We start from the raw sequence: 144,179 nt of genomic DNA, 5'->3' as shown, positions 1-144,179 counted from the left end.
CCCGCTGCATCTTGACCAAATTATGCACTCGAATGTCAACATGTTTAATTGACGCCGCGTAACAAGTAGAAATTGAAAATTAATGACAGCTTTTCCGACCGCAAAATTGACATTCGATGCACTCGAGCGGCGTAAAGCTCATTTCGCTCAATGAACGCTGATAATAAATAAATATATATATAAATATTTGTACTTTCAGACGATTTAAGTGATATCGTTTTAACAATTCACCGCAAAGCGAATTGCATCGACTGAAAAAATGCAATTTCCATTATTTTTGAAACCACAAAAAAGAAGGCTAAAAAGCTTAAGATATATATTCTTTAAAATTCTGTATAACTTGTTAAATAATACCATAAACCATTTCAACTTGATTAATCAAAACATTTAAATAAATTACAGCCCAAAGCTCTTCTTATCTAAGTTAATCAAAGTTAAAGTTTTGGCCAAAAATTAAATTAACATTTCAAAGCTTTTCTTTGAACTTAAGTTAAAGAACTTAAAAAGTTGTGGAAAACTAACGAAACTTTCATTTAAAATCTTGCTTTTGATTAAAATTGTAATTGTAGTTACGCAGCTGAGTATTAACGCGGAAGCGAGCGGTTTATATTTGGCAGAGAATGTGGGTAAAAGGGTTAAGGTTACTTAAGGTTTTACTTGGCTTTCAATGCGGAGACCCAAAATCGCATGACAAACCACAATTTTTATTACAGTAAAAGCGGAAAAACTTAATACAAGGCGAAAGAACTTTTCATTTACTTGGTAATGACGTCACAGTTGAAGACCTTTTTTTTTCCTTCCCTAAGTTGTAATAACAACGGAATCGAAAGGAAAAGCGAAAAAAAGCGAAATAATAATAAGGTAATGAATGAAAATTCAAGTTTTTCTTATTAGTTTTGGCATTTGAGTTTACTTATTGCTTATTTTAATATATATTATTAAACATTCACATAATAAAAGTTAAGATACAAAGTAAAAAATGTTGACAAGCGTGAAATTGAACTGGTTTACGAATTAGTAAGTAAATTATTTCCCAGGCTAATTTGTATAGTTTCTTTCTTTTTTAAATGCCACATAGATATATTTTTTCAAACGATTCTCGAAAGAAATCTTCAAAAGACAGAAAATATACAAAGCAATTTCGTGGGCCAACACAATTTAAAAACTGCGATTATTTTTCTTTGTCTTTGACTTTGTTGCCATCTTTTTTTTGGCGGGGGCTTAATTTTCTTTTGTACAGAATTATGCCCGAAATCGTTTTTTGTTTTTTCTTGTTTTTTCTTTTTCTTGTTAACTTTTCCATTTTTGTCCATTTGTGTTACGCAGAGAGGAGTTTGCCTTGGTTTTCCATGGCTTTTCTTTTTTTTTTTTCTTATTATTTTTGAATTTTATTTTTTCTGTCAGCGGCACGCAACTGAATCCGTAGCCCGAAACAGAACAAATCCTGGGCGCATATCCTTTTAATTGAAAACACTGTAAAAGCCCGCGGCTGACAACGATGAATCCGCGGACCGACTTTATATAGAAATAATAACAATAACGATTTAAAATTAAGTGCACAGACCCAAGCCCAAAAATTTCTTTTTTCCCATTTGCCGTTTTGTCTTGAGTAAGTAATCGTTTTTAATTTAGCAAGTACGTGACAGTTTGGGGATTTTAGCGGACCTTTCTCTCCACTTTTCTCACCTCAGTCGAAAGTCACGTGGGCACATTAAGTGACAAGTTTGTGGAAAATCTCAAATTCCAGAAAAGAAGGTGGAGGAAAGACAAGGAGGATACAACATACTCGTCCGTAGAACGATCAAATGAAATGAAAACAAAATGCTTAAAGTTAAATGTTAATTTTCTCGATGCTTCGAAGGGTGATGGGGAATGGGGAATGGTAATTGCCATTGATTTTTCCAGCCAAATGAATGACGGGAAAAATTTCGATGACTTTTTCCGTTTTATTGCCAAAGTTATATTAATTAATTTGTCTTTGCTTTGGGAATTTGCATAATAGAATTTTGTTTGTAGAAATTTTACACTTTGGTTAAGTTACATTGGTTGATAAATTAACTAATTTAAATTTTATTTAAAAAAAACTTTAAAATATTCCATAATCTCAAGCAATGATCCCCTTAACAAACTCAGGATAAACTCAACAACAGGGAAATCAAAACCAAAATCAATTTTAAATGCTTTCAAATGCTAAGAAGCTTAATTCTATCGATAAGAAAGCTAACCAAATGGCACACAGATATATACATAAATGCCATAATGGGGTGGGGGTAGGGGACTTTGGGTATATATAATATATGATTATGCTTATTCCTTCTCACTTAATTTATTGTAAAATGTTAAATTTCACGAAGCGGAAATGTTTATTAGAGCGGAAATTGTTATTTTTAGTGTGATGGGCAGGTTTGTGGTTCGCTTGGAACAAAGGCGACAAGACCGGTAAAACAGGATACCAAAAGGATACCCAGGTTTTATATATATATTTGTGTGTATGTATATATATATGTGTGTGTGTGTGTGTTATTTCCTGCCTTTATCTCGTTTAGCTGCCAACAATTAATTTATTAATATTTTTTCGTTATTCAGCCCACGTGGCGTATGCTTAACTTATTAAGTATACGACAGCAAAAAAGGCCTCGTCTTCAAAACATTATCCTGCCAACCTCCTAATTAGTTGCCTGCTTTATTTCACTTTTATCGCCTTAATTAAAAAAGAAAACGCTCCCTGTTGGAAAATGTATGCATAATGTTGACTTTCACTTAGCTCAGTTTTTTTTTTTAGGCCAAAATGGTAATAAAAATATTTTGTGCTTTTGGGGTCTTTCAAATTGATTTTACACGTTGATTCTCAACGATTTGAAATAATTATTTAATGTTATTAAAATCCAGTTTGATCTGTAATAAAGAAAAAATATAAAAACTCCTTGAAGTTACTGAATTTTTAAGCTTACAATTTTCATATTTAACCGTTTGGCAATTCAGTTTTCTCAATTTTTCAGCACTTGAATATTTATTAGGTCTAAAACCGCTTTGTGCATTTTAGAGACTTCCCTGGACTTTTCCTGAGCTTCTGTTTTCCCTTTCTTCATTCATGATTTTGCCAGCTGGGACCAAGACATTCATTCGGAATCTGCTTAAAAATATTCTTTTAAATACTTAATGTAAAATACCCGCACTTGCCACAAGAAAACACTTCATGAGCCCCCCTGGTTCGCAGCATTTCAAATTAATTTAACAGCTGCCAGTTACCAAGTTGAAGTTAGCCGTCCTTGGGCCACCTTGTGCTTGTAATGAAGTAGCAAATAAATAGCACTTTCCCCCGGCTCTCTAACCCCTTTTTTTTCACCTCCCTCATAATACAGGGTCCAAGAAAAGCTGTGAAAAACAAGTCAGAAAAGCTGAAGAAGGCAAACCCTAGAGTCCAGACTTTCTTGAAGAATTTCCCCAGTAAATGCGACTGGTTAGTTTGTCATTTATAATGGCCTCTCTAGGGGTATTCTTTCTCTGACATACGGAATCTTAGCTAGCTTGGGAATTTTTATAAAAAAAATATGTCACCCCCGTTTTAGCTCTTAGTTTTGAAAATTTATATAAGTAATTTATATATTTTTTTTATTTTTAACCCTTTTAATATTTTTTTATGCCATTCCCAACTTAATGTAGGGTATTTTTGTTTTGACTTTGAGTTAATATTTCGCTTACATTTTTCTTCTTTTTTCTTTTCTGGCAATTCTTCACCGCGACTCTGAGACAGAGAAAAATAAACCGCTGCATACTTATCTGGGCAAAAGCGCAGTTCCCTGCACAAATTTACATGCAAATTAAATGCGATAAATTCGTCGTCGTTATTGTTTGTGCTCTCTGTCTCTCTCAGCTGCGCTGACGTCATCACACCAAAGGGAAACTCTTAACGTGAAAAGTGTGTGGAGAAAGCGAGACTAGCGACTTGGGCCAATTTGCATAAATCACACTCTTTACCACCTTTTATTCTTTCTGTTCTGTTCTGTTCTTTTCTTTTTGCCACACCATAATGAATACGCCGTCTTAGCCTGCGCTTAATGCACGTTAATTTCATTTCACTTCAGGATCAAAAGTAAAGAAATGAACCGATTAATGACCCGCTCATCGGTTATTCAACAATTGCAATTTGCCAACGAGGGGTCAAAGCAAATACCGATATCGAGGAAATACGGGTACTGATAGGGTCAGAGCTCGATGTGGCATGCAAATACCATTCAACACACCACGAAAACAAATGGAAAAGTGAAAACAAAAAAAAAAAACAAAAAACGAAAGCCAAGGACAGAAAAGCAAACCAAACTAAACCAAAACAGTGGGTGAGAGAATGTTCATTTAAATAAAATTAATTGAAAAAGTTTAGAACTAGAAGAAAAGAGAGTTATAAAAATTGATCTTTCTAATATTGAAATGTTTAAAAATATTTTTTTATAGATATAATAAGACTATAAAGGTTACTATATATTCCTATTTATAGTTCAACAATGTCTTTAACTTTCCAAAAATATTTTATTATATTTACTTAAGATAGTATATAAACCAAACTTCATCTGACATTTTCAAATAATTTTCCTTTTTTTGTCTGTAATAGAAAAACACCTCTTCTTGCCTTTGTTCTTACAAGACAATATATATAATATATAGATTGTTATAAGACCAAATCTCAATAGTCAGTTGCAGAATCACTCACGTTCTTTGATTGGTGACAGTGGGCAATGCTTTTGTTTCCCCGCTGTGGCAATTATATCATTTTCTCAATAGAAATGCCCGCCGTTTTATTCCCACCGCCCCCCTCCCCTTCCCACTATTCCGCCTTTCATTGGTCAGATGTCCCACTGTGCGATGAATGACAACAAAATAAATGAAATTGAGCGTTCGCCTGGCTTATTCAGGGGCATGCCAGGCACGCCCTCCGCCCCTTATGCCGCCCTCACGCCTTCCAATTTCACCCAGGGAAAATTTTACCAATTTGTTGGTTGAAGCGGGGTAGGGGTTGGGTCGTGAAACATGGAAAATCGGTAAATAAACAAGACGACAAGAGCCTGCAAAAAGTTAAGGAAAATATTTACAAACGAATTAACGTAATGAAAATAAACTAGCACAGATATCTATATATATATATATATATATATATAGAACAGAGTTGAAAAATCGTAATTTTAGTGATATTTCAAATGTAAGAATATTAAAGGAAAAATCAAAGAAAGTTTGTGGGAATTTTAAAACGATAAAACGATAAAACGATAAAAAAGATAAATGCTTATTACAAAAATTCCTTTCACTTTTGCTGATAACATTAACAGATATAATTGCATTGAACAATTTTCTTGGGAAAACTCAAAGACAGCAGACAAAAAGAAATAGGGAAACAGTCTATTGACCTTGGCCCACACAAAACGAGGAAACCATCTGGTCATGTCAAAAGGCAAACAAGCAGCAACTTGAATGAAATATCCAGAAGCGAAACTAAATTTAGTATTTTATGCTTCTGAAAAAACTTGGCCAGCAGGAGGGAAAAAATAAATCGAGGTAAACGTCAAAATTTCTGAATTGATGGAAAATTTTTGAAAAAAGTGTTTATCTTTTCACCCGAAACGATCATCTAATATAGGTACCTACATACATATATTATGATTATGTGTTTTGGCAGCAGACATTGGTGCGTATCATAAATTTTGATTTCTTTTCTTAGATTTTTGCTGACAAAATTCAAGATTTTCTAGGATTAAAATCTGTTTTGGATTTTTAATAGAATAGTATTTTATATAGAAGATTTATTTTATATTTTTTTAATGTTTAAAAGTATAGAAAATATCACCTCCTCTTCCTTACAGATTTTCACAAACAAAGCCCATTCGATTACCCTCTATCTTAGCTATTTTATTACTCTTTTTCTGCTTTTTTAATGTTCCAAATATATATATATATATGTCTATATACACACATCGATTGTTGGAACAATGGCAAACCCGTCAAACGATAGAAAATTCCCTTTGAGCCTGTCCCGAGACCAAAACAAATAATCTTCTTTCGTTTTGTGCCGCCGAGAAAAGGCTTATCATATTGTATCTGAAAGTCTAATTTCAAACTGGGTAGGGAAACTGAAAGGAAACTGAGGGAAACTGAAAACCATTGGCCACTTTAGATACTTTTGCCTACTACATTGGCTACTTTACTGGCATTAAAATTTCGTTTATTGCCAACCGGGGAGCTGTTAAGTCGTCAACCGAATGGGAATTTTCTCCACCCCCCTCATTTCTGTGTCCAATATAAAGTATCCTGTTTCTGTTCTCGACGAAGCTGTTAATACTCTTAGAGCTTTATATATTCACATTGGCAAACGATTTGCTTCTCAGACAACGGTGCGGATACTTAATATTGTTGGGATTTTGACTTTTGGGGATTTAGAAAATATTATTTTCTTATTATATTTAGGACAATGAAAGGAATAAAGTTAGAACTATAATAGAAGTAAGTTCAGTTGTTAAATAAAAATTTAAATATTTTAAAAATATATCCCAAAAATCATGCCAGATTTAGCTCTAACCTTATAACCTCAAAAAAATCCATAAATTCTAAAAACCTTCAAGTGAAAGTGTATACAATTTTTCATCAAAAAGAAAGCGACCACTGCTGGTCTATTGATACGTCTGATGAGAGATGTTAGTTAGCCCTTAGACACATGTAGCAATGTTCCATTTCCATTTTGGCATTTCATTTTCTTCCCCCTTTTTTTTTGTTTTTCCCCAACTTTTGGGGATTTTCGGTGAAATTTTACCCCAAAACAGTAGGACAGCTTTTCCCCTCGTCAGTCAAGTTGGAGTCTAATGAGCTGTTCTCTATACAAATTCATACTAGAAAGTTCACAATATATGTGAATGCAATTGATTTAATTGAGATTAGAACGCATCTGTGGCAGAGGGAGCAAAAAAAAAACTATGCATACGAGTTTACCATCCCACCAACTAAAATTTCCATTTGCCCCGCACTTTTCCATCTATTGATAAAGCAACGAAAATGCAAATTGAAGTGCACAGTCCACAGATGCGTTTTAAAAATGGGGAGAATAGTAGGTTTGGTTGGGGCCATGAAAATGCTCTCGGTGTTGAAATCGGAGAAGCCAGGGTATTAGATGGGCTACAACACCCACTCGAAAATGCAAATCAGATTTTCTTTTTTTGTTTTTAAATAACTCTATTTAAGCAGGAATAATCCAGCTGATCGAGAGGTACTTTTTGGATAATCTCGGAATTTGTTTAGGATATTGAAAAGGATTTAAGAAACAGCTAAATGGAAACACTAAAATATTCAAATTTGTATTGAAATTTAAACACAAATTTCTAGACTAAACTTTATGCTCATCAACAATTTTCCAAAGAAAGGCAAAAGTTATAAAAATAACACCTTAAAGTTAAAGTTCAACAATAAATAAAGCTATAATTTCCTACCAGCTCAATTCAAATATTTTATAAGGTGAAAATGTTTTTCGAAATTGATGATTTGCCGTGTAGAATTTTACCGCTGCCAACAAGTGTTTTTCATTGCAATTAGCGATGTTTCAGCAGCCGACAACTTTTAGCTTCATTCTTCATTATGCACAAGTTGGTTTCGGCCCACTTTTCTTGGGGGGGGGCCAACAGATAGACGTGCCCATGACACGGCCACGCCCATAACTCACTTGCTTGACATTCAACACGCCCTGCTATCCGAATGGATTCTGTGAGTGCTCTGGATTGTATGCAAACACAGCAAGAAATTAATTATTAAATTATAGAATTTCTAAAAAGAAATTTTAAAGAATTTATAAATAAAACAAATTTAAAATAAAAAATAGTTTTTTTCTATAAAACAAAGTTAATTATTAAAATTTTAAAAATAAAGAAAAGCAAACAGGCAAAAACCCTTACTAGGTTAAGATTTTCCTCAAGTGTAGTTAGATGGAAAATGAGCAAAAGGAGTCGGAAGTGCTGTCACTTTGTATAAAAAAAGTTTTGCTGGTGTGTTTTTGAAATTTTCCCCGCCGACTGCACATAGAAAAGGGCGGAAATTGTCAGTGCACAATATCCGTTGATTTGTGCAGCATGAAAATGGGGTAAAAAAAAATACATTGAAAGATGAAGAAAAAGGAGGAAAATCCATTGACACGAAACTGCAAGTCGCAAAACGCGCGACAGCCCAAAGGCATTCAGCAAATTATGCATATTCCAAAAAGGAAATGGATTCCACACGCCCTACACCACCGCCCCCCCTCCCAAGGGACATATCGCATGACCAATTAGCAAAAGAAGTCCCTTTTTTTTGCCCAAAAAAAAAAGTTTTGAGACGTGAAAAGGGTTTTTTTTTTCGGCTCGTCATTCGTTATTTACTTTCGATTCCCCAAATAACAAAGCGGAATTTTCCTATTTTTCCACACACACACACAGAGAAATGCTGAGACCAGAAAAGAAAGAAAGAAAAACCCTTTGCGGTTCGCCTTGCCATTAACATAAAACTGGAAATGGAATCGAAGGACTGTGCACATGTTGGGCCGAAATAAATAAATAAACAAGAAGAAACGCTATAGTCAGAGTTGCTGCGACTAAAAGATACCCGTTACTGTCTTTATCCCAATTTGAAATAATTATTTTGCTAGCAGAAAGCAGCCACCTTTTTTTATAGAAAAAGCTTGTAATAATGTTCCGATTTTGAAAATTTTTGGTATTTCAAAAACTTTAAACGAAAACATAAATTTTAATACAATGGACACCACAGTCCTCTTCAGCTTGTAGAGCCGTTAGAGTGGTTACTCTACGAGTAACGGGTATAAAAATAATAACAACGAGCCAGAAGAACAACGTGGCTGGGAGCATAAAATGTCTTGGCAAAAAGCTTGTTGCTATTTTTTTTTTTTCTCAGCCCTACTTTCTTTCCCCTTTCGGTATGCCTTCCTTTACTTTCCCAGACTCAACGCAAATCACTTGGGGGTTTCAGGAAAAAAAAGTCTCAGAGCCCTCAGGTGAATGAAATAAGAAAAAAAAAGGATACGAAAAATGGAATATATATATATAGAAGGGATGATATGGTGTGATGGCTTACGGAACCGGCCCATACATACATATGGACAGCTGTCAGTTGGGTATCGAATTTAGGAGATGGAAACTTGTCATCTGGATGCTCTTCGAGGTGATACTTTGACCAGAAACTTACCTGAAAATATATAAAAAAAAAAAAATAGTAAAATGTATTAGAAAAATATAAAATTTGTCTTTATATAGTTTTAAGATTAGATGCCTGGACCTTCATTCTTTTAATTAAAAACTTAAAAACTGCCTAACTTAAAGAGCCTTTAAAAATTATCCTAAGGTAGATTCCCTTATCCGTTTATTATCCTTTTTTTTTGATTATCCTTTTTGTTTGTCAGCAACACATCATCATCGTCGTCGTCAGGGCCAAAAACTCATAAAGTATATTAACAAAATGTTCGATTGCACTTTACCTTTTACCTTTCTACCTTTGCTACAATGCTTTCTTTTATTTTCCCCAGCTTTTCATTTCTTTTCTTTTCCTTTTTTTTTCTTGCTTTTTCTTGTCTGGATTCCGCCCCCTGACCCTGCCACGCCCGCCGCCTTGCATGACTAACGGATATCAATATGCCAGTTCCTCGCCGTCTGACTGTCAGTCTGCTTCTTTGGGTTTTCATGAGTAGAAAAAAAAAAAAAAAACAACAACAAAAAACAGAGAAAATATATCCCATAATATATATATAAAAGGTACTGGCACATTTTCTTGTTAAATTTTTAAAGAGCTTTTCGAAGGAAATGCGACTTATTTTCATATTTTAGCCAGCGCGAATGTTATCTTCAGCGTACAAAAGGAAAGTTGACCTTTTTTTTTTCTTGCTGTTGGGGGGAATATTGAGGCAGCCAAGGGAAAAATGATATTATACCTTAGCTAGAAAATTTGCTTGATCACAGATAATTGAATGAAATGCGAGTTTATTTGAAGAAAAGTGAGCTGAGATTTTATTTATGTTAGATTTTATGATGAACTTGACTGAAAGTCTTGATGAAAGTTAAAGTTTCTTCGTTAAGCGATTATTTAATCCATTAAATTAGACTCAAGACCCAGGCTGACTGATTACACTTAACTCATCCATATTTTGTGGCTTAGCAAATTCAACAATCGCACTTCAATTCATCCATCTGAATGGATTCGTTGCTCGAGTTATTGAATGGCAAAAGAAAAATGAATTGATTTAATTTGTGGGCAAAGTGTCGACCATTAAACTTCGATGCTAACGAACTAAAATGTTGCTCCAAGCTAAGAGAATATGTGTTGTATTTGTATATGTATTTGTGTGTGTGTGTGTGTGTGTGTGTGTGTGTGTGTGTGTGTCTGTATGAGTGATAGAATGCGAATGTAGCAATCAAACTGTTGATTCCCGCCCAAGGGGCAAGCAAGCAAAGGAAAGAAAAAAAAAAAAGGAAGAAAAAATGATAAAAATGGCATCCGCTTTCGCTGTAGCCTTTCAATGACACCCCCTCCCTCCCCACCGAAACCCAACCCACTCACCAATTTCCACTCATTTCCATCCCACATTTTCCACCTTCTCCAATGTCTTTTGCCCCAAAGGAACGCTGGCTGGTTGACAGCAACTGGAAAATAGCGAAATAGACGGGCAAATAGAGAGAATTTATGCCAAATTCCTTTCGCTCTGACGCCACACAAGAACCCACCCAACCCATATTTCAACACAACGCCATGGATCCTCAAAAGCTTACGCAATATTTTGCTTAGCTTTTTTTTAATTTTTATGCCAAACGCATTTTAATTTCAATATCAGCTTAGACTTTATGCGAAGAATTCTTATAGAGTTCTACAAAAAAAATTCTAGATAACATTCAAAAAAATCTAGAAAAATTTGATTTCTGATTATCAAAAATATTTCTTAAAATTTTCAATTAAAACTTCATAAATGCCTTCATAAATTCACATTAAATCATATTAGTTTTTAACTTAACAATTAAGTAAGCTAAGTTAGGTAATCTTACATTACTTGAACTTAATAAAAACTTTTACTCAAAGTTTTAATTACAATTTTAAAAGCCTTAATAGTTGATTTTCCGGCTATCGAATGTCACACACCCGGCATACATACACACTCCTGTCCGCTGTCCAATATCCAGTGCTGTGATGACAGCAATTTTAAAGTTTCGAAAACAGAGCTCAAAAACTTTCGCACAGCTAGACAAGTGGAAGACGAAGTAAAAGTTCTCCAAGGTATAGCAAAAATAGTATAGTAGGTTTTGGGATAGTGGGATATGGGGAAGCCATGCCTCCCTTCTTCTTAAAGTAACCAAAACAAAAAAAAAAAATATTATAAAAAAAAATAATGAAAAACACATGCAACAGCTGACGTTGAGTAATCTAATTAAAAGTTTGTTGCAACTTGTTTTTTAATGATGTCACACGCCTAGCGAAATTTTGGCAACAACCACCACTTTTTTATTCGCCCTTTTTCGAGGATTCTATTTTGCTTTAATTACAATTTATGGATGCTTCAAGTTTGCCGGTGGAACAAAAACAAAAATAAACTCAAATAAGGTCAAAATGAAAAAAAAAATATATATATATTCCTACCTAATATCATTACATAAAAGCAACAGCACATGTACACTTTGAAAAATTTATGAAATAAAAATAAACAATACAAAATTACAAACTTTTTTGTGGAACTTCAAGGAAAGCAAAATAAACTTTGCTTTTTCATATTTGGCTTATTTTTAATTAGTTAAGGGTTAAATACTACCAATTTGGGGGAAAATAAAGATTAACATAATTTCTGATTAATTTTTAATTAATATAATAATAAATAATAATAAATTTTTTTTTTAGGGCAATTCCATGGAAAATTTTTAAACAACTTCAACAAGCTATGACCCATTGCTTGCTTTGTTTTAGCCAAAATAATGATTTTCCAAAAGACATATAATCTTGTAATTACAAAACTTTCTCTCAGTGTAAGATCAGCTGGCGCTAAAGGAAATAGCCGTCATAAGGGCAACGCACGATTCAAAATAACGGTGAAGGAACATGAAACCAGCGAGTGAGAACGAGAGGGCTGCTGAAAGTTGAGTGAGCGCTTATTTGAGCGTAACTCAAAATACAAATACATGCAAAGCTAGCTACAGAGAAGAAGAGAGAGGGCAAAACGCCTTCGCAGTGGGCGGTGGCAGAGAGCGGATGAGAAGAGAATGAAAAGGGAGACACAAACCAAGTGGCAGGATTACAAAAGAGGAACACTGATTTTAAGTTTAGAACTTTCCAAAAAGAAAAATTGTTTTTTTAATTTGAAAAAAAAAAGATGTAAAAAATTTTATTTTGGAAAATTACAAGAAATATTTTAAGAATATCTTATTAGTATTAATTATTCTTATTATTAAAAATATATAAAAAAAATATATAATTTTACAATATGAAATCTGTAAGTTGGTTAGATATTAAAAGATTACCAATAAAAAGAGTTTTATGAAAATATTCAAAATGAAAATCTATATATTTTCTTCTTCTACTTTTTTAAAAGACTTTGAACCACTGTACATAAAGTCGAAGGCATTGACATTGGTCGACAATTGTGTCAATCCAGGACACAGTCACATATGCTGGGCTGCTGCTCAGCTGCTGGAGTGGCCAAATGCTTTCCTTTCCTTTTTTTTTTTTTGGCCAGATGCCCTCTGCTTTTGGGTTCGAGTTCCGAGTCTTATGTAAGACGGATCTGACAGAGTCCGAAACACAAAAACAAATACAAGGAACACGAATTAAGCCCTCATCCGCGAAGTTCTCATGCTAAATTTAGACTTGGGATTACATAAAACCCTCTTAAGTTTCTGTTTGCTAAACAAAAAACAAACCAAACCAAAAACCCGTCAAAAACCATCAAAACAACAACACGGCAGCGGCAGCGGCAGCCTAAAATCATGTATATAAATCAAAAGTAAAGAACAATTTGAGGCGCACAAAGACAGACAGACAGACAGACACATGGTCATAATTTTAATTACCTAAACAAACTGAAAATTCCAGACACGATGAGTTGGAAAACTTGCTGGCAATTAATAAAGTTTCCTTTCCGTTGTTCGTTTGTTTTTAGATTTCTGTGCATATATTTAGAAACACCAAAAAGCAATTCCTTTGATTTAATATTTACAAATTCTTTTTTTTTACCTAACTTTTAGTCTTCTTTTAAGCACACACGTTGTATTTTTCCCCTATTTTTCGTGTTGTAAAAAGTTTAAGAGTTTCCGTCTGCAATACAAAATATTTTCTGGGGCACAAACATTCGCCTCGAGCATTTAACAAACGGCAACAAATTGAAAGGCTTTTGGGCCGAAAAGGCAAACTATTTGAGATGGTCTTAAATGAAATGAAATCAGGTAGTTGGGTCATAGGGTCCTTTTTGGCCGGGTAAATATCTTTCATTTTTCCCTCTGATCCGTTCCGCCACAGCCAGAGTGTAATCTCCTCAAAATTTATCGCAAAACTTGTTTTCTTAAATTCAGCTTTGAAGCATTTGCGGTTTCCCAAAACTCCGGCTTCTTGTCAACTTGCAAGTTTCGGTTTGTTGTGGTTTTCTGCTAGGACAGTTTAAAAAAAAAAAAAAACTGTATAGTTTGAAAAGTTTTTAATGGAATAGAAAATAGAGTTGGACAAATAAAAACTTGATAAAGAAAATTGTAATTGGCTGGCTGAACTGTATTAACTAATAGAAGTTGTTTGTTGCTCATTTATGACTTGCATATTGGACTTTTTGATAGATTTCTGGGGCTTGGCTTGGGACTCTAACGTCATGAAAATACAAAAGGTTCAAAACCGGGCGTTGCGAATGATTGCCAATGCGCCTTGGTATGTTAGAAACAAAGCCCTAGAAGATGACCTCCACGTACCCTCTATGAGGGAACAGATAAACAGGCACTGGGCAGTTGGTAGAACGATCGTCTCACAGCTCACACCAACCATTTAGCTTCTTCGCTGGCTAAGGCAACTTTTAGACGACGTCTAAAGCGAAGGCACACAACCGATCTCTGGAAAAGAGGATGCCAAATTTATCGAGTCCTATATTTTTTTTAGCTCAAAAAGACAGAATAAGATTTCCCAGAATAAGATCCCAATAGTTATTTATGTCAATTTAATATCAAATGTATATATAGGCGACTGCAAAACATCTTTTTTATTGAGGTCGTTATACAAATTTTCTTTTTTCGGCCTAACAAACGTCAAAAGAGAGCTTCAAAAATAAAAATCTTGATGAATTTTAAATAAAAAAAAAACAAAAAAAGAAAGAGCACATGAAAACGTCGGACAATAAGCATCTGTCAAAATATTAATGGAGCAATAATTTTCGATGATTTCTCTATTCATTTTTATTCTGTCACAAATTGTCGGCAATTATAGGAATATTGCTTTGTTTTTGCCATATGTCCCTGGCACCAAAAAGTAATATTTTCTTCTCTCTTTTTTCCCAAAAATTTAATTAACAGTCCGTTGCAATGACTAATAAATATTTTTGTAAACAAAAATTGGTTTTTGGTTAACTAGAGAGTCGTAAGAAAGACTGGCAAAAGAAAATGATGATCATGAAAAAAAAAATGTTTATTTTTGGTTAACTTTCAGCGCAGTCTTTTGGATTTTTACCTTGGTTTTTCTTTTTGGCAAATTATGCATATTAATCTCGTTGATGTTTCAGTGTCTTTATTGTTATGGCTTAATTAATGCTTTCCGATTTGAGTTATACGCTGGCTGGCTATAAGCTCTGTCAGCTCTTTTGATTTATATTTTTTTCTTTGCCGTTTTATGCTCTTGCAGGTAACGAAGAAGAGTCTTTTTCCTGACATTCCCTCATTCTCATTCTTTTTTATGATATCCATATATGCGAGTTATGTGAAATTATTTTTAGCGTGGTCATAAAATAACAAAATGTATTAAAATTTTCAATTATCCAATTTTTCATTGTGAGTGTAAAAAAGTTAGAAATTTTTTAAAGAAACGATATGATAGATATATCAATCTAGTTCCAGACCATTGAACTTTCTTAAATTGTTGCCATGCAAAATTAAAACTTTTTATTGCTTTAAATTGACAAAACAATTTGATTACTCTATATAGATGGCAATCAGTTTATTACTGAACTAAATTCAATGATTAGTCTTTTTTTCTAGAGTTTGTGTTAAGTAAAAAGCTGCTGCAAACATTTTTGGCGCTGTCAAAGTCTGCATTTTAAATCATATTTACAATTTATATTATTGCCGCGCTGTGCTTCTGACAGTTGCAACCACAAAAAAAAAAACCAAAACAATTGCAAAGTTTCGATGTTTTGGCCAAAAATTGTTGCTATTGTTGTTGTTGTTGTTGCTGTGAATTTGCATTGTCTGAATTATGCATTGAGTCCGGTTATTCATGAATATTTAATTGCTTAATTTGCTCTCTCTCTAATACGCTTCATTAGGGCAGAGTAACCAAATAGAAAATATATATTAAAAATTCAACACACTGAGTGTTTTTAATTTCTTTCTATTCTAATTTCGCTTTTCATTTTTGTTTCTTTTTTTTTAACATTCAACAATAGTATCCAATCATGCCGCCCTTTTCCGAGTGCATTTTCTAATTGCAACAAAATCCTTTTCAGTAATAGGAAAATTGTGTTTCACCATCGCCACACTAACATGCTCATGGCAATTTATGCGTGTCGCGCATCGCGTTTCCCCCTTAGTTTTTCCTAGCATTTTCCTCCTTCTATTTTGTTTAGCTTAGTTCTACGTGTATTCCCAGCACGATTTAAGGGGTTCCAAGGGAACTGCGAGTGCAACTTGGGGTGTGTCTGTTAAAAAAATAACCATAAACTCTCCATTTTTTTAAGCAATTTATTGATCAAAGAGTTGAGTAAAGTAAATTTCATTTACTATGTTTAAAGTTTCAAAACCACTTTATCTACTCTTCATTTTACTTAACAAATAATAAACTTAAAGTTTTCAAATAAAATGAATAAATTGCCACAATAATCCCGCAAATGTTTGGCTATTTGTTGATTTAAAATTGTTTATTTATCTGTCACCCCGTCTTCAAATTGATTTAATATAGGGTAAATATTAACCAGAACATCCAATAATATGTGAAAAAAAATTCCATTACATTAAACTCTACGTTCATTCGCCTTAAAATCCTGACTCGAATTGCACATGCAGATGACAATAATTTAGTTGCCATCTGTTGTTGCTCGAATTTTGTTTGCATTTGGGCCAAATATTTGTTCAGCTCAAGAAGTAGAAAGAAGGTTAAAGGGTATATATATGGGCGGGCACATGTGGCTGAGATTTCGTATTTGTGGTTTTTAGCCTTAAATTTTGTGTGCCATTGAAACTCAAACAAACGAATGCATTTAAAGCCCAGAAACAGAGACAGAACTTAAGCAAATAGCATTTACAGTGATTATTGTCTAAAGTGCACTAGGTTGGTTGTGATGGTTTTGGGGGGGATGGATTTTCCAAGCGCTCAACAAACATTTTCCCCACTTTGAGATTAAAGCATAATGCAAACTCCCTGTAATCGTCATTCAATATAGTTTTTTAATCTATTTAATTTCCTTTTTTCTGTTTTTGTTTCAATTAAATGAAAATATTTACTTTCTATGGGAGGGTGGACCAAAAAAAAAGCAGTTTAAAACCATTATTTGGTAGAAAAAATGTTGGAAAAGTAATAAATAACAAGGTAAACAAACGCTTTAAATCTGATGAATAAGTTAAATTTCCTTCACAAAAAAGAAAGCAAAAAAAAAAATAACCATTTAAAAGCAATTAAATACTTAAAATTGTTGTAAAAAGCTATGTAAAGTATTAGTTAAACAATTTTCCACAGAAATGATGTCACATTACAGGCTACTTAGTTATGAAAAGCATTTCAAGTGCTCGCGTGTTTCAGCTATATATAAAGTCTAGATATATATATAAACATATATATATTGTGCCATTTGTTATTGTTATTCAATAGTTGTAGTAGTTAATCAAATTGTTAGTGCTGGAAATGTAACTAGCTTTTGTCTAATTGCATTGGGGACCCCACGTTGCATGATATTTAAATGCATTAAAGCCGACTCCCAATGGAAATGCCACAATTGCTCAACAACGAAGGACGATGGCAGGCAAAATATGATGGAGTGAAAGGACTCAGCATATGGACAGGATATGTCATTATCCAGTTGCAATTGGTAAATTAAACAGCTGAAATGATAATCTAGATTGGCAGTTTCAAAGCCAAAAGGGTTTTCTATCTATCCATACGGGAATCGAAGTTGGTACAAATTAAGAGATAAGACTATAAGAGGTAGCAAGTAGGGGAATATAAGACAAGTTGATTTTAGTATTAATTAAGTATATTTTTAAGGATTTTATAATATTCATTTAATAACTTATAGTGAGTACTGAAACATCATTTTCTAAAACTAATTTCCATTAGTTTTCTAATGTAATTTATCGATAAAGTTTAAAGAGAAGTTTATCTCTATTAAGACTTAATTTTTTCAGTTTTATTTGAGGCCTAGACCTGCACAACAAACTCATCATCAACAACTTCAAAGTAGTTTTCAAATGAAATACTCTGAAATCCTAATTAGCAGACCCTCGAAGTTGTATCTCAGGTATCTCGAGCAATTAACCCATGATGAATCATATGCGGGTGCATACAGCAGACAGACTACAAATTCAATTAGCACTGAGAGCATTGGGTTGATTAATCAGTTTGACTAGGCAATAAACCCGATGGTAGTAGTAATGGTAATCACTTAAGTGGATCTTTATAGTTTAAGTGTCAGTAAAAACAGTTGCAGATCTCAAAGCTACAAAATCGAATTAAAATCCATTCCTTCTCCTCTACATATTTTTCATTCTTAAACCGTCGTCTGTCTGCCATTTTCTTGGCCTAATCCTAATAGCCTCTTTTTATCTAGCTTTTATGCTCCTATGCATATGGCCAAGAAAAGCATTTGGATATCTGCCTGCCTGCCTGCCCTTAAACTTCCCCAAAGGGACTCTTTTTCCCTTTCAGTGAGTTTCTTAAATGGCTTTTCAATTGCATTTTAACTTGGCTTCCACTACGTCAGTCTGCCATAGAAAAAAAAAATATATATAAGCGAAAACTATCTTGTGGGTACATATATTGGTATTAGAGATGGCAAAAATCGGATATGAATATAACTTATTATAAATTTTTTTGGAGTTTTCATATTTTTTTTTCTTAAATTCTTTTCTGATATGATTTCTGATTTCTCAGGTTAATTATACATTTTCCTAGCACTTTTCTATTTTTTATATACTTAAATATTATTTACAAATTAGTCATCTCTAACAGGAAAACATAGATATACATATATATATACATAATGCATCTCGTTCATATAGCGAAAGGCTACGCCGCACATGACTTCAAAGCTCTTAACGATGCAATTGAAAATGTTTTAAGAGTGTAAAACCCTTACGGAAAAACGGCCAAAAGAAAATACATACAGAGGATGCCAAATAAAAAAAAAAAAACCTAAAGACTAAAGACCAACATGTCTGATATTTATGTTTCATCTACATTTTTTCCAATAAATTCCATTTGCCAGAAAAAAAAAAAACAGCAGCAACAAAAAATAAGCATAAATAAAATTCATAATTTCGAAAAAAAAAAAAAAAAACAGTTTTTCGGTATTTGTGGCAATCATAAATTTCTGTTGTGCGTCACCGGCAGCCGTCAACTTGTTGCACGAGTGTCCCCCAACCAAAGAAAAAGAAAATTATGAAAGCAAAAAAATAACGTTTTTAATTAAGTTGCCAAAATGCTAATTCGTGTTGAAATGAAATGATCAAAGAAGAAGAAATAGAAAATCGAAAATTTATGCCCAAGGGAAATGCAAATTGAGCAAGGGCAGGCCAAAAATGAAAATTTTTGGGGGGGGAAAATGGTCAAGATTTACGATCAATTTGTATGGGCGTAATCTATACCTGTACATATATATTTATAATGTTAAAAACACACAACCAAAGTTGTAAATTATACTGATTTATAGGCGATCTATTTTTCAGTTTTTCCTTATGGAAATTTACTTCGCACATCGTTTAATTTTATTAGTTTGGCCAACAGCTAGAGCAAAAGTTCAATTAACAAAAACTCACTGATTGACGAATTAATACTTTGCTGATTAAGAGATCGTAAATTAAGGCAACTGATTGATTTACGATGTACAAATATTTGTTAAGAAATTATAGTTAAGAAAATATCTTGTTTAGGAAAAGGGGAAAAATATTAAAAATAAGAAAAAATCCTTTAAATTTATTATAAATCTTAAATTTTCTCAACTTACATCTATTTATTTTTGCAATTTAATTAACTTTAATTTATTATTATTAATACAAAAAATAAGCAAATCATAGCAAATAGCTTTAAAAAGTTATTTTAATTCACCCCAACAGTCAGTTTATTATTTCTGGCCAGTTTCAATTTGTGTGTGTCCCCATTTAAATAGTTATATACATATATTAATAAATATACATATATATATATATAAATTTGTGTGGGAAAAACACTTGAACAACAATCAGCACTAGTTGTCATCCATTTAGCTCGTTTCTCTATGAATTTTCATTTTATTGCGAGATTGCATATACATTTTATTACGTTCCTCTTTCTACCGTTTTCTCCTGCTCCCATTACCACCACTCGCTCTCACTCGCTTCTCTCTCCCTCTCTCAATTGCAAAAAATATTTTTGCACCCTGCCTTTAGGCCGTCCCGTTAGAATTTCAGCAGCACCCCTTCCCCAAAACCACACTTGTTGACACTTGGCTTGCTTGGCTGAAGATGCACATTTTGTAGCTTAGTTTGTAGCCCAGTATGTAATTCAGTTAGTAGCTCAGTTGGCAGAGTTATGTGTAAATTAAATTGTTATAAATTGCAGCTTACCATTAACTTTTGCCGACACACAGACACACACACGCACACACAAACACATTTTTTTTCGTAGACTGGAATATTTCAATCACAAAAAAGTTAAACGAAATATCCCAGGGCAACAAAATATATGTGCATATACATTTGTATGTACATAATGTATGTATGTATGTGTTTATATGTGAGACACCGAATTGATGCGTAGATCCGGAGGTGGGGTCAGTAGCGGCACAATAACACTTTGCAAAAATACACATATTTCACTTGGTAACACTTGGCTTTGGCCAAACACAACAAATTACTAAATTAAAACGTTTAAAACACACAAATTAGCGGCATTCAATTGCCGACGTCCTCTCTCTCCAGCAACACCAAAAGAAAGGATGAAGGTCAAAAGGAAATGCAAAGCTTGTGGTGAGATAAAGAAGCAGAGTTGCCAGATCGTAGATCACCACGAATGCTTTGTTTTGATCTCAGCTGTGTTGAATTTCTCTCTCTCCAACAACACCAAAAGAAAGGATGAAGGTCAAAAAGAAATGCAAAGCTTGTGGTGAGAAAAAGAAGCAGAGTTGCCAGATTGTAGATCACCACGAATGCTGATGGTGAATTTTGGACTTGGAACAATAACAAAACGAAAACAGTTTTTTATATTATAAAGCCGTCTTTAAAAAAAGATAAATTTAATAAAATGATTTAAATAATATTATTTTTTAATTTAATTTTTGTATAGATCCAATAAATGCTTTTATTTGGATATAATTTCATTTCGTTTTATATCCAAAAACATGTTTTTTTTTCCAATTCAATTTCTTACTTGAAATATCTTAAATTTTATTAACTTTTTCTCGCCGTGCTGGTCTTATTGCATAAAATTTGTTCAACAGTTGCGAAACAAATTGCCATAGCAAAGGCTTAAGGGCGCTCCATTTTCGCTGGTTTTCAAGAGGCGGGGTTTTTCCTTAGACTTTCTCCCACCCTCACAGTCATGTCAATTTTCTTTCGCTTTTCTAGGCACTTTTTTCTGGATTTTTTGTTTTTTTTTCTTTCATTCCAGGTCTCTGTGTTCAATCCCAAAACTCAAGATTCGAGTAGGAACTGCGCATCATTAATAACGCCCCCAATTCATGTGCGAGAATCAGCTAAATATATGTACATATGTACTGCCTGTTTTTTTACACGTGGAAAATATGCTTATTTTTTATAGAAAAGTTGGGAAATTCGATGATATTTAATATAAACCTTATTAAATGTGTGTTTTAAATATTATTTCTAACAACTTATGAGTATATTTATCAGTGAATTCCCTAAACCTAACCATAACCTATACCATATGCTCACTTGTAGATTATTTAAATTTCTTCAAGTGTATTTACTGGCATCTAAGGACACTCCACTCTACCCAGATCCCGACCGCAATCAGGCACACACAATCGTGTGCTCAAAGAACAGGAGCTCAGGGTGCTAAGAATGCTTGGGAGATGTTAAGCGCATTAAAAGGACTACCACAAGGCTAATATGAAGGACTGGATGGGATAATGGGGCTAGAAATGGTGTGTATGGTGGGTACTCCCCCTAGCAGGGGGATATATTAAACGTCATAAAGTAACAAACAATCTTCCTAAAGGAGAGTTAAGATGTGATTATATCGTTTTAAAGGGTTGAGTTGTTAAAAATTACTCTTCTTTGATTTTACAAGTTAATAAATAATACATATACTTTTTTATTTATCTAAAAATCGTTCTTTAGTGGATTTCCTCCTCCTTAAGGAGATTTCACCAAGCTTTAAACTCTAATTTACCTCTCGACTTCCCCCTAATTAAACGACCAGCGTAAATCATTCCCCACCAAAATTAGTCAGTTAATTAATTAAAATGTTTAGTACCATAGGCAGAAACTATCCGCAAACATTTCTTGACCACAAGTCCACACACACACACACAGAAGGTAATCATCCTTAAGAGAGAGAGAGAGAGAGAGAGAGAATGGAGGGTAGGGAGGACAAATCCATTGATTATAGTTGATTAACCGAAAAGGGGTTAAAGGGGGGGGCTCTTTGAGGGGTTGGCTGGCTCGAGTGTCCTGTGTATATGCCAATACCCCTTTTCGAAAGCCACGGAAAATGCAATTAGTTAATTCAATGGCTATAATTTCATTCCGAACTTTATAAGCCATAATTTGCGCGCCATTCGATGAGCTCTTGGCCACGTAAGTAGTGTTTCCCCTTTAACTGCCAATTAAACTAATGCCAATTTGTTTGATGGTAGATTCCAATCTAACTGGGGTTATATATATATATATATATCTATATGTTATACATACATTGGTTGTCCAAGTGTAAAAATAAATATACCTGCAATGAAAAACAGAGAGGAAAAAATTGTATTAGCTTGGCCAATATATGTTTGTATTTATAAATAGTTCGTGTTGCTTTCTGTTTTTAATTATAGTTAAAATTTATTCGCACATATATTTATTTTTGCTCAACTATGTAAGAGATCAAGGCCAAGGCCAAGATAAAAGACAGCATTTATAGGCCATAAAATGTTTGACTTAAATGATAATTAATACTACATTTTCTTAAGTACTCAACTAAGTTTTATTTACTTAAACTAAACTATAATGAAGCCCAAAATGTTTTTACTAAACATGACTAAGACTTAAAGACTAATAATAGCTGGGCTTGACTTTTCCTAACAGATCTTTTTTCCTCTTAATTTTCCTTCTTTTTTTCCACTCCATTATGGAACCACTTTACACTGCCATTTAGCGTTGTTGTTATGCCTGTTATGCGATCCATCTTCATTTTTGCATTTCATTTCATTTAAGGCAAAAAGAAGCTGCCAATACGCAATTTTGGAAAGGCAAAAGGAGAGCTTCTGCCTTTCTCAAAGAAAAGAAGAAAAAAAAAACCCCTTAAAAGTTCCTTTTTTTCCTTCTTCTTTTACACGTAAAAAAGGCTCCCGTGCATCACATTTTTCTCTTCGAATTTCCCCCCATCTCTCTAATGCTTTTCCCAAACACCTTGACGCAGTTTTTTTTTTTCTTTTTTGGGCTCGACACGCTTTTGCTCTTGTGAAAGAAAGCACCTTTCCCTTGGATTTCCCCGATTTTTCCTCCACACACACACATACACTTTTTGGTAAATTGAGCCCGGTTTGTGTGTAAAATGAAAATACCCTCAAGGCATCTTCCAGCTGTCGCCCATTTTCACCAAATGCAGTGCCAAACATTATACATATATATATTATATATATATTTTTTTTGGGAAAATCATCTTCAACCTGTCCTGGCCCCAACCATGGCCACTCCTACTTTTAAAGGCACGCCTGCCAAACACCTAATGATGCTTATTTTGTCCGTGGCAAACACACACAGACGCACACCCACAGCTAGGCTCAAAATAAAAGGTTTTGCATATTTAAATACATTTTTTAAAAGTGTCTTAGAAAATTAATAAAAAAAAACCTAACTTAGACAAATTTTTGGATTTTAACAGATTATTATTTTAAATATTAATAAAATTTTTTAACATTTATCATCGTTATGTGAAAATTTCGTTAAATATTTTGTATACTTTATTAGTTTTCAAGAAGGCCAGAAACCAGAAAAGAAATTGCTTTAAATTAATTTGCATGCCAAGGGAACAGAAGCCGAGCAACTGTGTGGGCCGACGACAGGGGGGACAGGGGACAGACAGTAAGGCGAAGGCTCATTAAGGATTTCACCCCTGGGAAAAATGGAAGTTATTTCAACCTCCCTCCCCCACCAAAAATTTTCGACACACTCTACAGTTTTCTTTTTTTGGGGTAATCCCCAAACGCTGCAGACAATTTTAATTTAATTAGAGATATTGTGCCGTTAAAGATAAAATTACTAACTAATGACTAGCTAATTAATATTATATAATTAACAACAAAATAAAAGCTAACTTACAAAATGAATAAAGAAAATTCAGCTAACAATGAACAACTAATTAAAGAATTTAAGTAATATTTCTAAGAAAACAAATGAAAAACCAAAAAGAAAATCTTAAAGTGTAACTCAAAATTGGCTAAGTTTTTCCCCACTGCTATTATTTTCCACCATCTTTTGTTTCACCTTTCAAAACCCAAAATTATGTACAACAACACACACAGCCGAGGGAAAGCCAAGAAAATCATAAAAACGGTAAGCGGAAAATGGAAGGGAAAAAAAACCATAACGAATACTTTAATCCCATTGACGTTTAATCAAGAAGGCAGACTTATGTGCAATTACGCCAAAGAAAATATCCATGAAAATTAAAATGGCCAAGGGAATGAAGCGAACAAAAAGCTAGGCAAACGCTTTTAACATTTTCCACAACAGAATTTTTCCCTACCCATCGCCGCCCAGCTCCGATAAAATTTCCATTTCAATGCGACACACAGCAACAAAAAAAAATGAAAACCAAAGTAAATTGTTTACCTGTTGATGGTTGGAAAAAAAACTCTGTGAGGGAGAAGAAAAAGGCGAAATGTTTAAAGCGCTTAATAAATAATCACATTTGCATTTTCACTTGTTGATTTTCGGTTGCCAGGCAGCCAAAAAATAAAAAAAAACAAAATAAAGGAAAATCTTTCAAATGCCAAGCGGAAAAGTGCTGACTTGAGAATGGAAAAATGGAAGCCGCCAAAGGACATTGAAATTAGCCAAGGCTCCAAAGGACTCGAGTGCATTTTGTGCGTTGTCATTGGTAGGCTAAATAAATTGAAATTAGACGATGTCAGCACAAAAAAAAAACAACAAGAAGCCGGAGGAAAATTCAAGAGCCAGAGAAAATCCTGGGGGTACTGGTCGCTCGAAGGACAGACAGCAACATTGACTGGGCGTCCCCACACACTTTTAGATGCTTTTAGGGGAAAATCAGGTTTTAACCCCTCTGGTCACAGTGTTTTGTTACTCGTATTTAAGTGTGTTTTGTGCTGAAAATTTCCGGCTGCGAAACTAAAAGTTTTCAGGCAAATTTCATCAATGCAAATGTAGCTAATGAAGCGGCGCTGCACATTTTGATTCAAAGTCCATTAGCTATATTTTCCTATTAAATCATTCACAATGAATGAAAAATATTTTGCTAAGAATGAATAATTTTGGTTTTGTATTTTAATAAGCTTGTGACTTAGTTAATGAATTGGGGAGTTGGTTTAGAATATATTTTATAATTAAGTTTATTAACATAACAACTAATGACTTACGATTTCCCAAGCTACCTGTTGATTTACTAGAATTTCCACTACCTTTCTTTATAGACTTGAGCAAACTTTCATTCTATTACTTATCTTATCTATCTATCTTTTTCTTTTCTTTCCCCCAGCCAAAGGACATCTGTTTTTCTTAGGGGGAAGAAAAAAAAGAAGGAAAAGGACTGAAATTTAGTTGGGAGTTGGGGAGGCGTAGCGAATGCGTTTAATTATGGGTAAAAATGGCATTCTCTGTGGTTCAGAGATTCAGCACCTGTGGCCCAAATTGTTGCCCACAATATAATATGCCCTGCCCCCCCTCCTTCTTGACTTTCGCCAAAGACTTTCTCCAAATGCTTTAGGACTTGGCCAAAAATAATGTTTGTATATGGACAGATTTATGCTGAGTATGCGTAACATTTGCTTGGAAATATTTCGGCAGCGACAGCATTTTTTACCACCGCCCTTTCTACTTTCCAAATATTATCCTGCTTTCTCCATCATTTCTCTTCCCACTCTTACTAAGAGGGTCGGAAAAGGGGAGGGGGAGGGGCTTAATTTGCCCGCTCTATATTACCTCAACTTCATCTGTTCCAGCAAAAGCCAAACATTAAATCACTTAAAATGCCAGTGCAAGCCCTGGACAAACATACACAGTAAGAGACAGGAGGGAAAGGGCAGAGGAAAGGCAGGGAAAATTAGAGGGTAAGCAAAGGAAAAGGAGAGAGAAAGCAGGGAGAAAGCATGGAAAAAGCAGGGAGAAAGCTCAAGGGGAAGGGAGACGTGAAGAGCCGCCAGAGGTCTTGCGGTTTTCCTTGGCGCTAAGAACTTCAGGAATTTTTCGCACCCCCCCTTTCAAGGACTTGCTTTCTCTTTCCCGCTGACTATTGCCCTCGCTTACAATCCGTCAAGTGATATATTTTGCCCTGTCGCTCTTTTGTACTATTTGACTTATTTTGTATATATATATATATATATGTACTTACATACATATGCACATATATAAATAAGTGTTTGTCCTGGCATTTTGACATTCGACGAATGGCATTTTCAGAATAATAAGCACTTTTGTTATTTTCTGGTTTTGTTGTGAGGGAAACTGCCGCAGTTCTAAGTTCAGTTCTTCAAATATTTTAAGTTAAGTTAAATTCTTGTAAAATTAAAAGTTTGTTCTTTACACCTACAAATTCTTATTAAAACTAGAATTAAATCACCATATTTGTGCATACATTTTCTTTAGTTTTCCACATGGCCTTTAGGGCATAGGATTGAAAGTGGAAAACGGAAATTCTTAGACATTTTCCGTAAAAATTCATAATATTTATTTCCCATTTCAAAAAATGATAAATTTGGCCCAAACAATGATAATTTTTTTAATGATGAGGATCGTTAGCTTTATTCATTAGCTTCACAAAACTGTTATTCTTTTCGCTGTACGACTTATTTTGGCTAAGTTACAGCTGAAAAACCGCAAGCAGTAATTCGATTTATTACCAAAAAAAAAAACAACGCATTAAAAATCAATAATTCGGCAAGAGTTACACGGCGATATTATCATCGAGAATGTTTTGAAAGGCAATGGCAAAGGGGAGAGGAAAAAATGAGAGTGGGTAGCAGAACGTAGATCTTTTGGCAGCGCTGCATTTCTCTTTTTCGCAGCACCAACGCATCAGTAATGTAAGAAGGGGATGGAAAATTAAAATTTGCATAAAACTGAAGTATTTATTTAATAATGAGAATCGTTAGATTTGTTTGATGAGGATCGTTAGCTTTATTCATTAGCTTCACATAACAGTTTTTCTTTTTTCTGTAAGACTTATTTTGGCCGAGTTACAGCTGAAAACCTGCGGGCAGTAATTCGATTTATTGCCAAAAAAAAATTGTGACTTAAAATCAATAATTCCCCAAGAGTAACACTGCGATGACGTCATCGCGAGAGTTTTAAATGGTAATGGCAAAGGGGAGAGGAAAAAATGAGAGTGGGGAGCAGAACGTAGATCTTTTGGCAGCGCTGCATTTCTCTTTTTCGCAGCACCAACGCATCAGTAATGTAAGAAGGGGATGGAAAATAAAATTTGCATAAAACTGAAGTATTTATTTAATAATGAGGATCGTTAGATTTGTTTGATGAGGATCGTTAGCTTTATTCATTAGCTTCACATAACAGTTTTTCTTTTTTCTGTAAGACTTATTTTGGCTGTGTTACAGCTGAAAACCTGCGAGCAGTAATTCGATTTATTGCCAAAAAAAAATTGTGACTTAAAATCAATAATTCCCCAAGAACTACACTGCGATGACGTCATCGCGAGAATTTTGAATGGTAATGGCAAAGGGGAGAGGAAAAAATGAGAGTGGGGAGCAGAACGTAGATCTGTTGGCAGCGCCGCATTTCTCCTTTTCGCAACACCAACACATCAGTATGTATGAATGTGCGAAGGTACAAATATATGTACAGTAGAATCGTAATTTAAACTCCAGTTTAAAGTTTTTAAGGGAAATTCTTAATCATTTGTCATTAAAAAGTATAATAAATTTCCCGGAAAAAATTAAAATTTGGCTAAAACTGAATTATATTTTTAATGACTAGGACCGTTAGCTCTGTTGATCAGCTTTACAAAACAGTCATTCTTTTTGTTGTACGACTTATTTTGGCTGAGTTACAGCTAAATACAGCAAACAGTAATTCGATTTATTACCAAAAAAAAAAAAATCGCCATAAAAATCAATAATTCGGCAAGAGTTACACGGCGACGACGTCATGGAAATTATTTGAAATGCATTGACAAGGGGGAGAGGGAAAAATGAGAGTAGGAAGCAAAACGAAGATCTTTTGGCAGCGCCGTTATCCTCTCTTTTTCGCAACAGCCCCTGCGCCCTAAATTTTGGCGCTTTGCATAGGTTTGTGGCTGACCACTTGTCAGTCTGGAAGCGGTGCACTCCTAGGCAACACGCACTTTTTGTTCTGTCTTTGAAAAAGTGTTTAAAAAAATAAGCAGAGAAAGTGATCGCAGCAAAGTGTTATTAGTTTTGTATAATATACCAGTATATAAATTTAAAAGTGAGTTTATCTGTTTTTTATGCCCATCTCAATATGGGGCTCCGCTGACCAGATGAGAATGTGTGTGCGTGGTTAAAAAAATTGAATACATGTAAGTAATTTACTTTGGGTGTTTGCATATATATATGTAATGTACATGTACATGTATGTATGAGAATTAAACAAATAGAAAATGAATGAAACTTTAAACTGCGTCGATTTGTCCGAAAATATTTTTAGTCTATATTCAACTAATTACAATTATTATAATATAAAAAATCAATTTAATTTTGAGATTTCTTTGATTGCCCAAACGTACATACATATATACATACGTATGTAGGTGTGCACTTCCAAAAGTATGTATTTACAAGTACAAGTACATATATAAATTACTTTAGATGTGTGCACGTACATATGTAAATATATGCGTGGTGAAATTTCTTATTTCTATTTTAAAGTTATCTCAGTTAGAAAATTAAGTAATAAGGAAAATCATAGTAAGTAGTCATAAAAAATTTTATCCAAATTGAATTAAATGCTGTGACAAAGAGGAGTGAGGGAGGAGATGCAACGCGAAGATCCGTTGCCCTCTCTTTCCCGCGTGCACCCTAAGCTCCTCTTTGCAGGCTTTCAGTTTTTGTACAGTTGCCAATCCTTACACAGTGGGACTCCCAGCTAACATCCAAATGAAAAGGGCAAAAGGAGAAGCAAAACACAGTTCCGTTATCCTCTCTTTCAAGTGTGCTCCTCAAGCTCCCCGCAGGCTCTCAGTTTTAGTACAGTTGCCAGACATACACAGTAGCACTCCTTGGTTACATTCAAATAAAAAGTGCGAGAGGATAAGCAAAATGAAGAACCGTTATCCTCTCTCTCTCTCCATTCTGCCCCACAAGCTCCTCCTTGCTGGTTATTCTCTCAGTTTTTGTACAGTTGCCAGTCCTTACACAGTAGTACTCCCAGTATCACTTGACAAAGAGTAGACGAAAAAGTGCGAACGATGAAGATCCGTTATCCGCTTGCTCTCGTCATCGACTTGGCATTGCTGTTGGGGCTTTGCAGTTTTGTAGTTTTTACTCTTGAAGGGTGGGTGGCACACGTACACGAATTACAAGCATATAGTGTTGCTGCTTTAAGAGGTAAAAGAGTATGCATGTATTTAAGTAAAAAGTAAAGGCAGCTCAGTGGTTTGATTAACACTTAATATATATTGTATTAATATTGATTTTTTTACTTGTTTTACGCATAAAATCTAATTGTGCTTCGCGATCAATCAAACGCTTTCAAATTTAAGTGTATATATATACATATATCCACACATATATGTATACATATATATATTTATAATTTACTTTTAATTCATATCTATTCAATGTTAAATATGTTTTGGGGCCACTTAACTTAATTTCCGTTTATTCTTCTTCTTATCGAGTTTTGTTTCGCTTGTTTTCAGTGTATATATTACTCCCCGTGGGACACCGAAAATGTCTATTGCGATGCTGATCAATCTTCACCTTCAACAAAACTAAGGTCAGTGCCTTTTTATACTTTTTTTCATTATATTATTATCCTATGATATGCGAATATTTTGGTCAATAATTGAATACTCAGCTGTTAGTTTAGGGCTTAGGTAGTTTAGCTTTAGCCTTTATTTTGCCAAAATACCAAAACGAAAAAATGCCAAAACTGCCAAAACTGCTAAAATGCCAAACTGCCAAAACCAATTCAAGCTAAACAGAGTAGGAACTTTTTCGAATTTAGAACCGATCGTATATATGTACATATCATGTGGTCAGATAAATTATTATATATTATATTGAAATGCGAAACCACCATACTCAGCCATCATTTCGCAAAACTAGAACTTTGAAATCTTTTTCCCCAAACTGAAATACCAATCTAGGAATATTGATCCTTTAACCGCCGTAAGGTGGTACATTCAAAAGAAGATAATTAACGAATTTAAACAGTATCGAACATCGAGGTAAGTGGCAATGAAGTATCTGTTTCTAAATAAATTCTAATAATGATAAATTGGCCGAGTTTTTGCCGAGCTATGAATCGGTGCCCCGTGGGACTAATTAACATGCCGAGCTATGTAATCGGTGCCCCGTGGGACTAATTAACATGCCGAGCTATGTAATCGGTGCCCCGTGGGACATGTCAACTTTAGGCTCATATTGTATAAATATATGAGTTAGCTTTTTGAATGCTAAATTCAATTTTAAATCTTAAATTTTAAATTTTAAATTTTAAATCTTAAATTTTTGCATTTGCCATACCAAATTGATCTATAAATAATTGCATATAATCAAATAAGTTATATTGCAATGACCATCATAAAGGCAACTCGAAGTTTTGTAACTTCAACCGAGGTAAACTATACCTATGATTAAGAAACTTAAATAGTATCGAACCCTGAGGTATGTGGAAATGAATTGATAAACCTTTTTCAAAAATATAAATTCTAATAATGATAAATTTCTTATTGCCGAGCTATGAATCGGTGCCCCGTGGGACAAGTCAACTTTACATCATCTATACATCATCAAGTCATCAATTCATCAATTCATCAATTCATCAATTCATCAATTCATCAATTCATCAATTCATCAATTCATCAAGTCATCAAGTCATCAAGTCATCAAGTCATCAAGTCATCAAGTCATCAATCATCAAGTCATCAAATCATCAAGTCATCAAGTCATCAAATCATCAAATCATCAAATCATCATGTCATCAAATCATCAAATAAGGTCAGTGCCCTTTTATACTTTTTTTCCATTGCAACACAACATATGTTGAGATGATATTATCTCACGAGAGACGATTATTTTGGCCATAACATGAATAGTTAGCTGTTAGTTTAGGGCTTAGGTAATCGCACTAAAAGTGCTGCAAGCTAATATAATAAATTGGCAAATTGGCTAATTGGCAAATTTGAAAACAACTCGACCATATATGATATGTACATACGATCAGAAAAGTAAAGATTAGTTTTGAAAAGCACAACCATGTGACCAAATTTCGCAAGGCTAGAACTTTTAAATCTTTTTTCCCCAAACTAAAGCACTAGTCTAGGATTATGTTGATCCTACACCAACTTAACTTCGAAGGAAGTTCCATAACCAGTGCTGAATCAAATTGAAAATTAGGGTGAGCGATCGTATAGTATGTGATTCTTTATACATTCTAATAATGTTAATTTTGTTTCTTTTCAGTGAAGAGTAAAATGATTCTATGATATCTGCATACGAAAAATTAATATGCGTGGTACCATGTTGCCCTAAGGTGAGTGACCCTAAAGTATTTTCTTCTTAATAAATTCTAATAATATTTAATGTTTTTTTCCAGTGAAAAGTGAAAGTGAAAAAGTGAAATGAATGTATGATATCTGCATGTAAGCGTGGTACCATGTTGCCATAAGGTAAGTGACCCCAAAGTATGTCATTCTTTATAAATTCTAATAATTATTAATGTTTTTTTTCAGTGAAAAGTGAAAGTGAAAAGGTGAAATGATGTAAGATATCTGCATTTCTGAGTGGTACCATGTTGCCTTAAGGTAAGTGACCCCAAAGTATGTCATTTTTTGCAAATTCTAATAATGTTAATTTTGTTTCTTTTCAGTGAAAAAGTGAAATGAATATCTGTATATATATATCATAAGAAAAATGGATGTAAACCAATCCAATCATCAAGAATTATATCATCAAAGTAAGAACCTTGACTAATATGGAGAACTAAGGTCAGTGATCCTTTTATATTTCTTTCATTGCTATATATTTGTCAAAGACAACCAAACAGTACGTAAATCTTTTTCAATTATGTGCCAAAAACTAGGAAACACTATATTGAAATGATATTATTCCCTATATCCCCATGAAAGGCTAGTTCTAAGAAAAGTTTCCAAAAATACCTTTTACTTTAACCTCTTTCGTGCTTGGCTTGCAAACGGCAAGATTAGCACCAACCTTGGGTATGAATTCGATTGTATGATTAATATATATATGAGCAGATTATTATTACGCATCCGCACTGTGTTCGCATGGGGAAAATGAAACACAAGCCACTAAGTTGTTTGAGATAATCAAAATATGTACAAAAATAGTTTTAAGTTTAATAGTAAAAGTAAGGGTTTATTAAAATGAAGGCAAATTAGCATTTGATTTCCTCAGAATGTTAGGAATTTTTAAGAAATGTTTGAGTTAGGGAGTCAGTGAAAAACTTGAAATGCATATCTGCATACGAATAATTGATGCGCGTGGTACCATGTTGCCCTAAGGTGAGTGACCCTAAAGTATTTTCTTCTTAATAAATTCTAATAATATTTAATGTTTTTTTCCAGTGAAAAGTGAAAGTGAAAAAGTGAAATGAATGTATGATATCTGCATGTAAGCGTGGTACCATGTTGCCATAAGGTAAGTGAACCCAAAGTATTTGGTTCTAAATATATTCTAATAATGTTAATTTTGTTTCTTTCTAGTGAAAAGTGAAAAAGTGAAATGAATATATGATATCTACATAAACAATAATAATAATAAATTTGTCTATTTATGATGCCAAATGAAATTGCACTCTGTGGGACAAGTAAAGATTTGAATACATCAATATAATAAATAAAAGCAAGGAAAATTTAAATGGAAAACTTCAAATACGAACAGCGTCTTTAATAATATGGATCATTAAGGTCAGTGACCCCTTTTTTTATGTATCTCTTTTGCAATTTATATCGAAAAATCAAAATACTGCATAATTGTTTTTTAATTTCATTCCCAAAACTAAGAAAACGCATATTATGTTACCCTATTTTCTTATGCAAGGCATATAGTTTGTTCATTTTTTAGCATACTTAACGGCAAGCTTAAGAACTAGTTAAAAACAGAGTTCTTGAATAATATTTTTAATCTCTCTTTTTACTCGAATTTAAAGTTAAGAAATCTAACTTTAGCCACGCATGGCTAAACCCAATGCTTTCATTATAAAAGCGATCGTATGCATGTATATCAAATCAGATTTTCAGAGTTTTTATTATATATAAAATCTTTGATCACGTGATTTAATATATTTACATAACTGACCAACTTGACTTTAGCAACATCTCTTCTTCAAAACTCTCTCTAAACTCTTCAAAAGCCGGGAAATGGGAAAACACATCTCTAACAATTAAGAAATCTTTTTTATTTCGTTAAAACCTTTTCGCCCAGTGCATTGGTTTGCGTAGGTTTCTCATATTTTTGTGTTCGGCACTTTCCAGTACTAATAAGCCAGCGGCTAAAAACGTGACGGAGGGAGAAAATTGGGGTTTTTGGGCGAGGGAAATTTAAACAATAAACTGCCATGCCCATTAATATTACTTTAGGCCACTCTCAACTTTGACTTGGCCGCTGGTTTTGCCTCTTTGTTTGTTTACTTTGTCGCAGAGCCAACAAACCAACAAAACCAAGAAAACAACAAACCAACAGAGAGGCAAGCATCGCATTTTTATGTTATTTTATGTTCTGATGTTTGCGCAGAAAAGTTCACAAGTCGAAGGTTTCGCTTACAGTGAAACTTAAAAAGCAAACAAACAAGAAATAAAATATTTCAATATTATCAAAAAGGTCAAGACCTTATATGCCGTACAAATTTGTGTTATAATAAAAGTATTTTTTTTAATGTATAAAATGTTAAGCCAAAGAAAAAATATTTAAAAATATTTTAAATAATGTCTTTAGTGCTAGGTTTTTAGATTTCTTAAAGTATAAATTATATGAAATTAACATTTTCTGCAGTCGAGAACTTTACCTCAAAATGGCAAAATTGTTTTCACAACAAATTATTTGAAATTGTTAAAAGTCTTGAATTAACATTTTCCAGTATGGGAAAAATGGAAAACTGTGCATAAAGCTGTCAAGTTGAATTCCACAGCCGAAAAGTCGTTTTCCTTTAACTTTCGCTCGTACACACGCACATCCAAAGGACAAATTAAAAGAGGAAAAAACAAAACAGACTAAAGGGAAAACAAAAGTTCTCTTTTTTTTGTACAGGACGGTGAGTGAGGGTGAAACAAAGTTATTATTACTTTAATTTTGTGAGTCAGTTGCTGAGTTGAGCGTGGAACTTTTCGGTTTTCTGGGGTTTTTATTTATTTTTTTTTTTTTTCGAAGCGGAAGAAGGTCGAACTTGCTGCGATTTGTCTTTGTCCAATGTCAGAAGCGAACAACCTCCTGGAAAATCCCCTCTCCTTTCTGTATATATATACTTGAAATCTTCTCTCCCCCATTAACAAGCACTCTTCAATCTCAGTTATTCAGTTTCCGTTTTTGTTTCTTTTTTAAATTAAAAAGCCACCCAAGTTCGAAAGAAAATGGCGATCGGTTTTTGGGCAACAATCCACCTCTCCTTTTTTTGTTTTTGGCGAGGGGAAAACCAGCAAGAAAAAAGTTAGCGCGTTGCATGAAAATAAAAGCAAAAAAAGATAAACAGAGAAAATATTTTTCATCGGTTTTACTTTTTGTGATCAGTTTTACTTTTAGGTATATATTAAATCACAAAAACTAAAGAAAATGAACACAAAATTCAAATAAAATATATAAAACCCAGTTAGGTTTAATATTAACAACAAAAATAATATTTTTAATCAATTACATTATTTTTTTTTCCATGTATCGAGCACGTATTTTCATGTGTGAATGTTTGGATTTTTGTGTTTTTTTTTTTGTTGCTTCCGGAAGTTTATTATGTTCCCCAAGGGCCTCATTAGTGGCGCCCCCTGTCGGTGACTTTTCCATCTACCTATTTTCCCTTTTTTTTTCCCCCTCTTAGGGCCACCTAATAGAAAAACATTTGCTTTACACTATTTGACAAGGTTTTTTCTGTTGGAAAATCTTTTTTCCCTTCTATTTTATTTTGTGTTTGTTTTCCACCGATTTGTGTTGATTGAACGAGCCAAAAAAAAAGAGGAAAACTTTTGTGGGCAAAAGGGGGAATAAATAGATAAATAAAAGAAATCATTGTTGGCCAAATTGCGGTCTATTCAACTTTAAAGTTTTGGCCCTCTAATGAGTGTTATTATGGGATTACTTACGAATAATCGAGAGATGGAAAGAAGCAAATAAAAAAAGGAAAAGGATGGGGAAAAGGAAAAACTTGCAGAAAGGCTTCGCTTTGTGCTGCTTGCAGAACATTAAAAATTAAGTTAGAAAGTGGAAAGAAACTGGGTCTTAAATACATTGATTAAAGGTAATAGTTCAATAGTTAGGTTTTTACATGGTTACTTAAAGTAACCATTGTAGCAAGATTTTCTGATAATAATTAATAAGATATGAATATTATAATTTAACAAGAAACTATGTAAATCATTTGTTGGAAGAACCTATTTTCGTATTAGTTAGTTAGTTGAATTACATTTCTAATGTATATCTAATGACTTAACCCCTGGCTTGGTCAAATAAAAACCAAACGAATGACCTACCATCAAGAGAACGACCTTGCCAACTGGCCAAATGTGATTCAGGAGAGCTTTGCCTAAATAATTTTTAGTGCCATCACCATCCGTGTACTATATGTACATAAATCTAGAATATATATACATATATGTATATGCTAATGCCCTGATTACAATTTTACTAATGGCGCCAATTTGTTTTTGCCGCCGAAGGAGCGGAAGTAGCGCCAAAAAGTGGACAAAAAGAAAGACATCACAAAAGGACACGAAAAGAGGGAAGAAAAAAAAAGAAGTAAAAGGAAGTAACACGCCGTGAAGAAGACAACGTAGTCGTACAAAAAAAAAAAAAAGAAGAAGACAGGGCTCATAAAGTAGCAAAAACCGAAGACTCCAGGTCCCAAAAAAAAGAAAAATATAAAGGGAAACCGGTGAAAATGCGACCGGGGAAAAAGGGAAAAATGAAAGCGAAATGATGCCAGAGTCTTTGGTTAAGTAACCAGGAGAGTCAAAGTGTTTGGTGGGTGAGGAGTAGGTCCTTTTTTGCCTTCATTTCGTTCTTTCGAACCCAGCAGATAAAATACACACACACAAACGTGTTACGGCGGGAATGCGGCTAAAAACGCCCGAAAAACGGCTAAAAAGCGTTCCTCTTTCGGTGTATTTGTGTGGTAGGCCACGAACCAAAAGTCTGCACAAAAGACGCTCAAAATCCCGGAAAATCATCTCGAAATATTACTTCTCTCAGGGTTAGTTGTACTCAGATTCAAAGTCACTCAACTCTCAGGGGTGGTAGTCACTCCAAAAACTGTGACTGAAGTAAAGAAAGTTATTTAACATTAAAAAACAAAGTTTGGACTCAACTTTGACAGAATAAAAATAAAATTAATGAAAAGATTTAGTAAGAAAAACAGTTTTTGAACCGTAGAAAACAAGTTTATTTTTATAATAAAAAATCATAAATATTTTCTAAAACTGTGCCTTGAAAATAAGTTCTTAAAAATGTAATGAAATTATTAACAATTATATTTATTATATAAATTTGAAATTTATACATTTTTTTTTTATACTTTTAAGGGAATAATATATTCCGTTGAAAACCGTGATTTATTTTATGTAAATTTTCCAATAACTGTGACATTCAAATGAGCTGAATTCCCTGCACTTCTCCAGGGTAAAAAAAAACTCAATAGGAATTCTAGATAAATTCTCTCTCTCTCCCTGAATAAAAAATATTTCCATCTGGTTTTGAATTGGAATGTCTCTCTCCAAAATACCAGACCTACTCAATGTTGAGTAATGACCAAAAGGGAAATCTCTCTGCAATTTGGTTTTGCTCTCGCAATTTTCCCAACGCAGGCGCTTTTCACCATCGCCAGGCTGAACAATAAAATTCAATAAAAATAAGGCAGGAAAATGTTTGCCGACAGCGGCCAGCCTCTGGCCTTTATTTTGCTCAGAAAAAAAAAAAAAAATCAACGGTCACCCCACATCTACCGTCAAACAAAACTGAAAGAAATTTATTCCACCCACTTTTTCGGCACCTCAAAGAAGGCAATGAAAAATGTTTGCAGCATTTCATTTTTATTTTGTTTTTTTATATGATGAGATGAACTCACTAACCAAAACGGCAACGAGCTGAGAATTTTTAATTGCTTTGAATTGGGGAGTTTGTTGTTTGTTTTTTTTTTTTTTACAAAGAGTGTGGGAGGTGACAGTGGGTGGTGGTTAGGGGTTTTTGGGTGGTTGGTGCAAGAGAAGGTCACTTACCTTTTGTCTCCTCGGATTCTGGTCTGCTTCTTGCTTGCTTCACAGCAAAATGCCGCCTATGTCATTTTGTTGTTGTTTATTTTTTGTTTTCATATTAATTAAAAGCATTAAAAATTTCGTTTTTCCTTGTTTTATATTTATATGTTTGTATGTATTTATTATGTATATGTTTTTTAAATTTATTCACTTCACTTTATGTGGCCAAGAAAGGTTTCAAATTTTTGGTTTTCAGCAGAAATATTATTTTATTTATTTGGCCTACTAGCTTTGTTTTGGTTTTCGATATATAACTTTTTTTTTGGCACTTAATGATTGTTTTTGAATATTAACTTTAAAGATTTTTTATTCTTTTGCATAAGTAAAAAAAAAACACACACTTTTCACTAAAAAAAAATATATTTCTGCTTATTTGCAGGGATTTTTATATAGATATTGCTTATGGTTATTGCTATTGTGCGAATAGTAGTTAGGTTTTTTTGTTTAAATCATATTTATTTTGCGGTTTTGCGGATGATTTTCCCGCATGCTGCTGCTGCTGCTGCTGCGGCCAAAGAAAACTGCCTTTTCCGCGTTACATTTTTGTTGTTGTTTGAGGGCTACCGTTTTTGTTGTCGTTTTCTATTTTCCTTTTACTTGTCCTACTGCATTTGTTGTTTTTTCGTCTCTTTTCCGCCTTTTTGCTCTTTTCACAGTTTTGTTGTTCGTTTTTCGTTTCGTTGTTTTGTTGTTGTTCTTGTTGTTGTTGTTGTTGTTGTTGCATGAACGACGAGAAAAACCCCCTATTTTGTTTGCAAAAAGCCCGCGATAAAAAGTGCGCAGCCGCCGCTCTTTCACTCAATTTTTTACACTCAAAAAACTCACCTCAAACCTTTAAGCTACAAAAATATTTTCCAGATGCCGCCGCTTTTTTGTTGTTTTTCTTTTTTATTCTTTTTATCAGCTTCCGTTGGCTTATCGCTGTGAAATTTCCAAATTTCTGATTTTATGATTAACAAACAGTAACCGAAAAAAAAAAATTAACAACAATTTTTGGGCTTTCCTCTTCGTTGTCTTAATTTATTTGATAGATTTTTACTCTTAAATTTTGAATTGCTTTCTTCAGCACACTCGTTAATTTTCAATCAAAGTCTTTATCAACCGCAGACTGTAAACAATTATAATGATTACATATAGTATATATGTTACATATATAGTATATAAGGTATATACATATATGCAGAAACACACACGACCGCACAGATAAGTGAGCTTATCGGTTGCTGGAACCCAGTTTTACTATTATTTTGTTCTTTAGTTTTTCCTGAACTCTATTCCTCTATTATTTTTGTAATCTGTTTCGTATTTACTTTGTTTTATTGCAAACCAAAATCAAGAATCGCGTCGAGATGATCGCTCAAGCACAACGCGCCAAAATCAACTGAAACCGAAATGAAATTGAATAAAGCGAACAGCCTCTGAATTGAAAATAGAAAAAGTAGGCAAAAAAAGTAGAAAAAAATGGGAAAAAATGGAAAAATAGAAAATAGAATGGCAAATTGAATGACGGGGGGGGAGGAAGAGAGACGGACGATTTTAATCGCGCACGCAAAAAAGTCATCATAAAATTGAAAATGGAAAGCGAAAACATCATCAAACGTGAGAGAAAATTAAGCAGAGGAAATGGGAAATCACGAAGTGCACAAAATCTAAATTAGAATTCAAGAAAATTAAAAAGATCACAAAAAAAAAAATTGTTTTATTAAATCTTAAGATCTCAATTGTTTCCTAAATTAAAGTTAATTTTTAAGATTTAAATAGGAAATGAAAATGCCAAGAATCGATAATGATCCATAGAATCAAGAATCAAAAACTGTAAAACAAATATTTTCAAAATTTCAGAGAGAGATTTCCATTCTTAAGTCAACAACACAGAACACAGGAAGTAAAAGATCACGATGCGAAAACATCATCATCAAAGATCTTTCTTTCTACAAATTTCCCAATCAATTGGCTAAAGTCAATAAATAACACATAAATATTGACACAATCCAAGTTCAGTGATCACTGATCAATCAAGAAGCTCTAACTATTTAAGCAAACACACTCAATCACAAGTGATTGATATACTAAAGTGGGTGGAACTATGTCAAGTGAAGTGGGTTGTGGGTTAGGTTGCAATTAAAGATCGAAAGAGTATATACTTGAAACCCAAATGATTCCACTAAAAAAATATTATCAACGATCTCTGAAAATTGTTATCAACACCATTAGAAGATAAAATCAGACTGATAAATGCTCATCTAATGATCATTATAGAACATTATAAGACTTGTTCTAGATAACTTTATCACAGTTGTCTGAAAGATAATTTATTTTTGAGATCGAGAACGATCTTCAGGTTTTTCTTTTTTTTTGAATCCATTCCCATTCAAAATTTCAAATGCAAATAAAGGGCAACATATTGTCCGATTGCTTTCAGTCTTGATTGTCGTTTATCATTACGGATGTTGTTCAATGATGATCACAATCACAATCACAATCACAATCACAATCACGATCACGAGCTTCTAATTTCTTATTTGATTTTATTGCACGGTCGTCGATCTTCGTTGGGACAGAATACAATTTGTTTATTGCGGCCGCGCTGCTGTCGTTATTGTTATATTTATTATTATTATTATGGTTATTGCCATCCATTGCTACTACTATTGGCATTACTTTATTATAATTGCAATTAAACAAACACGAAATCGAATTGTTTGTGCAAAGCCAGATGGAATTCTAATTCGAATCGAATTTGGAATTCCCAGTTCTAGTTCGAATTCTGAGCTCTAAATTCCGAGTACTGAGTTCCCGAGCAGAACAGAACCGCACCGGCAACGTAGACCGACTGAATCTGAGTTTCGACCGCTGTTGCTATCGAATCGCATCGACAAAAAGGTCGGAAAGTGTTAAGCCAACGTCAACAAAAATCAAGAGGAGGGAGGGGATTCGTTCTAGGGAAGCTAAACTAAATAAATAATACCCAAAATAGAGCCCTAAATGTGGAATATAATTTAATATATATAATAAAACGATTTAAATTAAATATAAAATACTTTAAAAGTAGAAAAGCCAACTTTATAATTTTTCATTTTCAATTCATTAGTACTTGACGGCCATTTTGATTGATATTAAAGAAATAAATTACTTTTCATATCTTATCAATTTTCTAAACATATCATTTTAAGCACTTGCTATCGGTCTATTATTAAGTGGTATTAACTCAAAATGCTATAAGTGATAAATAAATAAATTAAAGTAATTATTTGTGGCCACCTCAGTTGAGTGTAGAAAATATTTCACTAAATGGAAAATTAATTAAATAATAAAATGGTATAACCATTTCTTATTTTTCCTCAAGTGCTGTGTTGCACTTTTGTTGCCATTGACGTTGTTAACGATTTTCAACCGTCATAATTGACCCCCCCCCCGCGTATTCTCAACACCCCTTGATTTTTTTTTCAGTGTCGTCATTAGCAACGTTGCCGGCAAAAAAAAAATTGTTATTTTCTGTTGTTTGTTTGACTTTCGCCTTGTTCGGTTTTCGTTTTAGTTTTTGTTTGCCCCAACGCCGCTCTATCAGTTGGAACTTCTGCACATTCTGATAAGAGTACAACCCCCTCACCACCTTTTTTTTTGTATTTTTCTTTTATTTTTTTTTTTAGTTTTTTCTAGGTACTATACGTACACGTTAATTTATCGCAATCGTTTTCAGAAATCGGTCAGTTAATTCCTGGGGTCTGACCACATGGCTCATTACCAATTTGGAGCAAGTGCTGCAGGCGGGGCACTAGAGGTTTGATTTGGGGCGGGGTATGGGGCTTTGATAACGCTTTTCCTTTGGCCAATACGCTCGGAATTTCAACATTCGAAATTCCAATGAGAAGGGTCAGTTTTCATGATATTTCTGTTCTGTTACGTATTTTGGAGTCTCAGAAACATTTTCAATTTTTTGATAAAATGAGTTTTAAATCTATGAAGAGCCTTACTTTACATTAAAAAAACAACTCTTCATCGTTTTTCGATTCACCTTAAGTTTGGCATTTGATTGGATTTCTGCGTATATTTCATTTTTTGTTGTTTTTGATTTCGATTCGCTTATAAAAACTCAATATATATGGGCAGATATTAATATATATAAATATAAATATATATATCAAAAGCTCTGCGCAGCAGATATAAAATATGTGCACACAGACACATATATATCATCAGCTATATCATCATTATAGATATAATTTCCACATATCGATGATATATACATATATATATCCACTACACGTTGTTTTTTTTTTTTTTTTTTTATTCTGTTTCTATGGACTAAATGCGTCAATTAAATATAAAGAGTAATAATAAATAAAAATATACAAGGTAGCGTTAGAGATACAGATCGCCCGATTCTCATCGTCTATATAGGAATTATAAATAAATTATGATTTTCAATGACACTATAAATCGAAATACTTGCAGGTGCATACGGAAGGCAAAAACAAAATAAATACCAAAAATTGTTGCGTTAAAAGATTTAGCGCCAAAGGAAAACAATTTTTTGGATCTTTAATCCACCGATCTCTGTAGCATATGGTATCTATATAATCTTCTTATATATATATATATATATATATCTATATGCATTTGGTTTCCTATTCTGCGTATGCTGAATTTATTTGCAATTTGGTTTTCGGATTTTTACGAGCTTCCTTAATGACATTTCGCTGAATTTGTATGATCAGAGGAGGGTGAATCTTTATAGAGAGGATGTCTGGGGATCAGCTGTCTAGCTTGTTACGTGCCTCATTAAGAATTTTCTGGTTTTAATTGACAGAACAGCAAAATTCGCACACAAATAAGACATAAAAATCAGATTTTGATTTCGTTTATTATAAATTTCCAATGCTTTCTGACTGCTCATTAAATTAGATTTTTTTTTTTTCGCCACAATAAATAATGCCAGGGTCAGGCCATGGCGAAATTTTATATAAATTTTTCTCAAGAATTATATGAGATATTAGGCATGAGTGCCATTTAGTTATTAAAGTGCTCTGAAAACATTACTAGAAAGTAGTAGTTTGTTGTACATTTAATCGATTTTGATTTTGAAATATTGATCAGTAGTTTTATCTGTAAAGATATATTACAAAACTAAGAAGTGAGAAGTCAAACGATTTATTAGAAAGTTTTTTGATAAATGAAGCAATTCTTTTACTTCCAATTTCACATTTTAAAACCAAACTAAATAAACTACTTATTTTATGAAGAAAGCTAAAACTAAACGCATATTTTTAGGCTGAACCATCTAAACGCAAATCTAATGTATGTATCATAAATAAAATATTATATATATAATATTGGGATAGCTAATAAATAATATAGATTTTGCTGTGCTTCGAAAATAAAATGATACATATATTGGCAACCTTCAACATATTTCTTTCGTTTTCTTGCCTATTCGATCGCTGTCAATTTAATTTAATTTATTTGTTTTTTTACTTTTTCATTTACCCATTCGCCGCGACTTGTTCAAATAATTTTTTTGTCATCTTCTCGTTTTTATTAGCACCATTCCGCCAAGTGGATCGTGGTATGAGTTTTATACCCCTATCTTTCTGTACCACTGTCTACCCGTTCCCGTTCTGCCTGTGGCTTCTTTTTATTTATTCATATTTTTTTGATCAATGAATAAACATAAAAGTATCCATACAAATCGCCTGAGAAGCAACAGTCTTCTCACTTACAAAATTCAAAAAAACATGAAGCAACAGGGTTGCTGTTGGAAGATTACGATTTTGTCCTATATTTTTTGTGATTTGATTGGTTTTAAGATTTTGTAACTCTTAAAATTGATAATTTGTTAGTTTTACCATATCAAAAATGTTATTAAGGAAGAGAGAGCAACAGGATTTATAAAACTCAGATTAGTTATTGGGTCAGGACTTTTTTTTAAAAACCTGATTAACCTGTCCTATATTGTCCTGTTTGTTTATGTATTAATATTATTATTTATAGTTACGTCGTTGACGTTATATATTTTATTATTTATTTTTTATGTTATTTTTAAAACTGTGCGGTCGTGTTTTTCATATATATTTATTGTATTATTTTTTTACCTATTTTTTTTTTTAGAAAACTGTTTTTGGTTTGTTTTTTTATGAGATTTTTTTTTTTTTGAAAACTTTGCAAAAAAAAAGGTAAAACTAAAATCGCGGCATTGGCGCGTGCGAGCGAGATGGCGTTAGCACGCGTGTTTACCGTTAGACGCGTGTGCCGCTAGTACCGTTATTGTCCCGTTTCCGTTTTCTTAGTTTTCAGCCGCGTTCTGCCAAACGATTCGTCCTGGTCGACGACATGCGTGCAAATAAACGAGAAAATGCCGAGCGATGCGCTACGAGCTAGAAATTTTTGACTCATTCTTCCACCGCCCCACTTTCAGTTCCCCAAAAAAATACCACTCATACATATTCCCCGAGTGGAGCGCAATTCAGAGAGAAAGATAGTCTGAGAGCATATGAGTTTCAACTCAAATCACATTTTATTGAGTGACACCTTTGCTCGTGCGCGAATCGGTCTCCTCGAAGAAGAGCTCCAGTAGATTTTTCTTTAGCAGCTGATCGCCATCTAGACGCTCCACGCCCTTCCAGTGGAGCAGGGCCGGTATCCCATCTACCAAGTAGGGCGCCTTGCGGAAATCGTTATCCTTGCTCATCCAGAATTCTCGATTACCAACGTCTACCACCAGAATTACACAGTCCGACGGAGCGTTATTTCGAAAGGCAGTCATTATCGTTTCTTCGGCTAAAAAAATTGAGGTGGATTAGTTGTGGGGTCTATAAGGTTGTTAAGTTGTTGTAACTTAAAAATATGATTCTTAATCGGTTTAAAAATTAGTAAAAAAGTTAACCTTTAAAGCGTCGAAATATGGAGCTAACAAAAGCCCTTTAAAAGTGATCCTTGGTCCCGGCAGAGAATCAAAAATCTTTAAAGTTACAAATAGAATTAGGCAGCTTTGTTAGTACCGAAACAAACCCGGGTATTTAGAGATATTTGACACCTACCAGCCACACAATCCGGACACCAGCTGCGTCCCTGCTTGTCCTTCTCGCCATAGAAGTAGATGTAGACGGGATAGCTCCGGTTCTCGTGGAGCCTAAGAAGATTCTCCATCTCCTTGAACCCACGTGCTGGTACATATTCGGGCATTATTTTATATATATATTTCCTTTATTCCGGGATCGAAAGTCTTGATATACGAATACCACCGGGCGTTCGAGTGAATTAAATTCCGGCAAATGGAGATGGTGATTCGTGGCGTTTCTTGGCGATTCTTGGCGATTTCAATTCCAATCCCAATCTTATCTGGATCTTATGGCTTTCTTGTTTTCTTATCGGCCATCGGGAAGTTTATCTGGTAATTAAGGGTGTATTTAATCGCTGTTTTTACTGTATTTTCTTTTATTGTTTTTGTTTTTTCCGGCAATCTAAGGCAACTGGTGTATATCCACCACACTGTTGGTACACCGCGCTCACCACGGCCAACGGTGCGTGCTGTTAGGCGCACAGTGGTGAATACAGCACCGTTAACAGTTTATCGATATTTTATTTTTATGTATTTAATTCCATATTTTTAAACTAAAATTTTGGTTTAGTTTCTGGCATATATCGCTTGGATTGTTGGATTTCAATCTTTCCTTATCTAAAGAAAATTTTTGCAAAATGGTCATCTTTATTTTATTATTATTTTTATTGTATCGTTTAAGGGTCAAGCTTTCAGCGTACAATTTTCATTTTAAATACCATTCTATTTGGGAATAACTGTTTATTTTTTATTGTCAGGTGTATGTATACATACTTGATCAGAAGTATTATAAAACTAAACACCGACTAACATATGGCATAGTCGATACTTTCTGTGATTGGTATTGTTGTTAAAATTTCAAAGCACACATCAAAAATACCGATTGAAAATGAAGGATGTAAAGATAAAGATAAAGAATTAGGAACTAATGCCAAAAAATATAATAAAATTAATATTTTCTTATTTTTGTGGATGGGTAAATTCTGAAGATTAGTGTATTTTGGTTTTTTCATAAATATTACCGTTTCTAAATTTGCTGTTGGGTTTAAATAGGATTTCTCCTATAAAAGCTTCATTTAGATTTCGGAAGTAATCAGCTTTTTAATTTCGTTGTTCTCTCCAAATGAATGAATTGCAATATTTGGGTAAAAATTGTGCTTAACAAGAAATTACCCTGACACAAATCGTCGGTTCTCACAACTTGAACTTCATTGGGGGTCGCATAAAAAGTTTAAACGGAAAAAATAAGATCTTGAAAAAGTGCAAGACAAGTGAAAAATGGCTTATAAAATGGATAGTGCAAAAAGCAAAAGTATTCAGTGTGTTTGAGATAACAAGATGGGTAAGATCTGGATCTTTAATCTTATCCAAATATAATTTCGATTATAATTAAATATAATATTACCTAAATCTTAGCTGTCTTTAAAAATTCCCTCCTGCTCTTGACGCTTTTGCTTGCTATCCATTTGGAAGCTTCGAAAATAGTTTATAAAAAGCCACTCTACGGAAATGGTAACACCATCAAGGATAAATGGTCAAAGATGAAAGGAATTGTTAAGCCGGAAGTCAGCACTATGAGCAGCACCACCACCACAGAGGAAGATTGGCCAACCGCTGTGGAATTCGTGATTGTGACAACGCCCAGAAGCGATTTGGAAACTGAATCAAAATTGATTAATGATGATGGTGATGATAGTATCATCATAACCACCACCACAGAATCGAATGTTGCAAAGGCTACGGAAATTTCGATAAAATCCGTAGAATCATCAACAATTCCGGTGGCCACAACAACATCGAGCAGTAGTTTAGCCAACACAATCCCATTACCGCCCACACCATCAGTATTATCTCAGCAGGAGAATCAGCCAGTTCCCTGTACTTGTGGTGTTTTTCTCTCCTCACAAATTTCCAATGGCCTGCCCACAAAACCATTAATTCACCAGGAATTGGATAGGATGTTTCCTTGTAATGCCATCGGTAGCAAACAGTGTCAAACTAAATGTCTAGAGACAGTAAGTAGTGTAATCTTTTCCCATCGATAAATTCGAAACGATTATTTCGATAAAATTGCTTTAACTTACCACCCATACAACTTTAGATCGTTCAACATCTGCCAAATTCTGCAAATATAGTTTGCTCCGCACTGGGCCATGATTGCCACAAGGAACGCGCTTATTTGTTCATTAAAAACTGTCACAACCAATGGGTTAATACGAATCTGCAGGCCGGCAGGGAGTACTGTTGTCGCTCCGGAGTTCCTTATCGTTGTCCCTTAATGGGTTAATGCTGTGAAAATTCAATAAATTATCGATACAAAATGAGACTTAACAATTTTTTTAAGTCCATGGAGCACTATTATTATATTATTAATAAGTTTTAAATTGATTGGTTTGAGTCCACGAAAGATTAGACTGGTTTCGATTTTCACTAAAATTAGTTGCGGTTTTATGTTAAAGATAACAGTTTATACGGGGTGTATTTAGTGGCGTAAACCAGCCTAAGTAATCTGGTCACACTGCGACCCAAAAAATTAATCAAGAATAATAAAGGAAAAAACTGAGGGAAAACAAAGCTCGCCTCGAAAGACAACTCTACTTCCATCAAGTAAGTTGGATATAAAGCAACGACAGTCCAAAAATCATTTGAACTTTTGGCATATTCCAAAATTACCAGGATTTTCACATACAAATAGAACAATGGTGTGCGTACCGTGCTTTATCATTCCACTTCTGCTATATATTTGGCACAAGTTCGTCCAGCCGATCCTGTTGCGATACTGGAATCCCTGGGAGAAGAAAGATGCCGATGGCAATGTGATTAAGAAGGGTCCGGAATTTCCATTCGAGTGCAAGGGCGGCGTTTGTCCATTTGTTCCTGGTTCCAAAAAAGACAACACGGAAGGTGATTTAAAGGATTCCGAAAACCCTCACCTAACAACTACTCCAACGGCAACGGAAACGGAAGCGGAGGAATCCAAAAAGGAAATCTAGTCAATATTTTCCAAAACCTACATATATAGTCCAATTTTTTTTTTTTCTCTGCTTGTCTATAAGAAACACTACGCACACATTTGATAACAACGTCATCATGCGATGTGTGGGCGGGCGGCGATGGGTAAGAGGCGTGGCCGCTAGGGAGCACTAAGAACGCTTAACTTGTAATTAATATAAATAAAATGAACACCTTGACCACACTACTACTTGTACACTGCAATTTTACTATGAGTTCCTGTTGAGGTTAAAGGTCAGTTTTATGAAGTTCCATAAGTCATATTAAAATTTCTTATATTAAAACTGAATTTCTGTATTAGCATTTAACAACAAATTATTTTAAACGTTGGAATTGTTATAAAAATTTTCATGAGAGCTCGTGTGAGTGTGATTTTTTAGTCTTCTATTTTTGGGTTTTAAGCTTAGACTTCATGTCAAAGTGTGGGAGTGCTTTTCAAGACTTATGTACATATAAAATTTTTCTCGATTTTTCGACCTAGCTATAGCATCAGGTCCCTTTCAATATCTCTAGTTTTCACATTCCTGGGGGCATTACAAAGTGTTTCAATGATCTTACTACTCTTATTATAATAAAAAAAACTGAATAGTATTTTTTATACAACAATGCCAAAAATTTGTCTAAATAAATCCAATAAAATTCTATCCGATCTCAAAAAAGATATATTTTTGCCATATTTTGCAAAATTTGATGATACCTATTTTTTCGGAGAAAAGGATGATGTTATTACTTACGCCTTATCGAAAATTGTAAATTTTGTTTCTCCCGATTTTCCCCTAAGAATGACAGCAATATGTTCATTACTAAGTCAATAATGGTCCAAATGTGGAATGGCTGACCTCGTTAGATTTGAATTTTATATACATTTATAAAGTGTAATTAAAAAAAAAACATTTCTTTTTATTATTATACCATTTACATTTCACGTTCGAGATTTACATTGTTGTTCAGCTTAGGTTTTGGTTGATAGATTGGTCTGTTTTATCCTCTTCACTTTATGCTTAATCCTATCTTCAGTCCATGGAGAACCGTGTTGTTAGCCATACCATTCGTGTGTCATCATTCCACCTGGAGTTTATTGTGTGTAGGAAACTTGTAGTTTATGTGTTGCTCTGCTCAGCTCAACTATATAGTAAGTGTTCAAAAGGTGCCATATATGTTGTGTGTGTGTGCCATGCTCTTAGGTTTTTACCGGGACTCGAACCCAGGCCGACGATACATTTATATTTTGGGAGTCAACTTAGCTCCCAGCGCTACCGTCGGCGGCGATTTGACAGGATCAAAATGTTCAATATAAGCTACACCTACTTCGATTAGTTAAAGTATGTTGGTAACAGCCTACTATGATTGTCCTGCTTAAAATTTCGAAATTACTCCTCTATATGATCCTTGCACATAACAGCCATTCTTTAAGCTGAGGGTCTTGTTTTACCAAAGTTAGGGCCAACAAACCGCAAAAAGTTTCTGATTTCTTGTCAAAAGGCGTATACTTGATTTTTCGATAAAAAAAAATCAGTATTTAAGCCCTAACGAAGCCAACAATTTTCCAAATAAAAAAGGTCATATTTCGTTCAGCTCATAATTCCATTTCTTATGGAACTGAATTAAAATCATTCGAAAATCATTTTTTTCCCCTTTTTCGAAAAAATAGATTAGTTTATCCCTCTTCACAAACGCGAAATTTGGTTAAATTTTGATCATTATACGCAAAAATAGATTATTGTCAAGATCAATAACCGAAACGACTTAGCCATGCCCGTCTGTCCGTTTGTCCATATAAACGATGTAATCTAGAGAACTAACAAGAACTAGGAAGTTGGCTTACTAAGCCTTATGGCAAATGACCACATAATATAAATAAAAACACATTTTTCTTAAAATAATTATTTAATATTTATTATATATTTCAAAAAGTTTGCATTTTTGTTTTGCTGTCTTGTTAGGAAAACAAATAATTTTACAATTTACACATTAAAAACTTACACAAAATATAGACGAAAGAAAGCATACTGTTCAAATTAAATATATAGAGCGAATCGAACAAGAACATCATTTCTCTGGAATTCTTTATGTCTTTTCTTTGTTTTGTATATTTTTTGAAAATATCTATTTATCCAACTTAGATCATAGGGCGGGTCTTATATATATAGAAAACTTGGCTGGTTTACTGTTGTTTTAATTGTCTTTTGTTCCTTTTTTTTTTTTTGTTTTTGTAAATTAGAATTATACTTTTTCGATGATGATTTATGTTTAATTTTTTGTTTTTTTTTTTGTCAACTTAAATCAAACAGTTATGAGAATCTTTTTACAGTTTAGCTTAGTCAATATGTAATAATACATAATAGTCATAATAAAAATAATAAAAAAAAAAAATTGGTGTAAAAAAAAAAGGTTTGATGCGGTGTACGTCTAACAATTTTGTTTATATAAGCACTTCAGTTTCGAAACCTACAAGAACTACGATATCTATATATTTATATAGCATGTGGGCCATAATTAAATGTAGAATTCGATAAAAACTTAGCCTAGACTTATGGCCTAGTGATATAATGGTCGCTTACAATTACAAATGTCTCACCAACGTTTAATCGATCAATCAGAATTTTCGCTAAGTTTAGTTTCTCCTCTCTATATCTCTGGTTATTTTTTATGTTTTTATTTACTGGAAGCTACGATGACGTTACGACAATAAAATAAAATGCGCCACAAAACGAGCTCTTAACTGGTATATCTATGAGTAGATATATGTATATATATCTATACATATGTATAGTATATGTATATATATATATATATGCGATCGGTGCACTGTACAACAAGCATTAAAATAATTTAAGTTACTACATTATTTATGACGCTTCTTCTGCAAGAATTGCGTATTTAGTTTCTAAAATCTAAAACTTAAAGACACATATTTAAAAAAAAAAAAAGTCGCGTGAAAAAATACATAATCATAGAGATTAGAGAATTACATTATATAGCATTTTAGATAGAACGTAGCCGCGGACTCTTTAAGAGTCCCTCTGCTTTTATCCTTGGCAAAACATCCAACTTTCCATCTATATTCTATCCTTCCTTCATACTATTATTCTTGCGTCTAAGTCATCGGCTTATGGTCAAATGTAGATGGCCTCAGATCCTTTGTTGGCCTGATGGCCCCCGGATATATAGAGATTATTGGCCGCCGGTGATTGAACGCCCTCGCTCCAATCGGAATTGGATCGGGGCGAGGAGGAGGACCAGTGGCCAGGTGATTCCGGCGAGGGCGTAGGGTAGCTGTCCAACGTTTGGACCAAATGCTGCGGCGTATGGCCGCCGGAATGCTGGCTCGGTGGCGTTAGGTACTGGTAGAAGGCCTGCTGGTTATGCTGTGACGATGGCGACAGCATGTTGGTCGACGGCGACGAGCCGGACATCGAACTTTGTATCGAGGGCGGATTCATTTGACCCGAGTGAAATGAGTCTGAAAGTTGGAAAATTCAAATAATTAATATTTATCATGAAAAATGAATCCGAGGGAACATTATGTTGATCATCATATTGATCAAGTGACCTACCCGGAGATCCACAAAATCCATTCAGGTCCAAGCCCGCTGAACCGAACTCCAGGCCTCCGAGTTGCTGTTGTTGTTGCTGCTGTTGCTGCTGATGTTGCTGCTGTTGCTGTTGCTGCTGCTGTTGTTGCTGCTGCTGCTGCTGTTGCTGCGGGGATATCGTCTGCATTATTGCACTGCTCTTCGAGGATTGAGGTGGGGCAAGCATGATGCCCATATCGCTACCCGTCGGCGAGATGATGCCCAAGCTCACGGGCGAGTTCTGTGGCCCCTGGCCACCACCGCCTCCACCGACCAGGCCACCACCATTTGCACCGCCCAGCAGGCTATTGAGATTGCTGCCACCAAATTGCTTCTGCTGGGTGGCATGCCTCATCGCCTGGATGTGAGTGGGCGAGGTGGGCAGACTCGGTCGCGATTTAGCCGGCGATGGAGAACCTAAAAATTGGAAAAATTATTGATTAATATACGACGAAAAATTTGTTTAGTATGAAAAACTATCAATTGCAATCGATGTGAAACATACCCAAGTAAGCGTGGGGCGAAAGCGCCAAGCTACTCTGCACCGAATGCGGTGGTGATTGGTTGGAGTACGGCGGACTAAGTCCCTGCTCGTGGCTATTTCCATTTCCGGTTCCGGTCAGTCCACCCATTCCGCACAAACCGCCGGGCAGGACCCCGGTAACGACTCCATTACGCTGACCATTCCCATTCATCCCGAGTCCTTGACCATTGAAAGGCTCTTGTTGAAATGGCGATCCCATCGAGTAACCATAATTATCCAGCTTGATCATGTCCAGACCGTTGCCCTGTAGGGATTGCAGCGATTGCGCATTCTGAAATATGAAAAACAATAACAATTAACAAAATCTCTCAAGAAAGTACAACGATTGCTAAAGAATTTGAGGACAGCCACTAACCTTGATGCAATCCTCATAGCTCGGCGGTTGTTTGGCACCCGTGTTCGGATTGCCGTTCGCCAGCGGTGCGGCCATCGCGTTCGAGTACATGGAACTGGTGTCGTACGGACTGGGCATATTCCCGCCCATGCCCACGCCCACCGGTGATCCCTCCAGTTCGTGGGACATAGCCGCCACGGCTGCTGCCGCCGCCGCTGCTGCGGCTGCTTGTGCTGCTGAATTCGAGTTCGGCTGTACTCCCGGTACGCCCGATACTCCCGTCAACTGGCCTGGATTCAGGCCATTTAAATTGGCGGCCTTTTTTGAGGCCGCACTTGTCTTTTTTGAACTTGCTTTGCGTCGCAGACTGCCCGTGGCATCCAGTCCATTGTCGGGACTTCCTTCAATAAGTTTTGCCTTCTTGGCCGCCTTCTGTTTGGCCGTCTGGCTGCTCTGTTTTCCACTGGCATTGCCATTGTTGTTGTTTCCGGCGGAAATGACCGTCGGCTGGGTGATAAGCTGCGGCTGTTGTTGACCCGGCGGTGGGGATCCGATCATAGCCTGCGGTGTCATGCTCAGCATTTGCGGAGAACGCGGTACATGTTCGTCCAGCAGCCGGACAATATCGTGATGCAGTCGCTCGCTGGCCACATCCCGTGGTAATCGATCCATGTGATCGGTGATTTCGCGATTGGCGAAGTTATCCAGCAGCGCCTTGCAAGCTTCATAGCTACCCTCGCGAGCAACCAAAAACAATGGGGTTTCATCCTTATCGTCCTGAGCATCCCGATTGGCATGATGCATTAGGAGAATATTCACTGCCTCGGTATTGTTCACCGCCGCTGCCCAGTGAAGTGCCGTCTTGCCAGAGTTGTCCGCTGCATTGATATCAGCATCGGCGGTTATTAGATCCTCCACCATTCCCTCGATTGCTAGACGTGCGGCCAGAATCAGTGGTGTTGTTCCGTCGTGCATCCTGGCATTCAAATTGGTGGCCCTGTTTCTCAGCAGTATCTGAAATACACCCATTGCATCAGCGGCCACAGCAGCGTGTAGCGGTGTTCTTCCCGTATTATCCTGGCAATTAGCATCTGCTCCGGCATCCAGTAATCTCTTGGCAGCATCTGCTCGAGCAAAACGAGCCGCCAGATGCAGTGATGTCTCGCCCGTCTTGTCTATTGTGGCATTTAGCTCAGCTCCCTGGGCCAATAGATCCGATATAACCTGGGCCGTGCTATCCTCATTGTTCTCGATATCCTCGCCGGTATCCAGACCTCCACCATGAACGGCTGCAATCATCAACGGAGTTACGCCGCAGGGACCACGTGCATCTACATCGTGTTTGCCGCCATCCTGATGCGCCGGTGGTGTCATTATGGCTCTTACATCTGCCACATCCAAATGAGCCTGTGACCATTCCCTCTGATCCGCCTCCTCGTAATCACTGACCATTGTGTGATCGCTGGCATAGCCACCATTATTACCCAAACCAACAACCGAAACGGGATCACTGCGCTGCCTTTTGGGTAACGGCATATCCGATTCATCATCGGACCAATGGGCACCGGGCTGACCGACTCCTTGCGATTGCAGGGCCACCTGCTTATTCAAGTTCCTCATCTCCTGACCGTGGGGATCTCGTCGACGCCGAGACATTACCGCTGCCGGAGCTCGGAATCCTTCGGGGAACCAGGTGACACCATGTGCCCTCTTCCGATGCGTGCTCAGGACCATACCAAAGAAGGCCAATACGATGATGACCAGTATCATACCGGTAATCACATATTTTACATTCGCCGGTGGTTCACCATTATCCTCATCACCGGGATTCTTGATGCCACGGACACTATGAATTTGGAAATCATTACGTAACTGATGTTTGGCCGCCGTGGCTGCAAGAAATTCAGCTGCCTCAACAGCATGACTGAAACATTCAGTGCACTTGCGATTGTCGATCTCCAGATATATTTGTATACCCGTGTGATAGACCTGTTGGGTGTACAGAATCTTGTTTTTCCTCGCGAAATCCGTATCCTCAATCTCAGGCACGCGTACATTGTCCTTCCAGTTGATGATGATATCATGACCAAGGGCATCCTTCTTTAGACGCACCGTTGTTCTTAGCATATGGCTCATATTCCTAAGGAACTGCGCTTGGATCTCCCGGAATGCCTCCACATTCATAAGCATAACAATCGAAATAGCACCCTCGGCCAAGACCGGAGATTGCGTCTTGTTTTCACAGTCGAGACCATCCCAACTGCACTCGGCATTATTGCATCCATAGTCGCAGAAACCATCGCCATAGTGCTTCTGGCAATAGGCATCGAATAGGCTATCGCAGCTCTTTAGTTTCCTTTCGCAATCGTGGCCATCATAGTGACAGGCGGCATTATTGCACTCCTCGTTACATACGTCGTTCTGGAACTTATTCCAACACTCGTTGGCCATGCAATTAGCCCACGGATTAATCCCTAAGGAGCAATCATTGCCATCAAAATTACATGCATAGGTATTACAATCTGAGTCACAAATGCCATTTCCTTGCTTCTCCGTACATCCTCGTTTATCGCACATCGCTCGCTGTTGTTCCAAATCGGCGGCATAGCGATCATTACTCGATCCGGATCCGCCATTCCATCCAGGATAGTTGGCATCATAAATATCGCAACGTTTGCCCTTCCACTTGCTTGGGCAAAGGCATTCAAAGTCGCCTAGAAGATCTTCGCAGGCAGCTCCCTGGGCACATGGATTTGAGGCACACTCGTCCAAGGTATCCATTTCGCAATGCTCACCCAATGTGCCACGTGGACACTCGCATCGATAGCCGAATCCCTCGTCAGCCACCACACAGTTGCCTACACGGCAGGGATTCGAATCGCAGTCCTGGACACTCAGCTCACAATTCTTGCCATAGAAACCATTATTGCAGATGCAATGATGTCCACTCTGCCGAATATTACAATTGCCGCCATTTTGGCAAGGACTCTGGGCACAGAAATCCACTTTGTGTTCGCAATGGCGACCCATATGGCCTGGTCGGCAGTTGCAGTGATAGTTATTGACCAACTGTACACAGTCCAGGGTGCCGGCGTTGGAGCAGGGATTACTAAGACACTCATTGATATCACCCTCGCAACGGGCACCAACGAAACCTGGTTGACAGACGCATTCGAAGCCGCCAACGCGATCGATGCAACTACCATTGTTATGACAAGCACCTGGTTTGCAGTCATCCTTGTTGATCTCGCAAATGATGCCCACCGTTCCCGGCGGACAGCTGCAGCTGAAGTTCATTACTCTGTCGTGACATGTTCCACCATTCTGACAGGGATTCGGGGCACAATCGTCAATGTTCAGTTCGCAATTCTGTCCCTGGAAACCCTGGCGACAGCTACACTCGTAGGCACCAACCAAATCGCGGCAGGTTCCACCATTCTGACAGGGTTGCGATTGACACTCATCGATCTCCTTCTGGCAATAGCTACCAGCATATCCTTGAGAGCAGTAGCACACATGGCTATTTCCGTAATCCTTGCACGTGCCATTGTTGCACAATTGTCGCAGGCTCAATCCCTTCCGATCGGCCGCATCCTGACAGGATATAGTCTGAACATCACACAACTTGCCCGTCCATCCTGAAGAACACTTGCAACTGAACTGGTGTTTCATCTGGCTGCAAGTGGCTCCATTCTCGCATGGCGATTGACTACACCAGTCTACATACTCGGAACACTGTTTGCCCGTAAATCCGCTGGGACAATGGCAGGTGTACTCGTCCCTTTGCTCATGACACGTGGCTCCATTCAGGCAAGGATTCGAGTCACACTTGTTCAACTTGTACTGGCAATTGGCTCCAGAGAATCCGGTCAGGCAACTGCAGTTATACCCATTTATGCCGTCGATACAACTGCCACCATTTAGGCAAGAACTTTCCGTACAATCCTCATCATTCGTCTGGCAATTGATGCCCGAGAAACCCAGGGGGCAAGTACAAGTATAGCTATTCACATATTGACTGCAGGTTGCTCCGTTCTGACACGGCTGGCTAAGGCATTCATTGATGTCCGTCTCGCAGTGCTTGCCATCGAAACCATCCACGCACAGGCAGCTGTAGTCACCGATCCCGTCTAGACACGTTCCACCATTTTGGCACGGAAACGAGGCACAATCGTCCGTATTGATGGCACAATCCCTGCCTTCGTAGCCTTTCGTGCAAAGGCATTTATACGATCCGGGTACATTCAGACAACTGGCTCCATTCCGGCATGGCGAACTTAGTGAGCACTCGTCAATGTCCTCATCGCAATAACGACCCGTATAGCCCAGTTTGCAGGTGCACGAAAAGTCCAGAAAATTTGAACTGGGCGTACACTTGGCATCATTCATGCACCGATTGCTGGCACAAGGATCCATCTTGCTCTCACAATCCCTGCCCGTAAAGGGAACTTTGCAGACGCACTTGTATCCGTTGACCTTGTCGATGCAGGTTCCACCATTACCGCACGGATTCGTAACACAGTCATCAATATTGGTCTCACACTTTTGACCCGTATAACCAGGCATACATTGGCAACTGAAGGCGTTGAGCTTGTCATAGCAGGTTCCGCCATGCTGACAAGGATTGCTGCTACATTCGTCTATATCCAGTTCGCAACGCTTGCCCGTATATCCAGGAGGGCAGTGGCATATAAACTCATTGATGCCATCCTCACAGCGACCCTCGTTTACACAAGGATTTGATGCACATTCGTCTACATCGCTCAGACAATGAGCATCGTAGAATCCCCGAGGACATTCGCATTTATAGCCATTCACCTGGTCAATACAGACGCCATTATTCGCACATGGACTACTGATGCATTCGTCTACATTCTTCTCGCAATGCTGACCTGTGAATCCGGGAACACATTGACATTTATACGAGTTGATGCCATCGATACAGGTGGCACCATTATTGCAGGGATTACTGTGGCATTCGTTCACATTGACTTCACAGTTCTTGCCACTCGTTCCCGCCTGACATTGACAATAGTAACTGCCTACGCGATCCTGACAATGGCCATCAAACTGACACGGATTCGATTCGCATTCGTTGATCTGTTTCTGGCATATGTAGCCCGTATAGCCGGGATCACACAAACACTTGAAGCTATTCACATCGTCGATGCACTTGCCCCGATGACAAGGATTCGAGTCGCAATCGTTGATGTTAATCTCACAACTAGTACCTGTATATCCTGGCGGACATTCGCAGCTATAGCCCGCTATGGAATCATGGCAAATTCCTCGATTTCGGCACGGTTGCGATTGGCAATCGTCTATGTTGATCTGACACCGGGCTCCCGTAAAGCCCAGGGCACAACTGCATTTGAATCCATTGATCTTGTCGTGGCAGGTTCCATCGTTGAGGCAGGGATTTGATTGGCATTCGTCGATATCTATTTCGCACTGGGTACCCGTGAATCCTGGCATACAAACGCATCGGAACGTTCCCGGATCATCCAGACAGCTGCCCTCGTTCTGGCAGGGATGTGATTCGCATTCATTGATGTTCGTCTCACAACGTGGACCCGTAAAGCCCTGCGAACAGTTGCATCTATAGCTACCCGGTGTATTGACGCATATGCCATTATGCTCGCACGGTGATCCCTGATCACATTCGTCTATATCCTCCGAACAATCCACACCCTTGTAGCCTGTAGCACAGGAACAGGCGTAGGAACCATTAATTGGACTCGTATCGCATATGGCATCCGCATGACAAGGATTCGAGGTGCAGGCATCGTCCAGATGGCACAACAACCCCGTCTTTCCCTTGGTACACTGACAATAGAAGCTGCCAACGCCATCAATGCATGTGGCACCATAGAAGCAGGCCGCCTGCTTGCAATCATCCGTATTGTTACTGCAATCCAATCCTGCCCAGCCATTCACACAGATGCAACTGTACGATCCATGGGTGTTCGTACAGGTCGCTCCATTCTGGCACACCGGATGATCCCGTTGGGCGCACTCGTCCACATCCTCTTGACAGAACTTTCCCGTGAAATTCGGCGGACAACGGCACGTATAATCCGAGATACCATCAATGCAGGTTCCTCCGTTTTGGCAAAGATGTCCCAGACAATCGTCATAGTTTTGTTCGCAGTTCTTGCCCTCGAAACCTAAAAGATAAATTATAAAATATTTCTTAAAGAGGTAGCAAAGGAATAATTAATATCAATATTTAAAGGAAATAGTTTAATGTCCTATAACTTTACTAAATTCCTTGGCAAAACGATCATATTTAACATGGGTTTGTTCTAATTTCTCCCCATCTCCCTAACACCCACTGTGCAATGAAGTGCATAAACGGATTTATGGCAACATCATAAAATGCTTCAATAATAAACGTTTACAGTAACAACAAAAAAAAGTAGCTGAGAGACCAGCAATAATAACAACAAGAGGAAGAGCGAGTATACGAAGAAGCCGAACAAAGGGAATATACCGATTAAAGCTGTTGTTGCTCTGCAGCTGTGCTGCACATGTTTGCTTCTCAGAGAAATATAGAGAGAAGAGGGAAAAAAAGAGAGCAAGATAAATTCTCTCCTTTACGCCTGCGCTTTGAATGTAGACGGCTGCGCATTAGTGTTGCGGCTTTGGCTATTTTATGGCTAAATCTGGCTAAATTTCAGAGTCCCGCGCAACAGCTAGGTGTATATCAGTTCATGTGGAGCTTGCCTTTTGTCTTTCTTTCATCCATCTTAAGACGGACAGCTGGCAGCACTACTGCGCATGCGAAGCGAATAGGCAAACAAAGTGTAACGTTAAAACAGACAAGGCAAGGCAAAAAGCGCGCAGACGCACACATATCGAAGCAAACAAATAAACTTCGACAGCAGAGGGCATATGAAAAATAACTTTACTAATTAATTAATTGTATTATCAACAAAAATATCTTTTAATTTTTTGATTAACAGCCTAGAAGAAATGTGAAATAGAACAGTCTTATTAGCTAAATAATAAAATCAAAGTAACTTAGTACTGGTTGAAGCCAAAAACTAGTAAAGTTAATTTCATAATTTGTACCCTATTTTTGCGCTCGCTGGTGTGCCAGCATACATGTGACCATTCACACACACACAGCAGCAACATGTCTTTCGTTGTTCTTTCCCACGGTCTCATATCTTGCCACAAGCCTCTGTCTCTGCCGCAGTCTGCGTTAGCGCTGACGGTGGCGTCGCTGTCGCGGTCAAACTATCTCGAATGCGCGCCAAGCCATCTACCCTCTCATTCGCACTACCGCATCCATCCCTTTCGCACAACAATGGAAAAATGCCGTTTATGCTTCATTTTTTTCGCTCTCTTCTTGCTCTCTCGATCAAGTTTTTGGACTTCGTTCATTGCGCTTTATTTTTTTTTTTTTAGTGTGTCTGTGTTGGAGGAATTAAATCGCATTTTATGTGGATGCAATGGTATTTTTTTTCTTCACTCTCTCGCTCTCGCCCACGAGATTTTTTTCCCGTCTTTTAATGGATTTTCTTGCTTGGTCGGTTTTTTTTTTTTTTCCATGCCACAAAAGAAGGGCCACAAATACAACCAGCACACACATCACATCAAAGAATGTGCATGTGTGTGCGGCATTTATTATTATTATTTTTATTATTTGCAACTGCAACTTGTTGCTGGAAATGTGCAACAACAAAAAAATTGAGGAGAAAAAAGGAAAACAAAAAATAAAAGGAAAAATAGTGACGAAAGTGACATTTTAAGTGCACCCCACACCATTTAACAATTTTTCTTGCCTTTAAAAATAAACCAAGCTAAATGAGATTGAGCATAACATAACAACAACATCTGTTTCATATTCGTTGCACTTTTTTTTTCCATCTCACCCAGTCACTTAGTGAACGCACTTTGAACTCTCAACCAATCCTTAAAAGGAAAGAAACTATATATCCGAAATATTCGATAAGCCAATATCTAAATCGAATTGATACTTTACTTCCGCTTCCTATAAATTTTATAAATATCTTCTTAGGTATTACCAAAAATTTGCTATCAATTAGTTGTTATATCTTCAAATGGTTAAAACTTTAAAACTAGTTAATTAGGATCCTCCAGAAACGCAATATTTTTCCGTTCTTTCCTCCTACTTTTCCCCTTCCCTTTATTCGACAACAACTTTTTAACCTTCTGTCGCCAATTGTCGCCCATTCAGGCTTTTCTTATTGTAATTTTGTATTCATCATGTAAATTGCTCGCGTTGCATTTAAGCACACAGTTATAAATGTACATATGTGTGTGTTTTGTGTGCAATTTCAATTAATTCATTTCAATTGAGGCGAATTGCACACGACAATTCACAGGCTGCACAAGCTATAGAGCGAGGAGAGCTGAAACAATTTGATAAGCATGGCTATGTGTGTCTGGCCTTTTAATTGCGCCCAATCAAAAATTCTAATGAGCCGAATGCAAATGGCAAATACAAAATAGATCAGATCAGCTAAAGATCGTGCGAAATGCAGGGATTAAAACTCATAAAATGGGATTTGTGGGAATAAAAAACGCCATAGGGATAATCTAAGTATGGTTTTATGATGGTTTGGTATAGAAGCTTTAAAAGATCGTGTGAAAGTGTGACCAAAACAGGAATTTGCAATATTTATTGCAGTGGGAAATGTTATAACGCCTTTTTCGCACTCTGTTGCTGCTGCTGTTGTTTCTTAAACTTAAGTTGTTGGCTAATGTTGAGCAATTTCAACCGAATTACAACAGCCAGCGAACAACCAAACAACAAACAACGAAACCGACACGACACGAATCGCCCTGTGGACATCACGTTGCAATAAGAGTGCAAAAACAACTACAAAAAACATAATGGGAAGGGTAAACAGGGGTAGGGGCAGGTCGGAGTTGCACTCATTATGCAAAATAAAGAAAGAAGTACAACAAAATAAAATCACAACAACGGGCGGCATATCACTAAAGTTGTTGGCTGGGAAAACAGGTTGCAGGCACTAAAAAAAAAAAATCACAAGGAGAACATGAGGAACAACAATGATGGGAAGAGTTATAGTACAAATTTAAAATGATCCCTAACTTAAAAAGGCGAATTTGATATTATTTAAAAATTTAGATCAAATATATGTAGATGTTGAGACAAAACTGAGTTAGTGAACAAATCTCTGCAAAAATTGAGCCAATTCCAGGGGCTATTATTTCCCCATCTTCTCAAACGAATATTCCACAAAATCTCTCCTCCCTCCACTTCCAATACTTTTACCAATGATCGGTGGGGCGGTATGGAAGCTTAAGCACAGTTACGCCCTAAGGAGGTCATGCAACACAATCGGCCAAGGAAGCCAGCGAAGAAACCGCCAGAAGAGTAGAGGAAGCTGCAGGAAAAAACAGAAGAAAAACGCGGTGATGGGGCCACGATCTTTAAATTTGTAATGCGCCCGGTGGAATGGACCGAACTGCACACTGACACTGGGAATGGGACGTAATGTAAAAGTTGCAGTCAAGAAAAAAAAAAAGAGAAACAAACTGATGAATGATGCTGGCTGGTCAAAAATAAGGAAATAAAAAACGAGGAGGCAGAGGGGTTTTTAGCTGACAAACGAGTATGCCCCTTGTGGCAGCTACTTCAGATACTTCGGCGTGGGCGACTATTTCTTTTATTTTTTTTTTTTTGTATTTTCCTCCCATTTGGCTCGTGGCCAGTCATGAGTCATGACTGAACATTATCGATAACTGGTTATCGATAGCCACTAAGAAGCGTTCTCATCGAAAAGCGTAGAAACATTTTCGCCCTCATTGCTGAGAACCCAAAGCCTCGGGTTGGGTTTGCTCAAATCAAAAATTAACCTATAAGTGGGAGTAGGCAATTGAAATTTGGTACATGGAGGTTATTCATATCGTTACGAATTCAAAACTTGTTTTTGTAGGTATTTGTTATTTGCAATATATAAACTAACCTATAGTAAATATATTTTTAGTTAACATCACGTTATACCAAGATGGTAGTCGGCACAAGGAACTTATATTCAACTTAAATTTTATTGAACCTTAAACCTTAAGTAACTTTGGTTTCTATGGAGGCTATAATCTTTAGTGTTTTCTTATAACTAGCTGATAATAATAAATAAGAACTCACCTTTGGGGCACGTGCAGTTGTAGGACAGACCGTTTGGGTGGCAAACTCCACCATTCTGGCAGGGCGATGGCGAGCAGGGCTTGTACTTGGTGTCACAATCCTTTCCCGTATAGCCCGTGGGACACATGCATCTAGAACAGAAGCGAGAAGAGCAATTAAACGCAAGTTAACAGCAATTAAAGACCAGCCTGTTTTGACTGTCTGGCTACCAAGTGAAACCATAAAATCTGTATTTGACCTGAACTTCCGTTTCGTAGTTCGAATTCGGATTCGGATCTGGATTTGTATCTCAATCCAATGAGGTTTAATTCGAGCGAGTCTCTGTGTGAATGTGTGTATTGCTTAGAGAAGTTTCGACCGGTTATTCGGTTACCACTAAAGATATATAATAAAAAGAAAAAAAGAAGAAAAACTCCAGTGGAGTATCTCTCTTTTGGGACTCTCTTTTATGGCCCGGGTTTTTGTTCACTTTGATTTTGTACTGCCGCGCTTCTTCTTTCATTCTTATACTTTTTTGTTTAATGTGATTTAAACTTAATTTGCTTGTGTGTGCCTTGTAAACCGAACCGAAACTCCAACTGCACTGGGATTCTTGAGAAGTGTTTTTTTTTTTTTTTTTTTTTTTTTTGTTTTAGCCATTAAAACGGGTTTGGTTTTTGTGTTTTGGCCGCCACGGGAGCACCGTAAAAGGCCAACGGACAAGACCACGCCTCTTCCAGCGCTAATTAAGACCATTAAAGAGTATTTAATTAAATTAAACAATTTAAAGGCACCAACCAAAAGCAACAGCAGCAGCTCTTTAAATAGTCAGCATGGCCATAAGAGAACTCTTTGGGGAACCCAATTCTTCGGAGAGACCCCGCACTTTCCCCCCATTAATGAATACATAGTCGTATAGGAGATTTTCCATCTCCTCAAAAGTTTTTTGAGTAAATTACATTGAATTGAAAATTGCCGGTGCCTAACAAAGGAAACAAAACAGAAAAAACATTCCGTAAAAAAAAAATTGATTTTTGATTGACATGTGAAATCCAACAGGCTAATAGCCCAAGGGCCTCTTTTTTTTATCTTTTAAATGAAGATTGGATTTTCGGTTTTTGGGTTCACAGAATTATGGCTTTTGTTGGTGTTATTGTATAGGTGTGTGGATCTTGATGAGCAAGTGAAATCTGGGCAAATTTTAATAATTATATTTGAAATTGTAAATCGCAAGCGAATATATAGGGCATTTGGAAATACCTGAAAGTTCCTTTGGACTTTTTGAAAAGAAAGGCAACATATTTGTTGCTCTCGCAATAATGCAGTTCACCTTTGACTCCCATGGAAAATTATTCATCTATTTAACCACTCAATATTCAATGGGCCCATTCCAATTGCCATGAATAACGAATCACGAATACCTATTCACTTAATTATTCGTTTGTATATTCGACAGTTTGTTTCCATTAATAAATTCCCACCAACTGACAGTTGACAAATAAAATCGCTGTCTTTGCCAAAAAAAAAAAAAAAAAAAAAAAAAATAAAACGAAACAGAATACCTAAAACCTCATAAACTAAAGCATGACTAAGCTTTGACCGCAGGTTTTTAGCATAGAAACATCATAAAGTCCACAAATCGAATATGAAATTTATGCAAATTACCCTGCCAGTCATTCAACGGTGGCAGAAGATCATTTAGGCCCCCCATTCACTTCCCGATCTTAACAATTTATCAAGAAGATTTCATTATTTATTACATTTTGAAGAGGCACACACAAAAAGGACCTAAATGAGGCATATTATTGTATTATTATATTGGTTTTGTGCAGTGTCGGTTTTATCTTACTCTTTTTAAAGAACTTCTTTATTGAGTTTTATTATTTAAAACTTTGTAATGAAATTATTTCAAGTGTATGCTAATTGCTTTGAAAATATCCACAGTCAAACTAAACTAAAACAAACAGCAAACACATGTTCACATCGCACTTTTCTGCTTAAATGGTTTTTAGTTAAGATATATTTAAATTCCCCGCACAACATCCTCTCTGGCCCCGCTCCCTTTCGATAATTTGTGTGTTCCAAATTAAAAATGCAAATGATTTCAAGCTGACAAAAAACGAAACGTAAACGAAGTAATTTAATTTACGTGGCCTGAACCAGTTCCCAAAAAAGAGTAAAAAAAAATTTAGTATTTATAGACAAAAGATCGCCGGAAATTTGAGATCTTTTGTCCGACGAGACTCAATTTTCTATAGGTCGGATCGCGTTTTGTGTGTTTTAATTAGAGTGGAAATGTGTTTGGGGCCAATTGGCAATTTGTTGTTGGCCTAAACGAAAATCAATAAGCTATGCAAATCGCTACGAAATAAAATGAGATTTTATAAATTATTACTCTTAAAGTGCCATTAATTAAAGGAAGCCATCGAGCGGCTAAGCTTTAGATAAATATGCTAATCGTTTCGAAACTATGATTTGTTATCGATTTCTCGGGGATTTGAGGTTTTTTTTTTTTTTTTTGCGGGGGCACAAAAGAAACCGGTGCAGAATCAGACGTGTTTGATCTTTTGTCGAACAGAGAAAACAATTTGCACTTGTCAACTTGAAAGTTGAGTTATCACATCCGTTGACAATTCGATTTATTGACAATCGGCGTTTCGATTGATATTCAACGGGTTGGAATTTCGATGTTCATCGATTAGTTTGGATTGGTTTAAAGTATTGTCTCCCAAAACGATGTTTTTAAATGTGTAATCGATGGAGTTAGCGAAATTATTCAAATTTTTGGTTGTGATCTCCATAAATTAATTGAAGTTGCTTTTGATTAACTTACTGGTAGGATCCATGGGTATTGACACAGGTGCCGCCGTATTTGCAGGGATTCGATAGGCATTCCTCGATGTCGTAGGAACATGTGTTGCCCGTGAATCCTGGTGGACAGGAGCAGGTGAAGCTGTTACTTCCGGCCGTGCAGGTGGCACCATTCCGACAGGGCGAAGATGCGCATAGATTCTTCGTCTCACATCGTTCACCTGTAAATAGAGAATAGGATTAGTAGTGCTATCATTCTTGTCTTATAATTTAGGATTTCTCCGTGGCAATAAAAACTCACCTGTATAGCCATTGGCACACGCACACGTGAACTCCTCAAGGGTCTTCAGTTGACAGGTGCCTCCGTTTTGACACTTAACATCGTCACAGGCATTTGGCACTGGTATTTCGCACAGGGACTCCACGAAGCCCAGAGGACACTTACAAGAGATGCCCGGACGACCGTTGCGGAAGGTCACGTGACAGGTGCCTCCATTTTGGCAACGATTCGATTTGCACGGATTTCGGTGTTCACAGTAGTCGCCGACATAGTGTGAATCGCAACTGGAAAAAAGATACAGATAGATACAGATTAGCGGGATGCCATTTAAAATGGGTTGCAGGTGGCGATTTGAATGAGAGCAATAAGCACTAAACTTAAAAAAAAATCTTTGATATTCAGAGAAACACGTTTCGTTTGGTGACGATCGAACGCAAACTGATATCTACAATATTTCTCGCAGTGCTTTCACAGATATCGTTGGTTGGCTAGTTTATCGACTTGTCGGCTTAGTTGACCAAAGTCAGGAGCCGCCAGATCTGCGTCACATGATAAATCCGTTCTCCAAGCGTACTCCAAAGTGTTTAAGCTGACAAAGTAGCCTCATTTCCGCCCCAGGCTCTGCTCCTTGGTCCACTTTCACATGGTTAGATTTGCGGACAAGTAGCGGCTTCAGTTGGACAATAAACCAAATATTGATCTTTGATATTAAAAATGTATTTAATTATACTCGTAGTTCTTTTTTTTGCCTTATTCGCCTTAGAAATCAGTGACAATGGAAAATGAGTTCAATAAGTTTCCCATAAAACAATATTTTATGACGTAAACAAAAACGGATAAAATATATTACAAATTGGTTGAGTAATGACAATGATGGAACAATATCTGCTCTTCACATTGAAGACTCTCTTTCTCTGATTCTCCACTCCCAACTTGATGTTGTTGCTATTGCTCATCGACGACGACGACTTCGACGACAATATGCCTTGTTGTTGTTGTTGTTGTTGTTACTTTTCCCTTGAGAAAACAATTTTTATGTACGGTAATTTGTGCGCGATCTTGATTGCATATTAAATTTTTTGCTGATGCTGCTTCTTCATCGGCTGCTGCAATGAGAAAATTACACGCATTGCTGATGCAGTGGCAACAGCAGCAGCAACATCAAGCAGCACGGCAGCAACATACCGAACAACCAGCAACAAGCAATGAATAATCATTAAGGCGGCTGCTGACCAACCTGAAAAGCGATGGAGACGCTGGGATGTTGTTGTTGTTGTTGGTCCAGCCACCAGAAAAGCAAGCAGCCAAGGAAAAGCCGCTTTTCTTTTTTCGTATTATTTCTTGTTTTTTTTTTTTTTTTTTTTTATCTCCTTTTTGCCGATGTTGCTACTTCCCGTTACAAGTGTGTGAAAATGCTTTAGATTTAGCATTAATTTGTAGCAATCCCCTAGAGAGACCCTGCCTAACCTCAAAGTCTGTCGATCGTAATCGAAGACAGCTTGCAAATTTTTAAAAGACAATTTAGAGAGTATCCAAAAAAACAAAAGGCAAAGCTGGAGAGTACACTTAAAAAATTATATGGAAAATGGGTCCTATTTAATAAAGATTCACTGTAGAAAGCTATTTGTCCTTGTCTAAATTATTATCGATTATAATATCGATTAATATTTAATTTCATTATCGATATTTGAGGTTTTTTATTTAGATATGTATCTTTTTTTTGAGATAGTTTGAGAGTAGAGAGCTTCTTTAGCAGAGGCTTCCTATTGGTATCTAGCTGATAATACCATATATATGACCTGAACCAAAAAGTAGGAACCTAATCAGCTAAAGCGTAGAAAAGTAACGAAAGGGAGGCTTCATTCAAATGAGGTGTCAGGCTGCTGCTGCTGCCCAAGCAAGCAAGAGCAAAAAATGTTTGATGGAAAAATTGTAATATAAATTATACACAGGCCGAGCCGAGTTTTTAGTTCGAGTTCGAAGTTGTCGGTAACTTGTTTTGAGAGAGAAAAGGAAAGAGAAGGCTGGCATAAAACGTGACTCGCATTGGCAAATAAACCAAGACAGCAACTGGGTGTGTTAGTATGTGTTGCTGGCTTTATCTTCTGTTCCTCGGTTAGCCCTCCTAGCTCCCCTTCGCTGATCTGTTTTTGAGCCTCCTTTATAAAGTTGGCCAAAAAGGGTATGAGTCACCTTTTGTCACGTGAAGGAAAACGGAGTGGAATTAAATCGTAAGATAAAAGGCCAATGAATTGTTCTACTTAAAACATATAAGCAATGATAATTCTATCGATAAATTTATAGATCGATAGACTTGACAAACTAGGTTTATAAGTCTTTTGTTAGAATTCTCATTAAAAAATCGATTTAAAACTCAAAAGCTATTATATTATTACAAAATTATTACATAAATTGCTCGTGAGAAAAGCCATAGTAAATCTATCTCAGATCAGATCAGATCAGATCAAAATGATTGTATCTGCGTCTCTGCATTTGTATCTGCATCCGTATCTCCGCTTGCAACTCAATTTGCGGTCGGCGATCGGTACAGAAATTGTTCACAATCATAACTCCATGAAGTGAATATGAAATGTACATAGATATATAGATGTATATATATATATATATATTCGCTTCTCACGATCGTTCGATTGAATGAGTAACCACAGCAGCTCGTATCGAATGGATTATGAATTTCTGGGGTGGCTGCTTGGCCATAGAGACTCATATAAGCAAATGATTTAATGTCATCGGCCGATGATCATTTATCTTTTTTTTTTCTTGACTATAGGCTATATATGGCTTCCAGGGAACGAAAGACAACTCTTCTCACCTATTTCGAAATAACTTCCCAAGTGCAAGGCTTTGTAGACTGACTAAAATTATTCTTATCTTTGGATATTACTTATTATAGCTGATTATTATTCATGTAAAGTTAGCTTAAGGATTAAGGTTAAGGAAACTCATTTATTGGCTACAATAATCTCTCAAAAGTTTTCTTTGTGTGTGCTGTAAAGACATAAACAAATCCAATGTCATAAATATATATGCCATCTTTTTTTTGCTGATCTAAGCTACAACTCTTAGGATCGGTGGAAGGAAGGGAATTACCTGACAAAAAAAAAAATAAATAAAGAAAACTGCTTATCGCCGCGAAAATATCCTCCATACACTCTTTAATATTTCCAGATTCATGTGCTGTGTGTGATCTTATTAGCTAACTGATAGGACAACACCAATTGATCAATGGCTGTTTATTTTTTTGCTGTTGTTATGAAAGGATTACTTTGTAAGGGTTCTTATCAAATTTGATTTCGCACTACTTATTTAACTTTTGATCTCATTAAATCTATATTGCTAATACTTCCCTAGATTTTTAATCTCTGACAATATTGATACGATAATTCATGTGAATCATTTTTGAGTTGAATAATAAATGTTCATTGTATTAAAGATGTTTTCATGGCAGTAAAAAGGCATGCAAATAAGTCTAATTAGGCGAGAGATATTTTACTTTTTTCCATATATTTCATTTTTTAATAAACGTTGCTTTGACTTTGCTTTAAAAAGAACTTTAATTCCTAAAAAATGACAATAAAGTGAAGAAAATTTCAAGGTACTGAAAGAGCACGCTTCTCGCATTACACATGCATTCAGTTTATTATTTTTCTTTTTTTTTCTTTGGATTTTCATGTTTTGCTGATCCGGGGTTTTCACTCGAAAATGTATTCGTATTTTTCCAGGCGCGCAGGTGCAACACGCTCAAATATTGGTCGTCCGTTTATCCCTCAATTCCCCGATTCTCCTTATCCATGGGCCTTTATCTTTTGCTTCCTTTCACCTAGACTTTTAGTGTGGTATTTGCTTAGCTGTTCAAGAACAATGGAAAAAATAGAAAAAAGGGAGGACAGAGTGGAAAAGCGAACTCAAATGAAGTGAAGTGAAATGCGTGACCCCGGGGCTCACTAACAAATTTTACACCCAACAAATTTTCTTTTCCGTTCTGTTTCCATCCATATATTTATCTTTCTATCCAACTTATTTCCAGCTGTTGCTTGTAGAGAGATTTAAGGTCTTCTTCGGTTTCGTTTCGGTTTTTTGTTTGATTTTCCATTGTCCGTTGAGCAGGTAAAAGAAAAAAAAGAAACTGCATTTTCTGACACTGGTCCGTCAAATGATTTCCACAGGTTCCAGTTTTCAGGTAACACAATCTATACATACCTCACCCGAATCCCATTGCACCTTGTGGTGATATCTTTCCCCAAATGTTATTATAGAGAACTCTGATTTTATTAAACTTTTTATTGGTTTAATAAAAGCCAAAAGAAAGTCTTCTTATCGATATTAGCCATAAAAACGGTTTTATGATGCGTTGTGTTTCATTTTGTTTTTCTTGATGTAAATTATTAACAATCTAAACTATGGCCAGTAAAAAAAACTATCTCAATGTAGTCAGTTTAAATTTCTTAAATTTAACTGTTTGATGTTAACATATAAAAAGCACCATGGAGCATTAATGTAAAATCTGACAATCTGAACGCATTAAAACTTGGGTTTTGTCATAAAATTTTCTGATATGTGGCATGGCTATGCCAAAGGCTTTTAAAATAAATGAAATGGAAGAGTTCTCAAGACAGCTAAATTCACAAAGCGAGCTTTGGGTTAATGCTTCCTTATATCAAAAGTTGATATAATAACAGCAAACAAACAGCATGTAATATGTACAAAATCTTGATGGAACTCTTTCCCAAAAAGTTACTCCCAATAAAATTTCGATATATATGATTGCATGACTTGTGAATGGTTTGGTTGTGTTGAAATGATTTGTCGTCGGCAATAGAATGAAAACCAAAAAGGTATTACCATATATGCATAATTAAGAGATGTAAGCCTGGGAAAATCTTTCATTTGAGTTATGAGAAGACAAAGCTCAGATTTATGTAATGCATCATTCCACATTCGAATAATTAACATTATGCCTTCTACGCTTCGTCTTCTTCTTTTCACCATCAACCAACCATCCATCCATCTATCCATCCATCCATCCATCCAATCAACCAACCAACCAACCAACCAACCAACCAACCAACCAACCAACCCAACCATCATCATCAACATCATCGTCTTTGACTGGGTCTACCATCTTTAACGTTTCGTGAGAATGCGCAACTTAATTGAGTTTCAATAAAACGTTTTAATTTGACCAAAGAGAGAAAGAGAGAGAGAGAGGCAAAGAGACCTGGCTAAAGGAATTTTGTACGCCAACGCCTTAACTGCAAAAATTACAAAAAAAAAAAAAAAAAAAAGTAAATAAAAAAATACCGATAAAAGCAGAGCACAAACACATATAAAATTTATACAAAAAAAAAAAAAAAAAAAGGGAGCAAAATGGTCTCTGGAAGAATGTAAAATGCCAGCGGAATGCACAATAAATATTCGCTATGCTTTTCGGGTTGCCAAGATTTCATGGGATGGGCCCCAAACTCCTCATTCTCCTCGTCTCAAAGACCCTTGTTTCGTTGGAGCTTGTGTAACACAGAAAAGCAATCAGAGCAGGTTGCAAACAAGTTTTTTTTTTTTATTATTTTTTCAACTTGAACATCCGAAGGATGTTCACATATACATATATATATCTATATATATATATATATATAATAAAAATGGCTGCCACAAGTTAAATGTGTCATCTCAGCGCCGATGAAAAGTTGGCTTTTCCTTTGTCATTTCCAGACCATAGACCATAGACCATGGAGCATAGAGCATAGAGCATAGAGCCCCATGGCCAATGTGCTTAATGATTAGTTAATTAAAGTAATTGCAGCCTGGAAATGTTTTCCCCCCCCTTTTTTTTCACTTTTCGAGAAAATAAAAGAAAAGACCAGGAAAGAAAATAAAAGAATAAGAACGCGAAAGAGGTAGAAGTGGAAGAAAGCAGAGAACATTTTTCAAGTGCAAAGCGTGTGAGCCAAGAGTTCAAATAAAAACGTAAATTATTCCCCTGCGGTGAATGTTCGTGAGTCTGTCTCTGTGTGTGTGTGTGAGCATTTAGAAACACGCAGACGAAAAAAAAAACAAAAGACTTAGGCAACGAACTTTTCTCACTTGACGGTTAAAATTCACTTTCTGAATATTAAATACATCTGATTATGCTGCTTTATTAACAACTTCATTTGAGATGTCTGATCAAATTTTATTAGTTATCAATTCAAATGGACTTCCCTTTACTTTAGATAATGTTAATCTAAATATAAGTTTAGTTAAAATATTGCCAATATTCTTCAGAATCTATATTGGAGTGTACTTTCTCATTAAATTCTCTTCCGCTATCAAATCAAACTGATCATGTTTGTATTTGAAAATAGTACAACAGATGATCAGTTTTGCCTTTTTTGATCCGGCCAGAGATCTTGGCGTTCGTTGTAAACCGAGTTCTCTAGCTCCCCGGGCGATCTGTATTTAAGACCACAACCACAACACATACACACACACACAACACATGTCAACCGATCCTGGGGCGCACCGAACTCTTTCTTTAACTATCTTTGGGCAATTACATAAAAGCGCTTAGGCTCTTAGCCTAAAACTGCGAGATGCCGCCAGTTTGGTTTTCTTGTTTCGTTTATACTCGCGTATATTTTTGTGCAGACTCTTGGATCGCGCTCTGGATCCGTGTGGGTTATTTTATTTTCCTTTTTCGCTTTAAGCTGGGTTGCCTTGCCTTGGTTTTTGGTTTTGGTTTTCTGATGATCATCAAAGGCACGATCAAACCAATGGCCATGTGTATATACCTCTCTTTTTCTTTTAGTCATTTTCTTTTTTTTGTGTCTCTCGTTTTTTGATTTGGCGATAAGATAGCTTTGAACTTTTGTCTTGAGCTTGAGCTATTAGAGCTGATTTTGTTGTTGTTTTTTTTTTTTTTTTTTGTACGGTCTTTTGGCCAACTGATCCTCGGTTGATCGTTTTCGGTTGATCCATGCTGATCCATTTACCACATTTTCTTGATTTGGAGTTGCTCTCGTTGTTGGCTTTTCTCTCTCTCTCTCTCTATCTCTCTCCTAGCTTTTCCGCCTGCCTGCCAGAGCTTGTTTGTTTAATTGACTTGATTGTCAAACAGTTTGGTTTTCGTTTTGAGTGGACCGACCGACCACGACACAAGCATCTCTTTTTCTTTTTTCCTTCAATTTTGCTCATGTCAAATGTCATGTAGTCTGGGTCTCAATTTTGTCTCTGCCATCTCAGAACAATGAGTTTGATTTATATGGCCACAAAGAGCCACAAAAGCGTAGAAAAATCGTTTTGTTTTTTTTTTATATTTTTTTTATTATTTCTACTTGCGGTTTATGACATGTTAATGAGCAGCATCTTTGCTTCTTTTGGTTTGGCCACGCCCCCTCGGCGGCCACCTTTATGGCGGAAATTTCTTTTGATGTATATGGTGAGTCAGTGAGCAAAACATCAATAAAAGGTTAAAAATTAAAAAAAAAAAGACATTTAGCACGAAATATGAGAGGAGCTTTGAGATATTACACTTTTTATTGACCAATGGGTATTATTTCTAAAGTCTTTTGATTTTTATATAGATTTTCTTTAAAAAATAAAACATTTTATTTCTGTGTGTTTTAATCTTTGGCGACTTAACAGAAGTCAGAAAAAATAAAGCTAAAATAAAACTGGATCGCTTGGAAATAGCTGAAGCATGAGTGTACGTACATTGTCCACCTGGCTGGAATGCAATTCGATCTAAACTTTTTGTTCTTGTGTTCTTGCAATGAGTTTTTGTTTTTTGTTTTTTGCTTTTTGCTTTTTGGTTAATTATGCCATGTAGGTTTGTTTGGCCCGCTTCACAGAATCGTAAAAATTGTTGACGACAGTCTGTCAAAATATATGGGGATATAGCGATCGTTTCACCGCCGGACTCTCTATTTATAATAACTCAAACAGAGTTATGCGTTGCGTACGTGCCGTTTGTTTTGGGCCGCATTTGATTTATTGCAGAGACAACAACCGAGAGAGAAATAGACAAAAACAACAACCACAAAAAAAAAAAAAAAACACAAAAACATAAAAGACAAAAAAAAAAAAAAAAAGAAAGAGAAATAAATAAGAAGACAACAAAATACGAAAACCGAAATACGAGGCGAGTGAAAATCATGCGAACCGGGCTAAAGGCACGAACGAACCAGAGACTCCCAGACTCTCGTTTAGGTTCAAACCGATTTGCCAGGAATGTCGCTCGACAACGAGCCCGATTTGATTCGATCCGCAGAGAAGAGAAGACTGGAGACTGTAGACTGTAGACTGAAAACTGGAGTCTGAAGACCGAAAACCGAAGACCTGGGGACGAAAGATTGTGCGGGCGCTTTTGTCTGGCCAGACAACAACTTCCCTCCTTTTGTCTAGACGAATTTCGAGTTAAATTAAAACGAAGTAAGTACACACACAAAAATCCCTTGTCCTTGAAGTTGAGCTTTTGATTGACATATGCAAAAGGCCTCCAAGACGACTCAGGCAACGATTTGCATTAATACTTCTTCAATGTAAGACAAATTTTAAAAGGAATTGTCTCTTCCTTACCAATATCTACCCTAAAATTAACCATCTAAACTCTATCACCACAACTTTATTCACTTTGAAGGTTAAGTCAGGAATCTGTTCTATCTTTAGTTTACAAGTTTTGAGTAAATGGATTTTAAATTAAAATTTATATGTTATATTTTATACTTACGCGCAGTAGGTTTTGCCATTGAGTTGTGTTACGCAGGTGCCGCCATTTTGGCAGCCTACCCTTGTGCAGGAAGCGGAAGCCAATGCAGTATCTAAAAAAATAAATACAAATTATTATCAAATACTATATAAGAAGTTTCAAAGAAAAATTATTCGGAAAATGGTGCAGAAAATCCCCCAACTAATTGCTTTAATAGAAAGCAATCTCTTCTGAAAAAAAAAACTACTTTAAACATCTTCTTAACCATCTTCGGCCCGTAAGCTGCCAGCCATATCTGTAAGATCATGCTAACTTGTCGCCCATTTATGTCTACTTAACATGCCACATCGTTGCAAAGGAACAAAGAGAAAGATATATACTAGTTGGGGGGCGGGGAAGAAGAATACTAGAAGAATGAAAAAACATTCTTGTTCTGTGTTTGCTGAAGATCGAGTGATCGGGGACATATATGTGTATGCGTATTCTGCCTTTTAAGGGCAAATGGGCGGCTTGTCAAAGTCACCACCGCCAGTCTTCTTCATCATCATTATTATTATCATCATTGTTGCCAATCACAGACAAAAAGTTCACTGCACTTGAACTGCCCAGCGCTGCAGAAAGCTAGTAGTTAAATAAGAAAACTGAAACATTTGCAATCAAATCAAATTATTATTATGCATACGACACACACACACACAGACACATAAACGAAAAAATTATGCTTATTCCATTGAAAAATATCTGGCACACGAAATTAAACAAACGAAGCCGCAAACAAGCAATCCCCCCAATTTCACTTCACCTCTTCAGGTTCTGGTCATCCAAAAAAATATATCAGATATATGTACAAACAAGCTCAGAATAATAGTATAAACTTTAAGTTTTTAATAAAGTTGTAGTTAAATATAGAAAAAAACAGATTCTAAACGAAAAATTAAAGGGCCTTCTTTTGTAAAGAAAATATTTCATTAATTTAACATGCATTTCTTCTTGGCAATTCTCTGCTATTTTTATGCTCTCAACTGTAGTCTATATGTTTGCTAATTGGGCGTGTGGCGATTTCCTGCGCTGAAAAAAAAAAAAAGTATGTAGACGGGAGAGAGAGGGGTCGTCCTAACTCAACTGAACTCAGTTCATTTCATTTCGGTTCGAGGCGACGACAATAAGTTTTGATTGCCCCCGTCAGGCGGAGATAAATAAATCGCTTCTGCTGCCGAAAGGGGCGTTGGGCGGCAAGGCGTGGCATTGTGGGTGGAGAGGGGGGTGCATGGAGGGTTCTCAACTCAAGTATATACATATACACAATGATTGACCACTGTGTACCGCTGCCTTGCATATACACAAGCACAAATCAAATGCAAAAAGGTTTAAGTTTAAGCGGCAAACTGAATGAAAAATTTACAAATTTCTAAGAAAAAAACCAACCAAGCAAGCAAAATAAATAGAAAATTTTAAATTTTTTTTTCTTCATTGTATAATTTTGTATACTTTAAAGGTTATTTTAAAAAATATTAGAAGCCAGGAAAATGATATGATTACTTTATATAAGTAATTGAAATATTTTCGCTCCCTGTCTGTCGTCTTCTTTAAACATTGATGATCGATGGCTTGTGGACAAGACGTGGCATAAATCTAAAAGATTTATACAATGGCTATATATATATATATACATATATATAATAATGAATGAAGGCAACAACTTCAAATTGAGTCACAACCAATGTGTGCACAATATTGCAGAAAGTTATGCAAAAGGAAAAAAATGATTGCAGCATGCCTCATGCTCAGATGTTGCTCTGCATTTGATTGTCTTTGTTCGTTTTTTCTGTGTGCGTTTCTTTGTAAACTAATTGACCTCAATGAGTGTAAAAAAATTAATATTAAAAAAAATGATGCAAAAAAAGACAAAAATCCAAAAGAGAAACAGATATAAAATGAAAAGCAGCCTCTAAAATCTGCTGATTTTATAAACTTTATTACTAGGATTAAACTTTTGATTACAAATTCTCTGTAGAACTGCAAGTTTTTGTAATAAAACTATTTGAGATCTAAAAATTCTTAAACAAAAACTGGAATATTTAGAAAACCATTTGAAATGCTGTCAAGTAAAGTAAAGGTATGGGACAAAAGTACCTACATAAAATGAAATTGAATTATACAAATTCCAGGTAAAGATCACACAAATGGGGACAGAGCTTAAATGTGGTTTTTAGTAGTTTTTTTTTTTTTTTTTTTTAGAGGTGTGGCCATTGCTTATGACTCTGTTTAATTAATTTGCCGGCCAGAAAGGCGAGAAAGACAGAGATGGCATATGTGGGTAGCACTCAACGCTTCATCGACAGAGCGTGAAAAGGTTTTCAGTTTTTCAGCTACGTTTTTTTTTTCTATACTTTTTACCTATCTAAGCCTTTTTGTTTTTTTTTATTGCGTGTGATTTACCGCACATGTAAAATCAACGTAGAATTGTTTTTGGCCCGGTATTTATGCGCCGTTTAAGCAGATGCTTTTTGTGTGTGCGCTTTCAGCTTTTCCACTTTTCCAACCAACTGCCGACAAATGAGCTGTTAATTGCTTGACTTGGCCCAAACCAAGTTAAGACCTAATTAAACTTGCTCAACGATATGTGTAATAGAGATTGGCCGTTTCGGTTTGCCGGCCAAATCCGGCGGGGGGGATCTCTCAAAGTCACGACATTTCACAATCAACGATGAAAGCAGGCGTGACTGTGACTTGCAAATATATCCGTGATATTGATTGATGGAAATGGGCATGGAAAAGAGGGGAAAATGTTGCATTTAATAAAACTCTAAAACAATTCCCATTTTTTTTTGAGCAAAATTCAAGAGTAAATTTCGTTTTAATATCAGTAGGCCGGCCAGATAAGCTTCTTAAGGTAAAATAAAGGTTCACCCCACAATCTCATCCATAAAGCGATCAATGAACTACTTGTAATTAGCAGAAAAAACAATTTACATATAAATTTACACAAATAAAATCGACAAAAAAGAGGAAGCCATGACAATAATGAAATATCTCCGCTGGTTGTTTTTTTTTTTTTTTTTTCTTCATAAATGGCGCTTATCGAATTTAAATTTTTCGCATTACCACATACGAAAAAAAACAAAAAAAAACAATGAAAAAGTAGCTAAACGCTATCAGCATAATAAGCAACAACAGCTGCGACAACTAAAACAAAAAGAAACCACAGCAAACTAAAACAAGAAAAACAACAGCAACAAAAACAAAACTGAGAAAAAACCAAACCACGGCCAAAAATTTCTCACGCTTTTTCTCTAAGCAAAAAAAATAAAGAAACATATCAACAAGAATGTCAGCAAGTAAAGATATATAAAAATATGGTTTAAAAAAGACAAAATATATTTAGATTTAAATTAATTCTAATTATTAGAATAAAAAAAAAAGAACAGATAATTGTTGAGGAAAAACGAAACGAAAAATGGAAAAAAAAAAAGGACAAATAATTATTTATATGTGACAGAAATCGGAAATTGAAAGACCAAAAGCATTTTCGACCTTATCGCATCCATAATTCCGCCGCTGAACCCATTTTCTTATCTAAACTCAGTTTGTTCTCAGGCTTCCACATCATGTTTGTTCATGACTTTTATTTGGTGACTATTTCGCCACGATTTGCAATTGAGGATCAGAACCAAAATCCAGATATATCTCTAGAAATTTTCATAAAAGTATTACAAAAGTTGCTTCCTACTATAAGTGACAATAAATTGAACCTTAAAAGATAAAAATAATTGAAATAAGGTCATTCAACTTAAGAACTACATAAACAAAAATATAATGAAATAAACATATAAAATTCTTGTCAATTATTTTTTTTGAATGCTCTATCCATAAATTGAATCGAAACAATAGACAGGTGCTATTAATTTCAAATGGTAATATTTAATTGTATAATTTTCAAAGGAAGTATACTGTACTTTTTGGCATAGTTTCTTCAAAAGATTCGCCGAAATAATTTTCATTAAATTGCTTATTGCTTATTGATCGTTCAAGCCCCCACAATATATCTTTTGTTTTTCAATTCGGTTTTCTCAAGTATGTATTTTCCATTTACCATTGATCTTTTCTTACTCGTACTTTTTATTCACAACGTATATATAGATATGTGTCTGAAGTGTCTGAAGCTTGATAATAAAAATACATTTTCATAAACAAATTGCGTCGCAACAAAACACATAAAACTGCAACAGTGATAAGCTGGCCAAAAAAAAAAAAAAGAGAAACGATCATCAAACGATCATTATTTCTATGAGAATTGTTCAGTGAATTGCTGCGGGGGCCAGCAATAAATGTTTAATGCCAAATAGAAAATTGGTTATAGAAAAGTACAGTTGTGGAGATATCAATAGTGGTGGATACTAATATTAATATAATGATCGTTTGTTCAAAAATCTAAATTAGACTTTAAATTTTCTGAAAAGTTTCGAAAATAAGTTATGGCCAGCTTTTCTTTTACCATTTACTTTGAAGTTTTTCATATTTTGTTTAAAAATTAATGAACATCGAGTACGTTGACCTCTGCTCTTTTTGTAAAAAATATTACAAAATAATATTATTTTGGATATGGTTGTAAATATATATATGTAGAACATGCCGTGGGGTTTTTGTAAAACGAGCGGCATGCAGAGGCGGCGTTGTAACAACAGCAGCAGGCCACAAAATGCGGAAAGACTGTAAAGTGTTAATGAAAAAGTAGCAGAGATCGCTGTGGAATCGAGTAGCTAAAGGGGCTCGAACAGACAAGAGGTAAAAAGGGGGAGTGGCAAACGGGGCGGTGGGGGGCGTGGAGCGGGGGCAAGTCGTAAAACGAATAAACGAGTGTGGGAACCGAACGTCAACGAAACACAACAACGTCTCGCTCTTTCTTTTGGTCTTTTTGGGTTATGTGGCATGGAATTTCGCCTTGGCTCTCTCTCTTGTTCCCCCTCCTTCCCTTCTCTCTCTTCTAGCCGCCTGTACCCATCTCTTTTGCACCATTTGTCGCCATCTCTTTCGAACCTCTATCTCTATCTCTCTGGTAACCCCTTTTGTTTGGTCCGAAACGTCTGAAGCTTTTGATAGATTAATAGGCCACTGTCGTCAGCGATAGCAAAAAAAAAAAAAAAATGAAATAAATAATGAGGAAAAATCGAAAGGAAATAAATAAAATAATGCTCCTCCCTATCTTAATCCAATATATATATCCCCAACACTTTTTCCCCATTTACTCACAAAATTTTGGAACTATGGGGGAGGAAGTTTGTGGTTTTTGCGGTCTACAAAATGGTTATTGCAACATATGTTGAAATAGATTTGGGATTAGAAAACAAAAAACAAGGGGAAGTAGGGCCTGGGAATTGATGCCTTAATTACCAGATTTCCATATAAGCATTAAAAGAAAAATAATTACAAATTTATTACTGAAAAATTTCTAAAAAAAAATTATTAAATATGGTCGTGAACGACTAATGATCACTTGATGTATAAAAATATTTGCTTAAATAGTATAAATTAATAATAAAATAAGTTAATAATTCATGATACATAATATGATAAATACAATTATTAACTAGCTTAATTTACAAGGCAACTAAGTAAGTTTAAGTAAACGCCTTTTCAAATAGCAGGCCAAAAACTTTTCACAGTTGAGCGCTGTTTCCACTTGATGATCATCACTCGGTTTGTTTTTCTCGCCCCCCCCCTCCCGGTTTCCACCGACTCGCCACCGCATTTTATATATTTTCCCACATGAGAAGCTCGGATGATTAGCACAATGCCTAGCCAAACGAAAGATAATATTATGAGAATAATTGACCTACCCGACGATGTAATTGAGTGCATGATAAGAGAGGGGGATGGAAAATGTTTTTGGGCGGGTTGGAGGGGAGGATGAGTGATAAACAGCCCTCAGGAAAAGGACACACCGCAGCTGCAGTTATAAGTAATCTATATACATATCTGTAGGTATATAAATATACTTTTTTTTCGGTAATTGAAGTGCACTTGAAAACATATGCGACACTTTGACAAAAATCCGCCCTCGCCTGGGGCGAGTTTACGGGTATATAAAAAAGAGAGAGAGAGAGAGAGAGAGAGAGAGTAAGCATATGAAAGCAAGCTCGGGTTCAAGAGGTCGAGACTGAAGGAAATGCGCGCCAAACTGAAAAAAAGGGCCACGCAGGCGCACAAACAAGAAAGGGTTGTTGCTGCTCGAAAATCCATAAAAATAATGGCATATGAGTGATATTTGTATGGAGTCTCGTTTCTCATTTACTCCTCTTGTGTATACTTTAAATAAACTGAAGCATTTAACACTTCCGGCAGACAACAAACCAGCGTGTGAATGTTTAGTTAAACTTTAAAAAAGAAAGAAAAAAAAATAGGTGGGGGAAAAAAAATAAAGGGCAGCGTCTTCAAATCATATTTACTTTTCGAATCTGCTAATTTGTCACCAAAGAAATGCTAGTAGTAGTTCTGGCGCCGTTGAGAGATTGGCCTTATGCTAATGCCAGTACTAAGGGAAAAGCTAAAGAGAAAGACTAAGGCATTCTTAAAATGCATCCTAAAGCTATGCCCCCTCTAATCAGTGCTAAGTGATCGTTCGGATGAAGTGGAACCGAGATGCTAATGATGGTTGTATAGAGTAGATACGACTATAGAAGTTCCAAATTCCAAACCCCTTTTCAGTATGTTTCTATATAAGTAAAAAAAATATATATTTTTACATAGTAAAATTATTAAAAATTCGCTTGAAAGCAAGTATGTCTTTCCATTAAAATAGTTTCCATTGTTATGGGTGGTACCCCAGCCATAACAAAGTACATCCTTTTTGTACATTTCTCTAAGATCCAAAAAGCATCTTAAGTACTCTAGAGCCAAAAACTGTCAGATGCTTGAAATTCGAGATACACTTTGAAGTGGCAACTTTGAAGCATGTGTTTATCTCAGTGTTTGGGTATCCTGCAGTCTTAAAGGCATATTATATATCTCAAGTATCTGTCGCTTTTCTAATTCAACTTTATATCTATTACTGCAACTTTAAAGGTCCTTAGTGATATAAAAATGAATTCGCATGTATATCTTTATTTTGTGAGAGATTACTAGCTTACGAGTTATAAACCCTCATAATCCTCATTATTTAAATCTTTATTACTTTGCAATGGGTATACCATCTTTATGATGCGCATTTCCTTGCTAATGTTTGTGGTGAATGTATCTTTTAGGATTCAAAGGCTTTTAAGACCACCATGAAACGTATCATTTGGGTCGATATCATTCCCGTATCTCTTCGACCACCGATGATTATTATCGTTATTATTATTATGCAAGGCAAAGTATCTATGCAACTCTTAAAGTCAACCACCACTACTCACTTCAGCTTGGACCGATCTCTATTTCTTCGTCTACAGATGATTCTCAGACACGCATATGAAGCGGGGGATGAAGAAGGAGATGGATGGTGAAAAAGGAGAAGCGAAAAGAAAAGGCAAAGGGGAAGAAGACAAGAAGACAAAGTCGGAGCAATTTCAGTTTCAACTTAAGAAGACGACGAGCACACGATCGGCGACTGTCGTCGATCCGCTCAAGTGTATATAATGATGATTGTCATTTTTCATTGCCTCCTCTAAAACAGGATAGAAGACGGGAAAGAGATGGCTATAGATTGAACGAAAGAGATGGCTAGAGAGAGAGAGAGGGCACAGTCAACTTGGCCAAGAACAAGAAGTTTCTATGCCAACTGATTGAGTTTTGCCCAGGAAATCGTAAATTTCTTTAATGGCCACGGCAAGAGCTAAGAAAATGAAGAAATTTTATTCAGCGCAGCATATATAAGAGCAATTTTCTAATTATTTTGTATTTTTCGGTTACATATGCCTTTTGGAAAATAGATTAAAATAAAATCTATATTAAAAAAAAGGAAACTATTATGAAGAAGTTTTAACTTCTAGACATAAACAGCAATAAGGATCTTTTCATGATTGCATTATTAAGAACTTAATCGAAGACCAAGAATTAGAGTATCGAAACATCCCACGGCAACATAGCGTGCATTTGCCAAAAGGGGATTTCCAAGGTGGTGGGCGTGGCAGAGGCCCAGCCTAAAAGCCCAAAAAGCCTGGACACAAGAAGTTGAGAAGACAAGAAGAAGAGACCGGGCCAAGAAAGCGCGAAGGAGAAGAAACGAAACCAAACCAAACAAGACACTTTGGGTAATATCTATAAAAATTGTTGTTCGTGGGGCAAAGGGGCGGGGCTGGGTCGGTCGAAAGGAGGGGTTCTTCTGAGGTTGTCAGCCTTTTTTTCTGTCGTTTTTTTTGTATCTCTCAGATACTTATACTTGGCGATCGCGTTTTCGTTCAAGAACAAGCCACACAAAGGAGAGAGAGAGAAGAGACCAAAGAAACCCAAGAAAAAGAAGGAAAAAACTAAAAACTTGTTCGGCCAGTGCGTTCGACTCTCTGTTTGTGTGTATCTTGTATCTCACTGGGCTCAAATTGTATCCGAGTGTGAGTACCTGTATCTCGAGGTAAATACCGACTCGAAGTGTACATGTGTTGGCCATAAAGAAAACTCATTAAACTGGCCATGGCAGAAAGAGTAAGTCAGGGCGCACTAATTCGCCTGGCCATCATTAAAAGTCAATAAAAGCCATGGCAGAGAGCCAAGTCAAGCTAAGCTAAGATTTAGAATCCATGGATTTTTCTAAGCGGATTTAATTGCTGTCGACACATGTGTGAGGACTGTTTTCATAATTAGTTTGGCCAGCAGAAATGAAGAGAGATAGACAGAGAGATAGATATTTGTATTTGTGGAAAACCTCAATTCATTCGCTAGCTAGCTAGCCATTTGAGGCATTTTCCCAAGACAAAACTTGGAAAGTAGTTGTCAACATAGAAAGAGCGAAAAAGAGATAGGAGATGGGCTGGGAAAATGATTTTCATGTTTATGCAATGACTCTACTATGGGAACAAATGGCAAATATCAGAAAAAGACAGCCAACACAAATGGCCAGCAAAAAAATCAACAACAAAAATCAAAATACATTGTGGATTTCCGGAGAGGAAAGATGTGGTCCCCGGTACTCTTCTACAGTTGCCAAACAAAATTCTACCTGAAAAGTCTTGCCAATTTCTGGTTTCAAGGTGTGTCCCGAAAAACAGGATCGGGATCGGGATCGTCTGGAACGGAACGGAACTGCTCTGCCGTATATCCAATGCCATATCAAGTGACCAGGCAACAAGATCCCTCTTCTCTTCTTTTTTTTTTATTACTTTATCATTTACAGGTTTTTTGTTCTTTTTTTTTTTGTTTTTGGCCAGGCGAAAGGCAAGGAGTAACAGCAGATTTAACACTTGAAAAATTAGCCGATTTCATATACCGTTTTTTAATTAAGTCTTCTTAAGTTACTGATGGGAAAGTTATATTTTAAAGTGATACTCTTTTCTTTTTCTTTTTCTTTTTTCTTTTTTTTTTTGGGCCATCGTCGGCGGCGTCGATTAATTAATAAATGCGACAGTAAATGGTCGATAAGTGGAGGTCTCAAATTAATTGAGACGCCGAAATAAGAAATACTTTCACAATAATCTGGGTTTTTAAGTGCCGCGTCCTTGGAAAAATGATTTTGGAGTCGTGAGAATTGGCACGAATTTTTATAAATGCATTTCAGTCACATTTTTTTGAACTGATTTATTGATTCATCTGAATTAATGCATGGTGCATGAATGCAAAAATGTATTAAAAATTTAAGGTATTCTTGTATTATCAACTTATGTTTAACAATTTTTAAACTTTAATTGATTTTTATAATCTTCAGAAGATGGTTTTTCATTTATGGCTTCCTAGTAATTTACTATTTCCAAGCTATAAATCTAGAAAGGCCTACCCTCATCTTCTAGTTGATCCTTCAATTTAAGTGCTCTCCTCTTCCCCTTTTAATTTTATTTCCATTACATTCAGTTGCAACTTTATGTGGATGATCCATTCCGATCATAAAATGCACATTTTACGACCCATAACCATGGGTATGTTAGTCATATGCCGCTACGCTGTATTTACTGACTTTATGTTCATGGTTTCTATATAGTATTCACTATATGTAGTAACTATTTACTGATGGTCTAGGCCAAGGGCTAGGCTAGCTAATTAAGGATCTGCCGTGTGCGTGACTTACAAAAGTCAAAAATAAATGTGTTTTTTTTTTTAGGTTTTTAGGGTGCACACACAGGATATACAGGAAATAGCTGAAAGAGCAGGCAGAAAACAAGATACAAAAGATCTCAGCCGATACTCTACACTCTCTCTCTCTCTCTCGTTTAGTTACCTTCCCTCCCAATCGTTTGCTATAGTTGTATATGTATGTATGTATAGGTATATCGTAATTTGATCTTTGAGCACACAGAAAAAAGGACGCGCATGTGCAATATGCCAGGACTCAGGGGTTGCTCCTGCTCCTGTTCCTGCTGTTTCAATTTTTGGCTCCATGAGCACAGCTGTCGTTTATTCTTCCTATATGCTATATATATATATATATACTATATACAGTCCTGTTTGCCCCGAGATATGATGAAATCGAATGCGGTGGTTGTTGTTCTTAGCTGGTCTGCGTCCCTGTGAAACCGTTACATGCCACATTAAACCTGCAAAAAAATGAATACCCTAAATTGGTGGCTAAATGCAGGCGTTCGATCGACGAAAAGTTGAATAAACTTGGATTGCAGCAAATGGGCCGTGAATTTGTGAAAACTTAAGTGTTTTTTATGATCAGTTTTTAGTGAATAAAAATGAGTAGAAATTAAGTTTGGTAAGGGTTTCTTTGATATTATATGAGATTAATCATTTAATTATTTTAAAGTTTATGTAAAATATCTAAACAAAGTAGTAAAGCTTAATATAAAATGTATCAAACAATTACCACCTCCGTGCAAAACTTTCCAAATGATAATTTGTTTTATAGGGTTTTCTTTTCTTATGCCATTTATTTACGCATTACTACAACTTCCTTTGGCTAATATCTCGAAGCTAAAAAATGCAAATGTTTTGTCGCTGGCAAAGATCACACGATCTCTCTCGCTCATGGTTAGTTATCCCAGAAAAAAAAAAACGTAGGAAAAATAAAGAGTTTAGGAGGCGGAAATCCGAGCTCAGGAAACACTCAGGTAAAAGTTATAAAAATAATAGTTCAATGATCTTCAGTAGCAGCTGTAAAAAAAATATAGGAAGATGACAGCAACAGTGAGTGTGTCACAATGAGGTTCCCTAATGGTTTTAAGGATCAAAATTCTGGTAAAGATTATTTAATGACGAAAAACTGGTCAATGGGCCTAAAGACTTATGAATAGGGTTTATTTCTACTCTTTACTCTTTATAAGAACTATATTTTTTTAGTGTTATTGAATAATATGTAATACTATTATCCCATTTCTATATCTGATATATCATACACTACACTTTTGTTCTGGTTTTTGGGTTATTTTCTATTAGTTTAGAAATTGTGATATAATCGTTTTGGGGGACATTTACCAACTTCTCATTGCTGAACCCAGAATTCCGCTTAAAAGATTTCGAGTTCCGTGGAAAGTTGACATTTTAACGAAAGGCAATCGACCCTAAGTGTACACCTACAACAACGATCCGATCCGATCTGGTATTTGCTCAATGATTAGACAACGGCCGTTCCATATGCAAATACCAAATACCAGTTGTCAAATAAACCCTATATATGATGTATATATGGTACATATATCATATGGAGGAGTTTATTTTCTTTCAAAAGTTCGAAAGGAAGTTGTTGTCCACCGCGAAAAACAAATAGTGCAGCGGAAAAAAAACACAAAGGAAAAAGAGTACTGGCAAAGAAAAATGCCGACGGTAAAAACAAAGTTTCCTCTTTTTCTACTTCATTTTGTTGAGTATTTTTTTTTTGTCGTTTTCAAAAAGGTGGGTTTTCAAATCTGAGAGAGCATGCGCAGTCAGCGCAGAGAGTGAAAAAGAGGAAGAACAAGTAAATGAGAGAGAGAGAGAGAGAGGGAGAGCTCGAGAGATAGGGAGAGAAAAAAAAACGACCACCTGTCCGAAACTGACAACAAAGCAAAGCGAAGGAAGACAGCGAAAAGGAAGCTCGGTGAACACAAGCCATAAAAAGGAAGGCAAAGAAGTAGGAACACAGCACAAAAGGGAAGCGGACGGTGGAAGGGGGGAGACACAAAAAGGGAGTGGGAACATACAGAGTTGTATTGAGATTCGAAATTCCCTGATAGATCCTTTAATATCATATAAGCTCAAAATTTTTTTTAATTTTCATTTAAAACAAAAAATTATATATATATGTTAAAAAAAATATAATTTATTTTATTAAATTTAAATCTAATCAAGGAATAAGTCATGTTTTAGAAAGCCAATAGAAGATAATACAATATCTAAACTCGTAGAGAAGTTCGAAAACCAAATCCATCTTTAAGCCGGAGTTAGCATCAGTATAGCTCTATGTCTTGTTGATATTATAGGAACTTTTCATTATTTATTGCCATGTAGTATTGGGTTTCAGAAAGCTAAAGAAATGATCAAAGATCTATAAACATATAAAATAGTATGCGAAAATGATCTATAGGATATTATTATTATAGTTTTTAAAATCTTTAAAGGTTTTGATGGTATTAAAAGGGGTTTTCTTTGCTTTTAAGATCATGGGTATGCAAGCCCCGGAATTTTAAATGTTTTTCTGCACCCACCCTATTTTCTTTATACATCTACTCTATCCCCTTCATTCTAATCGGCGTTTTTGCTTTACTCACCAGCTCCGCGGACGGTGTTTGGCAAATTCGCAAACGCCAGCGTCAGCAGCAGTAGGGGCAGCGACGCAACGGCGTGCATTTTGTTAATACAACAAATCCAAGTTTTTGGTGCGCGACTGCGACGTCGGCTGCGCTGCGATTGCATTGTAATCCAGTTTTCCAGTTAACCACTTTTCCAGTTTTCCACCTCAGTTTTCGGTTTCTTTTTTTTTTTTTGTGTCTCCTCTTTGGTCTCTCTTTGATGTGATTTTTTTAATTGTGAGGATATTTTATATGAACGTATTTTATTTTAGTGTTTATGTTTCGTTAATCTTTAGCGGGTTTTTTTTTTATAGTTTTAAACTTTCGATTTTAAAACTTTATTTGATAAACTAAGAGGAGGCACTCTCCCGACGACGGCGACATTTTCCGCTTTCAAACATTAAAAAAAATGCCAAAAAAATTGAAACTTTATTTAATGGTATTCTCTTTTTTTTTTGTTATGAGGATCGAGCAAAAATTCAAATTCAAACCGACGCCGCACGCTTGCGTACTGCTCGCTTCCTCGCTCTCCCGATCTCTCTTTCTTTCACTCACACACGCGCGTCTCGAGGTAGATACACTTTTCGAAAAATCCTTGTTTTTTTTTTTTATCCTTTCGGCAAGAACTCCTTTTTTAGCGGCATTTTGCGTGGGCGTTTTTAAGGCGCCATTTATTTGTATTTTGTTGTTTTTTATTTGTATTATTTTGTTGTATATCCTTATGTTGCACTCACTTCCAAAAAAAAAAGAACTGTGTCGTTTGTTTTCTAGGTAGGTTCCTTTAGCGTTGCCTTTTTCGTACGTTCGTCCGCTTTCAACCGTTTCGTCCACTGCAAAAAACCGATCTGTTCGAAATTGGCGTTGTGTGACCGTGTGCTAGTGGTTGGAAGATACCGTTTGCTGTTCGCCATCTTGTTGGCGGCCTTTTCAAAGATAAACAGCGATCCTGGTTGGTGTACAAACTAAATAAGTCGAGTTTCACACCCGGGCTTCCCCTTTTTCACTGTTAAGAATCAATGTTCGTGTGGAAGGTATTCGAGTTTCCAACCAATGTTGCTTTATTAACAAAAATATTAAAATAAAACAATTATTTTTAATTTATAAAATTGAATTTCAATGATCTTGCTGGATCGATTTTGGGAATTAAAACAACCATTTTATTTTAGCATTTTTAAGTATTTTATTTGACTTCTTTCTTGTATTTTTATTTCAACTAGTTTGAGTTCATCTCGACTTAAATTGCATTTTCATTCGCTTTTCCTTTTGCACGTACGCAATACGTTCTTAGTTTTCATTTTTCTGAACCATTTTATACTCGTTTCTTGCAATTATCATAATTTACTTGGCTTAATAGGATTTTCATTTGAATTTTCTTTTGTTTTTCGTTTTGTATCATTTCGTTTTTTTTTTTTTTTCGTTTTTGTTTTTCTTATTTTTCTTGTTTGTAACGTCTATGTAATTGAACTCTTAATTGAATCGTTTGACAATTATCCAAAAAATGTAACACCATCTTAATATCCGATTTCCGGCTATTCCGATTTACGGAATCCACTTTATCCCATTTAAAAAGCTCTGCGCAAATAGCCCAAGGAAAGAAATCGAAATAGAAATAGATTCGATTGTATAAATCAATTTAAAAGAAGAACATTTAAAGCATTTTTCTGTATTACTCTAGATAAATATGTATATTTGTGTATATGTTAAAAAAAAAAAAAAAAAAAAAAGACGATAATATAATTACAGTATTGGCTTAATGAATTAAGAACCCAACAAGGAATCATAAGGCAGCATTTCGTGTTAAAAAGTTTACGCTTCACACTTACTGGCGTTTTTTTTTTTTTTTTTGGTAGATCGCTTAAATGTTTTACAAATTGTTTCTAAGCTTTTTTTTTTTTTTAAATTTTTCTCTTTTTTACTTTTAAAATTGTTTACATGTACGTTTCTTTTACGTTTATAAATAGACTTAAACCACTAGGCAGACCAAAAAAAAAACAAACATTCTCTCTAATCTTAGCTAACCATTTAATTTAAGCGTTGACATACACATTTATACTCTATATATAGATATATATATATATATACATATATATGTATTTGTTTACATAATTGATTTAAAGTTAAATTTCATTTACTCGCTTAACAGCTAGACAAAAAAATATTCAAGTTTTCACATGAATTCTGGATGCCGAAGTCGTCCTGCAAGCCCGATCAAGTTTGAAATTGCAAACATTATTTTATTTTACTATTTACTTTGAACACCAATATTTGGACTTATTTGCCTATTACTTTTCAAGGTGTGATTTTAGGTTTTTTTTTTTTTTTAAACTTCATTAATACTGTAGATTCCCTAAGAAAATCAAGCATTAAAAAGTAATGTATGTATGTTGTTGCAGCAAAATAACAATAGGATCTATTCGAAATTATAAGGATAAATCATAAAGGATATTTTTGGCTTTTCTTGACCGGGTCACAGATTTATTCAGCACTTACTGTAAAATTTTCACTCACTGCATTCAGTTTGTTTCGTTTTTTTTTTTTTTATATAAATATTTAAGTCTAAAAATTTGATAAATTTTGGCTTAGAAAATCGTTTTTTGCTTGCTGCTTTTGCATTTTACTTTCCTTTTCGTTTTGTTTTGTTTTTTTTTTTTACTTGAAACTAACTACAGGCATTTTATAATTGTGTTTTTTTTTTTTTTTAATTGAATTGATTTTTCGTTTTTCTTTTGTTTTAAAATTGTATGCAACTCGCTGTTTAAAATGAACTTTTAAAGTTTTGTAGTTGGTTTCTGGTTTTTCTTTCATTTCATTTTGATACGTTTCGTTTTTAATTGATATAAGTTTATTTTTTTTTACTTGATAAGTAGCTTAAGATTTGCACTAGTTGATATAATTTGCCATTACAAAACTCATCGAGCTTTTCCATAAAATAATTAACGCTATAAATCACAATACGGTTTTTGTTTTCCATTTCTTTTTTTTTTTTTTTTACATACATTTTTATGGTTAATTGTTACTCAAAGGGTGTTAAACTATTTTCTTCAAGGTCTGTGTACGCTAAAAATTTACAAACACAAAAAATGTCTCTCTTAGTCCTTATGTTTCAGCCATGATATTTATAGATATATTTTGCAAGGCCTTTTCGAAAATAGTTTACACCATTTGAGAATTACGCTAATATTTTTTTGACAAAAAAAAAAAAAAAAAACAGTTACACACTAGAAGTTCTGTTTAAATACATTTATGTGTTAGGCTAAATGGCTCCATCCAATGTTTTAGGTTTTTTGTTTTTTATTTGCCGATTTTATGGGTAAATACTCTTATTTAAACGTGGGTGGCCAGAGGTCCTTTTTGCGTGTGTCCTTTGCCATTGTTGGACAGTATAAACTGTCCGGACGGACTCTGGGCACACTGGGCACCGTTGTTGCTACCACCGCCCGTTAGGGGCGTAGCCGCCAGGGTATTACTGCTGGCGGTTAAATTCGAACTGCTACCGCTTACACTGCCACCCGCTGCCACGCCTCCACCACCACTGGGCGTTGATCCACCGCCTCCGCCACCATTTCCATTCAAATTCCCAACGGGACTTGTCGTAATAACCGCCCCGCCCACAAAATGCTTAAGACCACCATTGGTGGCATGGTGGGCATGGACATGTCCATGGCGGGCGGCATGGTAGGGAGGCGGGGCGGGCGTAGCCGCCGGATTGGCGGTACTGGGCGGCGGGAGGGGTGGCAACAGTGAGGAGTTTGTCCTTAAGTAGGGATTACCGTAGATGGCGCTAAATCGGCTATCGATGCCGTTTTGAAGTAGCGGTTGTCCTGCAAAGATACGTCGATAAATTCTATTAGTAAGATTTTTGATTCGGTTTTTCGGTTGGACTTTTTAAAAAATGATTTGAAAACCCAAACGGAAATATAAGTTATAAACTAACTCACCGAGAAATCCATTTGCTTGCTGGGACTGCTGAAGTTCGTGTCGCTGATTTCGTGGTAGACTTGCGCCACCGCCATTACTACCACCTCCGCCACTATTTACCGTGGTGGCAGAGTGAGGCAGCGTGGCTGAGTTCATGCCACCGTTCTTGACCTTTCCACTGGCGAGACTAGCACCCACGACAACGGCTGCCCCTTCACCCGGTGGGCTATAGTCCAAAGCATATTCAAAGTAATGGGCATAACCATTAGCTTGCGGACTACTGCCCTTGTAGGAGGTCTCCTGCTGATTCTTAAGATTCTTGATGTGACACTGCCGATTGTAACGATCTCCACCGAAATCACCAGAAAATCGTTCATCAAACTTCACAGGACCTGCCAACGGTACACCCAAGGTTGCGCCCTTCATCTGGACATCGGGCATTGGGGATTGGGTTAGATTTATGGCCAGACCATCACCTCCAGCCTCTGAATATTCTACATCGTAGGCCTTCGATCGCAATTCACTTTTCAGTTCGTTGAGTTTATCGCCGCCACGTGATGCCTCTGGTATCACATCCGCTGGCATTGGCTTCTTGCGACTCCGTCGCTTTCTGTACACAATGATGATCATCACGATCATCAGAATAATAGCCACGCAGAACATGGAACCCATCACTACCAAAAGTACGGGTATATTACCGTGTTCTCGGAGTAATGTTATTACCAATGAGTCACCGCCATACGAATTCATAACCGTGCAATTGTATTTGCCAAAATGTGTGGCCTTACTGTCCCGAATGATCAGGGCTGCTCTCACGCCCTCCGGTAAATGATGTTCTTCGAAGATGTATATATCCGGATCGGCACTGCTCATATTTATGATCTTGCCCTCAAATGACCAAAGTATATGCTCAGCTTTTGGTATACTAAAGGCTAGGCAATCGATCTTAACACGACCACCAACGCCGCCAAATTGAACTTTATGGGAGGTGATGATTGGTGCTCTTTTCACATAAATCGTTGCCTCGGCTCCGATTTCGGGAAAACCATTCACCACCGCTTTGCAGAAGTAACGCCCGGCCTTGTCACTGGTCACCTTTAGTTTTAGTTCTGGTGTTCGGGCAACAATCTTGAAAATAGATGGGTAACACCCATTAGTAACCATATAGATTTATTGATTTTTCAACTCACCTTATCAGAGTTTTCGCTGATCCATTCGATTTCGGGCGTAGGATTGCCAGCCACCTCACAACGCATGCTCACAGTGGCACCCAGATCGGCCTCTACACTGACGGGTCGCTGCCGAAAAACTGGACCAACTAGTAGGGAAAATCAAAGAAAAATCTTTGTTATAGAAAATCGGGAATATTTAGAATACTTAATACTTACAACTTATGTCCAGTTTCTTGCTTTCCTCGCTTTTGCCCACTGCATTGACCACCTCGCACTTGACAATGGCATCGTGATACTGCCTTGTAACATTGTGTATAATCTAAGACAAGATTGAGAGACTTATAGAAGATATTAAAAATAAAATTTGTAAAAGAACTTACCATTTTCGTAGTAAAATCACCGGTCATTAGCTCATCGTTGATAAACCATCGATAGCTTAGTTCATGGGGATTGGCATCGGCCTGACAGCTAAGGATTACCTCGGCGCCTTCGGGAATTTTACCACCTGCCAGGGCACCGCCCACTACCGAAACGGTGACTTTGGGCGCGTACTTAACCTCAAGTAGAAGTTTCGCCGATCTGTATGTCCGATCGGCTGTATTTTGAGCCTGACACGTGAACGTTGTATTATGATGCTCTTTCTTAGGTGCCAATTTCAATATCGATCTAGCCGTAATCCGACGTGAATCGGCCAAAGGTTCCTTGACATATTCAATGCCCTTGGTAAGGACATTGCCCAGACCATCGATCCATGTGATTTCGGCGGCTGGCTTGCCACCCTGTGACACGCATTCCAATTCAATTTCGCGATCCTCGGTTGTTACCAGGTAATCACCCTGTGTGATTTTCGGTGCTTCCGGTGGAACTAAAACCGTCAGTTTGGCAAATCGTGATCGTATACCCTGTTCACCTTGTGGTCCTGGACCCACCTGACACTGATACTTGGCGTCATCGTCCAGCATTAGGGGATATATGTCTAGTGAGAAATCACCCTCCTCATCACTACCGACCATCGAATATCGTTCGAAGCCACTGAGATTCCGATGTTGGCCCAGTCCAAAGTCATCTTTGGTCCATTGAAGGGCACCGACCTTCTCCATAACCCTGCATGGTAACGTAACACGGGATCCAACGACTGCTGTTTGATCCTGTGGTTCCATGGCAAAATGCTGGCCACCATTATCGCCGCCTTTTGGTTTGTTTTCTTCATTTGAGGCAGATGATGACGATGAGGAACTCAACGATGTCGATGATGAAGATGATGAGTCACTGTGATGAGAATTCTGATTGGATTTGTTCTTCTTTGATTTGGCTTGGACGGCAATCGGTTGGAGAAGCATTGTCAGAATCAGTAGAAAGCTCAGTGGGAGCACCAGGAGACGACTGCGCATTCTCTTCATTTTAACCAGGCAATTGTTAACTCAGCTGAAAATTGATAAAGGGAAAAGGAATTTTATAATATATTCTTTATAAAAAGAAAGATATTAGATAATAATTTAATTTAATTTTTGTTATAAAATATCCAAAATAAATAACAGTTTCGCAAATGCCCTTTCAACTTCACTAATAGAAGGCGCCACTGTTGAGCGGCACCAACTTTGCTTTCTAACCGCCAGAGGACGCGTTAATGTCTGTGTGTAAAATTAAATGTAAAATGCATGTCAAAATGCATTTTAAAATGTCGAAAAGTTTTAGTTTTTAGAAAAACGATTTTTTAATTATAAAATAAATAAAATAACAATTAATAAGTTCGTTACACTTGCTAACACTTAAAACTATATAAAATATATATAAATTTTTCAACATATACTTTCTCTGTGCCCTGTGCCTTCTCTTCATAATCCCCTCTTATTTGTTTAATTATTCTTTTCGCGATTTATGTTTTTGCCTTAATTGAATTACAGCTTTCAGTTTTGCAATGAAGAAGAAATCGGGATGAAAACAGATGCCATAAAAAATAATTACAAGCCAGGCGCAGGTCAAAAGGAGATTCGGATTTTTGTTTTTAAATCCCCTTCGCCTCGCTCTTTTCACAATTTACCTCTCGCATGGCAAACGAATGCAATAAAATTCGTTTTGTGGGTCAAGTTTAAACCAAATGAAAGGGCACAATGTATATGTATGCATGAAACCAAAAAAAAAAAAAAAAAAAATGAAAACTCTAGTATTATGGGGTTGTCAGTTGTCTGGATTTGTGCCATCAACTGCAGCAGACTGCAACTGCAACTGCTGCTAAGCTGTAAATGTAACTGTATTTGTACACGGCAAAAAATACAATTAATTGTAAACATAAAATAATTATATAAAATAAGTTTACAAACAAAAACCCGTTTGATTTCAATTTTCAAGATTAAAATTTATTCTCATTAAGATTCGAAAAAAAGATCTTATAAAGAATAAATATTTAAAAGATTTAAGTACTAAAATTTATCTGCATGTTGCACGCATTTTTCTACCTTATGCAGTTTTGTTTTTGCCGACGATTTTGTAACGCGTTTTTTTCACACTTTTTGTCTCCACTTTTCTTTCCTTTTTTCTTTTTTTTTTGATTTTCCGTTGGGTTTGTGTACATTTCCTCGACTGAATGCGGCCCCCATAAACAAACAGGCCGCCAAACATATGTATGACATATGGGGATAGGACCTCCCCCCTATTCTTCCTTTTCATCCCCTTGTCATCCGGTGTTTGGCCTTGGCATTTGCGGCTTTTGTTTGTTTATCGCATTTTTCTTCAGTTTTTCTCTATTTTTTTGTGTGGAATTGGTTCTGACCTAAGAATATTTAAAGCAGTTGGAAAAGCCAGGCAAAAATATATCTATTGCTTAGATTTGATCATTAAATAGTTAAAGAGAGAGTCGAAATCGAAAAGTAAATCGGAGTTTATTAAACATATTTTGGAGAATGTAACTAAATTTAAAAAGTGACTGGGATTATTTTGAAATAATTCTTGGGCTTAGAAATGAAGTTGAGAACTAATGGCTGGTGAAACTCTTTAATGCCTTATCGACTGCACACGTGAGAAATTTCCGTGCTTGTTTTGGTTTCGCCTTATACGTGATTCTCACACAATGGAAAATCTCCTTGTTTTTACCCGTTTTCCCACCATTTCCTCTTCTGTTTTTTTTCGACATCTAGCCAAAAAGTAATGCTAACGATTTCATCAAATTGGCGCCACCTTCAAAAGGCCAAAAAACAAAAGAAAAAAAGTAAAAGGGAGAGAGGCGAAACGACAGAACGGAAAACAAAAAAGCGAGGAAAACTCGGACAACAGAAAAACTGTGCTCAAAAACGCGCTTAAAACGCTAACGAAACGCGCCGAAAGAAAGCATATATATCCCAGCAATCCGTATCCCTATCGCTTTTTAGCTGCTATATATGGCTATCCTTTTGCCATTTTCTGGGGTATTTTCTACTTTTTTGATACCCCTTTTTATAGTCAAAAGGTATTGCCATTTGAAAATATGTTGTAAGAAGAGACTTATCATTAGATTACTTTAATTTGAATAATATTCTGTGCGTTTAATAATAAAACTCCAGTTAGTTGCCTTCTATAATAATTTAGATTTTTTGTAATATCTGAATATGATTTTTAAATGACTAAACTTCTCAAACAAAAATTTCAATGTTTAAATAACAAAATTATAGAAATTAAAAAAAAAATAAGTTCATATTTATTTTTTTTTTTCCTAGGATATTCCCAGTTCCATTCTCAAACTGCAGGACTGTTTTCGTCCTGTTTTACGTTCGGTTCTGTTGCTCTGTTGCTTGTTTACCAGCGCCATGATTTACGGCATTTGCACTTTGACTGCGACTACTGTGCTCCACTGTCCGTATCCGTGTCCGTCCGTATTTTGTCCGTGCCCCCCAGAAAAGTCCATGCATATACACATACATACATACATACATATATATAGAGCCGGAAATGCCCGGCGTGCGTATATGCCAGGTGATAAAGAGGGGTACTGAGCGGCTGAAGGGACGTTTTCCACAAAAGGCAAAGGAAAACTGTGGAAAAACTTTGGATAGCTCCGGGTTCGCTTCGCTGGCAGCAATATGCTTGCCTAAATTATTAAAAATTATAATAAAATTTTTATGACCATAAAAGGCCAACGAATGAAAGCCGCTTGGATTGAGACGAGGAGGAGGAGGAGGAGGAGGAGGAGGAGAAGGAGAAGGATGAGTAGGAGGAGAAGATGGTGGTCTCTTGTAGGCCTCCAATATCCCCGTACCCCAAGTCCACCTTCCCCCCAGCTCTTTCTGGCAGGCAGGACCCCATGGGTCCTTCGACCGAAAGTTGTACAGGAAATGACTGGACATGATTTTTCGTGCACACATAACTTTTGTTTTTAGTTGCGGTAGATTCTCGTTGGATAGTAAAAACCACTTCCCCACATTTTCCCCTATTTTCTTTTGCGTGCTTGGGACCCGGAGGATTGGTGTTTTCTTCTTTTTTTTCTCTCTGCCATATTTACCCCCACCGACTTTGGCTTTATGTATGTACTTCCAGGCGAGACATTAAAATTACTTTCGGTCTGCCATCGCTGTGTCACTTGGTTTTTATTGTCCCTAAGATCATGAATTACTATAATCATGTCCAGAGTTATGTGAAGTAGAACAGGGAAAATATTAAGGTTTATTAACCTTTAGCTGCTATCACAATATCTTTTTTTTTTATTGCTTGAGTACAATTTAAAAAAGAGATTTGGACAATCAAAATATGTTGCATTTAGTGGATATAACTTAAAAAAAAACCTTTCAATTAACTGGAAAGAATATTAATGATTTTGAGATTTAATACTGTTTAGATTTGATTGGTTTTTGTTTCGAAGATTGTTAAGATAAATTAAGTATTAGGCTTGATTGATTTTTTTGTAGATTCAGTGTTGGTTAATCCTCTTTAATGCATTTACTTCGTCCTAATTGCCTGCAGACTGTACCTTTTTTCGAAATATTATCATAATCTAGGGCATTTTACATATTTCGAGACCCCACCTTTTCGTTTCCTTTGAACGAGTAACCCATTTCCTTTCAGTTGTTGTTGTTGTGTCTTTTTCTTACACCCTCTTCAACATTTTCCTCTTTTTCCAGAATTCACTGCGTTTTGTTTTGTTTATTGTAATTGCTGACTGTCAGCGTTATTATTGTTGTTGTTGTGGCTGTATAGTTGGGTTTAGTTTAGCTCCTACAGTTTTTGTTTTCCATGTGTTTGTTGCTATTGTTGAAAACGCACGTGCTGAAAGTGCCACCGCAAAAGGAAAAAGCAAAAGAGACGGGTAGACTGTCGGTGTGAAAGAGAAAAAACTATATAGAAAAAAAAAATTTTAATTTTTGTGGTGACAATTCTTAATAAATTTATAGAATTTCTAAAAAAAAAAAATAAATATTTCGATAATTCTAAAATATTTATTTTATTTCAAATATTACAAAAATATATTATGATTAAATTTTTTATGATTTATGGAATTTATTAAATCGAAATCTAGTAATAGAATTTTGAAACAGTTTTTTTTCCTGTATACAAAGGCAACTTAAAGCGGAAAAACACATGCCACGAAAACGCTAATGACACACACAAATACACAGGCACACATACCTAAACCCACACCAATGCATTGTCATAGAGATGGTGAAAAAAAAAAAAAATAATAAAAAACAGGATGAAGAGGAGGGGAAGGTGGTGGGAGTTTGTACCCAACATTATGTTAATTAGATCCCTCACGAAGGAATTTTCGTTGGAAATATCTTTCATTCCCAGCATTGGGTAAACAAAAGTTTTTCCTCCTCTTTGGAAAACTACGCCACACACACACACACACACACACACACCCGAGCAAATTAACACATACACGCGCACTTTCTGGATTGTCATGTGTTTATTATCCTCTTTATTTTTTTTTTTTTTTTTTGCTTTTGTTGGCGGAAGTTTACTTTTCACAAGGCGAGAATAACTTCAAGATAAAATGTATAAAAAATGTATAAAATTTAAAAATATTAGTTACTATTATTAGGAAGTTGGAGAATAAACATAATAATTTTGTTCAAGTTAAAAGAGAATTAAAAGAACTAAAAATATTCCCTGAAAATCATAAACTGGGAACAGTTTAGGGTATATCCTGTATAACTGTTCCCACTTTTTGGAGTAAAAAAAAAAGGGAAAAAAGAAAGAAGCAAAAATCGTAATCAAATTTATGTTGCTCAGCTGGTGCTACTTGGGCTTCTTCTTCTATCAGCTCATCAGTGGCAGCCATAAATTAGTCTGGATCGTTGTGGAGTAGGAGGCTGGGGGGGGGGCAGGCCAATAAATTCATCAATTTTTTTTGGGGGGGCACCTCCCTGCATCCAAAACAAAAAAATAAAGCAAAGGAAAAAACATGAAGAAGCTAAGCAAAACTTTTCACGCCGCCTTCGCACTTGCCAAAAGACCACTCTCCCTAAAGGCAAACGTCCAAAACCTCTCGAAAGACCCACCCCCACCCCATCCCATTTTTAGAGCACTCCAGCTGAAGCCTTTTAATTGAATATTAATAACAAAATCCTGCATATTAAACGGAGGCCGGCAACAAAGCAACTTTACCATCAGAAACACAAGCAGCCGCAGAAAGGACGAAAACCTTCCGTTAATATATGCACACATCTGTGTAGCAACACTGAGAGAATAATGGGAATATTAACTAATACCAAATCTTTAGAACTATCAATCAGATATCAGATATTAGAATTTAAAAAACAATATCAGTATTTTTAAAAGGGAACCTTGTTTTACGTATTTTTTTGTAATTTAAAACTAGAAAAGCTCAAGAATGATCCCAAATTTCAAGTTCATTTATCGCAGTGTCAGCGTTGTGTGTTGTGCCCTTTGTTTTGTGTCACGTCTCCACCATCCATGACCAAAAGTCCTGCGCTCCTGACGATGTCAAATGTTAATGCAATCAAATTGGAACCTCATTCAGCTCGACGTGGAGTGAGAATGAGACTGTGACTGTGACTGTGACTGAGCGGTACACAAAATTCAATTATGCATGTAGTGTGGCAAATTTCAGGGGGGTTAGGATGGTAGAAAAAGGAAATATAAGGATCTGGGATCTGGGATCTGATTAAGACCAATCCAAAACGTGTCCATAGTTTTTTTTCTTTCAACTTTGCAGCTTAATTTTGAGAATAATAAATGGAGAGAGAATACCTTAAAGCGATCTTTGAAATTACCTAATTTATATAAATATATATATATATATTTCTTTTTTGATCTTTAAGAGCATTTCTTACAGCATACTGAGGTCCCTTTTAAGGAATTGTGATTTATTTTAAGATATAGTTTAGTTTTTTTTTTTAATTTAAGCTATCAGAATACTTTTTTACTTAATTATTAATCAAAATCGTACATTTTTGAAATTGAATTTAACTTTTAATATTTTTCTCTCACTTATTAATTGAATGGACTTGTATTCAAATTGTTCAAATCATTCATTTACGTCTTTGAATCTTTGCGTGTCGCAATTTCTTTTTTTTTTGTTATTTTCTTTTTTTTTCATACACTGTGGCTACTTTGTCCACAGTTTTTCCCGTTGTATTTGTTTTTGTTGTTTTGGATAGCTCATGCATATATGCTGGGTGCTATCAGACCCCCTTTTAACCCCCTGGTGACCCTTCTTAACCCTCCCCAACCGTTTTGGCCGAATGGGCCCGCAATTAAATCGATATTACGCGAGCCCGAGCCTGAGTCTGAAGCCTGCCTAATTGCGGATGACACGAAATTGTTTGCGCTATAACAATAAAGCAAAGCGCACTACCCACCGCCCGAACCACCCCTCCCTTGGCCATTCCACGCCCATTTGGCACCTCTAATATAGAATGAAACACGGGGCGCATACTTGATTTTATTATAGGGGTTTTTTTTTTTTTTAAATGAATTTTCGGTTATTTTCATAGGCTGTTAAAACTAAAATTGATACCAAAAACAGAACTTTCAGCTCTTTATTAAAAGCTAAAACCCCTTCTACGTCCCTGTAAAACGATTTGTGCGTCTCTTTCGCCCACGCGACTAAAGTTCAAATGTTGGCCTTTCTTGACCCGCCGACCACCAGGTGCTGCACAATATTTACACTAGATGGCGCTACAGAGTGATTGAGCGTTGTGAAATTCTAATTGGAAATTGATTCAAATGGAATCCAGCGAATTCCTGCGAATGAACGAGGAGTTAACTGTGTAATTAACTCCAGGGCAAATATTTCATTACTGGCCAACATCAGCAGCTTGTTGGCTTAAATGGTTACGTGAAGTGCGTTAATTAATTATGAACATTTTGTATCAAATTCTCTTGGCTAACTCTGTGTACTTAATAACACTTTTAATGATTAAATTAATGATCAAAGTGAAAGGATTTTAATTTGGGTTTGGAATATTACTTTGTTATCTATCTATATTGGAATGAAAATATCCTATATTAAACTGCCTTTAGTTGGTGAGGAGTATTTTTTTTTAGCAATTTACAAAAAAAAAATCAAGTATGTTCTTTTATCTGTATAAAAACTGAAAAGTTTAAAATTAAGCTAATTTGGGAAAGTGTTTTGGCTTGGGTAAACATATATTTGTTCGTAATATTCATTCAGTGTATTCCCTTAAATGGATATTCGGGAAAAGGGACGAGGTGGTCCTGAGCGATTTACCAAAAGGCTCACAAAATGAGTTTAAATTCCCCAAATGCGCTTAGGTACAAATTTTCTTCCCCCCAAAAAACAACACCAGCAAGAACAACACACACAAAAAAAAGAACGGAAAATGGAAAACAATTTAAAGCGTTTAAGCAAAGTACTGAAAAGTAAAGTAAAAAAAAAAAATAAGGAAAAACGAGTTAGAGCGGGGGACGGGCGGTAATTGCATGTGTGTGCGTGTCTATTCATGTGCAACAAGGCGCTTGCTATCGTGGGAATTTAGGGGCGGGAGGGGGGTTGAGGAGGGGTTAAGAGGAGCGACAGGCAAGCGGTAAGACAAGGCGGGGACATGTGTTTCTCATTTTTGTTGTATTTCTTTTTTGTTTTTTTTGTTTATTGTTGCAAAGAGGCGAATGCAGTGCTGCCTTCCGCCTTCTGCTGTATAATAAACAATTTTTTTTTAAACACACAGACACACAGATACAAACACAGACACACACAGACAAGGGCTGAAGTAGAACAACTTTTACATGGGAATGGCTGCAACTGCAGCGACTATCGAATGAATCATTTACGCAGTAATGAATATGGGCACACTGGCAAAATTTCAAATATATATAATATAATTTAGTAATATTATTAAAATATATATTTAATTTTGATGTGTTTACATAAATCAACTACAAGAATCAATCAAAACAATCAATCGAAAACAAGAATCAAGAATTTACAGTAACATGATTAGCTGCTTCATAAAACAAGAGGAAACGCTATAGTCGAGTGCCGCTACTATAAGATACCCGCTACTGTTTTACACAATTTTAAAAAATTCATTTTGCTAGTGAAAATTCCCAAAGCGCCACCTATTGTCAGAGAAAGCATGTTGAGTATGCTTATAGTGACGTCACTGCCCGTGTGACGCCTTATAACTTAAATTTCTTCATAAATAGCGAAATAATGTTCTGATTTGAAAATTATTTGGTAAATCGATAGATATTGACAGAAATAAGTTAGACAAGGTCAAACGAAGGCATCACAGGTTTCCACGGTTTGTGGGCGTTAAAGTGGGCGTGGCAGGATGCTGTAATAAACTTGCGCTGCGTACGGACCTCAAGAGTCTTCATGCTTAATTTCAACTTTGTATCTCGTATTCTCTCTTCCTGAGATCTCAGCGTTCATACGGACAGACGGACAGACAGACGGACATGGATCAATCGTCTTCTTCAAGAGTTACTACGTAGATGTATTTTTTTTTTTTAAATCGTCTCAACCTATTTTTCACAGTGCCTACATGTGGAATTGGCAGAGCCAAGCAAAATGAAAACATTTTTAAGAAATTGCAAAGGTTCTGTTGAGTGCACATTATTATGAGGAAGCAACAGAGATTTTAAGTTAATGAAAACGAATGTTCATTCAGTTAAAGCTTGTCGAAAGAAGTTTTAACGTAATATTTTAATATATTTATGTCATTCAATTTTCAATTTGCTTTCTTTTTTAAATTTGTATTTTTTTTTTCAAGATAAATAAGATTGTTTTTTGAATTTTTAAAGCAACACATTAAGCCGAAAGGATCCCTTTTGTGACTTTTGATGTTTTTCCTATCTCTTCTACAGTCTATTTGCTCATATTATTATTATGAATATTAAGTTGTTCTTTGCTCCTGCGGTTGTTGTTCCTTCGGCTTCATCCCTTTTGTGTGTGTGTGTGGTGGCAGCACAAAATGGCATTAAATTAAATAAAGACCCGTATTAGGCATGCCCATGAGAGGTGGCAAGAGGAGGGGTTGGCTAAAGGGGCAGAGGTAGGGGAGAGGTGGGGAGGTCGAGAGTTGAGCGAGGTTACGCCCCTCGGTTAAGGTGGAATAGTCTCTGCTATATGCCATGGATCAATAATGGGCACGAAGTTCCCCCAACCAGTAGCAGAAAATAAAAAAAAAGGGTTAGACCAAGGAGGTATTTTCTAATGCTTTTATGCACAGAGAAAAAAAAATGTATGAGTTGTATTCGATAAAGAATTCGATTGTCATTAATTGTAAATGATTTTTATTTAAATTTTAGATAAGCAATATTAATAGTGTGACCAAAATAGTGCAACTCAAAGTGTGACCTTGCAAGTTGCTGAAAACTAGTAGTGTGCTCTTGTAAAATCTATTAAAAATGAAGTAAAAATTACTTATTTATTGTACTTTATTATATTGTAATGGAATTTTTTGTTTCTATTTTTTAACCCAAATTGTTTGCCGTGTAGGCTAGGGGTTACTTAGGGGTCGGGGGCTGCTATTATTGCTGTTGCAGTACAGTTAAGTCAATTTTACAGCAGCAATAGCATCAAAAAAATGGCAACAATGTGCACTAAATTGTGCAAAACTTCGTTGCATTTTCTGTTTCTGTTTAGGTTTTAGCTTTTGTTTTGCTTAGTTTCGATTTCCACAAACCCGCCCCGCCCGTTGTTGTGTTATTGGCTCCATCGTCGTTTCGCTTCCTTCTTTCTAGCTTTTTCCCATGTTTGCCCTGTCATCAATTAGGACATGCATTTGGTTTTTCTATTTTTCTGCCCTTGTTTCTTTTTTTTTTTTGGTTTTTGGTTTTTTTGTACGATTTGTTTATTCTTGTTGCTTTTCTTTTTTTTTTTCGAAATGATTTGGTGCAGTTGAATAGCAGAAAACGTAGCATACATTTCAGCACCATGCGGTTGGAAAACAAAGGTAAAGAATAGATACAGTTTGGAAAATTAAAAGTAAGCAATATATTCATATTTTGATCCTAAAAATGCTAACATTTTGCTAACATTTATATTGAGCAATTTAGTCATCTTTTTCGCCACATCAAAATTGAATTTTAATTAAATTTTAAAAGCTATTGATCCCTTATTTGGACTTAAAAAAAACGCTGCTTGGATTGGATTTTTTGGTCCATTTTTCTGCATTGATAAATTCATTTTGGCATAATATTTCAATAATTTATTGATTAGTTATCTTGTTGGAAGCGCGCCTTCAATCAATTTGGAAATGCATTTTGTCCTTGCGCATGAGTGGACCACGAGCTGCGGGGCGAAGACTATTCGCATGGGGGGGAGGGAGTGGAGTGATGGTAATGTGGGGCAGTGGGTGTTCTGGGAGGGGTTGTTCAGATGCACCGACTACGATATTGGAAATGCAGTAAATAATAAAGTGCAATGGGTGCCTGCACTGTTGAAAAAACTGCATTAATTCAAAAAAAAATATATACAGTGTGACCTTTTTCTTTTCTGGACATGTAAAGTGTGACTGTGGCTAACCGCTAAAACTTTTTAAATTCAACGATTAAAATTAAAGACTTTTGGTCGGAGATTGGTTATGAATTGAGTTTTTGCTTAATTTTTCAGTGCGCACTCAACACGGATGAGCAGGGTGGTACGGGGGGTAGGGGGGTTGTGGCTATATGTGCGGGCTTATGCAAATGTCGCGCAACGATATCCACCAACTTTTTTTTTTTGCGAAGAAAACAAAAGGAACTGGGAACAGAAAGGAGACGTGTGGAACAAGAAATGAAAGAGAATTGTGCACTTGAAAAGCGGCCAAATCGATGTCAGCAGCAGAAATGCAAATCAAAAAGATAAAAGAAAAAAAAAAAAAACTGAAAAAAAGATGAACGGAAAATCTGGTGGATAAAGGCGAAAATAAAAGAAGGAAAATCTCGCTCCTTGGCAGTTTTTGAATGGCTCGCAGAGGAACTAAAATGGGAACGGCTCAGAAATGGATATGATGGTGGTGAGCGGTGAAGAAGTGCCGGACGCGCAAGGATCTTTGTCCTTCGAAGGACGCCAGCGTGGAAAATCTGGCAAACGAAAGTTATACAAGGTGCGCCAAAAAGGAGTTGTGGGTGGGATTTTCAAAGATTCTTGGCTAAGCTGCTGTGTTTGAAGGAAGGTGTGAAAAATTCAAAAGAGAAAAATTGGGAAATTAGCAGTACTATCTATTTTTCAAAAACTTTTTTTACTTCCTTATTAAAGTAAAATTTTTAAGGTATCAAAAAAAAAAATGATTTAAAGATAAATCTGTTTCCATTTTTTGTAAGGTATTTTATTAAAAAGAAATTCTAGAGTGGGTGGTGAAATGGTTGCGTTGCGTTGTTGCGAACGTTAATTGCGGCAATTAAGGACTCGTTCCCCTTGGATGTCCTTGCCCGTGTATTGTTCCCCTGTTAAACTACCAGCCACCACCTCTACCCTCTCCTCTGGCCATTCCATTCCATTCCGTTTGTTCTATAAATGTTTTAAACATTTTAATTAGTTTTAATAAACGGCCTCGGGAGGTCGTTGGATGGGGGGGTGGGGAAACTGTTTGAAGTGGCTCGACTTCGTCAACAGTTTCGTGTCAGGTGCAGGTCCACTCCTTTTCCCTCTCGTTCGCACGCAGGCCTGCCCCCACACATTTTTCCAACCATTTTCCCTCATTTTCCTCAGCACACAACACAACTTGACAATGAATTTTCGTGAAAAGGTCGTCGCCCACTTTTTTTTTTTTCTTTATTTTCTTCCGCTTTGTTTGCTTCTTTTGTGAGAGCTTTTCCAGCTGCCGCTTTGGTCCGCCGAATGGTCAGACCTCTCTATACACTCGCGGTTAAAACAATACTACTTATTCTAATGATCTTTAATATGAACTAGTAGGCATGCCCTAAGACTATCGATAGATAAATATCGTCTCGATAACAAAGTCATCGTTAGATGTTTCTCTTAAGAATGTTAAAAATAAAAATCTAAAGAAATTACTTATCCCAAAACTATATTTAAAATATTGATACTAATTTTTGCATATTTTTTAGGTATTTTTTAACTATTTAAATTAAAAATTGTCAAAACGTTTTCTATTTCGTGTACATCTAAACCGGAGCCACATCTGTGGGTCAAGTGTGTGTGTGTTTTTGTGCACAGACAACGAGGTGTATGCGTAATGTTTAGTTGGCGGTCGCTCTTAATCCCCTAACGCCCCCGTTAACCCAACGTCGGCTTCTCGGTTTTGGTTTTGGTTTTCGGTTCTGTTTTCTGGTCGCTGTGGTCGCTACGAAATTTCCGCCTCTGAACTTTAGTTCACTTTTTGGGTTGCGTGTTGCCAGTGCATTGTTTTCCTCCTGTACTATATATGTATATATATATTCCATAGCCTGTCACTACCGTCTTTGTCCAACACACGGGCTATGGGCCCCTCTTATTTTCTCTCTTTCTCTGTCACTACCTTATATTCACCATATCTGGCCTGTGTTTGTGATTGGGTCTTGTGGCCAAGCACTAAATAAGTTGACAAAACTGCGGTTCCCGGACATTTCGGCGGGTTAAAGGGTTTAGATTGGGTTGGTTTGGGGTTCGCAAAAGGTCGCAAAAACCTCAAAACGCTTGAATTTCGCAAATATATATACCAATTTGGAAAAGGTTGGCCGTGGGTTAATTTTGGGTTCAATCAAGGCCCGCTAGTGGGCGTTGCGGTTTAAATCAAAGTTGAGTGTTTTTAGGGTTCTCCAAAAACATCATTTCGGCACTAGCACTAAAGGTTATAGCTTTATTTAAATCAGATTCTGAAGTTGATAAAGCCAATGGAGTTATAGTACATAATTTCATATGTTAACTCTATAGATTTTCTTTGATTTTTTGTTGATTTGCACTAAGCTTTAACTTGTTGTCAGCTTTATAGATTGACTTTAATGCTAGAATTTAATGGCAGTAAAAAAGGAAACATCCCGGAAAACTTGCAGATAAGAATGTTTTGGCAAAAGCAGAAATGCTAAATAAATAAATAAATAAATAATGAAAAATAACGATAAAAAATAAACCAAACTCCGTGCTATATTTTTCCAGGCCGAAGGAAAAAAAGAAGGAAAACCATTTGCTGTCAACGCGGCGGTCGCGACAGGAAGACGATTTGCAGCCATTTGTCATGTTGAGGGCTATCGAGAGGGGTTTGGGGTTTGGGGGTTGGGTATTGGGGGGGCTGCAGGATTCAGGACTAAGGATTCAGAATGCAGGGGTGTGGAAGGTCGTGGAGAGGGGTGTGCGGGTCTCTGGCTGCCACGGAAGTGCTGCCAAAAAATAAAATATATATTGGAAAGGGGCCGACAAGGCCGAGGGAAATCGTTTGTTGTTGTTTGGTTTTATTTCTCGAATTGAGAGGGGGATTTTCAGGGGGGGTTGTAATGGTGCTGGTGTACTGGTACCCGAGTAGGATATACAACAGAGGCTGTGTCAGTTTTTTTTAGGAGAGGCTTCGGAACGGGGAGTGTTAAAATATATAAGCAGTAAATAAGCTTAAAAGCCGCGTGGGCGGGCTACAGCTTCTGTTTGGTACTTTTGGCTACAGTAAAAACTGGCTAAAACTAAACATGGAGATATATTTGGGCTTAAATTCTGAATTTAATGGGATATATACTTTTCAGTGTACTTTCTTTAAGCTCCACATTAATTCTGTATTTAAAATTTATTTCTTTTTCAATATATAAGTTTTGATTTTACTTTCTAATACACTAGCTGGAATATTGACTGTACTTATTGTTTGGCTGTTTTCGAAATTTATGCGCCTTGATTCTTCACACATGCGAAAAACCTCTCACATCGCCGCCAGTACACTTTACATTTCAAACTGTTGGCAATTGCAGAACGAACAAAAAAGAAAGAAAGAAAAAAAAGACCCTGAAACCCTGAAAAATCAAACAAAAAAATATAAAAGAAATGGAAGGAAAAGAGGAAAAGTACTTTTTTCCATGTTGTAAATTTCATTTTAAAGTCGCAGCGCGAAAAGTTTGGCAGCCTCGATGGACTCGGGGAAAAGAAAATCACAATGCCCCTTCGCCACGGAGTCCTCGCATTTACCAACACTCCCCGTTTTTCCAACAAGACTTTTCATCTTCATCTTACCCTTGATTTTTATGGCTTTGCTCTCTTTCTGTTTGAGTTTTGTTTAAGTGTAGGTTTTTTTTTTTTATTTATTTATTTTTTTTGTGGATTCGTGTGGGAGTGTTCTCTTCGCTACCCCATCTTAACATTCGGTTTTTTTTTTTGAGTACATATATGTTTGAGTTTTGTTTCAACAATTTATTCAAATTGAGTTTCGCAGACTGCCGGCCATAACTCAAAGCCAAGTTTCTTTTGGTTGCGAAATAAATATTTCCCGCTTTGGTCCTTTCACTTTCATTTCTCTTTCTCTCCCTCTTGAAATTACTCCCGATTTTCGTTCCCTCTAAGCAGGTGTTGATGGCTCCATTTTGATGGAGCAGCAGCTAAGCGGAAGCCGCAAAAGTGCGTGAGTCATAAAAATAAATTCTAGGCCCAGAAACGAAAAAAAAAGCCAAAACTGAACAAAAATAACCAAGAGAGAGCACAAATGAAAGGAAAATAGCAGGAACAAAAGGAAAAAGTTTGTCAGGAACTTTGAATTATTCGCGTTTGGCAGTCAATCAGTGATGTTGGGAAAATTTGGCTTAATGTAATGTGTGGATTCTGGTTGGACTTAAAGGGAATTTATATGGGTCAGGATCAGGAAGAAAATAAACTCAAATTTAGGGTAAAATTTAAAAAATAAAAAAGAATTTTTTGAATAATTTTTGAATACAATACAGAAATTATGGTAAAACCCACAATGCGAGAACAATTAAATATTGATACACCGGCAGTATGAATTTTATAAAGCATTTTATTGCAATTTTTCTAAACGTCTTTTGCCCTCATTTCTCGTGCATGTTCAACTACTTTTTATCTACAAAAAATTCGTTCTTTTCCGCATTTTTCTATCCTGGCTGCTGGCTCATTTGTCACATGAACTCACATGGAGCCGGAGTCCTGGATATATAACCATAACCCTTGACCAACTTGCTCCACAGAAAAGTTCAGACTTATCATTACGAAAGACACTGAGAATAAAATTCGGCTGAGTAAAAAGTATTTAACAAGTTTTATGAGGCTGTTTTTAAAGACAAATGTTATTGTTATTATTTAGTTACTGATATATAAATATATTCAAATTATTCCATATATAGTTTACAGTTTTGTATAATCGCTAGCTATTGCTATAAAATATTTTTCTCAGTCTTTCTCAGCGGAGACGAGGACACCCACCAGCTGAGATCTGAATTCGAGTAACAGTTAGGAGTTAGGAGTTAAGAGCTGAGAATCATTGGCTGAGCAGGAAGGACACGTCCTGGACTCAGCTGGGTTAGCGATTCTTTCTACACATCACGTGTAGGTTAAGCAGACTTTGGAGCGGGTCCTGTTCGTGGGTTAAGAGAGGGCGGGGCAATAAAACGTGGCCAAGTCTAAAACCGAACAAAAGGCAAAAATTCCTCACCGTTTTTAGACGGTTTTTTTTTTTTCTTCTCTCACTTCTTGCCTCTGTATCAATGCGATTTATGCAGGAATCCTAAAACCTCCAACATTTCCCCCCCGCCTCCTTGAAACTCTAGTACATGCATAAGTTGCTGCAGCAAAATGTCGCGATAAAAACGAAAAGGAAACGAGCCAGAAATATATATATATATATATAAAACGGCTAGGAAAAATCACATGTATTAAAAAAAGTATTTGAAGTAGAAATACCCTTGCTTGAGTTTTTAATCCTTGACAAAGTCAACTTGTCGAATGAAATTGATAGCAATCTATTGCCTATCAATTACCTATTTAATAATATACCTTTCTATATTGTATAAATATTTCCTTTACATATTTCTTAGTGTATATCTCTTCGAAATCCTCTTTAAAAAAGGGTATCCACTAAGCTATAGTAAAAAGATGGACAAAATCAACCAAGAAAATGCAAAATAAATTGGCAGCTACCTTTGGCATGCCCAGGCTTTTCCCCAGCCCATTTTTATCCCCCCTCAAACCCATCCATTTTTCTTGCTTTCTCGCAGATTTGCTGTTGCATATTTGAATGCCGCAGGGCAGAAGAAAGGAGCAAAAAAGAAAACAGGGGAAAAATCCAGAAGAAAGAGAAAAATCTGCGACAATTTTGTCTCATTGTCGATTGTCTCTGGCTGAGCCACAAAAATTCTTGGCAGCATTTTCGGTCTTGTTTCTATTTTTCTTGGCTCCTTTTTCTTATTTTTTTTTTTTTACTAGAAAACAGAAATTCCTGTCAATTGCCGGAAAGCCATTAATCAAAGAGGCGTGATTAAAAGGAAAGCCGTAGGAAAACCGTGGCCAGCCTGTATTCAAATTGGGCAGAAAACCATTTTGAATAATTATGACAATTTGAAAAGTTTTCGATTTCTGTTGACATAGTAGGCCAAAGTAAAGTTGGTCCGAAAAATAAATAACTTAATTAATTGAACAGAAGTGTTGAAGTAAGTTAAGTTAGTTAAAGGCGTTATAAAACATAAAAAACAGTGAGAAAATGTAGGGAAATTTTGGATAAAGTAAAAATTGTTATACCTATTTTAATAATAAATATTTCTTTCAGAATGTTAAAAGTTTTTTTTCTTTCAAAAATAGACAAAAAGGGGAATAAATTCAGAAAGAACTGTAGTATTAGCCAGAAAATGTAGACGCGAAAGGCGTTCAGAACTGAAAAGAAAACTTTATGATTTTAAGCTAATTAAGTGTTTAATAATCATTGATAAATTGAAATCCCCGCTGGGTGATTGACATAATAAATTACTAAAATTCCGTTTTATTTGGTTAATTCGAATTTCTGTTTGCCAGTTAATGGAATTATTTTTGTAGCCTTAGGGGTTCCGATTATTTGCCATTTGACTATTGCTATTTCGGCAATAAGAGCAGAATTTGTAATAAATTATTAATAACCAACCAGATGAATGAAAAGCTGCTGTACAAAATGGCCGACAAGGTCACGCTTGTTTTTTTTTTTTTCTCTTCTGTTCTGTTTGACCTCTGCACACTTTATTTATTTATCTTTTGTTTTGTTTTTTTTTTTTCTCTATATATTTTTCGTTTGGCCCTCAATTTGGCAATCAATTTGGATTTGGATTTCGATGGTTTTTTTTTTTTTGTTTTGTTTTTGGTCGTTTGTTTTCGGTAGCCGGCGATTATAATCAATTGCCACGCCCACTTAATTAAATGGCCCCACGACTAATAGGCACTTGCCAATTGGAATGGGTTAAGTGTCTGGCTGGAGGGTGTTTTGTGGGTGGTTTAAGGTGGCGGTCTGTAGTATGTATTGAGTGTATACCAGTAGGTGGGTGGGTGGTGGTGGTGACCTGACCTGATTGAGAACTCGATTCCAATGCATTTGCTAGCAGATAAGCCGCTTAGCCTACCTCAACATTTTCGGCGGCGGGGGCACGGGCACAGTCAAGGCCAGTGCATTAGTGCAACTCGACTGCCTCGAGATATAATTTTTGATAAAATCTTGGTCAAATTGTGATCTTTGGAATGTGTTTTTTTTTCAAAAGTTATATTTCAGTTAATAATATTTAATTAAAAAAAAACGTAAAATTTACGATACTACAGAACGATTTATACCTAATTTCATTCCTTCTGTTTAAAATTAAATTATTTTTAGTGATGTTTTCTCATCTTTATTCCTTAGGTTGCTGCTGTTGGATTTTTCTAGTCAATAGCTCGACTGCCTCAACGCTTTTCCTACCATTTCCCGTTTCCCCGTCATCCCCTTTCTTTCCATCATTTTCCACTTCTCTTTTGCCGGGCTTTGTTCTCTGCAGCCGCTTTTCCTACTTCTTCTTGTTATTATTTGCGGTTTGCTGGGCAAAAACTTTGTGCCATCTCTTTCTCTCGACTTATACCTGTCTCTTTTCGTTTCACCTGTAATTTTTGCAACTTTCAATTAGGAAGGCATTAAGCCAGAAAGTGCTTCATTGGGATGCTGGATGGAAATGGAAATGGAAATGGAAAAAAAGGGGTTTTCCATGGCCAAAATGAAAAGCTGTCGCAGGAAAAAATATATAAAAATATAGAAGAAAACAGGAGAAAAATTCAGACAGCTAACATTTTTCTACACGAAATGAATTTGACTGAAGATGGCAAAAAAAAAATAAAGGAAACGAGGGGCCTGCGGTTTTCGGTTTATATATATATATATAACTATATATATTCTATCCCTAGTTGGTATATTTCGCAAGTTTTTTTTTTGCGTGCTTTACCTTTTTTTGTGGTGGGCATGGCTTGTTTTTAATTAAAAATGAATTCACCTCTTGCCGCATCTGTCTTCGAAACAAACTACAACAAAAAATATTTAGAGGGGGGTAAAATAAATTGGAAAATATATGGAAAACTTGCAGAAAAAGTGAATAAATTTAATGGAGGAGAATGGAAATTTTTTCCTAGACTTTTACCTGCTTTCCCAGGCTTATTGTGTGTGTTTTTTTTTCTGTCTCATTGAAAAATACTTTTGGGATAAAGAGGTTCGAATTTTTGAAATTACCTCTTCGTAAAATTACTTATTATTTAATTTATGCGTTGAATAAGGACTTAGAAAGGAAAAATAACTTTAATATTATTAATAACTCTTTAAAAAATTGTTTAAAAAATAAAAATAATTTATATATAATGTGAAAATCAAATTATATTATCTATTTTATACATTATACATTAAAATCCATTTCCCTTTCGTGTAAAAATACCATTAATTACCAAAGTACACTCACTTATCAGGTTTACATAGACCATTGAACGTACTTGAAATCTGTGTTTATCAACTCACCTGAAAATAGAGGGAAAAAAAAAGAAAATAAGTGTAAATAGGTTGAAAGTCAATGTTTTATAACTGATTTTTGTCAGCAATATTTTTTACTTTAGCCAATTTTTTTTTTATTTTTGTTTGATTTCTGTGTTATTGTATACTATCCATTTATTTGCTTAACAGAAAATGTTCGAAAAATAAACTAGAGACTGCAGTAAAAACAACAACAACAACAACAGTAACATCAAAGCAATTGACAAGCACCAATTACAACAACAAAATCAATTTAATTTGCATTTCTCGCCAATTGCAGATACACAAAATGAACAATTTTCGGCAAAAACTAAACGAAAAATAAAGAAGATATATAAATAAACACAAGAGAAATATTCGAAAATAAAGTTTATTGATAAAAGGGGAACAAAATTGAATAAATAAATTTTAGCAAAAAATAAAAAAAAAAAGCAGTTTATAAAAAGTTTTGTTGGCAAAAGAAATGTAAATGCTGATTTCTTTTTTTTGCGTAGCTCAATTATCCAATATTCTATGGCTGTATGACTGGATTTCCAGGGGCGTCCCAGCTTGGGGGTGGCAATGGGCGTGTCGTGTCTGATTTGACCTCGTTGGCAAAGTTAGCGGCAATAAGCGAAAAACTGATTACACTGCCGACGGCAGTAAACGCAATTGAAATTGATAGAGGCCCCTGGTCATGGGCGCGGTTGAAAGGGGGCTTCTGTTCTGTTCATGGACAAGCATGTACATATCTTTGGCGGGAAAGCGTTAAGGATTGGACACATTGAACGACAGACGAGGCCACATAGAACTCAGAAGAAATCTTTCATTTTGTTAAAAGCTATATACCAGTTTAAGATCGGAATTAATCATTATTTAGATATGTACTGTGAAAAAATGCAGCACTAATGCTTTCGTTCTTTTAAGAACCATTCGATTTTATTATAACATAAAAGTAATCCAAGTTATCGAAAACTTTTTCTGTTTAAATTGATTTTTAAAGCCGTTACTCGTAGAGTAATAGGGTATACTAGATTCGTTGAAAAGTATGTAAGAGATAAAAGGAAGCGTTTCCGACCGTCCGCATGAACGCTGGGATCTCAGGAACTATAAGAGATATGAAGTTGAGATTAACCATGAAGACTCTTGAGGTCCATGAGGTCCAAAAATGCGAAAATCTCGGGAAATATAAGAGATAGAAAGCTTAAGAATACGTATTTAACAGATGCCACTGCAACTTGCACCTAGTTTTCATCCGGCCACGCCCACTCTAACGCCCACAAGCCGCGGAAAACTGTGGCGTCCATAATATTATAGTGTATGTTTTTTCAAATCGGAACATTATTTTGCTATTTATGAAAAAGGTTAAGTTCTAGACCTCACATGGGCAGTGATGTCACTATCAGTTACTCAACATGCTTTCTCCGACAATAGATGGCGCCTTGTGAGTTTTAACCAGTAAAATTGTTTAAAACAGTAACGGGTACTCGACTAAAGCGTTTCCTCCTGTTTTTTCTCTTTTATTGAATTATTTTTTTAATGATTCTTAACCGTTAAAAATGTTATTGAAAACCAAATACGATATTTTATTGATTATTTAGATAACTTTGGCCATCGTTTATTCCGTTAATCGATATAGAAAATCGTTTAAATTATTGGCAATGCCAGAGAGAAGCATTTGTATTGAGCGCAACTCCTGATTTAAAAGGGCATATTGGCTTTGTGCTTTAATTGCCCCATGATTCATAAGCACACACACGCACACTTTCACTAATGCCCAACACATTAACAACTCGCAAACGCATACACATTCACATGCAATCCATACATATATATATATATGTATTTGCACATGTGTGTATAGATGAGCTGTGAATTATTACACGACACCGGGCGCATCTAATTAATAACAAAATTTTAATCGCCCAACGATAGCCGGGCATTAGCTGCCACTCCTCTCTCTTTTTTGTTAACGCCCTGTTTTCCACCACCCACCCTCTCTCTCTCTCTCAACCTGTGCCCACCAAAAAGGACCCTCGCAAATGTCGCTGATTATTATTGTTATTGTTATTAGCGCTTGGAAATTTATGTGCACAAATTTATTTGCTATGTCGGTACTCAAATTGAGCATAATTTTTCATTTAAGTGGAAATTAATATTTTTACGCCCTAATGCCAGGGGCCACGCCCCTCTTATATATATTGTTCTCCTGTATTTTTCCCTCCTTTTGCTAATTATGTCACGTCGTGTTTCGAAGGACGAAGAAGGAAAAAAAAAAACAATATTCGTTGAAGGGGGAAACAAAGAACAAAAAAAATGCGAAGAAAACGATTTTGATAAATATATTAATGGGCCAAGCAAATGGCTGTTTCTTACTCATACCATACCCTACTTCTACTCAATGCTTTTTCGTTATGAAATATTAATTTTGATAGATAGATAGATAGATATATATATATATATATACTCTTAAATATAAATTTCGTTTGGGGCGGCATGAAAGGAAATGACGGAATTTGTAGCACACTTTTTTGGACTGATTAGAGGATATTGAACAGGAAATTGAATGGAATTCGTTGTTGTTGTTGTTGTTGTTGGTCAGGTAAATGAATTTAAACGGAAATGTGAGGCGGGGCTGGGCTGGGGGAAGTCTCTTAGTGATTTCTGGGAAATTGTTGAAAGTGAGAAACCAATAAAGATTTAACAAGAAATTATTATATGAAATTGGAGGAAAGCTGCTTGGCATTTTAACAGCTCTAGTTTCATTTTATAAGTAGAAGTTAACTAAATCTGATTTACTTCCACTATTCTTTGTATCTTTGGGCAGTTTATTGAACTAAAGTGAGCAGTTCCCTAACATTTTGGCCCCTCTAGATCTCGATTGTGGGGCAGCATATGGTAACCCCTGTCACGCCTCCATTTAGCTCTAGATTTGACCATCTCCTCTGGTCTCCGAGACCAGACCACCTCCTATTTTCCATGACGATTTCCCGACCCTCAGAGAAACACATTGCTCATTGCCAGGGAGAGGCATAAATTTTCCTAAAAGAGAGAGAGATAGAATGAATAGCCAATCCTTGCCCTCTACCAACCTTCCAACCTCCATCACGTTTCCACCAGGCCATGTTGCTCTATTTGTCAGCTCGTGAAACAATCATAACAACCAAACCCCCCCCTAGGAATCGCATTTTGGCCCTTCTCTGTTCTTGGGTTGCAATGTTTTTTGGTTTTGCATGTAACAAGCCGGCTCCCTTTTCGTCATTTGGAGCTTCGATCCTGCCCAGTTGCATACATTTGTCATGCTATTTGGCCAGAACATCGTTAAACAGAGAGAAAATAGGGCCTTAAATAGGACATGGGTTTAAATACATATTCAAGTTTTTATTAGTTTCAAGGGAATTAATAAACTATTACTGTCAGGCATATTTTATTATATGTTTAGATAGCAATTGCTATGTTGTTTTTTCTCAGTGCATCGACATAACTTCCGCCCCTGGGGTGTTGTGTGTCTGTGTGAAAAATTCATTGAATCGTATGACAAGACAGAAAACGCATTGCCTTTCTTGTGGGCAAAAATAGTGGGTAAGGGCCTGGGTAAGGGGTATGTAAGGGATGGGTAATGATAACCAGGCCTAAAAACAGATAGTGGCGCAAACATTTCTGCTTACCAGACCGGCGATACCCAACCCTCCCCCACTCAGTTCACAGTGTTTTGTGCATTATTTTGTGGGAATATGGGGGGGAAGGGAAAAGGGAAGAACTAGCACTAAAATATTGCGTATACGCAATAGTGGTACAGAAGAGGTACTGTGTAAATATGGACGGCGAAAACTGGTTGGAAAAATGTTTTGAGAAAATCAGGGTGGGTGGTATGGGTATGGTGGTGGTGAACTAACGATGCCCCAGCCACGACTTTAAACATCCTTATCAGCTGCAACTAGAAAGCGACCAGAGAAAAGCAGTCACACAAAAATGCATACATTGTCGAAGGGGAGAAGAGGTTTTTGGAAAATCTGGGGTGTGTTGAGGGAGAATGGAGAAATGGCCAGGCGTACAAGTGGGCGGGAAATATATAGAAAGGGGGCGGCGGAGATAGTTTTGAATTTCATGAGTCCTCCGGGAGGCGGTGGCACTACTAATGGCTTCAGTCTGCTCTATTTTCGCAAAACTCCAATTATTAATGAGCATTCTGATATGTTGGGCATAGGAAAATTTTCCGTTTCCCACAAGGAAAATCAATGGGAAATGGAGAAAATGGCGAAAAGCAAAGCGAAATTCTAGAAAATCAAAAAAAGACTATAAATTGCAAGCAATTTTATGCTTTAAAAGATTAATTATTATTATTTTTATGGAAAAATAATATTTACAGATTTAAAATTTAACCCAGGGACTTAAAATAAATAAATATTTAAAATGTTTAAAAATAGTTTACTTCATTTAACAACTAACTTTTAATTTACACCTAAGAGATTTTTAAAATGCCAATAATATCTATCAAAAATACAGAAATTTTCTTATTTTTGTGACGGCCTTGGTAGTGGCTTTAATTTGAATAATCTACAAAATGCCACAATAGCAGCTCTCCCACACACACGACGTGTGTAAATCAAAAGTATCGGCTCGGCATATTTAACTTTTCCAGCTTGGCAGCTTTTCAAGTGGAATCAACCGCAGACAAAGACGCCCACACACACACACACACACATACACGAGTAATCTTTTGATTAGCCAAGTTAAGACGAGGGCCACAATATGGAAAACCAGGCCGAAAGAAACTACGGCAACGGTTCGTTAGAGGATGGCTGAGAGGGGAAATCAAATGTGGAAAAACATCAAACGAAGTGCCAGTAACACCTGCAATATTTGCAACAATTTCCCCCCATTTAAAAGGCTTTAAAATGCCAACAATGTACAGTTGTTTACGCAATTGTAGGGCAACATCTGCTTAAAATATATAAAAAATGAAATTAAAAATACAAAGAAATAATATGGATATAATTTCAGTTTATAAAATATTTAAGGAAATTTTATATAAGTTAATTTTATAATTTTTAAATTAAAGTACTCCCAAATCTCTGGTCACAACTGTATGAGAATTTTCGGTTAGTTTCTTTGTCTTTAAGCTTTTCCCCGTAGTAGTTTTTCCTGTTCAGCAATTGTTTTTTGCACCTCAGCAACTTAAAAACCTAGCAAACAAAAAATTTGCACACGCATTTAAATTTTTTTTTTTATGCCAGCAACAGCAGCAGCCGCAGCAGCAGCAGCAACATGTACGTGGCAGCAACAAAGAAAGACGAGCTGGGGCGTCAATAATACGCACTTTGTTTCCACAGGCCGACTTGCCGCCACCCACTTTTTTGTAGCCCACTTTTAGGAGGACAAGCCAAATAAAAAAGAGAGCTAGTAATAAAGACACTGCGGGAAATTTTAGTGAAATAAAATCAAGGTATTTACAAAAATACGAAACAAATTGCAAAAAAGTTCAAATAATATTTTTTTTATATTTGAATTTTCTCATGTATCCCAAGCCAGTCGTTTTTTAAATTTAAATTTCTCTCAGTGTAGAGTAAAAAAAAAAATCAACATTTCGCGAAATGGTACGCTGATAAAAATGACAATTGATGGGCGTACGTGGGCTCATTGGGGCATGGGCAATTGCTCAGTTATGTTTTATGAGAAATGCTGGGCTGCTGGGGCGTAGTCCAAAGGGGGTGGGGCTTGAAAAAAAAAACAAAAAAACACGCCCATCAATTGCCACAGATTCGGAGATTTGATGGTTCAGAAAAAAACTACAGATAAAAGAAAGCGATGGGAAAAGCAAAAATAAAACTTTAAGATTGAGGACAAACCAGGCTGTCTTAAAGGGGCCTCAGAACTAGTTGTTTATGTAAAACAATTTAGGTGTTGGAAAAATCCAAATCATTTTCTTGCAACCACAAGAACATATTGTTTTTAAATATTATGCTGGCCTCAACAGTATTTTTGGCCTTTATAGATTTTATATTTTCTTAATAGCTTCACAAAGTATACGTGAAATGTCTTGTGTCCTTAATCCTGAATCCTGGTCAAGAGGACATTTTGCCCAATCAGCATTTTCCATTTTTCGCCTTGTCTGCTCAAATTTCCAAATATATACATATATATATATATATATTATATATATGTTTATATACTCGTAAATACATATATAGCTCTTCCAATTGGCTCAAATTTTTGATTTGCTTACGTTTTTATTTACCAATTTTGTATTGTCTTTTTTTTTCGCGCATTTTGTATTCAGCTTGTCATTCATATTCGAGGCTCCTTTTTTTTGGCCGCTTGTTGTTGTCACTTTTGCTGTGGTAAGCGTTACGTGTCCTGCTTAACTAATCAGATATATGTAATACACACACACACATTCACACGACCAGGAGACAAAAGCGAAAAAAAAAAAGAAATAGGAAGAGCCCCTGAAATGGAATAAAATGAAATGAATTTCAGTTACTGTGCACAGAGAAAAAGCAATGTAAAATTTGACAATCGAAAGAAAGAAATTTAAAGATTTCATGTAAGCGCTTGCAAAATACTTGGAAAAATCATTTATTTGAAATTCTTTTTGGATTACTAACTTTATGAAGTGATAGTGATAGAGAGAGAGTAAGGTTTTATAAACTTTGTTTCCCCTTTTCTACAGTTTTCTTAATACTTTTTGTGGTTTGGTGTTTTTCTTTTTTTTTTTGGTTTTTCTCAGTGCATTCTGTGGCGTTGCATCTGTGCTCAATTGTGCGGATTGTCAATCGCATGCAATTTAAATAAATTGAGTGTTTTATTGGGTTTTCAATTTGATGCCCACCGCACAGAATTCCTCCGCCATTTTCCCCATTGTTCGTATTAATCATCGTCGATTGTGCGGTGGTGGTGGTGGTGGTGTTGGTGTTGGTGTTGGTTTTTCCAACGGTTGCCAAAAATTCACAAAACATGAAACGAAGTTAGAATAATTTTTTGGTGCCCCAAAAAATAATCAGCGTGCTATGTGTATGCCTGCAATTAATACCCGGCCATTAAAATCAATTTTTGTTGTTGTTGTTGTTGTTGTTGTTTTTTTTTAGTTTAGGCATTTGGAAAATTTGGTAAATATTGCAGGGAATGCAATTAGAGGCAAGGTGTTGAGGGATTGCTAATCGATTCAATTGCGGTCAAATCGAATTGGAATGCGAATAAAATAAATTTGCCTGTTACTATTTGGGTTTTCCCATGTTTTACTTTCTGTTTATGGAATGTTTTTAACATGAAGTACTTGATAATATCTTTAATTAAACTTCGTAAAAGGTTTCTTTTTGCTTTTTTATTAGCTAAATATATTATTTATTTAAATTCCTAACTACAAATATTGCAAAAGAAAAATCTGGTTATTGATTTTTTGCAATTAAAGTATTTAAAAAAAAATATTTATAAAAAAAAAGAATACATTTATATCTTTGTCGTGTATTTTTCCACCCCTAAATTATGTTAATTTCCTTAAAATGCAACCTGTTTGTGAAACTAAACTCGTTTTTTGTCACTCCCTCTCCTATTATCATTTGCTGTTTGTTTTTTTGTAGTAGCACTTTTTTATTCACTATTTTGTGGTAGAAAAATATGTTCAACATATAAATATACAAATTCATTAAAACGAAACAGCAGAGCGAATTAAAAGAAAGAGATAGCTCTTTTGGGAGGGGGGTAGCGAGTGTTGACACAGTGCTACTGTAAAAATTTCCATTTGTATTTAATTTTGTTCAAAAAAAAAACAAAAAAGAAAATCAAGAGAAAATGAAAAAAAAAAATGGATAAACGAGTGAGCGCTGACTTTTTTGTTGCATATAATAATACGGAGTAAATAAATGTTTTCGCAAATTTGTTAGTGCGGGTTGCCTTAATATTTTACACGAGTGCCCAGACGGCCATAAAAAGTTCGTAGTATCATTATAAATTTTTAACAATTGTGACAATTGTTGTTGCCAGGACAACGCACACACACACACACACACACACCATTGTGTCCTGCATCCTGTTTCACGTCCTTACACACAGCTGCAATTTTCACACGCTTGTTTGGGTTTAACAAAAGCAGCGGTGCCAGGAAAAAATACAAAAAAAATGATATATATATATATAAAAATAATCATCATTGCCAAGAGCTAAAGCAGGGCGAAAAAAAAAAAACTAATTTTAAATCTGTTTATCACCAGAATTTAAGTTGACATTTTTCTGGGCACATTGTGAAAATTAGTAAAGCTCATTACAAGAAATAAGTTGAAACGGTTGAATAACTTAAGTAAATATATTTAAGAAGAATTAAAGATAGAATTCAGAATTAAGAAAAATCCTTTCTGCATAATTTTTCCATGCGCCAAATGGTTTTCTATCTTCGATTTTTCTAGCTTCTTTCAATGACCTAATAAACATTTCCTTATCCTTTTTCTTTTTGTATGTTTTTTAATAGAAACCCATACACATTTCCTCACAAGTTGTGAAAAAATAAATAAAATTCAAGTTATAGACAAAGACAAAAATATATAAAAAGGAAAAACGAATGCAAAGAATTGATGCAGAATTCGAATAATTTTATGGCATATTTAAGTGTCTGCATAATTTGCTCTCGAAATGTTACCACTCTTACTACTCGTCTTTTTCTTTACCGGCTTAACCAACCATCTCTTTCTAGAGATGAGCACGTGTTATGCTTACGAAATGCCAATCGCATGTGAATCGACCGAAATTGCTTTCATTCTTATTGCATAAAACAACCTTCTGCTGACAAACTTAATATAAAATACGTTTTAGTGTCAGGCAGATTCGGTTGGAAAGTTCAATTTTTCCTCAAGTTTCCTATTTTTTGTGAAAAACTTCAATTCAGATGCAAAATTTATATATATAAAAATAAATATACATATAATATTTCTTGGATTTTATGATTTATTTTTATTTTCAAAAAAATATTTAAAGATTTTCGTATTTTTATATGCCATCTCTATTTTTGCGGTGGGCTTTTGCTGTGCAGTTTGGAAGCCTTCGTTCGCTTTTCCACCTCCCATTTTCCCATTTCATTTTTCCGTTTCTATGCCTGTGGGTTTTCCATAGTTTGGGTGTATATATGTGTGTGTGTGTGTGTGTGTGTGTGTATGTGTGTCGGTGTGCACATGACATGAAGCACAAAAGGTTCAACTGACTGTAAAACGCTTAAATTGATTTAAATGCAAAGTCGACCCGAGAGTCCGAGTTTGAGTCCGAAATGAATGAATGAACGAATGAATGAATGAGTGGAGTAAGTGATTGGATAGTCAACGGGTTGATCCTCCTTCTCCTCCTCCACCTCCTCCTCCTCCTCCCCCCTCGTGCACCGTTTTACCATTTTCCTAACCATTTTCTAGCTTTTGACTGGCTCTCGAGGCTATTTCACTTTTCGTTTTCCTTGACTAACTTTTATCAAAAATGCCAAAAAAAGCATCAAAGAGGAGCTGTGACTCATTTTGTATTTAGAGTTGTGTTGGAAAAATATATTTTTTTAATTTTTATATATTGAATTTGCCTTTAATTAATTTTATAATAATTTAATATATTTTTATACAGAGAGCAAAACTAAAACAGTTTTAAAGATTGCAAATTACTAGATACTATAATTTTGTACACAACTGTATGAGGGTAAAACTTTTCCCGCACAACATGGCGAAAGAACCAAAAAAAAAACCAAAAAATGTAGCAAAATAATGTGGAAGGAAAGTTTGCTGCCTCTGCGTGAAGCTCAATGAGCTCAAAAATCTCTTTTTAATACTTGGGCATAACTAAATTAACAAAGCATAAGTACTAACTAAGCTGATGTGTGTGTGGGTGTGTGTGTGTGTGTGTGTGTGTGTTTGGGTGTGTGTGTGTGTTTGGCTTTATTTAACAATTTTAGGCAAATTAAATTTTGGCCAGCCTGCAAGCCAAAGAGCAATTTCCCAGCTACAAATGAGCAAGAATTTAGGGGAATGATGGGAGTGGCATTTTCGAGCCGATGTTTGTCTATCATACAAATATATAAAGTCAGCTTAGAGGGATCTGGATAGCTACCAAATTTAAGAAACATTTTAAATATTCAAATAACATTTTGATTTACTAAGAAGATTGTTTTTAATTCCTAAAAATACGACTTAAAAGCTTAGAGGGATCTACTAGATAAATATAAGATGCATTTTTGATTTCATTAAAATAACAAATATAAAAAAAATATTTGAATTTCTTTAGAGTTTTGTTTATTAGTTTCTCTATTTGACTTTTTCAATAATTTATTCACATCTTCTTCTATATGTTTTGTTAATCAAAATGTTTTATTTAAATACGCAAATGAAATGAAACAACTGTGTTGGTTTTTTTTTTATTTTTATGCTTATGATTGAATAGTCATATTATAAATATGATTTTCTGTACAAGTTTTTCCAACTTAATGGATAGTTTTCGTTGTGTGTGTTTTTTACCAAATCGAAAGAAAAAAACTAAAACAAAATGCGTTGCACAATAAGATGAGACAGGGACAGGCCAGGATGTCGGCAAATAAACGCTTGTAGGTTGTATAAAATTTTGTGTATGCAAATGAAGGTAAACAACAGAGAAACAGACAGGCGGCACAAAAAAAAAAAATATATATAAAAATATAAATAAAATATATATATATATATATATTTTGTTTTCCCTATTTTTTGTTTTTTGGGTGCTCTAATGTGAGGAGGTGAAGTGGACAAGGGCAGTCCTGAGTTCTGGCGGCTTCCTGGATGCGGTGTCACTCTGTTTAAGGCTGCCCCAGGACCCTTCAGGGAAAACGAAGGATGAGTGGCAAACTTCTTTTTCTGCCGGCCTTTTATATATATATATATATATATATATACACTTTGTTGCCCCTTGTTTTGTATTCCGTGACTCCTTCTCGTGACTGGGCCTATGAATTGAATTATTAAGCATGCTCTCTCGCTGCCAGGTCATTCAAATGCAGAAAGCGCCGGCAGCCAGCGACGCGATTTTCTGCTCAAATGGAGGCACAAACTTCAGACAAAAAAACAAAAAAGAAAAACACACACACACACATACACACATATACAAAAAATTACGAAAGAAAATCCTGGTGGAAAAAAACTGGGAAACATTTTCACAGCGGCAAAGTGAAATGAAAATGCTACCCCGGCAAATAAATGAAAATTAACCAAAGTGAGACGAACTCAACTCAATCGCAGCTCAAGTGAAGCCTCCCTTTTGTCTGTTGAAATAGGTTTAAATAATAATTAAGTCAAGTTGGTAAGGATATTTTTGTTTTAAAGGTGGGATAAGTTTGTTGTCAGTTCAACTATTAATTTTAAAAGTATATACATTTCATATTGTATGCCAGTTTTTAAAGAGTTTTATGGTTTTTATACCTTAATGAAGTCCTTAAGAGGATTTAAGCATATCAAAGGATGTTGTTTTTATATATTTCTAAGTTTCTATGTTTTAAATAATTGGAATAGTTTACAAATTGATAAAAGCAATTTAAAAACTCCATTAGGTTTTGAATATTTGGCTGCTATTAGCAAATGCCAAGGTTCTTGAAGAATGTGTGAAAATCAAAAGGGAATCAATTCGATTAAAGTGCACCATTCAGGGCAAAACGAAAAAAAAAGTATGCTATTTCATTCAATAAAAATCGATCGATTGCAAAAATGAAAAATGAAAAACTAAAAGAAAAACTGCAGTTTTGTCCACTTTCTCTAGAACTCTAGAATTTGACCAAAAACTTTGCCCTTTTCTCCTCCGACTTGGCCTGCATAGGCGTGGAAAAACAAGATGAAGATAAAGGCAAAAAAAAAAAAAAAAAAAGATGAGCAAGGCGGCCAAATGTATACAGAAAATAAAAATTAAAATTACAAACAAGGACACAGGAAACTTTTCTAATCTAAAAAAGCACAAAGGCAAAAGCGAAGCCAAACACCAAGGCTGGGCGTAAAGTGTAGGCCAAGTGCAAAATAAAATTATGGTATTAAATTTTCATGTCAATTACAAACGGCGACAGCCAACAACAGGGCAAAAGAAAAAAAAAAAAAAACAGCCTGGCGGAGTGGTTGAGTTGAGTAGATGGTGGGCGGAAAAGCCAAAAGCTGGTCATAATAAATGACCCCACCTCTCCCCCACCACTATGCGAAGAAGGAAATTTCCACACCCAATGAAAAGCAGGTGTCAAAAGCAAGTGGCGCACTTGCAATTACAACAAAAAGCAACAGCAAGAGCCGCAAAAAAGGCACGCAGAAATTTAAATGAAAACCGAAGAAAGTGCAGAAAATATGGCATACTTTTTGGGGCTGGGAAAAAATTAACTCGTAATTTTTCGAAATCCTCAGGGTTTCCTTGTATTAGGTTTTCACCAGCAATGTTAGTTTTATTTTTGTTTTTAGTTTTTATGTTTAATATTTCTTAAGGAGTTTTTTTTTACCTCTTTAACTTTTTGATTGAATTGAAGTAAATCGTTTTTAAAGATAATATTGCTTAATATTCTCCTTTACTTTATTTTATTATTCATTTTCACCTTTTTTGCATAAATACCAATCGACATTTGTTGGCTAACTTTTTAAATTACAAATCGTAAAGGTCGATTCCTCTCTTCTATTTTTTTCAAATCGTACTCTTTGGGTAAAGTTTGTGCGCTAGTTTCTGGTTTATATATATAAAAAAATATATATAAATATAAGTACCTATGTACTTGTGTGTTCTTTCACTTTTTTTTTTTCCGCCAAGAGCTTCTTTTTACTTTCCAAAGTAGGTAAACAAGTTTTCCCGTTTCCTCTACTCCATTTTGGCCACCTACTTTTGGCCAAAAACCAAGAGCTTCCAGCATTTTTTCGCATTGCCGTTTATTTCCCTTTTATTTTGTTGGCCAATTTCCGGTAATTCAGTTTTATGCAGCAAACTTTTCTATTTTTTCCTCCGCTTCGCTTTTCGCATCGCATTTATAAATAAATATGTTTTTTTTTTTGGCGGTATGTGGGTGGGTGGCTTGTTGGGTGTTTGTTCTTCTTCTTCTACTTTTTTTTTTTCTGTTACCCAAGGTCATTGAGATGTGTAAACTTTTGCCCATTTGCAGTTGGGCGAAAGCAACAAATGATGATGAACATTTTTATGGGGCAGCACAGTGCGTTTCACGTCGTGAAATCACTGGCAAGGGATCAGAGTTGAGAAGTCTGTGAAGTTGTGTGCACTTTTACGGATTCCATTTGCCATGGCGAACATTTTCTGGATTTATTGTTTTACTTTTGAACTCGGTTCATGTTTCTCTATTTTTTATTATTATTAAAAGTACATTTTTTCTACTCTGCTGATTATTACTTAATATTTTAACATTTTTTAAAGTGTATATAAAAAAGATAAAACTAAATTTTGTTTTATATTATAATAATATTTGTTATTTTGGACAAAACATAATGAACTGCACTGTAGACTTAACATCTCTACTGACTTTAAATTGACTTAGATAATTTTCACTTTCACAGCATCTCACACTGGCACGCCCACAACCGCTCACCACTTTTGCCTTACTCTTAATTTGATTAGAAAAGTTTCGACTTGAAAAAAAAAAAATCAAATATTTTATGACTTGAAGAACGCTAGAAAAAAATTTGAAACACCAGAACAAAAAAAAAAAAAAAGTCAAAAACGAGAAAGAGAGAAATATTTTTGGTCTGGTTTGTTGAGGTTTTCCACCCACATTTTCCCCGAATTTTCCACTCCTCGTTGCAGTCCCTGTCTCTTTGGTTCTCCCTATTACCCGTTCTTCTTCGTCAGTTGCTTTGTTGTGGTCTCCACTTGAAAAATTTGATTGGCAAACAAGATTTTTTTTTGTTTTTTTTTTTTTTTTTTGGTTGGTGTTTGTCATTTTTGGCAATTGGCTGAAAAGTTAATGGAGTGGGAAACTCAGTGGGGGTTTTTCACAGACTTTCGAGTGAATCGCTTGGAAACTACAATTAAATTATAAGAGAATCTAAACCAAATCAAATCCCCATCTGTCAGAGGGGGCACCACAAAGTCTTTGTCTCGGCAAATCCGTTAACCGGTCGTTTTTCTTTTTCTTTTACTCTTGGCCTTAGATCTTTCGGGAATGCAATATTATCTCACAGATATTAGACTCACAGTATTCGATTAAAAATCTAAGGATCTTAAACAGCGATTAAGAATATACAAAAATTTAGATCACCTAAGCGACAAGATCAAAGTGAATTTGTTCAGTTTGTGGGAGACCGGAATTTGGTGGTCATTCCATTAGCAAATTCCGGAAGTAAAATAAGTCCTCTCACCCCCGGCCAAAAAAAAAAAACGCCCACATACGGGTTTCTCATTTTTTTCTTCTTTTTTATGCCCCCACATTTATGACGTGGGCTCGTCTTCTAATTGACTTGAAACATTTTCACCATGTACTAACGCCGCATAACAAAAAAGGCAGACAAAGTTCCAAGTCATTTTGCATTGATTGATTGATTGATTGATTGATTGATGGATTGGCTGATGATTGGCCGGGCTTGGATTTCACTTGCACTCAAGCAGCACCAGAAGCAGCAGCAGCAGCAGCAGCCCCTTAAATGCAAGACAAACAAAATGGGGAAAAGCTCGGTGGGAAAATGGTATGAGAAGGAGGAGAAATAAAGCATAGCATACTTAGCTGCATCAAATATGAAGGAGAAACATTTTTCGGTCTCCAAGTAAAAGTCCTCGAGCCAAGCTCAGACCTCTTAACCCTTGCAAGACCCTCTGGGCTTTCTTTTAAGTTTACCTTTCGAACATAAAACAAACTTCCTCAAGAGCTTATTTAAAAATGAAAGAGAGTTCTCGCATGTTTAATATTAATACAAAAAAAAAGACCAAAAATGTTCTTAACTAAACTCACATCGTTTTATAATTTTGAACTTTTAAATTGATTTAGACACGGCTATTAGGTTTAAATTCAAAGGAAAATTAAAGCTTGAAGGCATTTTATTAAATGAAACATTTTTTTTTGTAAATATTATTGCTTTTTATATAAAGGAATTTTTAAAAGTTTTTTGGTTTCATAAAAAAACCCAAAGTGTTATTAGTTAAACATTTTTTTACTTAAAAGAAATCCGCAAATTTCAATAATTTAGTAGACTTTTATAGAAAATATTTTTAGAACAAAAACAAAACAAAACAAAACAAAAAAAAAACACCAAAAAACTTTGATAATTTAATACTTTCCATAACCCATTTAAGTTTAGTTCTTGGCCTTTTGCTTAAGTGCCTTAAATACAACTTACCATAAAGGAAAATGTCCGGGGAAAATGTGGAAAGTTGTTCACTGCTGCTGTATTTTCTTGACTTGACTTTTTATTTTGTATATATATATATATATATATATATATATGTATCTATATATTTTTTGTGGTCCTGCGACGTGTTTTTTGTTGTGGCCAAGTGGATATCGTGTTTGGCCTTGGAGGCGTTGCTATTCCCCCCACAAAAAAAAAGAAAACGGGTTTATGTCGCCAACTTCTACTTCTATAAATTGCTTTTCTTTCTTTTTATTTTTTTTTTTTTTAGTTTTTTTTTGTATTTTGTTGCAGGTGCAACTTGCCTCGGATGCTGAATGAATTGGTTGAGATTTTTTCTCCTTTTTTTTTTTTTGTTGCAGACCGGTTGCACAGGAAGTTGGCCAACACACACGCAAAAAAAAAAAAACACAGACACACACAACTATTTTTTTTTTTTTTTGGATATTAAGAGATTTTTTTTTTAGGATTTTCGAAGATTTTCTTGTTATATATTTTTTAAAGATTTTTTTTGAAGATTTTTTGACATGGTTTTTCTTGACTTTATTTATTGGTTTAATGCTAGGAACAAACACAGATTGCACTTTCAAAAAATTTGATTGCTGATATTTTTGCGGGAATTATTATGATGTGTTTTTTTTTTTAATATTTAAAATTGGTGTTTGTTGGTTTGTTGGTTATTATAATTTTTTTTTTGTTGCTTTTGTTTTGTTTGCTGTTGTATTTATGATTTCTTGTTGTTGTTGCGGGCGTCGCACAACCGAGTTGCTCGACTGTCTGCTGACACGGCGGAACACGTACTAAAAACTTGTTATAGGAAAATCGCTCTTTGGCCGTCGACGTTGTGTGCCGCCTCTGCCGACGTTAACAGAGGCACACGCGCATGCAAAAACAATGTCAAAAGCAGAATGGAGGGTGGGGGCATGAGAAAACTGTTCCCGTTTTTGAAGGCCCCAATATACCAACTGCTGCTATATTCCCCTGTTCTCCACCGCCCGTCTGTTCAATGTGGGAAAGTGTTCTCAAAATGCAGAGTTCGCGTGCCGTTTGTTCTGCTGCGTTCTGCTAAAAATAAAAATAACCGAGCGTTGCTTCCTCTCTTTCGCTCTGCCATATACCCAGAACCCATCTCTTTCGATTGCTCTGTTAGCATTTGGTACTAAATTTAAACGACATAAAACGAAGGGAGCTTCGTGTACGAGAAATCCAGGTCGTTGGCTGTCGTTCGGTTCGGTTCTTAATGTTAAGGATATAACAGTTCTGTTTTTGGTAACAGCTCTGCATTTTCGTATATGCGGAGATACGAAGATATCGGTGGGGCTTAAGTGATATTATAGCCCGGCATAAATTAGCCATCGGGCCCCGACGCACTAAAATCTTGATTGGTGGCCGGCAGATGCAGCTCCAAAAGAAAAAAAGAAATAAGAAGAAAAAAAAAAAAAAAAAGCGGAAGTGCCACACAAAAGTGACAGGAGCAACAGCATGCCCCACATCAAAAAATATATATGTATATTTCTTTTTTTTTATGCAGACATCAGGGTTTTAAATTCTACAAAATTATTTATTATTTATTAAAGTTTAAATGGATATTTTGACGTATTTAATTTAATATCAAGATAATATAAAAAATACTTAGAAGAATTAATAAAAATTAAAAACAGGCAAAAGTTCTGTTTCTTAAAATTAAAAATCATTACATTTTTGTTAATTAAAGGGAAATTTAATACCAATTAAATTATATAAAATTAAAAGAAAAAGATCATCTTTCAGTCATTAAAATTGTCATATTAATATTGATTATTTAAGGATTATTATTATATAGGCAATACTATTAACATGAACACATCTGTAAATAGGTGTAGTCATATAGGCATCTTCTTGTCCGGGAAAAGTGTTATATGGGAAGGCGAACTCTTGACATTGATAAGGCAAACTGGCATTAAGAGTCCCACTGCCAATTCCATTTCCATCGGTGAATGGGTCACCCAAATGAAGAATAACAATGGGAGTTGGAAAATTGTTTTTTTGCCTTTCAAATAAATAATATTAAAAAATTAAAAGAATTTTTGAAAAATCATTTTCTCTATTTTGCATTAAAAAATGTATTTTATTTTCGTATAAACTTTAAAGTTATATATTAATTTCTGCCTTTGGCATCATGGTTTTACGCCACGGTTCTCACTGCGATCTCGTGACAAAGCACTTGAGAATCGTTATTTTTACCCGCTTTCTCCAGTTTTTCCAGTTCGAAGAACTATTGACAATTCACGCTGCTCTCTTATTGTTTCCTGCGATTGGGAATGGGGTTAAAAATTTAAATAAAATGCGCATGCAAAAAAACAGAAAAAAGAAAAGTGCAGCAACAGAGGCAGAAGGAGATAATGTGAAGAAGACACAACAGATGTTTACAACAAAGGCCAGGCCCATAATTAAAAGCTGGCCCAGAATGCAACTGAGAACTTTCCATACAAAACAGCCCAACGCCCACTAGCCACCCATCACCCACCCACCCACTTCTTTAACACAAATTCTTACTTACATATCACTTTTTTTCAGTTTGTCTTGAATAAAGTTAAAGACATTCTTTCAAGTTATAAAATTGATTTATTTTTTTTAAATTAATAATAAAATATTACTGAGATATCATCTAATAACTCCAAGTTTTTAAAAAGTAAACATTAAATGATAGCTAACTGATGTTATTTCTGATATTAATATATTTCAACGGATTTAGGTATCCGATTTGTATCGATTTAGAGACCAATTTTTCTTCAGTGCATTGACTTTTTTTTTTCTGTCTGATAGTGCGAAATGTTTTTAAACAAAATTTTACGAGTAACGCCTCCTAAAAATAATAATAAAAAAAAAAAAACTATAGCAAGCAACGCCTAGTTCAGGAACTAAAAAAACAAAAGAGGGCGTCGTTTTTGAATTTTTTTTGGGCCTGGGATATCTCGTTTCGATTTTCATTTTTTTTTTTTTTTTTTTTTTTCTTTTGATTTCTTGGTTGTGACAGACGAATGTCAATAGAGAGAGACGGGCGATACCCCGGTTGATCGCCCCGTCTCACTTGCACATCTCAGCAGCCGTCGCATGCCCATCAACAACAAATCAATGACGACGACACATGTTGGACATCCCAACTTGAAACCGAAAACTGGAAGTCAGAAGAGATACTACAGAGTGGGGATGACACCTAGAAATCAGAGTGCACTTCAAAAAAAATCTGAAAAATATATTTCGAAAATATAGTTTTTCTTTAACTCAAAAGATTAATTTTCTTATAAAGAACTTACAATCATGATCTCCTTAAAGGGAAAATAAAAAATGAAAGGGTATTTGTTGGTCTTCAAGTTAAGTCAATACAATTTTCACTCAGTGTTTCGTAGGACAGCAACAATGCAAGCGTTTAAGCATTTAGAAGCAATTACCGCAGCAATGAAGCGTTGAATGAATGGGAATGAATGGCCAAAGAAGGGCTGATGAGGTAGTTGAGCGGTATGCCGAGGTGCGAGTGACAGAGTGAGAGGGCCATATCGAATACTGGGCAGTGTGACAGAGGCAGAGCGGGACACATGTGTCCATGTGGATCAGTTTGCTGCTTTGCCTTTACAAACGAATTTATGTACATTTTTGTGCATATTTCCTGGGATTTTGGATGCTCGTTTAGAGTTCGCCTCTTTTTCTTATTTATCGGGATTACTTACTTAGTGGAAACGACAAACGACTTTCGAAAGAGAGAGAGAGAGAGGGGGCCACAAGCACAAGAAAGATACTAGGTGGGGAGGGGGGTGGAAACGGAAACACGAGACGCTTCAAATGCCAATGAGCCGCAGATGAACGATACAGTGAATACTGAATATAAACCAAAACTTTGAGATGAACAGGAAGTTTTGAACTTCAAGAAATTTGTATTAGTAAAACATTTTAACATATATAAAATCTTTTTAACTTTCTACAGATCCATGTACAGTAAAAACCATTAAAATACAAAAATCTACAAAAAAAACACCTTAATGTAAATATTTTTTAAGAGCTTAAAAATATCTATTCTATTTAATATTCACTGTAGTTGAGCCTTTAAAGTTGTTTCCGCATAATCGAGGGCGTAACAACGGAAGCTGCTTGTAGAAAGAGACGGGTATAGATGTGGTGAAAAAGAGAGCACTATGCGATCACCACAAAACGAAAGGCTTTTTTTTTTATATGGATAAAAAAGGAGAGGGATGTATGTATGTTTACTCTAATTGGAACACTCCAGAAAATTCAGAAGACGAGCATTTCAAACTGTGAATTCTTAATCTTTCTTCTTTTGCTTTCTTCCCTTAGTTGTTTTTTTTTTTCTGTGTTTTTAATTTTTTTTTTTTGGTTGCCCTTTTACGACGTTGTTGCTGCTTTTGTTTGTGTTCTGCCTCTTTAGTGTTGTTATGATTGCAGTTGTTCGAGTCGCTCGTGTTTTTGTTATTTTGTGGTCGATGACAGCTGAAAATTGTAAGGAAGCGCCACATTTAGTACAGTGAAAGAAATATTCATCAAGTTCTATGGAGATTTTTGATTATATTTAAATCAATCTTAAATTAGATTTTCTTACTATATTTGCTGGATTTTTTTTTTGAAAAAATTAACAAAGTAACATAACCGACAACACCAATATTTAAATTTAACAAAGTTTGGTTAACTTTTGGGGTGCCATAAATTGCTTAAAAATATTACAAAAAACAATTTTGATTCCATTAACCTTCGAAAATCTTGCTGTTTATGAGAAACAAATTGAATAAAAATTCTATATTTTAAATTTAAATTTATTTCAAACTTATCCACTGTACAACAGCATCAAATCATTGGCTAAAATTGGCTAAATCTGTACCGCTTGGCACTTCCGTTGGTTTATGTATATTTTTTTTTTTTTGTTACCTCCTACTCTTATGTTTTATTTTTTTTTTATTTTTTTTACTGTTTGCTTGGGCATTTGAATAGAAAATTTTAAATATTAAACTTTTGTGTGCTTAGCTTAGCGCCTGATGCCCGTGTTATTGTATTTGCGTTTGATATATTTGTATATAGCTTGTTGTTGTTGTTGTTGTTGTTTGGAAATTGAGTTTCGGCGTTGATACTTCTATTTAGTCAGGCCCAAAAATTTGTTTTTGTTAATGTGTTCGATTTAAAGTGGGTGCGAGCGAGAGGTGGTGATGGAAGATTGAGAGAGGGGGGGGATGCGTGATGAGCGCTTCCGTTTCCGCTGCTAGTAGGGCAATTATTATGCTACTCAAAATCGTTCGAGCGCAAAAAAAAAAAACCATCTGAAGAAATAAGAGAAAAAATACGATTGATTGTAACTTTTGTTATCCATTAGGGTATATTTTTTTTAAAATTTTTTTTTCATTTATAAAAAGTTAATATAAAGTTAATATTAAATAAATAATTAATATATAACTTGCAGGAAAAATTATATACAAAATACCTTGATAGGAATACCTTAAAGAAAGTCTTAAAGATCGCGCTATGCCACTTAAATAGAGAAGTAATAAGGATAATATCTTACTAAATTACAAAAATACAAACTTGAAAGGCTTTCAAAGTTCATAATTAAATAATTTTTATTATCTTTAAATATTATCTACTACCCAGTAGCCATTTCTAGTTAAAAATTTTAAAGTGAAAGGGTATTCGAACTGCTTAAATATCAATCAAGTAGAAATGGAAAAAAAGGGAAGGAGTATGACTTTTTGTAAGTCGCTCATTGTTGCAATTTACTTTGTTGTATTTTTATTTAGTTTTTTTTAAAGGGGCACACGCCAATAATTGCGCTCGAAAAGAAGTTAAGGAAAACACAATCAAGTGAGGGGGGGGTCCTGCCAAGATCTTAGCCCCTAGCTGCCGGTCGCCACCAGGGCGTTCTTAATGTGAAAATCATGCAATGAACCAAATTCGAACGGAAATGATTCACACTCCAGCTGAAATGCGATTCGAGTGGCTTGAACAAAAGTAAGAAGAAAAAAAAAATAAGAAAAATACAAAAATAAGGGGAAAGCCCCGTGGAAGGGCGTCTCGAATTGAAATTGCGTTTTCAACAATTTCTGCAACAACAACAGTGACGCCATTTGAAACAACAATAGCAAATGTTTTCGTAACCCCTACATGTTTTTGAGATGAGCGACTGCCATCGATGAAAACCAGAAAAAGGGGATGCCAGACACTGCCAGAAAAAAAAGAATGAAAAGTTAAATATAAGTATTAAGTAGGTTTGTTTTTGGATAATGTCCCTTTGATTATAGGAATCTGACTTTGTAATTTAATTTCAACTTTTTTTTAATGATTAATTTGTACATCAAATGTCAAATTTGTCTCAGTGCAAGGCAAAGCAGACAAACACTGTCAAAGCAATGTCAACGCAAATATTTCACTTCCTGTGCCTTCGATTTTGCCCTCCTTTGTGCTAACTGGAGTTCTCTGGTGCCCAAGATCTTCGACAAAAAGGTTCAAAGGTCAAGGATTTTCACGTTTAATTAGACATGAGACGTTGCCACAGCAGCGGCCGTACATACCGTGGGCGGGGGGTACAAGGTTTGAGGCGTGGCAGGAGCATCATTTAAATTTCCAATTAGCCACCCACTGGCGGCAAAAGCTTCAGGTTAAATACCAGAGTGACACAAAGAAGAGTTTCTCTTGAAGCTTAGAGTCATCCGCTTGGACCAAGGTGAAAACAGGGGGGTGGGGGCGGTCGTCAAGTGAGTAGGAAGAGTGAGTGGGTGGGAAAAGCTGGATGATAAGGCGGCGGAAATTCCGGTGCTGAGGAGAGACCTCTATTGTCCTGGCATTTGTTGCTCTTTAATTATGCGCCAATTTATAATTAAATGATCTTGGCAGTATTTCAATACTTCATTTTGTAATTTGCCGTCCAGTAAAATAATTTTCACTCTGCTCTGCTCGTCTTTTGATTGATGTCTTTTGTAAGTTATTAATAATAAGCTCTCTATCTTCCTCTCTCGCCCTCCTCCAACTACTGTGAAACATTAGAATTAAGTTTCTGGACACTTAGTAGTAGCTTATAAATAATAATAAGCAAATAATTCCGTTTAAAGAACATCAATTGAAATGTTTTCTTTCTTCTATTGTTAAATGATTTTAGTCAAGGTCTTTAAAGGGTTTTAGTAACTATAATTACTTTTGAAAAGATTAATTTGAAATCTAAATCAATTTTTTGACTAAGAATTTTGAATTTTGTTTGTTTAACTCACTAAAGTATTTGATCAGACTATATTTTCAAGAATATTATTTAATTCAGAAAAAAATAGCATTTCTTCATTATTAACTTGCATTTTTGAGACACATTTTCGAGTTGTTGACGACGTCTTTGAATCGAAAGGAAAGCGTTTGTTGCATTTCCCCCCCCCAAAACTTTTCTCATCCACTAGCCTTTTTATGTTGTTGTTTTCACGACCGAACCGACGCATGCCATTTGACATATTTCAATTGCATTTTAATTCATTTGAGTGTGTGTGCATTTTCAGTTTCTTTACCATTTAACTCCATCGAGCCAGACGAGATGCTTTTTACGCCCACGCTCTTTTCTGCATTTCTTATGCTTGTCCTTGGGTGAAAAACCCAGCCAGCCTGCTGTGTCAGCCAGCGATGAAGCCTCGAGGTGATTGGCAGCACTACTTTAGCATTTAATTATTCTGAAAGATATATGTATGTGTCCTGGCACATATTTACGTTCACACTCCATGGGGTTAATGTAAATTTTTGGTGGTACTTTCATGGTAAACTTTTGGGTTTTGGCTTAAGGGATTTGCCAACTGGTTTTGGATATGAAAAGCGGAAAAGTGTGTTATTATGCAATTTGAAAGCTCATTCACTTTCTTGACAGGCAAACGGTTATTCTAACTCTTAGTCTAAAGTTTTGGATTCAAATTAAAGTAAAAACAATGCCTCCATATTGTCACAGATTATAATTGATGTTGAAATATTCGAAAATTTGTGAAATTTAAATTAACGCTTTTGGATTTCCATTGGAATTTTATTGTATTCTTTTTCATTCTCTTTGGTCATTTAATATTGTCACTTGCCAGTTTTCTGTATTATCTTCTTGGCTTAAGGCGCACTTTTTTATGGGTTTTTAATTTTCTTTGATTTGATTTTCATTTCCGTCTGCTGCGCCGCTGTTTTCTTCAGCTTCTTCTCGTGTCCGTATAAATATGTTTTTCACCGGCTTTTCCATCTTGAGGTCCTTGCAGTTTCTTATTTATTTATTTATTCGGTTCCGTTTCTGTTGTTCGCTTTAATAGCTTCATAAAAATTTCTTCATTTGATTTCATGTCAATTTGGTTCGCTGGCCCCCCTTCTCCCCCTTCTCGCTTTCTCCAACAACCAACAAAATGATGATCAAAATAAAATAATAAAATGCAAGTAAATGAAAATGAAACGCAAATAAAATTTTATGAACTTAAAGCGAGAGGGACATTTTGCGGTATTTCAGGGCCGCTGGTTGGGTTTTTAGGGTGCGTTTAATGTTAACACGAAATATGGCCTAAATTGAGGCGTCATAAAAGGGTTTCATTTGGCAATATTTGGTGATTTAATGTTGAAGAATTCGGTGTTATGGTTTTATTATAAATAAAAGAAATGTTACAAACAAATTTACTAAGATGAAGGATCTTTAAGTTCTTAATACATAATCCTTATAAGCTTTGTCAGTAAATATTACATGATTTAATTGCTGTTAAATTAGTAAAAACAAGTAAAGTAATAAACAATTTATGTTAAATAACTTACACTGCTATATAATATTTAAAGCTTAACTAGAAATGCTCGTTCTAAGTCTAGAGTCTATTAAAAATGCGAATTCCGAAGAAGTTCGTTGAGATCTGAAGCGTAATTCCAGATTCCGTAATTCTGTTTTTATAGCCGCCACTTAAGGCAAACGTTTGCAAGTCCCCTGAAAATAGATTCTTAGTTTTAGGAAGAGAAGAGGAGACCGCCGTCCCCCATTTGCACAACAATTTTTTCTTCACCCTTCGTCCAGGACCTCGATGAATTTCCGGACTCGGGAATCCCCCGGTCTTCCACGGACCATGCTCCGTTTAGTTGTACAAAATATATCCGCTTTTTTTTCTCAGCTTTTTTCATTTTCTATTTTTTTTTTTGCCAGCTTTTGGTCTCCGCTTGATAAAATTAAATTTATTCATAATTTTTCCAAACGAAGGGAATTTATTTTGCCTGCGCTGTCGCGTTGTTGTCGTTTTTTGTGTTTTTTTTTTCATTATTTTACTTTCATTTTTTTTTGTTGCTGCCTTGAAGTGCAGCTCACTCAATTTCCTGGAACGATTTGCAAGCACATTAAGAGTGGCAACGGTGTTGGGGGGCTTTAGGGGGTTAAGGCGGTGCTAGCACCTTGACCAAACGGCTTGACAAATATTGACGAATTGTTTGGCCACCATTCAAATAGAAACGCTAAACAAACAGTGGACATAAATTGAGAAATAAAACTCAAAATATGGAAGGTACAGTGAAAAATCAACAAAATAAACTTGTTTATGGAATTTCGTATTTAAAGTTATTAAATTGTTGAGTAAACTGATGAATAGCCAAAGAAGAGAGCTAGTTTCTAGTTTTTAAAAACCATTAATTCATTTTTTTTATAGAATATCTGTCTTGATTTTCTAACTTTTTTGTATTCCTTTTATCAAAATTAATTATAAAATATTAAGCTCTAAAATATTGAAGAAATTGAATCTGAAATAGTTGCTTTTATTATGTAGATTCACCACGACAATTGTCTACTGTAAATGAGGGAAAAAAGCAAATACCAGTTAGCTGGAAAACCGGGGAAAAGCAAATGAAAACCAGAGAAAAATAGCGCAGAAACGTACACAGGGAGACAGAGGATTGGGGGGTGGAGTGAGAAAGACCGCACAATAATGGGGAAAAAGGAAAGCAAAGTAGGAAATTATGATATCATCTTTATGACGCCATTATGGTCGCTGTCGATGTCTTGCTTTTCCACCAACATTTTCACCCCTTTCTCCTGTATGTTTGTTGGGCGTATGTATGTGTGCGCATTTTTCGCCCACCACCACCCACTCTGTAAACATGCTATGACTAACTGTCATGACCTACCTACCTACCTCACATTCTTTTCCCCCTATGAAAAGCCACATACCCGCCCTCTGCCGGGGAAACTGTTGTAAATGTCAAAGACCGGAAAAGCAAGATGAGGAAAATGCAACAGTTTTGCCTTTGGCAGTCTTTGGGTTAAGCCAAAAGGGTTAAGTGCGCCGAAAGCTAACAGAAATAAAAAACACTAGCAGATTCTTTTTTGCATCATTTCAAAAAACCGCATCAGAGTGGGTTTTAAATTAGAAAATCCGATGAACAAGACATTCAGCGGTTACTTTCAACGAAGTATTAAAAATGGATTTCAATATTTAAAATTTTAAGAATTTTCTTATTGGGCTCAAAAAGGAAACCACTTCAATACAGACTTGTTATACCCGTTACTCGTATATTCGATTCGTTGAAAAGTATGTAACAGGTAGAAGGAAGTTTCCGACCCTATGAAGAATATATATTCTTGATCAGTATCAATAGCGAAGATGATTGAGCCATGTCCGTCTGTCTGTCCGTCTGTCTGTCCGTCTGTCCGTATGAACGCTGAGATCTCAGGAACTATAAGAGATACAAAGTTGAGATTAAGCATGAAGACTTTTGGGGTTCTTAAGCAGCGCAAGCTTTTTTCAGCCACGCCCACTCTAACGCCCACAAATCACGAAAAACCAAAAATGCGAAAATCTCAGGAACTATAAGAGCTAGAAAGTTGTGCTTACAAATACGTATTTAGAAAATGGCACTGCAACATGCTTTGAGTTTTCATCCTGCCACGCCCGCTCTAACGCCCGCAAACTAATATTATGGTGTATGTCTTCGTTTGACCTTGTATAACATTTTTGTCAATAGTTTACCAAAGATTTTCCAAATCGGAACATTGTTTCTCTATTTATGAAGAAATTAAGGTTATAAGGCCTCTCATGGGCAGTGACGCTACCATCAGTTACTCGACATGCTTTCTCCGACAATAGGTGGCGCCTTGTAAATTTTTAACTAGCAAAATTAATATTTTAAAATTGTGTAAAACAGTAACGGGTATCTTATAGTCGTGGCACTCGACTATAGCGTTTCCTCTTGTTTTATCAATCAAATTTATCACTTGAAATAAATAAAAATAAAAATATAATCGTAGAAAATCCTAACATAAATTTCTTGTCCAATTCTTGGTTGTTTTTTTTTTCCTGAAGAGAGAAAGGAAAACTTTCACTTGCATTAAATTCTTGAAAACCAGTGAAATGTTTAGTTTCGACCTAAGCCCCATCTGGGATAATTATGCCAAAGTTGTGCTTTCATATCGGTAAATATATATATATATATATGTACATATATATGGCTATATATCGGTATATATATTTCATCCAACCCATTCCACTAAGCTGCTTTGTTTCGAGCTGTTTTTCGTGTTTTGCCAAGGCAAAGTCTCTCTCATAAATTTAATGATGTTTTTGCCTCGGCTTTTTCTTCTTGCCTACACAATTTCCTTTTTTTTTCGGTTTTTGCGTATTTTTCAGGCTTCAGTTTTTGTTTTTCCAATGGATGGATGGTGGGGACGAGGTGGGGGTGCGGGGTCCCTAATGAACACGCTGATGAGGCGGCGGGCGCATAAAACTCGACTTCCAACTCAGCTTCCAGCAAGCGCGGTGTCTAACGTTCTAGAAATAACATTTGTAGGTAATAAATTCAAAAGATAATACACCCACAAGGCCCCTGGTTCAGGATTCTATTCTGGTCTTCTTTCCAGCCTGTTTTCTAGGCTGCACATAACTCGCCAGCTTCTCCTTGGGATTGCTGCACTGTTAGGAAATTCCATAAAAACTTAAAGTATATAGCTGTAAGGTAGATAAAAATAAGTTTATGAAAAGATAATGGTGCAGTAATGAATGCATCAATTTATCAATCATTTTATATATTGCAAGTTTAGGAAATATAAAAAAATATATAAATTTACAGTGTATTTATTGCAGCGTAAAGCCAAGCCTGAGTATAAATTTATACGTAGTGTTAGGGGAATGGGGGTTGTAGGGGGTTAAGGCGGCTCCACGCACATTGAAATATTACACCTGCAATTGGCGATGTTGTGGGACTCGCTTTTTGTTTTACCCAACCACCCCCCACCCAATGGGAGGGTGTTAATGAGGTTGTGTTTTTCTAGGAATAGGTTAGATGGCAGATGAGAGATCACGATGAGGTCAGAGGTCATTGCGTATAACGATGCGTTTGCTAAAGCCAGTCATCGTCTTCATTAACCAGATGTTTTGCCGCCTAATTTAATTTTCACTTTTCAATTCATCCAGATGTTGCTGTGATTTTTCCAACCTCTAAATCAGGTGACATATTTCGGATTTTATTTTATATTATAATTTAGATAAAAAAAATCTTATTAACCTATATGTGTTAGAATTTGGTTCTAATAGTGCTTACATAAAATAATATTCATGAAATATTCAGCCTGTGTGCTAGTGTTATGATATTTGAAATAAAGTCCCTTAGTATCTCCTTGCTTTTCCCATTCGTTTTTGTTTTTGTTGTACAACATTTTCCACTTAAGCCCGAGGAAAACCCAAAAAAAAAGAAACAAATTCTTCTCTTTCATAGGTGGGGATATACATATGTGGATATCTGAAGGAGATTGGTAGGTGTGTGCTCTGGGTGGGTTTTGAAGGTAGCGGCGTGTCATTAGGTTACATGCTTGTAATTACAATTCAGAGAGAGAGACAGAGAGAGAGGGAGTGGAAATTGGGGGAAAAACAAGAGTCCAAGGTAACCGCCTGCCTCTTATCCTTCCAATTTCATCCTGCAGACTCCTGCCGGGTCATCAATGTCAAGGGTTTGGGGGGAGGAGCATTAAAATCCCCTCCATGCTCTCCAACACATATGCAGATTGTCTTCTGGTTCACCTTTTTTTTGGGTAGCCTCGTGCCCCACCCTCCTTATTTTTCTCTCTGTGCGTGTGTGTGTGTGTGTTGTTTCCTGCTGGTGAACAACACAAAATTATGTCATAAAAATGTTGGTGCTAATGTTGGGCATATACACTTGAAAAAAATGTACAGAAAAATAGTTGGATTATATTTTACAGTCTTTTCCTACTTCCGCGTAATAAATGTTGATTTTTAGAAATTAACCTTTTATCTTACTAATATTTGAGAATATAATTTATTTAGGATTTCATTAAAAATTAATACCGATTTTCCATCATCCTCATTATCATTATAATAATTATAATAATAATAATTATAATAATTATAAAGATAATACAAAACCAAATCAATATAAACCTCATTTTTTTTGCTGACTGCATTTGTAAAAAAAAAAATATATAACCACTCACAGAGGAAGCCGCAGCCACAAAATGCCGCATTAAAATCACAAAATATAAATACAATATGCAGGGCTTTGTGGCTACAACCCACGCCAAAAATTTCCCAACCCCTCACTTCGTTTCTGTCTTCACCCCGCCCATCTTTTTTTAGCGGAAGGAAGCAGGGAACTTTTATGTTTATGGAAAATAACGTGAGAGGTTGAGCAGGTCCAGCAGAAGGGAACAAAAAAAAAAAAAAAAAAATAATAAAGGTGGGCGACTAACTTTCGAAAGTTTGCCAGCGATAAAAGGCGCTACAACAATTCCTTTTCGATATGCAGTATTTCCCGTTATTACTTTACACACACACAGCCTGTCAAACATAAAAAAAAAACAAAAAAAAAAGTATATAAGTTAGCAATTTAGGGCTGCGTACAGTTGTGATACAAATAATAGCACTAGAAATGAGAATGTAGTTCATTTTTGGCAACTATTAAATATATTTTATTAAATCCATTAATGTTCGAATTAAAATATATTTCATGCACTTTTAGTCTGACTGAAGACTGACTAACTAACAGCTTATAGCCTGATGAGCAAAATTATAACCAAATCAAGAAGATATAGTCTTATCCTGTTAATAGCCATCGATATTAGGTAGCCAATTTGTTTTGCAATTTTTGGCTCAAAAACTATGTAATAATTATTTTTAAAATAAAATAAAATTTCTAAAAATACTTTCAGTCAGCCTACCCTCCACTTCCATGCAGTAAATTTTCTTTGAAAATGAAATTATAATAAACTGCAGTTACTCCTACTCGTAAGCCGCGCCAATTAAAATTCAATCTGTGGGATTCTCTCCCCCACTATCCACCATAGTTCCACGAACTATGAACTTTGCGTACTGTATATATAGTATGTACAGAAGTTTATGATCCTTTAAACCTGCGACAAATTCCCATTAAAGTGCCAGATGTGTGTGTGTGGGTCGTAAAATTAAAATATGAGTGATTCCATGTATTTTCATATTTGCCGCAACTTCCCTGATGTAGATATATCATTATATATATATACGTATATTTGTATCTTAGCATCTTTCGATTCATTATTCTTTCCCATTGTCATCTTTTTTTTTTATACTTGGCTGGTCTTTAATGTGTCACCCGTAGACATCTATTAAAACTTCATTCATTTTGCCGTTTTGCTGGAAGGATACATGCGATGAGAGCAGGATCCATCTACGAGTAGCGCATTCAAATCTGATTTCGGAAATGGAATATGCGGTGAAATTGAAGCTGGGGGTTAGGTCTGGCAGGGGATACTCAGTAGGTTTCGGATAAACCCCACACACCCCCCCGTCAACAGCAGCGAAAACAAATACCAAAAATTAGATGAGCTTCGGCTTCAGCTGGAGAGTCCATCTGTCAAACATTTTGCTGTGCCCGTTGACAGTTTCTGTGGCTTTTTATTGTCGACGGGTAGCTTTTGGCACTCAAAACAATAATTTTATTTAATATTTATGAAAAATCTATTTACTATTATTGAAATATTTAAATTGTGAGATAGGAAATTAGAAGAAAGATTCATGGGTTTAAATTTTTTGTTTTAGTAATCTACAGAAAGTAAGTCATTTATCAAATGTTTTTAATTTTGAAATGATTTTATAGCACAGTGATATTTATCTGTGTTATGTGGAAAGATAGTAAAAAAATAGTTTTAATTCTTTAAAAATTGTTTTTTGAATTTTCGAAAATAATAATAGATAATTCATTTTCCTGCAAGTATCTTACGGATGGTGGTGCTTATGATGATGTTGTTGCCTTTTTGATGGTTCGCTTTACTTGATTTTCTTTTCTGCGTTGGGGGGGAATGTTAAAATATGAGCACATTTCACTCGCTTAGAGTGTTTGTGAGTGTGTGTGTTTGTGTACTGTTTTGTGTGTAAATGGCACATGTGGCGGCCACATCCCACGCCCAATCGCAATCCTGTTTTTACCTATGTATATCCTATAGCCATCCCCATAGCTACCTGGCAACCATATGTGGCCTTTTATTACGATTATGATTACGTGTAAGTGCAGGAGTTGGGGTCTCGATGATTCTGTATTCTGGATACTGTCCCCCCTTGGGCTGTGGGCTCCATTAAAAAAATCAGAAACCAGCAACAGCTGACAAATTTATATATATATGAGTATACATATACATCAACATCATTATGCTAATCACAATGATTAAAGCTGGTGAGACCCTGCAATCGGGAAAACCAATCGGCTTCCAGCAATTTGTTACGCCGCGCGGTATGCCCATAGCCTTTATCAACCGCACCAGATCTTGAATCTCGAATCTTGAGTCTCAGATCCCAGATCCAAAGAGAGAGCAAGATCCAAAAAACCAATGTTAAGCCCAAAATTGAAACGAGCAAAGTGAGCAGAGTGTTTTGGAAAATCTTGAATACCCTAATAGGGTTTATGAAATACAATATTAAAATTTTTTTTATTAAATTCTTTAATATTTTTGAGTGCTAGTTTTGAGCATTCAAACAAAAATGAAATCTCAAAGTTTTGTGAATTATTTTGTTGTTCCGTTTTGTAACTTAAAGAAAATGTGATTAGACTCTTTGCATTTACGTATTTATAAACTATGCTCAGCGGTCAGTTGAGCCAGTTCAAGTCCCTTGGTCAAAGACAAAGCCAAGTTAAGAGCCAAAGCAAGAGCTCTGAGCTCCAGTTCCATTTCCAGTTTTCAAAAGACAAAGACAAGTTCTTGGGTTATTTAATGTGGCACGACGACGGCGTTGGCGATGTGCTCATTGATAATCATAATCAAGCTAATGATGCGGCTGACGATAAGCTAAGCTGCACTTTGAGAAAAAAAGTACAGCAAACCAATATTTTTCATGTGTTTGTGTTTGATTACAAAATAACCTTTAAAGAACTTTGGATTATTTAACACGCCATGGAAAAATGCAACTTATAAATCTAAAATTTTTTTTTGCCAGTGTAAGACATTGTGTTTCCCGTCTCGTTTTTTTCTGAAAAAGCCGCTTCTTTAATGATAATATAGGTACAGTATACCAGGCTGATCGCTTCGCTGACTGGTGACGATAACACCAATTGCCCACCAAAAAACATTCCTCAATCGTGGCCAGTAGTTGCCTACTTATCCAGTCCAATTATCTTTCTTTGGGAGAAAAACCGATTGACCGGCTCATCGAAGTCTGGAGTGTGGACTATCTGGACTATCTGGACTAATGAGTGCAATTTGCTTCTTGTCTTGGCCACTAAATGCTCGCATTAGTTTAGATAAATAGCTTAATTAATACGTTTAGTCTGGTCTGGTAGCTACAGAGAGAGAGAGAGAGAGAGCCTCCATGCCGGGCAATTACAACAATAACGAGCGGCAATTATT

The 144,179-nt window shown here is 35.9% G+C and overlaps 5 protein-coding genes across 8 annotated transcripts; 2 read left to right on the top strand and 3 right to left on the bottom strand.

Annotated features, from left to right (window-relative positions):
- Nucleotides 1-43,928: 43,928 nt before the first annotated feature.
- LOC108118160 (thioredoxin domain-containing protein 17) lies at nt 43,929-45,057 on the bottom strand. 2 transcript variants are annotated; one of them, XM_017230720.2, is made up of 3 exons: nt 44,475-44,490; nt 44,321-44,395; nt 43,929-44,214 (listed from the first exon to the last, which is right to left on the bottom strand). In XM_017230720.2, exon 3 carries the CDS (start codon nt 44,198-44,200, stop codon nt 43,952-43,954), a length of 249 nt encoding a protein of 82 aa, XP_017086209.1. In that variant the 5' UTR covers nt 44,201-44,214; nt 44,321-44,395; nt 44,475-44,490; the 3' UTR covers nt 43,929-43,951. The 2 variants fall into 2 exon arrangements, with proteins under 2 accessions (XP_017086209.1, XP_017086208.1); XM_017230719.2 differs by lacking the exon at nt 44,321-44,395 and having other exon boundaries at nt 44,475-45,057.
- Nucleotides 45,058-45,832: 775 nt separating this feature from the next.
- On the top strand, nt 45,833-46,818 carry LOC108118128 (follicle cell protein 3C-1). Its single transcript, XM_017230678.2, has 3 exons — nt 45,833-45,836; nt 45,902-46,509; nt 46,596-46,818. Exons 1-3 carry the CDS (start codon nt 45,833-45,835, stop codon nt 46,779-46,781), a joined length of 798 nt encoding a protein of 265 aa, XP_017086167.1. The 3' UTR covers nt 46,782-46,818.
- Nucleotides 46,819-46,977: 159 nt separating this feature from the next.
- On the top strand, nt 46,978-47,693 carry LOC108118154 (UPF0729 protein CG18508). Of its 2 annotated transcripts, none has more exons than XM_017230712.2 (2): nt 46,978-47,101; nt 47,171-47,693. In XM_017230712.2, the coding sequence occupies exon 2, from the start codon at nt 47,194-47,196 to the stop codon at nt 47,485-47,487; it is 294 nt and encodes a 97-aa protein (XP_017086201.1). In that variant the 5' UTR covers nt 46,978-47,101; nt 47,171-47,193; the 3' UTR covers nt 47,488-47,693. The 2 variants fall into 2 exon arrangements, with proteins under 2 accessions (XP_017086201.1, XP_017086202.1); XM_017230713.2 differs by having other exon boundaries at nt 46,979-47,101; nt 47,190-47,693.
- A 698-nt stretch (nt 47,694-48,391) lies between these two features.
- LOC108118152 (neurogenic locus Notch protein) lies at nt 48,392-87,625 on the bottom strand. Its single transcript, XM_017230709.2, has 9 exons — nt 86,687-87,625; nt 73,899-73,989; nt 65,195-65,457; nt 64,916-65,114; nt 62,104-62,234; nt 51,981-58,126; nt 51,587-51,896; nt 51,064-51,498; nt 48,392-50,969 (listed from the first exon to the last, which is right to left on the bottom strand). The coding sequence occupies exons 1-9, from the start codon at nt 86,829-86,831 to the stop codon at nt 50,623-50,625; spliced, it is 8,067 nt and encodes a 2,688-aa protein (XP_017086198.1). The 5' UTR covers nt 86,832-87,625; the 3' UTR covers nt 48,392-50,622.
- A 239-nt stretch (nt 87,626-87,864) lies between these two features.
- Nucleotides 87,865-128,702, bottom strand: LOC108118153 (irregular chiasm C-roughest protein). Of its 2 annotated transcripts, XM_017230711.2 has the most exons (7): nt 127,355-128,702; nt 118,300-118,522; nt 92,178-93,222; nt 92,014-92,116; nt 91,816-91,943; nt 90,646-91,753; nt 87,865-90,528 (listed from the first exon to the last, which is right to left on the bottom strand). In XM_017230711.2, exons 3-7 carry the CDS (start codon nt 93,195-93,197, stop codon nt 90,032-90,034), a joined length of 2,856 nt encoding a protein of 951 aa, XP_017086200.1. In that variant the 5' UTR covers nt 93,198-93,222; nt 118,300-118,522; nt 127,355-128,702; the 3' UTR covers nt 87,865-90,031. The 2 variants fall into 2 exon arrangements, with proteins under 2 accessions (XP_017086200.1, XP_017086199.1); XM_017230710.2 differs by lacking the exon at nt 118,300-118,522.
- Between the last annotated feature and the right edge of the window lie 15,477 nt (nt 128,703-144,179).

The sequence above is a fragment of the Drosophila eugracilis genome, unplaced genomic scaffold, assembly GCF_018153835.1.
Source record: "Drosophila eugracilis isolate 14026-0451.02 unplaced genomic scaffold, ASM1815383v1 contig_2161, whole genome shotgun sequence".
NCBI lineage: Eukaryota > Metazoa > Arthropoda > Insecta > Diptera > Drosophilidae > Drosophila > Drosophila eugracilis.
The sequence above is the reverse complement of the archived record's forward strand: the minus strand, read 5'-3'. Positions and strand labels throughout refer to the sequence as shown.

Excerpts from the sequence above, each read along its gene's own strand:
- LOC108118160 (XM_017230719.2), bottom strand. The coding sequence starts at position 44,619 with ATGCCCGAATATGTACCAGCACGTGGGTTCAAGGAGATGGAGAATCTT. Across the intron at positions 44,215-44,474 it reads GTGTCCGGATTGTGTGGCTG|CCGAAGAAACGATAATGACT; the intron begins GTAGGTGTCAAA and ends CAATTTTTTTAG.
- LOC108118154 (XM_017230712.2), top strand. The coding sequence starts at position 47,194 with ATGGTGTGCGTACCGTGCTTTATCATTCCACTTCTGCTATATATTTGG.
- LOC108118152 (XM_017230709.2), bottom strand. The coding sequence starts at position 86,831 with ATGCAATCGCAGCGCAGCCGACGTCGCAGTCGCGCACCAAAAACTTGG. Across the intron at positions 51,499-51,586 it reads TTCGCCCCACGCTTACTTGG|GTTCTCCATCGCCGGCTAAA; the intron begins GTATGTTTCACA and ends TCCAATTTTTAG. Across the intron at positions 50,970-51,063 it reads TGGATTTTGTGGATCTCCGG|ACTCATTTCACTCGGGTCAA; the intron begins GTAGGTCACTTG and ends TCCAACTTTCAG.
- LOC108118153 (XM_017230711.2), bottom strand. The coding sequence starts at position 93,197 with ATGAAGAGAATGCGCAGTCGTCTCCTGGTGCTCCCACTGAGCTTTCTA. Across the intron at positions 91,754-91,815 it reads TCAGCGAAAACTCTGATAAG|ATTGTTGCCCGAACACCAGA; the intron begins GTGAGTTGAAAA and ends TCTATTTTCAAG. Across the intron at positions 90,529-90,645 it reads GCAAGCAAATGGATTTCTCG|GACAACCGCTACTTCAAAAC; the intron begins GTGAGTTAGTTT and ends GTATCTTTGCAG.
- LOC108118128 (XM_017230678.2), top strand. Across the intron at positions 46,510-46,595 it reads AAACTAAATGTCTAGAGACA|ATCGTTCAACATCTGCCAAA; the intron begins GTAAGTAGTGTA and ends ATACAACTTTAG.